We start from the raw sequence: 144,179 nt of genomic DNA on the forward strand, positions 1-144,179 counted from the left end.
ACAATCGACTGCTGGCCAGGAGGTAAAGAGGATTCGTTGGGAAAAACCCCGATTTCCCCCCTTCCTCTTTGGTGCCACGTCAGATTAGAACAAGAAACTATGCAGGAAAAGAAAGCTCAGCAGCATGGCGTCTACTGACTTGCGGCCATCCTGTCCCCTCCCCTTCCCCTTTTTCTGTTTGTAAACATGTTATCCTCCCAGTCCCTGGCCTCAGCCCATGGCCTTGGGGGTCATACTTGACTTCTGTATTTCTCCACACACCAAATCACTGCCAAGTAATGTCATTTCTCTTTCTCTAACACCACCAAAACCTGTCCTTTCCGAACTCAATACCAGAACCCTTATTCACACCCATCAGCTCCCACTTAGACCACTGCAACTTGCCACTCACAGATCTCCCATTGAGCCATCTTTTTCCACTGCAGTCTATTCAGCATTTGCCTGCGTAACTTATCTGCCGCCAGTGTCGCTACACCCATATAACACCCCCCCTCCCCCCTTCTCCGGCAACACATTGGCTTCCTGCCCGTTTCCATGTACACTTCAGGTTTCTTCCTCACCTGTAACTGTATTCATTCTGCAGCTCTTCCTTACCTCTCCTTGCTGCTCACTCCCTACACCTCTCATGAATGCTGCTCAGCAGGCACGTCCCCCTTATCTGTGCCCTTTTCCTCCACCTCCAGCCCCAGACTCTGTGCTTTCATTTTGCTGCTCTGCGAGCCTGGAACAGACTTAACTGAGTCAGTGCCTCATGCTGCCTTCTCTAGCCGTATTCAGATTTAACCTAAATAACCATCTGTTTGAGGCTGCTTTTGAACCTTAACCCTTGGTTCTCCTAATCATACTGTTGCTGATTTAAACCATTTTCCCTAATAAATGAAATTCCCTCTTATTTGTCCTTTCTCTTCTGCTTGAATAGACTGTAAACTCTGTGGAGAAGGGACTATCTCGTGTTTCTGTACACCACCGCATATTCCAAGTGGCAGTACAGAAATAAGCAGTGGTAGGAGATTATGCAAACCCTGGTGGGGGGGGGTGCAGTTTTTAATAGCTCTCATTCGGGCCGATACAGTAAAAACCGCGGGAGAGCCGGCGCTCCCAACGTGCGCCCAGGCCACTCTCTTGGGCGCGCGATCGAGTATTTAAATGAGGGTCCGCGGTAAAAGGAGGCGCTAGGGACACTAGCGCGTCCCTAGCGCCTCCTTTTTGACAGGAGCGGCGGCTGTCAGCGGGTTTGACAGCCGACGCTCAATTTTACCGGCCTCATTAATCACAAGACAGAGGGCCAAATATTTTCTCTTTCTCATGAGCCCTTTACTCAGGCTGATTCAGTAAAAGTCGCAGGAGAGTGGCCGCTTGCCCGCTCTCCCGGCGCACGCACAGGCCACTCTCCTGTACGCGTGATTCAGTATTTAAATGAGGGCCCGCGGTAAAAAGAGGCGCTAGGGACACTAGCGCGTCTCTAGCGCCTCTTTTTTGACAGGAGCGTCGGCTGTCAGCGGGTTTGACAGCCAACGCTCAATTTTGCCGGCGTCAGTTCTCAAACCCGCTGACAGCCATGCGTTCAAAAACCGGACGCTGGCAAAATTGAGCGTCCGGTTTTCAAGCCACGGGCCGATTTTAAATTTGTTTTATTTTTTATTATTTTTTACTTTGGGACCTCCGACTTAATATTGCCATGATATTAAGTCAGAGGGTGTACAGAAAAGCAGTTTTTACTGCTTTTCTGTACACTTTCCTGGTGCCAGCCTTTGGCAAGCATTAATTTCTGAAAGTAAAATGTGTGGCTTGGCCGCACATTTTACTTTCTGAATCGCGCGGGAATAACTAATAGGGCCATCAACATGCATTTGCATCTTGCGGGCGCTATTAGTTTCGGGGAGGTTGGACGCGCGTTTTTGACGCGCTATTACCCCTTACTGAATAAGGGGTAAAGCTAGCGCGTCGAAAACGCACGTCCAACCGCAGGTTAACAGTGCGCTCCACTGGAGCGCACTGTACTGTATCGGCCTGATTGTGAGTAAACTTTACTCCACCTCCAGAGCTGGAATTAATTTTCCCGCATAGAAACCTGTGCGTTGGGTGCTCAGTCTATGCTTTCCTGCGGTAATACCGGTAGCTGTCTTCATTTCCGCGCGTTGGGTACCTTCCAGTACGTGTTTTAGATGCTCTAATCTCCTTGCTGCATCTCTGGCTAATCTTACATGCACAAAATGCACGCTCAGCCGTGAGTAAAACCACACGCTTGGCTGGAAATACCTTATTGCATCGGCCTGTAAGTTTTGTACCTGAGGCAACGGTCACAAAGAGCAGCAGTGGGATTTGACCCCTGGTTCACAGCCTACGTCTACTTGTAAATCAGCAAGCTTCCCAGATCCTCACTTAGAATGATCAAGCCACATTTGCTTGCTGCGAGGTAATTAGTGCAAGCTCCATGCATTATTGACGATGTGATTTTTGAGCTGAGCTATGTTAAGCAATTTCAGTTGGAAAGAAATTCCTCGTATTACCTTAGTGAAAATGAGCAAAAATCAATTGCCCTAAATATAGCATGGCAAGGTTTCCCTGAGCAATGGTTTTCAAGCTAAACGCAGCATATTGGTCCTTGTAGCAGCACTGGAGCAGGAAACGTTACCGGTATCAGTAGTAATGCTGGTGCCACTTAGGGATCTTGGTCCCTGGGAACCTGTCCCAGTAGCAGCAGATTACTCCCAGGCAATAAAGCAACAGATACAATAGCGAACACGCAGCTTTTTTCCATGTACCCCCAAATGCTAAGAATGACTTTCAGAATCCAAAAAGGGGAACATATCCAAAATCACAGCATGTCCATGCAGATGGCCAGTCCAGCGCAGCTCTTCTCTTAGTCCTGACTCCTGGATGCTGGCAAATTTGTTGGTATTCTTCTCCTTGCTTTGTCTCCTCGAGATCCCGGTTTTTACCCATTTGATGTCAAATTCACTGCCTTCCACGATCAGCTGTTTCCTGATTATTGATCACTAGTAAGAAGAGTCACCCAAAACATGACTTCTCTCCTATTGTTCCCCTCCCTCCCCCCCTCAACAAAAGCCATGTGCACTCTGTCCCTCCTTCTGCCTAGCTGAGTGGTCCAGCATGTCCCCCAGCCGGCACTTCCCCGGGGCCAGCCGTTGTTCCTGCCCCAACAGGCATCACAGTGAAGATGGCGCGGTTGAGCCACGGGATTTCCTCCGACACCCAGCAGCCGCTCTGTGCACATACTGGAAGGACTTAGCCCTCGGTGTTTGCAAATAGCGCATGCGTCTGCTGTTCAGAACGTGTGCACACACACAAACACCATGGCTACAAACTGCTTTTATATACTGCATATAGGGATTATTATATTCCCTGCTGGTGTATATGTCCCTGCCTTTACAAGTTTACTTGCAATTATGAAAATACATGTTATAAACATATTTTTACTAAACTACTTGCAGTCCCATGCATTTTGCTAAACTTGCAGCTGTGGCTGTGGTCTCATGATTTTTTACATAGAGTTACAAAGACTTATAAGATAATATTAAAATACCATACAGCTGTAGCCTTCTGACTGGAAGACTTGTTCATTAATCACTAGGCACCAGTTTTCCTTCTTGTGTGTGTATTTCTCAAGGATTCATATCTTTCATATTGTGTTTTTTCAACCTTTGTATCCTACTTTCTAAAGGGACAGAAGACTTGCAAGATTGTTCTCTGTGCGTGTGGGTGTTGGGAGGACAGGAAGACTGTGACAGAGGTGTTTGGTTTTTCACCAGATCTGTGCATGCATCCTGCACAGTAATGTAGTAACATAGAAATGACGGCAGAAAAAGACCCAAGTGCTCCATCCAGTCTGCCCAGCAAGCTTTTCTTTTTTAATAAATTCATTTTTTTATTTGGTTAAGGTTGGTAATTACCGCTCTGTGCAGGTTACCCCCAATGCAAGTTAACCCTTAGCTTCATTTCCATCCTTTTAGCCACTAGGAATCCTCTGGGTATATCCCAAGCTCTTTTTTTTTTTTTTTAAACTCTTTATTTATAAACTTTTCTCGGCATACAAATTGAACAGTGGAAAAGGATTACAGCTTCAGTCGCCGCTGAATGCAGTTAGCATAGAATATCTGCGAGCAGAAAGATATACACACAGGCCAGTCGCTAAACATAGGCATGAAGAATATACTTATCACACAGCCATTCCATAGCATTGAAGGTATATCCCCCAAACGGCAGGGAACTTAAACTTTTTGTGTTCCAAAGCATTATGCAGATGCTCAATGGACCTGAGCACATCACTGGTCTAAGCAGGGATTGCGCTTCCAAAATGTGCCTCTAATTAAATGGGCTGCCAACAGGAGTTGGCCAACATGGACCCTGTTCCTGCGAGGAACCAGCGAACCTCCCACCTTCCCAACAGACCTGCTAAGGGTGCAGTATGGACAGGAAAACCAAGGACGTCGGCAATCTCTTGGGTAACTTGCATCCAGAATTGTTGGATCCCCAGACAATGCCACAACATTTGAACAAATGCACCTATCTCCCCACATGCTCTCCAGCACTGAGGATCAGAATTAGGGAACAGTTTAGCATAAAAAACTGGTATGCAGTACATTCTGTGCAGTAACCTAACTATCAATTCAACCTACCTTATGCATAGCAAACTACAATGGGCCGTAGTCATATACTATGCCAGGTTTTAGCATCTAAAGTGATATTCCGATCTGCGTTACATTTATCTACCAGTGACTGGGAGGTCACTGCTTCAAATTTACGAATAAACAGCATCCCCGTCCCCCCCAATGGATAGCAGTGGTCCTCTTAGAAAAAGCCTCTGGATAACTCAGATAATTTTCCATATCATTCAGAGGTTGCATGGGGACAGACAGGTCTACAATGTCAGCCAGGGCATGGTGCAATTGTAAATAATTATGAGTATGTGTGAGTATCTCAAATTCCTAAGTGAGAGAAGCTAAGGTCCAGAATACCCCATCCTCCCAAAGCTGGGCCATGCAGACCAAACCACAAGCCTTCCAGAAATGTGTGAATTTCTGTAAAGGGGAGCTAAGGGGCAAAGGCGTTCTGTCTCCAGCCCCAGATAACCCAGCACCTGACTTCACAAACTCTTACTACCAGGCTCAATAGCCCTACTTATGAAAAGACAGCAGTTTACCACCAATGCATGTCCTCTTGAGAAAATATAACAAATAAGACCGATACAAATGCTTACATGGTAGTAAAATACCTCACCTCGGTCACATACACAGAACCGACCTAACATACTCCCAGGATCTGCAGTAATGCACATAAATTAATCCGCACACAGTTACACCTGTATTATGGAATACACTCAAACAGGAGCAACCCTATCTATGAAAAGTCACACTACAAATATTAAAATCAGGCCATAAAGGCCAATACACCTCCTGTTAGGAAAACAGAAATTGACAAGCAGGTATAGATCCCAACACAGAAATAATTGTATAACTATACTAATAAGCAGAATAAATGTTTCACAACAACTATGAACAGAATAATATCCAACAATTAAAAACCCATAACAATTATTTAAAATTTTCCAAACATCAATAAAATATTTCAAAACAGCAGACACATCACATAATATTCAGTAATTAAAATGGCAGTCAATCAAGAAAAATAAACTTAAAAAGCCACCTTTACTAACCTCCTCCAGCAGCTCTCCTACTCCTCTTCCATGCAGGCCAGTAGCACACACCAGAAGCAGCAGTAGTGGATGCAGCTCTGTACTCATGGCTCTCTTCCTTAGGGCCCATGACCAGTCTCTCTGTCTCTCACACACACACATACCAGTTACACCCCCATGACTGGTTTCTGTCTTTCACACACCAATCATCTCCCGACCAATCTTTCTCTTACACACACACCAATCATCTCCCGACCAGTCTCTCTCTTACACACAGACACACCAGTCACCTTCCCGAACAGTCTCTTTCTCTCATGCACACACACGGGCTTCCCACTCCCATGTTCTCTTTCAGATATACAGGCTTCTCACTCCCATGCTGTGTCTCACACACACCCAGGTTTCTCACTCCTATGCTAGCTCTCTTCATATGTACAGGCTTCTCATTCCCATAATCACTTTCTTTCTCTCTCACACATACATACCAGTCACACTCATATACCAGTTTCTATCTCTCACACACCAATCATCTCCTGACCAGTCTTTCTCTTACACACAGACACATCAGTCACCTTCCCAAACAGTCTCTTTCTCTCTCATGTGCACACACACACACACACACAGAGGCTTTCCACTCCCATGTTCTCTTTCAGATATACAGGCTTCTCCCTCCCATGCTGTGTCTCACACACACCCAGGTTTTGCACTCCTTTGCTAGCTCTCTCCACATGCACAGGCTTCTCATTCCCATAATCACTTTCTCTCTCACACACATACATACTCCAGTATTCTCCCTGACCAGTCACTTCCATTGTCTCTCCTATATACACACACATCACCTCTCTGACCAGTTTCTCTCAATCACACACATGCTCTATCTCACACACTTCCATAGATGATCTCAATCAAATGCTCTCACTTACACACAGGCTCTCAGTCACAGTTACACATGCACACTCTCAATCACATATACATTCTCTCACTTACAAACAGGCTGGCTGTCTGTCTCTCTCTCACTTCCTGAACCCCCCCCCCCAGCACAAATGGTAGCTGCAGCGGCCTCCTCCTCCAGCCCCCGCAGGCCAAGAAAGAAGAATCCCATCGGCCACGGGAGGCTAATTCTGCTGTCTCCTGTGCCGATTTCTGGCTGCTTCTGATTTTGCTCCGGGCCCACGCTACTGCTCGGGGCCGATGCTGCTGGTGCTACTTTTTCGTGCAGCATGGCTCTTTCTTCTTCCCGTGCACCCCACTGCACATCACTTCCTGTTCCGGGCCAGGGTTGGGGCAGCTGCGAGAAGAAGAAAAGGCCCGGGCCGCAGTTGCCTGCCTCCACTAACACTGCTGCCGTTCCCATCCGGGCTTGGACGTGCTGATAGCCCGGGTGGCAACGGCAGCAGTGGAAGACTGTCCCTCTCTCACTCGTTGAAGGAAGAGGAGGGAAGAGCAGCGGGAGACCGGTAGCACGCGACACACCTGCCGCTGCTTGGCGACACACTGGAGTGTCGCGACACACCGGTTGAGAAGCGCTGATATATACTGTGACGTCAGCTTGCTTCATCTCCGTCTGCTGGCAGGGGAGCATAAACCCACTGGTCCTGAGTCCATTTGTCTACGCTAAGGAAAACAAAATTATCAGGTAAGTCATTTCTCCAATTTTATCTAATTTGATACGCATGGTGATGAGAGAGTCCTCCAGCTCCAAAATTCTAGTCTCTACTTCATCCAGCCATGTGCTTTCAGCTGAGCTATTTTGTCCATGATACCCAGCCCTGAATTGAGTATCTTAGTGATTTTAGACACGAAAGTATCCAGCAGGTGCATGACCAAGTCCTTACTGCCAGCCATGTTCATTACAGAATCATCCAGCTTGTCATCGGAAGCTGAAGCTGCCTTAAGGCTCTGAAGCTTCAGTTTTAATCGCTTTTCTCGGCCCATAGAGCTGGTAAGGAACTTCAACCAGCGTCTCTGGAGAAAGTCACAGTGAGTTTCTGAGGCAGAATATCATGCACAAAGTCTGCAATACAGGTAGCGTGGCAGGAGCTCAACTATCCACAGCTGCTCAGCTCACAGAAGTACCCGGCAGTCCCATCCCAAGCTCTTTTGAATTCCATGACTTCACGTGCCTTCACCGCAGCCATCTCCCTTTCAGAGACAACATCAGGAGTTATTTCTTCACGGAAAGGCAGCGAAGACAAGAGAGGTCATGGAATTCAAAACAGCTTGGGATGAACCCAGAGGATCCCTGGGAAGTAGGCTCCATTAGCTCTGGGTGTAACTTCTTCTATGGTTGAAGGAATCCTTGGAAGAGCAGGGAGTATCCCCAGATTGAAGTGCCTCTCTAAATCTCCCTCAGCCTCAATCGCCCTTCCTCAGTGCACACCCCCTTCTGCTCTGAGCGCCCCCTATCTGTCTCGATCATCCTCCCTCCAGCCTCAGTCATCCCCTGTCAATGTGCCCCCAGCAGTCTCACTCATCTCCTCCACCAGCCTGTCCCAACGCCCATCACATTGGTCCCTCTTCACACCCCTTAGTTTGATTTTCTCCCCTCGCTTTCTCCTGATGTGAGCTTCTGGCCCATACCCCAGATCAGCCTTTCCCTTCGGGCACTGAGTGCCCAAACTCGTTGTTCCCACGATCTAGCAAGAACAGATCAGGAATTCAGGCAGTGTGCAGCTCAAACAACCCCCTCCTCCCCAAAGAGCAGTTATTCAAGAATTGGGACTGGCAGCGCCAGGAACCCTTTAGGTACCTTCAGGGAACTCAGGTTGAAAAAACACTGAAATAATATACTTCCAGTCACATCATGTGGCTATGTACAAAACACGCAGGATGTTTCCTCACCGTCTGATACTTAGATTGATGACAGCACTTCATGCCACGGATGCCATAAAGGTCAAATGGCTGTGCAAGTTCCTTTTATAGCCATCTGCTTAGGATATCAGCCAGAACACGTCTCTCAAGGATAGCACCAGAATGACGAACTGCTGAGTGCTACTGGCTTTCAAGGTCAAAGAGCTCTAGTATTCACCCATTTTTAATCCAACATTTTTGATAAGCCTTTTTTTTTTTCCTTCACATCGGTAGCGTCTGAGCCATGAATTTTGTTGAATGAGGAAAAACGAGCCCCTCCTATTGAGCAGGTGACATGGGCACTCCGCAGTGTGGTCGGCTTTGGCAGTTACTTGCCGGCTTTTGTTTGGCAGCTTTGAATACATTTCGAGCTTGTACAACCTCATTTCTGAAACCGACATAAATTGACTAGTTTGACTATAGCTCCGCCAAGAAGAAAGGAAGGAATTCAACTATCTCATGGAAAGGATTCAAAGAAAAAGTATGAAAGCTGTGTGCCACTACAGAAATGAATGAGTTCTTTAAATAATGAGCCCAACATTCAGCAACGCAGGGAGCAGACACATTTTCTGGCTAAGGTTAGCTGGGTAACTTGTCTGGGATATTCGGAGGAGCACTGCTGATTAGGTGCTCTGAGGAATATAGCCAAATAACATCTGGATAAACTTACGACCGGCTAACATAAATTATCTCTGCCCCAGAATGCCTCCAAGTTATTTGGCTAAGTTTTATGCAGCTAACTAATTAGCTGGATTACTTGGAGGTGGTCAGAGTGCAGGAATTTTAAAAGCCTGCAGTTTGGCTAGGTCCCAAATTTAGCTGGACAAACCATTTGAATATTGACCCCTAATGCTAGGTTGCGGGTTTTTTTGGCCCTGTCCCAGCACTGCTGCCTGTCAGGTGCCACGCTATTCCGCTGGTGGCTGTGATCTGCAATGCCTGCACTTTGAAAAGCCCCTAGCACGGCAAAACATAGAGCTGTACAGCTGGAGGAAAAATAAAGGCAGTGGCTTTTGCGGCAGGAAGAGGGAGGGTGCCTCAGTGGACGGTGAAAATAGTTGGGTTGGATTGGGTTGGCCTGAGCTGGACTGGGAGTGGTGGAGGTCTGTTAATCTGCAGGTCAGGGTTGGGAGGGATGAGAGTGCTGGGTCCAGCCAGCAACAGAAGAGCGATAGGGTTGGGAGCAAGAAATAGTAGCTGGGGAAGGTTCCACAAGTAACAGTATATTTAAATAAAAAAAAGAAACCATGTTTTATTCACTAATGTTTCCATGAACATCCTCTTTCTGTTTTCACAATAGTTTACATTTCATTGTTCCAGTGTTTCCTCTAAGGCAGAGGTAAGCAACTTCGATCCTGGAGTGCCATGGATATGTCTGTTTTTCAGGATATTCACAGGTCTGGATTTGTCAATAGGCACACTAGGCCTGTGCCTAGGGTGGCAGAAACCTGAAAGGGGCAGCAGACTGGCTGAAGATTTACTGCCTTCCAGCTGGGCTGAATCTCACTTAGCCAAAGGATAGCCCTCTGCTTCCTGACCCGGCCCCCTCCCTTCCCAGACAGCAGAAAGGGAACACAATGGGAAGAGAGTGAGCCCGGAGCACAGAGAGCACAGAGAGCTGTACAATAAAGTTGTCATCTCTATTGAGACCTTGCCTGTTGGGGTAAGAGCCCACAGGGCTCCTTCCTGTGGGTGGAGTCTTTACTTGCCTCGACCCAAGGGCCCACTATTAAGTTCAAGACACACCGAACTTAACACGCACAGGTTAACCCGCAGTTGGACGTGGGTTTTGGTTGCGCTAGACTAACACCTGATGCAATAAGTGGCTTAGCGTGTCCAAAACGTATGTCCATACAAATGCATACTTAATAGCGCACATCATATGTAAATTCCATGTAGATGAGGCTATTAGCTATTACCCTGATGCAAAATATCCCCGTGCACCCCAGGCGCACTTTTTAACATGGCAAATTTAACGCCAACCTTGGAGCTGGCATAAAGTCTTGCTGCGTGTCAAGGGCTCAACTAAAAAACAAAAAATACTGCTTTTCTGTGGTTCCTTCTTCTTAGTATTGTCGTGATACTAAAATCTACTCTTTGTGATGACTAAAAATTATTTAAAAAATGAAAGGCTTGATGAAAAAAAAAAGTATTTGCGCACACAAATACATGCTCCAGGCCGTGTATGTTGTGTATGTATATTGTGCCGATAAATTATCTGAAGCAGGATAAAACGGACAAGCGTCCATTTCCCTAATCCGTGCACAGCCATGTCTCCTGGGCGTCCAATGCTTTTGAGCGCTAGGGATACACAATTTATCCCTAGCATGTCATTTTTACCGTGGCAACTCATTTGAATATTGCATCCTGTGTTGAAAAAATGAATGCCCAGTCTGGATGCACGTTTTTACGCGCCTGATATGAAATAAAAATCAGAATAGACGGTGAAGGACTGTGAAATAAAATAATTAAAAACAAAGAAGTAGATTTTAAAATTGCTAGAAAAGGCGCTAAGATTAATGTCAAACAAAAAACAGAGGGATATACTAAAAGAATTGCCCGTATGTGACAGCTAAAACATAGAACATAAGAGCAGTATAAAAAGAAAAGTTGAGTCGAAGCCTTTAGTTTTGCATACATTACAGATGAACCACAACTTTAACGATTACAAGTTTTGTGTATTGCATCAACCATTTCCCAATTGGCGAGGTGGCAATTTGGATAACTTATTATTGCAGTTAGAACAGATATATATTTTTGAGTTTAAAACCATGGAACCAAAAGATCTCAATTTGGAAATAGACTATTCTGTTTTTCTTTAAAAAATTCTATTTCATGGTTGATGCTTTTATTTTTTGCATGATTTTACCTAGTATTTAATTTAATTTTATCATTTTTTCATTATTTTCAGTGCGCATATATATGCTAATTATGTTTACTCTATTTTTATCCCTTTTTTAGTAGGTTTAATCTAGCATTTTATGTTATAGTATTTTATTTTTGGGTTATTATTTATTGCTTTTCCAGTATTTTTTTATTATTTATACGGTCAAAGGTGCAACTACTTTTGCCAGTTTGTGCTGAGTCCCTGCAATGCTGCGATCATAAGCAAAAAGAAAAAAATCACGGCTTTATCCTCCCTTTTTTTTAATTACAGTCCTTTTACCGCTTATCTTTATTGTTAGCTCTCATGCTTTACCATCGGTGTTTTACCAAGTTAGTTTTTACAATTTTTATTCTTATTTATTTTTTAATTGTTTTGACAACTGCCCTTTGGTTTTCAAAGACATTTAAATCGCTACGTCACTCAGCTGTCACATACGGGCATTTTTTTGTCACACCTCCCTTTTCTTGATTGACATCCGTTTTGGCGCGCTTCTGAGCGTATAAAAAACCCCTGCTCAGACTCCTCAGTTATTGTTCATGATTAGAAGGGAGAGGGTACATGCGGTTCCTTTGCACATAAAAAGTACGTTTTGAACTATATGCATTATTATTGAGGTTGGCATATCCGCTGGCTCGCGTTGACTTTCTCAGTCGATGTGTAGCGAAGTGCTTAAACTTCCTTTTTTATTGTTCTTATTGTTTCTTAACAAACACGATATTCATGTTATTAGCTGTTTTTACATTCGGTTTTTTTAACTTGAAGATTGCGGCAGAACTCCGCTTAAGTATAAATACTAACTCGGTTAACTTTTGTTTCAACTACTGCAAACCTTTTTTTATTATATTAGATTTTTTATGTAAAGGTGTATGCCAGTTTTGACTCTTTGCCTATTACAGCTATTTTTTACATGATTTGGTCCTCAGTTTAAAAAAAAAAAATATTCACATGGTTTCATTTTTATTCTTATTTTCATAAATATTTATGTTTTAATAAAATCTTTTTTATGCACACTTTTAAAGACTTTCAGGAATCAATTGCTAGACTGGCAAGTCTTGTGGGGGTCAGGAGGGTCCCCCAAGACTTGCCAAAAGTCTCTGGTGGTCCAGCGGGGGTCCGGGAACGACCTCCTGCACTCGGACCGTCGGCTGCCAGTAATCAAAATGGCGCCGATAGCCTTTGCTACCCGAGCCATTGGTCAGCCCCTGTCACATGGTAGGAGCACAAGATGGCGCCGATGGCCATGTAACAGGGGCTGACCAATGGCACCGGTACCCCCTGTGACATAGTAGGTCAAAGGCTATCAGCGCCATTTTGATCGAGGCAGGCCAGACAGCCCGACGGCACGGAGGGAGAAATCCCTCGCGGGACCCCTCTGGATTATCAGGGATGTTAGAAAGTCATGGGGAGGGATCGGGATGGTGGGGGGGGGGGGTTGTATTTAATGTATTAAAGTGAATTTTAATGCTTGGGGTGGGGTTTTTTTGAGCTTCGTTTTCCCGCGTCATTTTTTTTGGGCCGGTTTCATTTTTCCCCGTTTAGTTTTTGTTCGTTTTCGGGGGCCCCGGCTCTGCGCCTCGGGCCTGGAAGGGGACAGCACCGCCTCGCCGCCTCCCAACTCCACCCCCGCTTGCCCATCGCTGGCGTTTTCCAGAGAGGCACCGCCCCGCCTCGATTCGTGGAAGGGAGCCTGACGCGGCTGCCATTGCTTCCCTCCCCCGGAAAGGAAGAGGAAGAAGCAGTCGTTCCCTGAACGCTGAGCGGTTCCGATTACAAGCCGGGATTGGGTGGGGCGAGCAGGCTGCAGTGCAGCCGGGCTGAGGGAGCTGGCAGGGCACGGGGGCGGCACGACTGCCGCCCTCCCAGATGTGCAGCCCCATGCAAATGCACGTGTGCACACCCGGTTGCGCCGGGCCTGCAGGCAGACTCCCGTTCATACACATGCACACTCTGAAGGTAAACCCCCTCTTTCTTTTGCCAGCAACCTCGGAGCCTCTCTCGTTCCTCTGCTGCCACTGCTGCCACGTGACTATTGGGGACGTGCCGATCACTGCTACTAGTACTGAAGCCCGTTCTGCTGCCTCCTTTGTGCAGGCCCCGCGGTATTAAATGTTTGCGGGGCTTCCAGTTCCTACATGATGTTCTCATATAGTACGAGATCAGCATAGAGAAAGTACTACTCTTGCACATTCACAAAGAGAACATGTGCCAATCACTAAAAAGTCAAAAATGATTTTTTTTTTTTTACCTTTGCTGTCTGTTCTTAGCTTTCTAATTGGTTGGCCACAGGCTTTTTTTTCCCCACCTTCCCTTTCTTGGTCTCTTGCCAATTCCTTTTACAGGGTGTTACGGTTTTGGGCTGTAGCCTGGTGGTGAACACCATCTGCAGGAGTGACACAGGACAGGAGGACGGGAGCAATTGCAGGTGATCTGGCGAGGCTGGGTAGAGTCTCTGGAGCTGGGTGCAGGCTGAGAAGGGTCTCTAGAGCTGGGTGCGTGGTGGTAAAGGTGAACTTCAGGAAACACTGGAAGAGAACGTGGATATGCATGGATGTGAATGCAGGTAAGCGTGAACTGATACACTGGAACTGAGTGCAGGTATGGGTGAAATCAGAATAGTGTGCAGGTAAGGGTGAGACTGGGTGCAGGTAAGCGTGAACTGGAGGAGGGGAACCAGAGCAAGGAAGACAGACAATGACAGGACTGGACAAACTAGGACAAGGACTACACTGAACATGACACAGGAAAATGCCTGAAGCCAGCAAGGCAAAGAAGTGCAAGGGAAGCAGGGGCAAGCAGAAGAGTAATAGCACAGCTACAAAGGGATTCAGGGAGAGAGGGGACAAGAAGGCAAGCAAGAACTGGAATGCCTGTAGACCACAGAGCAAGATCAGCAAAGAACCAGAAGGCCATAGGCCACAAAGCAAGGCAGGAAAGCAGGATGCCCGGGGTACAAGGCAAGGAACAGATGGCTAAAGCAGGGAGCCCAAAGGAACTGGATACCGAAGCACTGAGGCATGTGCTAGGCGGGGTTAAATAGAAAGTTCTGGAAATGGGGCAGGTAGACAAGGAAGGCCAGGCCTGCCAGGGGAGCGTGCTCATGGGGAGCCTCTGGTGGTGAGGAGGCTGCACAGCAGCCAGAATCGTAACATAGTCTCCATTTTTTCTGTTCCTTCTCTATCCACCTGTCTTCTTTCCTTCTACCCTCCTTCCCTCAAACACACACTCGGGTTCTCATTCTCACACGCTGTCTCTCTCGCTCTCTCACATATACGCACACATACACACACACACAGGCTCTCACACTCATATGCAGTCTCCACACATACACACACATACACGAGGCTCTCACTCTAAAATGCTCTCTCTTTCAAATGCTGTCTCACTCTCATACAAACTCACAGGCTCTCACTCACATGTTCACCCTCACACACACATAGAGGCTCTCACATGCTGTCTCTCCGATCAAACAGGCTCTCACTCCCACACACAGTCTCTCAACTCTCTCACTCACACTCAGTCTCTCAACTTACTCTCATATACACACACACACACACACACACACACACACACTCTGAGTCTACAGGGCCTGAGCCGCTCTCTTACCTCTAGGCTTCCACTTCAGAAAAACTAAAAATTCTGCAAACTTTATATTGGTCAAAATAACACAATTTACATGACAGTCTTTAAGTAACTACATTTTAAATTATTACAGAAAAAAGTTGTTACTTAAAGTTGCAGAATTTTAAATATTTTGAGCAGAATTTCCCTAGAAATTCACTGTAAGAGTGTCCCTTCCATTCACTTTCCCTACTCCCCTGGCCACTTTGCCCTCTCCGGCCCCAACTCCTCCACCTGCCAATATCTCTCCCCTTCACCTCTAGGCTCAACCCTTTCTACTCTAGTACCAGTCCCAGATTTTGACCCTGTTCTCATTACTGTCCCTCTCTCATTACAGGCTCCCTCTGTCCATCCCTCATTACTGTTCTCATTACAGGCTCCCTCTGTCCATCCCTCTCTCTAATATACATACACACACCCTCATACAGGCTCCCTCACATACAAAATCCCTTCACACAGGCTAGCACCCTCACATACACATGATCCCTTTTTCATACACACGAGCTCCCAATCTCTCAAACACATACACACTCCTTCACAATCTCCTCATATAGGCTCCCACTCTCTGAAACCCACACTCAAGCATCCCCCCAGCCCCCCTCTTTTACCTCCCATGCTCTCTCTCACCCTCTTGCTCTGTCACCCTCCCCTCCCCTCGGCTCCCTCTCTGAAACCCACAAGCATCCCCCCTACTCCCCCTCTTACCAACCAAGCTGTCTTTCAGCCTCCCCCACACCCCCTCTCCTCTCTCACATACACATTCTCTCTCACCGGCATCCCCTTCCCCTCATATAGGCTCCCTCTCTTTGAAACCCACACTCAAGCATCCCCCCACCCACCCTCTCTTAACTCCCACGCTCTCACACCCTCTTCCTCCCTCACCTTCCCCACCCCCCCTCTCACCAACCATGCTGTCACCCTCCCCTCTCTCACACACACATTCTCTCTCACCGGCATGCTGCGAGACGCTCTCCGTTCACGGCGAAGATGAAGGTCCAGCGCACCGTTCGTGGCACACAGGGGCCTTCCCTTTTCGCTGCAAACGGCATGCCGGGCCTTCATCTTCACCATTGAGTGCGACCCGCCAATGGTGGAGGCATGCCAGGGTCTCCTCTGCTATTTTCTGCCGTATTGAGATGCCCCCACTCTCGTGATGGCCGCTGTCCGTGCGCTTCCGGTTTTGGAGGGAGGAAATCGGCAAGGGGACGGTGAAAATCTGCAGGAAGGGAGACGAGGGAGGAAATCTGAGAGGTGAGAGAGGAAATCTGCGGGAAGGGGGAATTCTGCGCAAATTCTGCATTCCGCAGTAGCGCAGAATTCCCCCAGGAATAATCTGTTGGAGATGGAGAATATTGGTGGGCTGATATCACTACAGGGGTATATATACTATGATGTCAACTTTGCTCCATCTCCAAATGATGGTAGAGGTGCATAACCCACTGATTCTGGATTCATCAGTCTAGACCAGTGGTTCTCAACAGGGGACACAGTCGGGACACAGTAGTGTGTCGCAAAATCCTGGGAGGTGTGTCACAGAGCCAGCAGAAGACTGATCTTTCATCAGTCTGGGCAGAAGTTGGCTGACTTCTCTTTTATTGGGTATGACAGGAAACTGCTCTTGCTTCCTTCTCTTCTTCCTGGCCAGAGGGAGGTTGTTCTGTCCTCCTCCCAGATCAGAGCGTGATATCACCAACTCTTGTTCATATGGGCCCAGCAGGACACCAACGTTATCTTCCCCTACCTGTCCTGGCAGTGAGGCTGTTGATGCTCTTCATCCCATGGGACCTGGATGTGAAAGCAGGAGCATGAGGGAGAAATGTGCATGCTCTATAGATCCGCTGCTGCTGCCTCATCTTCCTCTCCTCCATGCTTCTTGCCCTCATTTGCTGCTGATAAAGAGGGAGAAAGACTCTGGATTGGACACATTTTTTTCTGCTGGCTGGGCGACAGGAGGAGGAAATGTACTGGGCAGGAAGGCATGGGGAGAGAAGGAGTCAAGGGTGGAGGAAAGGAGGTTGGGGATTGCTGGGTAGGGAGAGGCAGAGGAGGGAGGGGTTGTGGGCTGCTGAATAGGGAAGAGAGATGGAAGTGATGGAGGTGTGGAGCAGCTGGGTTGGGGAGAGGGGAGCAGGAAGGGATAGGAAAGAGGTGATCAGTGGTATTCTGGGTAGGGAAGGGGAGAGAGAAGGGCAGAAAGTTGAACATGGGAGAGAGGGAGCAAGGGAATAGGATGTGCGGTGGGGGATGTTGGGAATGTTGGACAGGGATATACGCATGTGACGGGATGATTGAGTAGTTGGGAGAAGTGAGGGGTGATGGGGGCATGGGAGTGACTGGTTACAAGGGTCATACATATGTCAATTTTGAGAATATGCATTTATTCTCTCTTTGAACTTTGCTTAGTGTAGGAGGAAATATTTTTGTTTCTAGTCTCGTTTTGCACTGCATGCAGAAGGTGGTCTTGGGGTTTCCATGCCAGGATTGGTTTCCACTCCAGGTTTTGTTTCCACATTTGTAATTTGTGGTGGTAGTCTTTTATTCTATATTTGGTGAAGGCAGGTCTGTCTGTATTCTGTGTGTATGTGACTGAGATGAGATACTTTACTAGAAGTTTGTATCAGCCTTATTTGTTGTTTTTTCTCAATATTACATTGCACTGATGGTGAACTGTGCCTTTTCAAGGGTAGGGCTATTGCTGTTTCATTTCTTGGAGTTACTGCTACTGAGGTATGGCAGGTTTGATAGACAGGTACGGAGTGGGGTTTGTCTGTGTTATTTTACAATGTACCTGGTAGTAGAGGAGGTTTGTGATGCTGTTATTAAGATGACAGCAGAATCAGAATATCTTGTTTTGCATGATAAGTTGCACAGGGAAATGTCTTAGCTCTGCCCTGCACCCATTATTAGGAAATGGGGGACTGCTGTGGATGCAGTGCATGTGTTTATATTAAGTCCCATGATTTCAGTGTGTCACACATGTGAGCAGTATCTCTAAGGTGTGGCCTGATAGAAAAAAAGGTGGAGAACCACTGGTCTAGACGCTAAGAAATGTAATGTTCTCATTGCGCCGGGTTGCCTTCAGCTTTATTACTTCTAGGATAGACCAAAATGTACTTTGCATTTTGATTTCAGGGGCCCAAGTAAAAAGTTCTTAACTGGGCTTGCTCCAAGGATCCATTGTAGCCATCCGTACGGATGCCGTACGCTTGAACGGGGTCTAGTTCAAATAGAACGCTGGGCTGCGTCACACTACGCGGAGAACGCTCAGAGGAGCGTCACCTAGGGACACGGGCCTGCTGAGGTCACTTCCGTCCGGGAGCGCTTTCCTTCCGGCCGGCGTCAGCGGCTGTAACCCATAGTAACGGTCACGGTTTGTTTCAGTGGTGCTCCGATCCTGGCTAACTGTGAGCTCCGTTGAGCTGGTGGCGGGGGTGGGGGGAAGGCGGTACATCCGGGGTCCGGTGAGTTCAGAGAGAGAGGGGGGGGGGATCGTGTCGGGGCCGCCGGTCCGTGAGAGGAACGGGGGAAAGAGTCTCGAGGCCGTCGGTCCTTGATAAGCGGGGAAGGGGGGAGTCTCGAGGCCGCTGGTCCGTGACAAACGGGAGGGAGCGGGAATAGTCCCGAGGCTTCTGACGGTAGGAAGGGAGTCTGGGTGTCAGGACAGTATCCGGAGGGGGCGTTCATCATTTACACGTGGGGCATTTCTTGGCTTTGACGAGATCTTCTGATATTTTCAGGACTGAATCTCGGACGCAAACAGCTGGAGGTTGCAGCAAATGCAGGGGCTGAGAGAGCTGGGACTTGAAAGGTAAATGAAGAGAAAAAAAAGGCCTGGGATCTTTCGACTTCCTGCAGGTCCTGACTACAGGCTGCAGAGGATTTACAGTTTTCCTCCCGCAGGAGTCGGGCTCTGTGATGGTAATCAGTTTGGCAGAGATTCCCAAATGAATACATACCTTGCTGTTGAATATTGGGATGAAAGTGTTTCTAACTTGCAGTGATGCTGCTATCATAAAATACTAACCATGTTTCTGGATCCTCCTCAGTCGACTTTTGATGTCTTGTTTTCATGCAGTCTAAATAATCAGAAATGTGCCAGAGCTCTCTTTTGAGAAACAGTTCCTACATTTGAATGACAGTTCTTGTACTCCTGCTTTTTGTTGGGCAGAGAGTTGTTTACCTAGAAGATCTTAGGGGCAATTTTCTAATTGCTCATTTGGTTGTAAAATATGTGGGCACGTTTTATGTGCATGCTTTATGCAAATTTGTAAGGAGAAACACCTTTGTTACTTTTGGAAATTTAGGGAGTGCAAAGTATAGATATTAGAAGCACCTACTTGTGCAGGTGATTGACCTGTGGCAAAATAGCACATGTACACTTTGCAACTGCACATGTGCCATTTTATGCCTCCAACCTAAACTTGCCCACAGAGAATGCCTCTTCTTATTGTGGCTTAGTAAGTCTGTTATGGGAGCCACATTTGAAAAGGGTAATATTCAGTCAGGTCATTTTACCCAGGTAGATAGTGATTTACCTGAGTAAATGCATTTGACAATTGCTGTCTCCAAATATAAGTTGCCACTTTATTAATGTAATAATTTGGGGTGCGGAAGTCCAAAGGAGTGGTACACATTAGGAGGTGAAATAGTGATGTGCACAAACCAGGAGAGAGAGACTTCGGGGTGATCATGTTTGATTACCTCAATGTGGCAAAACAGCTTGATAAGGCATTTGTCAGAGAGATGCTGGGGTGCAAAGGGAGGTAGATAAAAGAAGCGATACCTCTTTATACATCACTGGTTACACCTTACCTAGAATATTGTGTGTGATTTTGGAGGCCATAACTTTGAAAGGATACAGAAAGGGTGGAGACAGTCCAGAGAGAGGTTACCAAAATGGTGCAGGGTCTACACCATAAGGTCTATGAGATGAGACTGAAGGACTTAAATAGTGGTGAGAAGAAATAAGGGGGGGGTTATCATAGAGGCACTTAAATAATACCAGGATAGAAATAATGCATTAGGAACTAACCTTTTCCTTAGGCAAGAGTGCTCCAGAACAAAAGGCTACAGTATGAGGCTGCAAGGGACGCAGGAGTAGCATCAAAATGTATTTCTTCACAGAGGGTAGTGGAGTATATAGAACTGTCCTTCAGTGGACATGGTGAAAACAAAAATGGCACTGGAATTCAAGAAAGCCTGGGATAAACCCAGAGGATCTGTAATTGCAAAGAAATGAAGAGAGAGCCAGAGATCAGCTGGTGTCTATGGCTTTACATCAGGAAGGTAAACTAATATGGGTGAAATTACACGTGACTCTCAAAATATAAGTAAATATAAAATAAAATAATTGAGAGTCTATCTTAACTCACAATTTACATTGAAAATTCCTTCATTCATCAACATAATTCTATATAAAATGAATCTCATTCACGCCACATTCATACCATAAAATAGTCCGTAAAAAGCGGACTAAAAACAATTCTCTTCTATACCAGTATCAATGATTAGTGAAATTTATTGCAATACAAAAAATATGCATAAATGATAAATATATATAATATTTATATGCACAATGATGAATATAAAATATATTATCGGAACCCTTTCCACATTTGTTTTTATACAACCATATCACATAACAACAACAAATATCCCCAATTGATTTGTATGCCAATGTTCTTTCAAACATATAAGAACATAAGAAATTGCCATGCTGGGTCAGGCCAAAGATCCATCAAGCCCAGCATCCTGTTTCCAACAGAGGCCAAACCAGGCCACAAGAGCCTGGCAAGTACCCAAAAACTAAGAAGATCCCATGCTACTGATGCAATTAATAGCAGTGGCTATTCCCTAAGTAAAATTGATTAATAGCAGTTAATGGACTAGAGATGTGAATCGTGTGCCAGATCGTCTTAACGATCAGATTTGGCTGGGGGGGGGGGGGGGGGAAATCTGATCGTTAAGATATGTGAATTGGAATCGTTTCCGATTCCAATTCACATCGCTAATTTTTTTTAGGGAGGCCCGCGCCGCTAAAAAAAACCCCACCCGACCCTTTAAATCGACCCCACCCTCCCGACCCCCCCCCAAAACCTTTTAAAATTACCTGGTGGTCCAGGGGGGCCTCGGGGAGAGATTTCCCGTTCCCAGGCATCAGCTGTTCTAAAAGAAAATGGCGCCGATGCCCTATCACATGGTAAGGGCAAAGGGGCATCGGCGCCATTTTTTTTTTTAGAACAGCTGATGCCTGGGAACGGGAAATCTCTCCCCGAGGCCCCCCTAGACCACCAGGTAATTTTAAAAGGTTTTGGGGGGGGGTTGGGAGGGGGGGGTCGATTTAAAGGGTCGGGTGGTTTTTTTTTTTTAGCGGCGCGGGCCTCCCTAAAAAAAAAAAAAAGGGTCGGGAGGGTGGGGGAGGCTAAGGGGGGTCGATTTAAAGGGTCGGGTGGGTTTTTTTTTTTATCGGGCCATCGGCGCCATTTTAATTAGTGGCAGCCAAAATGGCGCCGATGGCCCGAGAGCGGGAGATCGCGCCGGGATCCCCCCCCACTGGACCACCAGGTAATTTAACATTTTGGGGGGGTTCGGGAGGGTGGGGGAGGGTAAGGAATTGGTTTTAAAGGGTCGGGGTGGGTTTAGGGGTTGTTTTGGTGTGCCGGTTTTCCCGCCCTCCCCCAGATAATTCCCGTGCCCTATTTAACGATACAATACAAATGCCCCTGACGATAAATCGGGGGCATTTGTATTGTATCGTTCACTCTAATGATTTAGGACGATTTTAAAATTATCTGACGATAATTTTAATCGTTCAAAAACAATTCACATTCCTATAATGGACTTCTCCAAGAACTTCTCCAAACCTTTTTTGAACCCAGCTACACTAACCGCACTAACCACATCCTCTGGCAACAAATTTCAGAGCTTTATTGTACATTGAGTGAAAAAGAATTTTCTCCGATTAGTTTTAAATGTGCTACTTGCTAACTTCATGGGATGCCTCCTAGTCCTTCTATTATTCGAAAATGTAAATAACCGAGTCACATCTACTCGTTCAAGACCTCTCATGATCTTAAAGACCTCTATCATATCCCCCCTCAGCCGTCTCTTCTCCAAGCTGAACAGCCCTAACCTCTTCAGCCTTTCCTCATAGGGGAGCTGTTCCATCCCCTTTATCATTTTGGTTGCCCTTCTCTGTACCTTCTCCATCGCAACTATATCTTTTTTGAGATGTGGTGACCAGAATTGTACACAGTATTCCAGGTGTGGTCTCACCATGGAGCGATATAGAGGCATTATGACATTTTCCGTTTTATTAACCATTCCCTTCCTAATAATTCCTAATATTCTGTTTGCTTTTTTGACTGCTGCAGCACACTGAGCCGACAATTTTAAAGTATTATCCACTATGATGCCTAGATCTTTTTCCTGGGTGGTAGTTCCTAATATGGAACCTAACATCGTGTAACTACAGCAAGGGTTATTTTTCCCTGTATGCAACACCTTGCACTTGTCCACATTAAATTTCATCTGCCATTTGGATGCCCAATCTTCCAGTCTTGCAAGGTCTTCCTGTAATGTATCACAATCCGCTTGTGATTTAACTACTCTGAATAATTTTGTATCATCCGCAAATTTGATAACCTCACTCGTCGTATTCCTTTCCAGATCATTTATATATATATTGAAAAGCACCGGTCCAAGTACAGATCCCTGAGGCACTCCGCTGTTTACCCTTTTCCACAGAGAAAATTGACCATTTAATCCCACTCCCTGTTTTCTGTCTTTCAACCAGTTTGTAATCCACGAAAGGACATCGCCTCCTATCCCATGACTTTTTAGTTTTGTTAGAAGCCTCTCATGAGGGACTTTGTCAAATGCAATGCAAAAATTGTGCTCCCTTTTTTTTGCATGTTATACCATTGTACATTCAAAAAACATCACCATTCATTTATATAATGCCTCTCATAGGTAACATGTCTCGTATGGCATCTATTTTATATCTTTCTTCATGCTTTTATTTGCACTTTTATTCATTTGTGCATAAAATACCATCTTAAGCATATTTCAAGCGTAAATGTTAGTCTTCTATGGGCATGTAGTCATAGTTGTCGCATTCCCTTTCACAATCATATATATATCTTATTACATTCCCATGTTATATATTGGGGTTTTGGCCTTCTACCATCATGCGAAAACTGCTGGTCACATTCCCTACAAGGCACCCTTGTTTCGAAGACCCAAATCTACAAAACAAAAGCTCTACTCAAACGCCTATCACATGAGTCAGTCATCAGACTGCCAGCTATAATCCGACTGATAAACACTAACCTGACACACTTGTAGCCAATCCTTTTAGCAGCTTCCTTAAAAGCTAAAACATGCAATTATCATTCGGGTTTACCAATGAATTTCTTGCTTCTTTACTCGAAATATTAACTGTACAGACACATATTGAATTATAATGCACCTTTTCCCAAGTCCTTAAATGTTTTTTAAAAAGGTACTCGCCCACAGGTTAACATCATTGTGCCTATAAATATTATAATATATATTTATCATTTATGCATATTTTGTGTATTGCAATAGTTTTCATTAATCTTTGCCACAACACTTAAGACTTCAGCACAACTTGAAGAGATTTAAAAAAGGCCTAAAAACGTTGCTTTTCCAACAGGCATTTGAGACTGATACTCAAGACACTAGCTGAGATCCACGTAATTTTATGCTTTACTATTATCTTTTTAGCTTGCTATAACGACATTTTTAGTTCTTTAATGACTTTTACATTAATTTATACTACATGATTTTGTTGTGTATTTTTATTCCTTTTTCAATGTTTTTCTTTCAAGTGTTACTTTGTAAACCGTGGAGATAGAATTCTTTTCTGTGCAACGGTATAGAAAAACTTTATAAATAAATAAATTGATACTGGTATATAAGAGAGTTGTTTTTAGCCTGGTTTTTATGGACTTTTTTATGATGTGAATGTGGAGTGAATGAGATTCATTTTATATAGAATTATGTTGATGAATAAAGAAATTACATCAGGAAGGAAATTAGGCAGACTAGAGGGGCAATGTGGGCCTTATCTGCCATCATTTTCTATGTTTCTATGAAAAAATAATATTTCTATATCACTTATTTGCATTTAATTACCATCTATACATAATCATTTTTAAAATGTTCTACAAACCCATAAAAACAATAGTTACTATCAAAACATTACACATTTGAAATCAAATGTTTAAGCTGAAGTAAGTTCTTGATTGCATTTGGTTTATTATTATATCCTTTAAAAGTTAACATTTTGAATTGCAGCCTGAATGATAAACCAGTAAAGGAGTGGGGCCATTATGGAATCCTGTAATGAAAAAGAATTGGTTTTGGAAAAAAATGAGAATCAACAAGAAGTAGTCCAGTGGAGAAATTCAAATCTAAATGAAACAGGAAGGAATCTTGTTTTTAGTCTTTTAAGGATCAGTGAAAAGAATTCAGAGGAAGATGAAAATTCTATGGAATATGTTATTGGAACAGGATGGGAGGGAGCAGTAAGTTATATTTTAATATCTTTAAGTGCAGCTTATGAACAACATTCCTTAGCCATGACATTTAAGTCTTTCTACATAATGAAGTATATGTCTGGATGTTTGCTTATAATGAGAGAGTTTTTGAATTGATCCTTTTGGGGGATGTCATTTGTCTATAATGCTCAGAGATAAAGGGTAAGTTATTAATGCATTTTCACATCATGGTGAGCTCTGGAAAGACAATCTGAATGAGTAAAGCTAGTTTGCCCCCAGATGAAGGCTGCCCAAGGGATTGTTGTAAGTTCCCTCAGGGAGTCTTTCCTTCGGAGAGGTGGTGTGGGGCAAAATGGTGTTTGTGTTTCCAGAGCTCACTATGATGTAAAAGTGCATTAACAGCTTACCATTACCCTTTGGGTGTTATAGACACAAGGCTGGAACATTCTTTACTTGATCCTTTTTGTGGACTTCCCTCGACTGGGATTGCTTAGTTTTTTCTGATAAATTGGTACCAGTCCATTTTGGATGCAGTGAATTCAGTTCTGTTGTTGTCATTTTAACACTTGCCTCTCACTCTTCTCTCTTTGCCCTGCTCTATCCCACCCAAGTCATGCAGACCTTACTCGCTCTCCTCCCAGTCCCCCTCCCCATCCTTCTTATTTCTCTCACTGTTTCCATCGAAGCCCAAGGAGGAGGCGGTGTCCTTAGCCCCCATTGCCTGGGAGGCTAGAAACAGAGGATCACAGCCAAACCGCACATTTTACTTTCAGAAATTAACACCTGCCCAAAGGCTGGCGTTAATTTCGGCCGGCACCAAGGAGTGTACAGAAAAGCAGAAAAAAACTGCTTTTCTGTACACCCTCTGACTTAATATCATAGCGATATTAAGTCAGAGGCCCCAAAAGTAAAAAAAATAAATAAATAAATTTAAAATCGACCCGCGGGTCGGAAGACGGATGCTCATTTATGCCGGCGTCTGTTTTCTGAACCTGTGGCTGTCAGCGGGTTTCAGAACAGACACCGGCAAAATTGAGCGTCGGCTGTCAAACCCGCCGACAGCCGCCGCTCCTGTCAAAAAGGAGGCGCTAGGGACGTACCTGTGTCCCTAGCTCCTCCTTTATTACCGCAGGCCCTAATTTGCATATGTCACCCTCCTGAATCGCGCGCCCAGGAGAGTGGCCTGTGCGCGTGCCGGGAGAGCGGGCGCTCGCTGGCTCTCCCGCGCGCTTTTCTGTATCGGCATGTTAGTTCTTTGAATGATATAAAAGTCATGTTTGCTCCTCATGTCACAGGAGAAAGTGGACTCTTAAGCTTGAAAGTTTATGCCTCAATAAAGGTGCCACCCGCATCTTTGCATGTTAGTAACAGAAGCTTTTTGCAGGGCTGTAACTGCAGGATAAAGCTGGCTGACGAAAATCCTGTTTAGCTCAGCTTCAGGTGAGCATATGCAGCATGTGGTGGGGTTTTAGGTCAGAGATGACATTTCATGGCTGGTTCACTCTCAGGCACACAAATATTCATTTTTGATATTTTTTTTTTTTTACTTCAAGGCTTCAGCACTCAGCCCGGCAGCACGCCCATGCCAGCTGGTGGCTCTGAATAACTTTTTTGCTTTCAATTACTTAATACAGATGAAAGTAAACTTCAAACTAGGTACTAAGCTGAGGTAGTTTCCACAATCAAGAGTATTCACATAGGTCTCACGTCTCACACACAGCATGTAACAGATGACATACAATTAAAGAAATAGAGCAATACTGCAATAAATTTTGCAATAGGAAAAGTGTGTTTGTAACACATGGTTGGTCAACATCATCAGCAGTACAACTTGTACATAAGAATTGTCATGCTGGGTCAGACCGAGGTCCATCAAATCCAACATCCTGTCTTTGACAGTGGCCAATTCAGGTCACAAGTACCTGGCAAATTCCATAAAATAGATCTAACTCCTTTTACTCAGTCTCAGAGATAGCAACAGCTTTCTTTACCTGGCTAATAACATGTTATGCACATTTTCTCCAGGAACTTGTCCAAACCTCTTTTAAACTCACCTTGATCACATCCTCTGGCAACAGGTTCCACAGCTTGACAGTGTGCTGAGTGTAAAAGTACTTTCTACAATCTGTTTTAAATCTACTGATGGTTTCATAGAGTGTCCCCTTGTTTTTAGTAATATTTAAAAGGGTAAATAACTATTTTATTTACCCATTCCACCCCACTCATGATTTTATAAACTATTGTGTCCCCTCTCAGCTAACCCTTTTCCAAACTGAAGAGTCCTAGCCTGCATAGCCTGTCATAGGAGATATATTCCATCTCTTTTATCATTGTCACCCACTTCTGTACCTTTTCTAGTTCTGCTGTAAAGACCAAACCGATCACAAGTGAAATCACATTTTTTTGTTTCCTGGGCATAGATTGGATAAACTAGATTAAATTCATGTTGCATTCAGACTTACGTAAGTGACGTCCAGCTGAGACAAATCACTGGTGTTTTTTTTATTGGATAAATAAGAAACACTGTTGGCTTCACTGGGATAAATACTGATTGTGCATCACTGCGCTCAGATCTCTATTTTCACTTGCTTCAAAGGCACACCCTTTCAGATTCACTTTTATATTTGAAAAGTTTGAAGATTTGGAATACTTTGGTTTGGATTTCTAATAACATTTGCAGAGTCAATCTGAGTAAATGTATAAAGCTTCAAAGTTTGATTCCAGCCGTCTGTTGGAATCAGACTTCTCTTCTTATGTTTAACGAGATCAAAGGTGATTTTGATTATCTAAATATTTGCAGTCCTAAACCTAGATTCCAGTAAGATTAGCAGCGGCTTACTGATCCCTTATTAAAACATCTTACTACACATGTATGAATGTTTGTTTTGCAGTCTGTAGTTTAGACCTGATCTGTCACATGTTTGTGTTCCTTATTTACCTTTCTGCCTTTTATTTACTGAAGATTTATTTTTATTTTTTGTAGCAAGTAGGAGGCATTGCTGCTTTAAAGCCAGTGCATACTGTGACTCTATCCTTGTGATCCAGTCTGGAATAATAAACCCATTGTAATCTCTGCCATTTGTTTATATTGTATTGTATTGGTTTTCTTTCTTTTTTTTTCTCATTCCTCTGTTGTTGAGTCTCTTCTATTTGATTGGGCTGAAACCTGCTTTTATTTTTACAGGTACAAGGCTGGGGAAGAACCTCTCCATTTGCTTGCCTCCAGCCCCCGAAAAAACCAAGAAAAGCAAAACTGGGAGAAACGGTCAACAGTTGCCTGTTGTGTTTAGATCTGTTACAAGCCATGGACAAAAATGTTACCCTAGAGACCAAAGCTACAGCACAGCAGTCAAAACCTGCCGGGAAGTTACCTGCGGCCACCCCGGCGTCTTCCAGTCAAGAAGAAGTTTCAGCAGAGGGACCCCCAGTGGAGCATTCCAAAAGCATCAGCTGTCTGGGAGGCTCTAAGAAAGACACCGTTGTCCAAAAGCTGTGTACCTCGCATGCCAGCCAAGGAGAACAGAAACAAGCGAAGGAGTACGCTGTCTGGTTCCAAGAGAAACTGAAAAATACTGTCAATACGGCATCCCTTGCTTCCAGAGAAATGAAGAAAGGCTTCAACCTGGATTCTACCATGCTGAGTTCTGGTATTGGCTCTGAAAGTGAGGAATCACTGCTTTTAAATACATTTCTGGTTCTGCCTCCTGTGGGATCCGCAGTGTGCAATGATCCTTCAGATGTTTCAGTCAGGAAAAATAAAGGCATTGTGATCCAGCAACAAGAGAGAGGGCACAGCAGGGCATTAATGGAGAATCCTTCCTCATGCAACACAAGCAAAAAACCAGAGCCACAGAGTGAAAGAGGAAGTGCTGACAAAAGAACTGATCTGCTGCTGAGTAAAGAGATAAAAATTCAAGAAACTGTACCTGTTTTTGCCGCCACAATCCCAAGGCCTCCTATGTTACGAGAAAATGAATATTTTTACTGGCAGTGCTCTTTTGTACCCAAGAAAACCAGTCCCACCCCATTAAATGCTGTCACCTCAAAACAAAATGATCCTCTCGCTATGAAATTGCTGCAGGGAAGGACAGTACAGACCAGACAGAATGGGAGGCTGGATGAGCCCAAGCCTCACTGTAGTCACAGCATCAGAAATGAGACTAAAGCACGACTCAAAACCAAGGTAGAGATTAATCCGCTGCTAACGGGACCTTTGCTGCCTGCTCTCACCGTTACCAGAGTAGAAATACCAGTGTCCTCTTACAGACCGCTGTAATATTATAGATGAAAATAATTGCTTGATGACAAAAGGCTGTAGTTATGAATTCTGTGCCGTTTATATTGATTGCACAGACAGATGTTAACTATCATCCACTGCATGCTAATTTTTCCATTGGTGCGGTACATTAGAATATCGACTGCCTCAGCTATGTAGACGTGTAGAATGCACAGTCTGGCACTCTATCCGGTTGGGTCACTAAAATGCTTAAATCGGCCTACATAGCCAGTATAAAATACATCCTGCTTTTAGCTGTTATTTCTTTCATACAGTTTGGAATGTGCCTTATTCCAACAAATGGTAAGCAGAACTAATGTGATTGGGGGGATTTTTTTTAAGTATGGTTCTTGTTGTTTAAAATTTTTTTTTTTTTCACTTGTTTGCTTTTAAAAGGCAAAATGTTTTAAAAGAGCCTAATGTTTTACAGCAAGTTCTCAAACTCCCACATCAACACTCCATGTGATGTGTGTCCCAGCTCCCAGTATTCCTAGGTCAGGCTATGGTTATTTATAACTTTGCTGATTTTGTTTTTCCGGCTGTTCTGTACTATCATTTATGTCTTGTAGAAGGTATCTCATTCTACAAGCGTGTTGTCTCACACAGATTTGGACTAATAACAACGTGCCTTACGTGTCTCTCTGCAGCTTGCTTGAAGGTAACAAGCCTTACAAAAAAGTTATGTTGTGTAAAACTACTGTATTAGAAAGCATCAGTTTTTCTGAAGAGTTAACTAATAGAAAAGGCCTTCTCTTCCAGTAGTGGATCTTGGGTCCTCAGAAATAACCAAGAAGGGGAACTGAAATTATTTCCTTTTACAAAACAAAAAGGTTATATCTTTAACCAAATTGATATCCGTGCCGTGTTAAGATGAGAGGTGGTAGAGTTGTTTGCCCCTGTACAGTGGAGAGAGCCACAGTGGTTAAAAGGGTTGAGTGTATCCTCATCACGATAGTTTGGGACCCATGGTTTAACATAACCAAAAGTCATTTTTCCCAGGAGATTATCTTCCTTTCAATTCCTATTTAAAATGTGATATCACATTAGTGAGTCTGTACTATTTGTGTGATTATAAGCACAGAGGATTCTTAGTTGTGAAGAATTGAAGAGAAAGCTAGATATCGGCTGGGATCTATGACACTGCACTAGGATTAAAATGGGGCCTTATTTGCCATCTCTTTCTTTGTCTTTCCAGCTTCTCTCCCATCCTTAGCACAATGTCGGAGCAGAATAGGACAGCCACTGCTACAGTTCCACTTTTCTGAACAATACCATCACTGTTGCCACCAGTTAGAACTGTGGATGGAACTGGCATGAAAACTATGCTACCCTCACAGCAGATTTTTCTTATATATTTTTGTAATTAATATTCCAGCCGTCTTCCTGAGTATTCAGATTCCCACCCTAGTTCCATGAACGGTCCATCTTGTTCTGGCTATTGATTTGTTGTTCTGGAGTATTAGCTATTATGAAGGTGGAAAGCTTTTCCAATAACCAGAATCTGGACATGACTGAGCAGTATTAGGATTTCCAGTTTGGATTTGACTCTCTTCTGAAACTGCCCTTAGATCTCTCTTGTTGACCTGTAGAGGGGTCCTGAAACTGAGTTCAGCTTGGGGTGGATTTAAGCCTCCAGCTGCCCTTAGCCATTGGGACATCTGGCTATTCTCCTTCAGTTGGGGGGGTTCCCCTCTGAAAACACACATTGCAGTGTTGTAAAGTCACAAAATGATGAAGCTGTGCAGGAGTGCCATTTCTGGTAGCAGAGCGACTGCCCCTAGACAGTTGCCCACTCTGCCTTTTGGGAAATTCACCTATGTGAATTCCCCACTCATGTTTCTTTGTGGTGTTAAGGGGTTTGATACATCCAAATTTGATACTCAGGAAATATTATGGGTAAAAGATGTTTGGAAATTTGTCATTAATAAAAGTAATCATATTCTATGTTAAAAAAAAAAACCTCAAAATGAACAAACATGGCTCAGAGGCCTTGTATAATCTTAGAAAAATAAAATGTCTCCATTCCACCAGATTTTAGACTAGTTCTCTTCCCATTACCAACATGTGGCATTGAGCAGAGGGTGCACTCTGATCATGATTTGACCATGAGGTCTAGCTGTTACGCTATGAAAAAGCAGCTTTACAAAAATGACAATTCCAGACAGGAAAAATGGAACTTGCCTTTTAAAATCAGCTTTTTCATACAAATCCATAGTGATATTTAAAAATAAGGGAAAGGTGTTATGTAAGGAATATAGTTTGTTGCAGCTAGGTTTCTTATTTTTCCTTAAATGTAAAACGTTTTTAAAATGTAAAAAATGGTCTCATAGTAAAAATCATGGGACGAATGTGGCTATGGTAATGCTTGGGGCTGGATTTACAGCAGTCTGGAGCAGAAGTAAACATTCTGGACAATTGCTAGGTTAAATGGTGCCCTGAGTGGGTGGAGGGTGGGGGTGTGATGCCATGGCTGGACAGTAGCATTTCTATAATAATGTGGCTGTGCAGAAGCAACCCTGTTGGGAGTTTAGACCACTGCTGATGCCCCACCTGGCAGGGTGTGCTGGTGCCAGTGGCCCTGTAAACATTTTTATATCGGAGGGTGCTTGGACATGTAGAAAAGTCATGTATGTGTTAGTGAGCATGATTGTTCATGAAGGGCATTAATAAGAGTGTGAGTAGTGGCCCTTCCTGGATGCTCCTGGTATTTATCAAATATCAGGCTGGGATGAATATTCTTTTACAGCAGTTATTATTCATCCAAACACAATTTATTTCTGTTTACCTTTCAGGTGCAAAGTAAATGTGGCTGAATCATGCCCAAGAGTTTGAACTGTTGTCTATGCTGTGGCCTGTTGATCTCAGAATTCACTTCCCTTACAGGGTTCACTGCTAATGTGATCAGATATACAGTGAATTATGGCACCATTGCAATAGGGAGAGCTCCTACTATAGTTAAATTTACAGTGGTCATGATTAGAACAGGCTGGAATTGGCAGGATTTAAGTTGAAAAATAACAACCTCCTACCTAGCATCTCCATAATAAACTCTAGCGTCTGGGCCTGTAAAAAAACCAATGATGGGATGGCATGAAGGGCAAATGGAGATGCTGGTACTAGTACACTAACTGTCATATATTTGCTATGCATTCTAGCGTTGTTAGATTGTGTAATTCCAGGAAGTCTGCAGAGTATATTGTGAACAAAGATAGTGCACTTTCTGTAGTTCTGTCTCAAAATTGTTTTTAAATCGTTCATAAGGCCTGTAACTACCATTTGCAGCACATGAAAACAGTTTTTCTTGTAGTTGTGTTTTAAAATCCCTGTTTGAAAAATTAACAAGCCAGAATGAAAAGGAATTAGTTTTTGCCCTGAGATTTGTACTTGATCATGGTTCTAGAATTTCTGTATTAATTGTTATCACAAGAATGACTACACTAGTTCATCAACCGGTATTTATGTAGCTATGACTTCACAATATAATTTTACATTTACTTCATTTGATATCGGTTTTAAGTAGAATGTTGTTAAAATTGCTGTAAATTTTATATTGTGATCTCTGTATTAAATCTACAGCTTTCTTTATGTATAAACTTGCTTTTAATGTTAAGGAGAACACCATTAATACACTAAGTTGACCATCAAAAGTTCCTTTGGCCAATATAAGTACTTATCCCATGCAGATGAACAGTATCTTCAACGACACCATCTTCTTGGGTTAGGCTGCTGTGAACAGGTGCCTAACGGTGGGGGTGGCCATGAATGGGAAACATGCTATGGATGCTGCCACGATTGCAGTCTTCCTTATTTATTTTATTTATTTAAAAAACCACCTGCTCCAGAATTGATCGTAGCAGTTTACATTGTCACATACATAATAAGCAAATAAGCTAAGACAAACATTAAAATAAAACACAATAATATAATACAGAATAGTATAGCAAACAAGAATTCAACTAACAATCAAAAATTATTACTTTCTATAAAAGTATCTTAAGAGTTGAGAGAGAGGTTCTTGCAGGAAATACACATTTAGCATAGGCTGTGCCGCTAGGGGAGCAGCAATGAAGAATGGTCTCAAAGAAAAACTTCGTTGCTGCATGTCCTCTGGCAGGGGTGGCCAACTCCAGTCCTCGAGAGCCACAAAGAGGCCAGGTTTTCAGGATATCCACACTGAATATGCATGAGATAGATTTGCATGCACTGCCTCCATTGCATGCAGATCTATTCAGACCAGGTGCTTACTGGGTGTGCAAACCATGCAATCGCGGGGGGGGGGGGCAGCAGATGGAGCCCACCAAAAGAAAGAAGGGAGAGGCCCATGTGGCACCAGTGAGCCCCCATCTCTCTGGCAGCAGAAGAGAGAGGCCTACATTTCAGCTCTAGAAAAGGGGACTGATTTTGCAGCTCGGCACTGAACACTCATGGTGCTAGCACTTCCTGTATGCTCATCTCGTGCATTGCAAGATGGGCACACAGTAAATGCTAACACTGCCAGTGTTGAGTACTGTGGGGCCAGCCAGCCGGCAGGCACCCAAGGAGAAACTTCAGGAAGGACTGCACTGCAAGGAATCCTCTCCTTGCCCAAAGAGCAAGGTACTGTGAGGCAGCGGCAGCAATAAGAGATTGGTGGACCCTGCCTGTGTAGAGAGAGTTTTGGTGTGAATGGGGGGCCAGGGATGAGTGAATATGAATAGGAACCTGTGTAGGATGGGTGGGTGTGAATGCAAGCCTGCCTGGGAGCAATGTATGTGCAAAAAGAAGCTGGGTGGGTGTGTGTGAATCGGAGCCTGCCTGGGGGATTGGGGGGTGTGTGCCAATGATAGCCTGCCTGGTGGGGGGTGGATGTGAATAGGAGTCATGGGGGGGGGGGGGATGTGAGTGAATGGGAGCCTGCATGCGGGGGATGGCTTTGAGCGTGTGAATGGGAGTCTGTCTGCCAATAGTAACCTGCCTAGGTGGGTTGGATGTGTGTGAGTGTGTGTGAATGAATGGGACCCAGCATGGTATGTGTGGTGTAAATGGGAGCAGAGACGGATTTAGGAGTTTGCCACCCCTAGGCTTTGTTGCTGCTGTTGTGCTCAAACCCGCCCCCCCCCCCCCCAGGTAAGGTCAGAGAGCAGGAGATGTAAGGCAGAATCCCACAGTTCTCTGCAGCAACTCGGGCATACATTGCTGTGGAAAAAGCTGAAGCACATCGGCAAACATTTGCATCTTTCATATTATAAAAATTAAATCATTTTTGACCCTTGTTTGTGTCTGTATAATTTATTTTTTATTGGGTGAGGAAAAGGGATCGTAATTGTTAGTAAAAGAAGGAGAGCTTTGATGGAGTGTTCAATTTGTAAACCTGCTAATGCATAGCAATGCTGAATGCAGTCTGTTCTGCGCAGAAAATAGCAGAGACCCGGCATGCTGCAAACGGAACTCATCCTGTGTGTGCCACGGGATGCGCCCCATTCACGGCAAAGATGGCGGCCTCGGAGCGCTGTGTGCCACGAACGGAATATATTCCGCTCACGGTGAAGATGGAAGGCCCCCGTGTGCCACGAACAGAGTGCATTCCGCTTGCGGCGAAGATGGAAGGCTCCGGTGAGAGAGAATGTGTGTGGGAGAGGACGGGAGGGTGGGAGAGAGAGCATGGGAGGTAAGGGGGGATGCTTGAGTGTGGTTTTTCAGAGAGGGAGCCTATATGAGGGGAAGGGATGTGGGGGAGGGGAAGTGAGAGCATGGAAGGTAAGAGAGCAGGGGGGGATGCTTGAGTGTGGGTTTCAGAGAGAGGGAGCCTATATGAAGAGATTGTGAAGGAGTGTGTGTGTGTGAGAGATTGGGAGCTCGTGTGTATGAAAAAGGGATCATATGTATGTGAGGGTGCTGGCTTGTGTGAAGGGATTGTGTATTTGTAAGACAGAGCCTGTGTGAAGGGGTGTGTAAGAGACAGCCTGTGTGAGGATGTATGAGAGAGAGAGAAAGGGAGCTTGTGTGGTTGTGTATAAGAGAGAGGGCCCTGTATGAAGGAATATGTGTGTGTGCAAGAGAGTGTGAGAGCCTGTATGAGGGTGTGTGTATGTGTATTAGAGAGAGGGAGCATGTGTGTGTGTGAGAGAGGGAGGGACAGAGGGAGCCTGTGTGAGGGGCAGTACTAAGAACAGGTTCAAACTCTGGGAATGGCAATAGAGTGGAAGGGGTTGAGCCTAGAGGTGGAGGGGAGAGATACTGGCAGGTGGAGAAGTTGGGGCCTGAGAGGGCAAAGTGGCCAGGGGAGTAGGGAAAGTGAATTTCTAGGGAAATTCTGCTCAAAATATTAAATTCTGCATCTTTAAGTAATAACTTTTGCTGTATTAATTTAAAATGTAATTACTTAAAGACTGTCATGTAAATTGTGTTATTTTGACCAATATAAAGTTTGCAGAATTTTAAATTTTTTTGCACAGAATTCCCCCAGTAGACAATGAATGTCAGTAATCAAAATGGCATAGACAGCCCTTTGCCCTCACTATGTCACAGGGGCTACCGCCACCATTGGTCGACCCCAGTGACATAGTGAGGGCAAAGGGCCGTCAGCGCCATTTTGACTACTGGCAGCCGACAGCCTAAGTCCAAGAGATTGCTCCCGGACCGCTCCTGGACCCCCGCTGGACCTCCAGGGACTTTTGGCAGGTCTTGGGGAGAGGGGGGTCAGGAGGGTGGGGGGTTGTAGTAAATTAATTTTGGAGGTCGTGGGGGGTGTCGGGAGGGTGGGACTTTGTTAGATTTTTACTTTTTTATTAAAGATTTGTCTGCGAGCCCTCGACCCCCACTGGACCACCAGGTACTTTTGGCAGGTCTTTGGGGGGGGGGGGGGTTGTAGTAAATTAATTTGGCAGGTCTTGGGGGGGCATCAGGAGAGTAGGGGGTTGTAGTAAATTAATTTGGTAGGTCTTGTATGGCTCTCATGGAATTACATTTTAAAATATGTGGCGTTCATGGCTCTCAGCCATAAAGGTTCCCGACCCCGGGTGTTAGGCTGAGGGATGGGAGGTTTAGATGGAACAGACTTCCTTTTTCTCTAGTTAGCAAGGATGGATCTGATCCCAGGTGAATCAGAAGAATGCTGGAAAGTCATATGAGATATGCAAACCAAACCTGTCTGGGCCATACTGGAGCAATGACGATCAGTCAAACTCGATCTTTTGGAACTTTCTGTACTGGTCTGGCTATTGGTGGAATCCATAGAAAAGCATATAAAATGTCTGAATTCCAACTGAGCAGGAAAGCATCTTAAGCTGACGGGTTTTCTGAATATAATGGAGCAGAACCTCTGCAGTTTCCTGTTCTATTCTGATGTGAATAGATCAATTGGTGGAAGACTCCATAACCCAAATACTACCTGCTCATCTCCCTGAGAGAGAAGTGGCTTGCAGGACAGATTGATGCTTGCACACCAATTCCCATCTTATTGCTTCTTGACAGAGAGGTCATGATCCCATAGCTCCCTGCTTGTTCACAAAGAACATAGCCATTTGGTTGTCTATTTCTCATGGAGAAGATATGTGAAAGTTGACAGTGAGTACTTGATCATTCTCAGTTTTAGTAAGGTGATTTGAAATTGTTTTTCTTGGAGAGACCAAGTTCCTTCTGTTAAAAAAGGTTCAGTGTATATACACCCCAGCCTTTTGTTGAGGCATCAGTCACTAAAATAATTTGATAAGGGAACAGACGAATGGAGCACCTTCTTGAAGGACGCAAAGGTTTAGCCAATGTAACTGTTTCATGTTCTGTGAGAATCATATTTTGGCTGGCAAGGGTTGAGTTAACTGGTCCCATTGACAATGGAGACCCCACGCAGGTGTCTGAGGTGGAAGCAGCTTAATGAAACATGAATGGATGCTGCCAAGATAACCAACACTTGTTTGGGTGTTGTACACTATGAGTTCAATAACCTATAAATAAGTGATCCCAGCATGATCACACCGACAGAAAAGCTCTTGCTTATAGCAAATCTATCCATGCTCCAATAAATTGTAGTTTCTGGGTTGGTACTGGATTCAACTTTTTGAAATTCACCAGAAATCCCCGCTTTTTTTTTTTTTTAAGAAATTAACTTTTTCAAGGAGATTAATATACTCTCTCAGGAACTTGCTCTGTCTAGTCCATTGACCAGGTATGGAAAGTCTTGGATACTCTGATGTTATAAGTGTCCTGCCACTACAATTAGGCATTTGGTAAAGATCCTTGGGGCTGCTGAGAGTTCAAAGAGGAGTACTCTGTACCGATAGCAGGAAGAGTCCAACCTGAAGCAAAGAAAATGCCAGTGGGAGGGATAAATGAGTAGGTGGGCATATACATCCTTCATCGTGAAAGCTCACAACCATTCCTTCTTTTGTATGAAAGGAAGAATCATATTGAGGGGAATTCATTTTGAATCTCTCTTGAAGCAGATGTTTTTTCATGCTTTGTAGATCCAGAATAGGTCTCAGTCCCCCCAATTTCTTGGGGATGAAGAAGCACTGGGAGTAGAATCCCTGTCCATGCTGAGATGCAGGAATTGGCTCTAGAGCTCACTGCTGAAGAAGCAATTCCACTTTCAGATGGAGCTGTGTTAAATGAGCTAGATCTGGGCTGAAAGCCAAACAAACAATGAGGAAGGGATGGTAACTGGGAGCAATGCAAAGTTATCCTGATTCCACTATTTGACAACCCACTGATCTTTTGTTATTTTGCACCACTCTTCCAAAAAGGATTGGATTCTCCTGCCAACTGGAGAGAGTGGTTGGAGGGCTGACGAGATCAAAAACAACTCAGGCTTGGGCTGAACTTGTTGCACCATTTTAGGTTGATGGTGCTCACGTTGTCGAGGGCAAGCTGAAAGAAGGTGTTGCTAAGCCAGAAGAGGCAGGACATTGTACTTTTTGAAAAGGGCAAAAGGTGCATCGCTGAAAGTATGGCATCTTGAGAGAGTAGAAGGAGCACCTTGAAGAAGAATGATGTTCAGGTCCTATGGCAAAGGACCAGACTGCTACATTTTGTTTTATTTGAGAGAAAGTTTTTCTTTGAACAGGTGCTCCCCAAAGTCCAATAGTCAACATTTCGCAGATGTCATCCCATGTACTGCAGGCTCTCCATCAGGCCTTGCGTCTCTCTAATGGCAGCTGTTGAGGTCCATAATACAGACTCAAAGGATTCATAGACCAATCAGAAAAGATGACATATGCACTCACTCTTCAGTGTCTAGGAGCAGATGTGGATAATAATTACCACCCTCAGTCAGTTGAAAATGTTTGCACTAGGTAAAATTCTATGGTTAAGCATTGAGCTCTGAAAAACTCTTTCCAAAACCGTAGAGTAACCTGGGATCCTATCCTGCTGGTGTGTCGGAATAAATCCTGGTTCTCTTTGCTCTGTTCAGGGCAGATTTCACAACAGACTGATGCAGTAATTGGATTACCACAAAAACTGGCGATTTTTTTGTACTCTAATTTGAAGATCTAATTTCCTTATAGTTGGGGCACAAGAGATGGGCTCCACTTCTCATCTGCAGCTGCTGTAAAATACTATGAACCGGTGTTTAGCTGCCGGTTCGGCTGGTGTCCAGAATCTGGAGATCTCTGTGCGAGGGTCTTTTTGCGCACAATTAGTCCAAGCGCTTTTCCTAGTTTATCCAAGAATTTTGAAGAAAGATCTGCCAGAGAAGTATGTTCTCGAGGTTCAGGTAATGAGTCAGAAGAGATTGCTGCAGATCCTTCCGCCGAGCCTAGGGGTGTAAGAACAGTAACTCAGGACCCCAATCATGGAACAGGTGGGGTTCCCTTGGTCACTTTGGAGGGGAATATTCCTGATGTATGACCTCTGACTATTGCAACTGAATCCTGCGAAGAAGTTCTTCATAACATGGGTTCTGACGGTACATGTCCCCAAATTGATGATACTAGGACTCCTCCTTGCAAGAGGATGCTGGCAATACTGGAGAAGAGAAGAGAGACAGCTTTTTCTTTCTTCTTAGTGAAAGAGGTAAAATGATTTTTCACCAGCTCTGCTATTTGGTTGAGTGGTTGACATATCCTCTGACCTGAATTGGGCAGTAGAACATCTTCTTCCAAGACTAGAATAGGCTCTTTTTTAAATGCAGGTCTATTGGCAGCAAGAAGAACCAGAGAACATGTAGGATCTGGCGTCAACTCTCAGCCAGCAACTTTGTTGGTATTAGGGCTTTGGTAAATGGAGAGGGTAGAGGTATATCTCTCTCTGCTCTTTATTTTGAATGGTCAACATAAAGTTGCATTAGTATTTCGATGTGAAGGAAGGCAACACTGTCTTGAGGCTCAAGACATTGAATGCATCGGCTGCATTGATGATGTAAGTGGTGCTGGTGTCTTATACTGTGGCACTGGATGCTTCAAGGATTGTGTAGTCAACTGCTTCAAATGCCCTGACATAGCCTGCTTGAAATGTATTGATGCATGCATTGACTATGCTGAGTGTCTATGCATCAACAGGGCTCAAGCGCTGTGGGCTTTGTGCACTCACAGTCCCTGGTGCTGCTTTAACACTGTTCTGGCTGCTCTGCAGAATGCTGCTGCTTTTTTCTTTGATGTCAGTTGGTCAAGCACTACTCAACCTCCAGCCTGCACCAAAATGGGGAGTTTTTGAGGAGCTCCAACAACTCTTTTTCCAGTGAGACAGACTTTGCTGCTGAGGCAACTGAGAAGTTAGAAAAGTAGAAACCTCATAGAAATAAATTCTAGCAAAGAAAGAAAAATTAGGATAAACTGAGTGCATGTCTGTGCTCAGACAAAAAATGACTGAGGCGGCATGGGAATTCCTGCACATGCTCGGTAGAGCTAAAAGATGTACTAAGAGAGGTGAGATTAATTGGTGCCACCAGATATCACCCACACTTCATGCCTGCTTATCGATGGAAAACATTTTTTATGTCTCTTCCTAAGAGAGAAGGGGTTTCTACCGTTTAGTACTAACCATTATACCTTGTTCATAAAGATATCAAATTAATTTCAGACACCATATATGAGTTACTGGCAAAGTAACTTCACAATGTCATTGATCACTGTTGAAAATTCCTTTGTGCAATAAACACAACCAATTGGTCAAATGAGTTTATTGCATTTCAGTTTAAAAAAATCACTTTAAATAAAACCTTCTGGTAGTTTATTTAAGGACTGTTCAAGCCTGTAATTTAGTAGTTTAACCAAAGGGAATTATATGAATGCAAAGGAAAATGATAAAATCTGTCAACCAACTTTCTTTGTGTTTTAAAAATTACACACCACCTTCTTGGAAAGATGGCGGCTTATGGAGCTATTGGCTTTCAGACACACACATATAATGGGTTTAGTCTGTACTATCAAGGAAGGAAGAAGAAAAGTCTTATTTTTCAGTTTTCTGTAATCCAGGAGTAAAAACACATGGTGTCTCCTGAGCATCCTAAAACCTAGGACTTTTGTTTCACCATCCTACATGCTCTACAATAAGATTTCTCATACCTGTCCTGGTGACCACAGCCAGTTAGGTTTTTCAGGATATCTGGAATGAAGATACATGAGACAAATTTGTATACAATGGGTCTTCATGCATATTCACTGGATATTCTGACAATCTGACTGCCTGTGGGATCACCAGGACATGTTTGGGAAACTTTGCCTTCATTCTCCTGAAGTACTAACTCTGACGTTGCCTTCTGCTAACCAAAAACATGCACAAAGTCCAGAAGGCATGGTAGGGATTGATATGTGCTTTATTACATTTTGTATCTGCAACAGTAATTCTTAAGTGGTTTGTTAGCAAACAAAAATGTGATAATACAGTTTTGCATTGCATGTCATGGTAGTTTTAAATAACACTATATTAACTTATTTCAACATGTACTTCTGTGTCACATTTTATTCTGAAAAAAGTGTTGGCACACTTATGGTTTCCTGTACTGCACTAGAGGATTTCACAGCTATATGATAAAGCATTCCTTCCTTGGCATAGACATGTATTTAAAAATTAAAAGCAGCTACTTGGCATTTAATTGTAATGTGACTGCTTAAAGATGACCTTAGGCTGAAGCCCAGGCCTTACTTTAAGTCCAATAAATAGCACAGAGTGACCAATTTTTCGATCAGCGATTTCCAAACCTATCCTCTTCATCCCACAGCTAGTCAGGTTTTTATGATATCCACAACAAAGATGCATGAGAAAAATTTGCATATGCATACTTCTCCCATTCATCTTCACTGTGGACATCCTGACAACCCGACTGGCTCTGAGATCAAGAGGTCAAGTTTGGAAACTAGCATTTTTACAGAAACAAAAATTGCTCTGAACATTTCTCAGGACACAATACGAGCAGCCTTGTAGTAATATTTCACATTCTAATGTAGGCATCACCAGCTGCAGCTTGGTAAGAATGATTTAGCTGAGATGTTAACTTGCATTTTTCAAAACTTGCTCATAGCAAAGCAAGTTTAGCAGTACTGAACAACATCACATGAAAAATGCTCATCCCATATTCACACTGGAAACTGAAAGCGTCCTAAGACCAGCTCTTGAGTTTGGGTATATGAGAAAATCAACCAACCAGTTAATATTTTGAGAAAACATAACTGTACACAAGTTCTCCCCAGACTGGTAGTGAAAGCCTTAAGATGGGAACAAGCCATAAGGTGCTACTTTGCAAGTAGAGGGTTGGGGATATACACATTTGTAAAATAGTGTATAATTTAATTTTGATTATTAGCATGATCAAGTAGTAATCCATCAAGTAACACTTGAAAAAATGTTTGTTTTTTTAAATTATTTTTTACACTCTTGTTTATGCCAACTGAGAAAAGCTTGCTGAGGAAAAAATGCATACGATGGCCAAGCTACTTCATGCTCTTGGAGTGAACAGAGAAAATGTCATGGTATCATAACCTTCCTTACATCAATGTGACACTTGAAAGCCTTACAATGATTAACTATTAGCCCATCTAAAATAAAGTGGTTTTTTTAATTAGCAATAAAACTGGCAAATCTGTTTGTTAGCTTTGAATTGTTTTCCAAACCCATGAATGTTATTAATGTGCTTATAAATTGGGAAATCAGAACAAGCATAGCCAGACAACTGGAGAGAAGATTGTGGAAGTATTGCCATGCTGCTAACATGCACTGATAATCTTGCTTTAAGGCTAAACACATCAAAATTACTTTATTCAGAAAAAAAAACCCCCATAGCCAAGATAAGAACTGTGACTACAGAACCTATCATATGGCTGGTCCATGGCAATTTTGGGTTGGGCACTGTCCAGCATATGAGCACTTTGACTGCTTTTGACAGTGAAGTGGCAGCCAGTGGGTCAAAAAGTAAGTGGTGCTCTTAGCATATCCCCTCCCCATCATCCAAGTACTCCTCTCCCATCATCCTTCTGCTTACTGTTATGCACATCTGGTCTTAATTTATTTCTGGTGGTTCAATTGACCAGCTGCACCTACACACAAGCCACTGCTGTGATGCTACTATTCCAAATACCTGCTTTCAAAAAGTGAGGGGGAGAGGTGGCACGCTTCTATAGTACCGGAATGTAATCTGCTTTGATGTGTCACAAAAGGCAGAATATACCTCGACTGTGACTCAGCTGGATCTTTAAAGTTACTTTCATTTTAAACGTTTCATAACAGGAGCACAGCCAATATGTCGGGTCTAGTTCTGCACTGCAGAAACCTTAAAACCCTAGTTTTAGTAGCTGTTTTAGTCCTGGAGCCTTCATGGTTGTGGTAACTTTTTTTAATGGCCTAACATGAGAATTATCGAGACCATGATGTGCATAGGATTCAGAAGGATGGCAGTGGGCTAGAAAGCTCCTGCAACTCAAGTCCTCTTTGGATAACTGTCAAGCTGACCCACTGAAAGGCATCATGGCCTGCAAAGAATTCCAATATGCTTCTTCCAAATGAATTTTTTTAAAAGCTAAGTTTAAAAAAAAAATAAAATAAAAAAGGCCCTTCATCCATATCCACTCTTTAAATGCATTTTCCATTTAGAAAACAAAGCAGATAACTTTCCTAAAGAACATAGTATGTTCTCCACCAAATATTCAAAAAAGTCAAGTTTAAAGCCAAACTCAACAAGGTTTGCAGTAGGTATACAATACTTAGACAGCAGCATTAAACAAATTAAATTATTTGGGTTGATGAAGCAGGCAACAGAATGGCACAAAGATTTGGGCCATGCAGATTTTCACTGTGGGATGGACAGACACACAAACACTATAACAATGCTGTTTTAACTGCTAAAAATCCATCTGAAAGAGCTTCAGGCTCCAAGCCTGGCTTTAGCATACAGATATCGAGATCATCATGTCTGAACCACTTGGAGATAAAGAGATGAACAAAAGCTAGTTAAACTTTGGTCAGAAATCATTGGTGTCGGCTCACAGTTGGGTTGTACTTTATAAAAAAATTAGAAACATCAGCAGGATAGAACTAAAGTAGGAGACCATGCAAAAGAAACGCTGAGTTGGATTTGGGCTAAAATGAGTTCCCTTTTCTCCATGATTGTTTATTTGCAGATGCAAAGTCTCCTATTTCTTTTCATACGATCACGATGTTATGGGGAATAGAAAGTTGCCTCATAGCCCAAAATATCCTTCGAGTTAACAAAACAAAGTAAATGTCTGTCATACATATATTAAATTTACCTCAATGAAAAAATAAATACTCCATAACAAAACAAAGTGCTTTTCTAAGCAAATCAACAGTTCAACCAAAATAAAATATCCCAAAAACAAGCATTTACATCAACCGTATATACAAACATGCATTCTAAGAAGGTGACTAGCGACAACCTTTGTAACAGCTAAGCACTTAGTATAACTTTTACTTTAATTAAAGCAAAAAACTCCTCAAGCTTACAGGTGGCCTGTTTCTTTTGTCCGTACCGCGGCACGTATGAAGATTCACAGAGCAGACAGATGATAGACTGCATTCGGTCTGACTAATTTTACAGCTAGCACTGTAGTTCTGGGCGCTTCGGAATTCGTTCTATGGAACGTTCAGCTGCCTGATTTGTCCGAGGTCTGAAACAAGGAAAACAGCTCATCGCACGTCTGCGTCTCAACTGAGCTGAAGTGGGAGTCCATGGTGTTCCATGCTAAATCAGCCAACAGAAAGTCATCCATAGCCGTCTGCGTCTCGTTGCTGGTAAGGAATAAGTTTCCAAGGGTTTCCAAACCGCTAGCCATCGTCTGCGTTTCAGCACTGCTAAGCTGAACTTGGCTTTCTAGACTGTGGCTGGGAACATTTTTGGTTACAGAGGGCATTTCTGTTTGGGTTTCGGTGTCGGAGGAGTCTGTGCTCATGGAAAAGCTGGACTGTTTTAGAATACTACCTAAAGGCAGATGGGCACTATTCGCAAAAAGGAAATTTAAATCTGTCTGGGTCTGGGTATCAAACATCTCCAAACCCAAGAAGTTTGCATTCCCTCTGCTACTGTACAGCTGGATGGCACTATCAGAAAATAAAGAGTCTGTCTGCGTTTCGTTGTCCAAGGATTCCGAGTTCATGTTACCAAGCTCACTTTCTTCGGTCTGCGTCTGAATATTGGAGGCTGAGAAGAACTCGTCAATGTCAAAATCAATGGCAGTATTCTGTGCTGAGCCTGTTGAGAGTTGAGCTTCAGCACCAGTATTAGTCTCAGACAGAAGACCATGATTATCCAGTGCCTGGCCAGGTAGGCTACCCGATAAGATATTTTCTAAGTCATGTAACAAGTCCATGGTTTGAGTCTGATTGTCTGTCATAGTCTGCTGTGGGAGGATACTGCTCTGAGTGTTGAAGCTCAGAAAAGGTGCAGATTTCAATGTCTCTTCGTTCAATGCTTTGATATTTCCATCCAGCAAACTTTGGTCCATACTTTCAGTAATTAAAGTGTTTTCTATAAGGCTTGTTTGGGTTGACACAGTGTATGATGGATGAATGTTAAAAATATCATTGCACATCACAGCTTGGTCCACTTGTACTCGGTGATCTGCAAACCCCTGGGTTTCACCGGTCTGAGTCTCCTTAGAAACGGCATACAATGGGCAACATGCATTCTCAAAAGCATCTGTTTGAGCAGCGACAGATGACACTATCTTAGAGTCTGGCAGCCAAGTCTGAGTCTCAGCACTGATGGGCAATGACACCCGAGCACTGAACGTGAGGTCTGTCTGAGAACAGGACGACACCGGAGGCTCGCTTTTAGGCCAAAGTTCCGACACAAAGTTCTGTGAAACGTACGATAAATCTGTTTGGACATTTATTGATGCAATTCTATTCTTGTGGCACATATTCCCTTGCAAGGTATTATCACATGCCACGTTGTCTAAATCTACTTGTACACACGTGTTAACTGGATCTACAGGGCAGGAATATGCTAGTTTTGAGACGGGCTTCGTGTCCTCCAGCACAAAGGCCTCTGTGTCTAGTGAAGGCATCAGAATTCCTATAGTTTGAGGAAGTACATGAACTGAGCTCATAACAGATCCTTGATTATCAACAGCAACTACAATAGGATTGACAGAATGATCAGCAACAGACACGATGACAGGCACATGAGCAAACTGCATAACAGGAAGCTTGATCAAAGCCATTTTGGGCTTTGGGAGCAACAACTTATGGTTGTGTTTTGGCTGCACGAGAATTTGCTCAGTGATAGAAGAAGTACTGCAGCCCTCCACTGCTGCCATCGGCGCAAGCTCAGATGACTCCAGGTCCTGAGAGCTCGTGTCCTTGAACAGCTCATGAGAAGACAATCTTGCCATCTGGGATGAACGCGGCAGATTTTGCACTGATCCTTCCATTTTCCTTTTCTTAACGGGAGGATCTCTGTATCAAACAAAAATAAGAGACAATTTAATACTGCTGGCTTTTGCTAAGCTAATCTATGTAATGCACAAGCTGACTCCAACTGCTTTCTTTTCAGTTACAACTGAAAGGACCTCGAGAAATGAAAGAAATGGCTGGATTTTAAGTAAGAATAAAAGTAAGCAGCACAAAGATTTCTTGCCTACTTTGGAAGGAAAAGAAAACTTATAAGATTGCTTGGTCTGTGCATTTGTCCCTGTAGTAACATTTTCATTTGATGTCCTGTCCACATCACATTTTCAGGACAAGTCAGAGGGGACAAAGACTGACGGGTATGGTTTTTTTCTCTTTGGATCTACACATACTATGACATATGAGCATTCTAGAAACAGAAATATGACCATATGTGGCCTATCTGGTGTAGCCGTCTGCCCAACTAATTCAACTTTACAATCCCTACCATTCCCTCAGAGATCCCCTGTATTTATCCCATGCCTTTCCACGGGAAGGCTGCTCCATGGATCCATTTACCTTCTCAAAGAAATATTTCTTTAGATTACTCTTTTCATCCTCATCTTATGACCTCTCATTCTAGAGTCTCCTTGCCATTAATAGAGGCTAGCCTCCTGTGCATGGAAACCCTGGAGACATTTAAAATGTCTCTTGTCATATCTTGCCTTTCCTCAAGAGTAAATATGTTTAGATCTTTAGGAATGTCCCCATAAGCTTTAGAACGAAGAGGACCAATGCCAATCGGTTGACATACTTTTGAAGGTGCAGACTTTAAAACTGTATTCCAACTAAGGTCTCATCAGGAACCTACACAGTGGCAATCCCTTTTTCTTCTGCCTGCCCCGTGCTGCCAAATCGGGTGCTCTGCTCCTGCTCGTCCGGCGCTGACCCATTGGGGTCCTGGAGCCTCGGAGCCGCCTGTAGCGCTGCCGCCGAATCGCATCGCCTCGCCTGCCCGCCAGATCGCCTGCCTACCTTCTTCTTCGGCCCGCCCACAACACTGCATCATCAGCCGGGGCCGGAGGGAACTTTAAATTCCCAGCCCTGACCTCTGGTGCGCTCACTTTCTTCGGCCTGCTCCGTGCTGCCGAATTGGGCGCTCTGCTCCGGCGCTGACCCATTGGGGTCCTGGAGCCTCGGAGCGGCCCGTAGCGCTGCCACCAAATCGCCTCGCCTGCCCGATCACCTGCCTGCCTACCTTCTTCCTCGGCCGCATGGTCCCCTGGTCGGCCTGCCCACATCACTGCATCATCAGCCGGGGCCAGAGAGAACTTTAAATTCCCGGCCCTGACCTCTGGCGTCGCGTGCCAGGAGTCGCGCGCAGGAGTGCGACTAAGGGGCCTGCCCCTTATTGCACCCCATCACCTAACCGACCCTAGCCGCATCGTCCTGCTCCCCCCCTTTGCATTGCTTGATATATTTCTGAGAGTTAGTCTTGGCTACTGAAACTTTATCGTCATTGTCCTTCATGCAATTACCTGCACATTGCCTTAGCAACTAGAACGCTGTTCACCTATTACATTGTTCCTATATTTCTGTTGCCTCCCCTTTCCCTCCTCCCACCCCTCTCGTACACTGCCATCAACTGGAACCATCCTTAACCCCAAGTTCAACATGATAATGAACACAGCAAGCCAACTCACTTTCCCTATCCCATGCATCCACTACAACCCCCACAGATCTTTCTATCTCACACCTCATAACCACCCTTCCCATCGCAAATCCCTTATCCCAATCCTTTCTTCACCTATCACGCAATTCCTAGGACTAACCACCCTAGCTGTAATTCTCTTCAATGCCCAATCTCTTGCCAAGAAAACCATTATTCTTAACGACCTGCTAATGACTGTAAACCAGACATCTGTGCTGTCACAGAGACTCCGACACGGTCCTACTCAACCAGCTTCCCAACCTCTCATATGATATTTTTTCCATCCCTAGACCGAAGAAAAGAGGCGGAGGCCTCCTCCTTGCGGTCAAAAAACATATAAAACTCAAACCCATAACTATCAAACCCCCCACCAAATTTGAGGTTGGACTATTCAAATCCCACGACCTTCAAGCATGCCTTATTTATGCACCCCCTGGCCTCATAGAACTTAACCCCTCCCCTCTTATCAAATTCATCTCTGACAACATTAACTTTGAAACACCAGCTATTATTTTAGGAGATTTCAACCTTCACGTTGATGCCTCCCCATGCTCCTCAACCTGTGAAGCCTTCCTCAAATCCCTTCAGGCCATGGGTTACAAGCAAATCATCTCCTCTCCTACCCATAAAGTTGGGCACACCCTAGACTTGTTGTTTAATAACTCTCAGATCCTTTCCACTAACACTCCCGTCTACACCCCTGTCCCCTGGTCAGACCATACCCTCATCAAAACTTTACTCTCCATAAAGACCCCCGTCTCAAATCACCATATGCCCAACAACACTATTATTTTTAGAAAACCCTGCCCCAGTGATGATTTTATTCCTGCCTTCTCCAACTCTATCCACAAACTCGATTGCTCTAATCCCAATGCCGCAATTGAATCCTGGAGCAACCTCACCTTAGACATTGCAGATAAACACTGCCCTATCATTAGACATGAACTAAACCCTACGGCCAAGAACCAAACACCTTGGTACACTGCCGATCTGAAACAAAAAAAAACCAACCTGAGACAAAAGGAGAGAGCCTGGCGGAAAGACCCTTCCCATCAGAAAGCTGCCACCTTCAAATCTGCACTTCACATTTACAGATCTTCCACCCTAAATGCCAAACGTGACTTCTTCTCTGCAAGAATACATGACTATACCTACAATCCGAAAGCCCTCTTCTCATACATCTCTAAACTTGTGGGGAATAAAGGCTTTTGCTCAGGGCTGGCATACCACGCTGAGCTTGTCTGCTTTAGCATTCCTCAGCTCTCTGTACTTTCTTATCTCAGCTTCACAAACAACCTTTGCCCTAAACACAGAATGCTTGCTTGCTTTGACAAAATTAATAATATGAGTTAATCACGTGCATAGCATAAGCAGCCTTGCAGCTGTATATCCTGCAGTGTTGTAACCAATGGTATGATGTTTACTCTGATGAGATGTAACCCAGGACAATAAAAGAAGTGCGCCCGTTTTAGTTCAGGGTGCCTTCCCAAGATCTCTGCCTGACGTGTCTGCTTCCGTGTGTCTCCCATCACCAACATAAACTCACTAAGTCCGACCCCCCTCCCATCCCTGATAATGAAGCAAAGAACAAACGTGAACTAGCTCATTACTTCCATAGCAAAATATCTAATATCCTCCTCAGATTTCCTCCTGAAACCCCTTATACCCCACAAGACCTCCCTTCTAAACCTGCCACCCTAAACTCCCTTGAGCTCACCTCATCGACTGAAATCATATCCATCCTCAAAAAGATGAAACCTGCCTCCCATCCTTCAGACACTATTCCCACAAAAGCCCTACTTTCGATCCCAGACACCATAGCCAAACCCTTAGCCAATATCATAAACAGCTCCCTGTCCTCAGGCATGCCGTGTTCAAACCCCTTCTTAAAAAAACCCTCCTTAGACCCAACAAGACCCATCTAATTATCGGCCCATCTCTAACCTCCCATTCATCTCAAAATTCATGGAGAAGGTAGTCAACTCCCAGCTAACAAACTACCTTGAAGAAAATAATTTACTCCACTCCTCTCAATTCGGATTCCGTAAGCACCTTAACACAGAAACCCTGCTACTCTCCCTCTCTGATCACCTCATCAGAGGAATGGACCAAGGTAATTGCTTCATCCTTGCCAGACATCTCTGCTGCATTAGATACTGTAAGCCACACCCAACTTATCTCCTGTCTCACTGACATTGGCCTCTCAGGCACTGCCCTCAATTGGTTTACATCCTATCTTTCTAACAGACAATACTCTGTTAAAATTGGCAATGCCAAATCCTCCCACCATGCCCTGCCCCAAGGAGTCCCTCAAGGCTCCTCCCTCTCATCCACCCTTTTCAATATCTACCTCATCCCCCTCTGTCATCTCCTTACAGACCTTTGTCTCAAGTTCTACCTTTACGCAGACGATGTTCAAATCATTATTCCTCTTCGCAACTCTCTCACTAATGCAATTGAATTCTGGAAGAACTGCCTTTCCTCCATAAACACCCTACTATTCAATCTCCACCTTGCCCTTAACTCTTCTAAAACCGAACTGCTCCTCATCTCTCATAATATTCCCCCTAATCCCAACCTTGCAAACGATCCCGCCTTTAATTCCTACCTTATGCAGCCCTGCGCATGAAACCTTGGTATGCAACTTGACCAGCAACTGAACCTAAAAAATCATATCAACAAAATCCTTAAGGAAGGCTACTACAAGCTCAACGTCATGAAAAAACTAAAACCTCTTCTGCATACCAGTGACTTCCGCACGATCATACAAGCTACTCTCACGTCAAAACTTGACTACTGCAATTCACTCTTTCTAGGCCTTCCCTCCACCTCTCTTAAACCCCTTCAGATACTGCAGAATGCTATAGCACGAGCTATATCTAATGCCCGTAAATATGACATTACCCCTATCCTCAAAGAATTGCACTGGCTCCCTATCCCCTCCCGCATTCTCTATAAAACCCTCACTATAATCCACAAAGCCATACACATCCACAACTCCAATTGGCTGGAAGAACCACTTCAACCAAAACGCTCCAAGCGACTCACTAGAGCCTCCAAGAATGGGACTCTTCATGTGCCCACCCTAAATCATGCACACCTCACATCCACAAGGGAACGAGCCATTTCTATAGCTGGACCCACTCATTGGAACACCCTAACCCTAACCTACGTCTAACCTACGTCTGGAAACATGTCCATCCAAATTCCGAGCTAACCTCAAGACCTGGCTATTCAAACAAGCGTACCCCCAATAACCTCTGCCCTGCTTCCCTTTTCATTCCTAACATGCCAGCTCTTTGGAGTACCTGTACATTTATCTGTCACAACCTCTGTTATAACTGGTTTGCTATTGTAGTTGCAATCTCAGTCACAACTTCTTCTATTGTGATGGTGGCTGCAATTTTAATTTCAACCACAATTACTATTGAACATCTATTGCCTCTGTTATCTCTTAGTGTTGATTTTATTGCTTGGTTCACTTTCTTCCTGTACTAAGTTTTTTGTTCCTATTTATCCTATGTATCCCCCTCCCCTGTTCAATGTATTTTACTCCTTGCTGTTATAATGTAAACAGATATGATGTTGCCACGAATATCGGTATAGAAAAGTTTATAAATAAATAAATAAAATAAATAAATTCCTCTCCCTATGCAGCAAAACATCTTTCTGGCTTTTGCCATTGCTTTACCACTTGTTTGGCCACCTTAAAATCATCAGATACAATTACTCCCAGATCCTGCTTCTCTTATCCTTACAAGAATTTCATATCCAATACTGTACATCTCCTTAGAGGTTTTGCAGCTTAAATGCATAACTCTGTATTTCTTTTTTCTAGCATTAATTTTTTTTTAAAATAAATTGCAATTTTTATTCAGAACTGTGCTTCAGGCACTCATCCTATCCAAAATAGATTACGCAAACGCCATCTTACTAGGCCTTCCCAAAAATACCACAACCCCCCTGCAGCTCCTACTAAATGCAGCTGCACGCATTCTAACAGGCACACGTAGAAACGATCACATCACGCCCGTTCTTAAACTACATTGGCTCCCCATATCCTCAAGAATCATCTTTAAGACTAACTCTCATACACAAAGCCATCCACAACCCAAATATGCATTGGTTCTCCGACACTCTACACCTTCGTACGACATCAAGACCAACCAGATCACCATACCTTGCAACAATACCCACTCCTACACCCAAACTATCCCACCTCGCTTCCACCAAACAACGCTCCATCTCCTTAGCTGGTCCCAAGCTATGGAACTCAATGCCCACCAGTCTACGCCTTGAGATCTGTCCAAAGAAATTCAGACAGAAACTTAAAACATGGCTTTTCACACACGCCTACTCTTAATCTGCCATCCCAGTTCCATTCCCCCCCCCCCCCAATCCACTCCACCCCTCACACAGACCCTTTCCTCCCCCCTCACCCCCCACCCTCCACCCCCTACCCCTTCCTCTCTATCACCCCGCTCTCACCCCCCCTACCTCCCATCCCTCTCTAACCTAGCCCCCCCCACTCCCTCCCCGTGTATATTGAATGTACATATTGAATGTACATATATTGAATGTACATATTAGAATGTATACAGAATGTAAATAACTCCTGCTTTTTGTAAATAATCCTCCTTATTCCCCTACTCTCTTCCCAGCATACTCATTCAGTTCCAAGTTACTGCCCTGCCCCCTTCCCTCCCCTCCCCCTAGTTATAATATCAGTTACAATGTAAAGCCCTGTTGGCTGAATTTGCTGTTATCTGGAAACCGATGTGATGTCTCGTGCAAATGTCGGAATAGAAAAATGTTAAATAAATAAATAAAATAAATCAATGTTCAATAAAAATATAACACCAAAAATACAATACTGCGCACCCATTAAAGACAGAGATGAAGAATGTTAAAATACTATTATATTCCACACCCAATCTCCCGATCAGAATAACCCACCCGGACCCTCCGCATCCCCAGCAGAAAATGACAGAAGTGACGGCGATACACGCCAATATAGATCCACTCGAATCAACTGAATCCACAAGGAACCAGCCAAGTAGTAGAAACCAAACTCCAAAGGATCCCAAAATATGAAAATAAGGATAAGATAGGCAGTACAACATTTTAAACAGCACCCAGTAAGGAAATATATTCACAATCCAACACATAATTAGAACTACTAGTGCAAAGAAATCCATTTTACAAATGGGTTCCATATAGAGATAAATCTAGAGAGATTATGATTTTTAAATGCCATTAATTTATTCAATTCACAAATCCTCTCAAGTCTCCTCGTAACTGCTACTACTGGTGGTATAGTAATCTTCCAACAAGAGGCTAGCTCACATCTTGCAGTTAATATAATTTGGTGAACCAACAACCACAGGTCGGGAGTGAGATCCAAGCGTAGATTCAACACCACAATTTCAGGGGAAAGGTGAAGAGGTATATGGGTTACCTCTTTAATAAGAGAGGAGAAATTCCCCCACAATGCAACAATCCTTGGGCACTCTCATCACATCTGAAAGAAAGTTCCTCTTTCTCCACAACCTTTCCAACACAAGTCTCCCCTATATGTAGGCATTCAGGAGTAAGGTACCACCTCATTAACACTTTATAGCTATTTGCAGATAGAATCACTGAAATTGAGCTTTGGTTCGTATTGAGGAATACTAGATCCCTTCCCAGACAACTCATGTCCCAAATCCTTCTCCCAGGCCCTGATATATGCAAGCTTAGCTATAGGGTCCTTATTAAGGAAGCCATATACATTAGTTATCATACCCTTCATTTTATATGCATGATCACACCAATGTTCAAACTATTTTATCCAGAAGTAAATTCTCCCCAACTCTCTCTGCCATCAAAAATTGTTGGATTTGTAGGTATCAGAATATATCATTACTCTCCAAATGATAACTAACATGCAAAGCTTGAAAAGTTAGATAGCCCCCCTTCCCCCACAGCTGACCCAGACGGATAATTCTTTTTTCCACCCCATTTCTAAAAAAATGCAGGTTCAATCCCACTGGGAAAAGCTATTGTAATTAATGGATGAATTAAAGAAATACTGTCTCCTGCCCACTAAGTTATGCTGCCATTGCTTCCATAACCTCAAAGTGTTACCCGTAGTCGGAGGCAAACAGCTAATCTGTTGCCAAGTCGACGCCCATAATGGCATACAGTCAACTATCACCTGTTCCAGCGTCACCCACAATTTCTGTTCATCTTTCCCATTCCAGTCTAAAATAGTGCGCATTTGAGCAGCCACATAGTACCAAATACGATGGGGGACTCCCAGACCACCCCTCAGTTTAGTCCAAAACATTACACTTCTAGCAATCTTGGAAGGCTTATGCTTCCAGTAAAAGCAAAGATACATTTTTGCCACTGTTTTAATGCAGCAGTAGAGACGTGTATTAGAAGAGACTGAAAAAAGTAACAGAACCTGGGTAAAACGTTTATTTTTATGGTTGCCTTCCTGCCCAACCAAGACAACGTGAACTTTGACCACATGCTAAAAAATATATTTCATGATTTAGACAAGGGAGAGTAGTTCAGCTCATACAACTCATCTAAGCTATTGTGAATATGAATACCCAGGTATTTAATTTTCTTATTGGGCCCACTTAAAGGGAAATTCACTTCTCAACTGAGAAAGCTGATCTACTGGAACAGAGAGATTAAGTAGCTCGGACTTATCCAGATTTAATTTAAATCCAGAAACTTTACCGAACTTGCTCAAGACATCCACTGCCCCAACTAATGATTGATAGGGTTTTGTCAATATAAATAAAATATAGTCAGCAAAAAGATAACGTAACTAATATTACACACTGAGACCCCAGAAACATTACCTGATTTATCGATTTTTATCTCCAGGGGATCCAAAAATAAGGCAAGTAGCAAAGGAGACAGAGGACAGCCTTGCCTAGTCCCCCGCTGTATAGCAAAAAGGTCAGAATAGGTATCATTAACCTTAATGCAAGCTTTCAGGTCACTATAAAGCTGATGTAACCAACGGAAAAAAAAAAAGGACCCAAAGTTCATTTTTTCCAAAGTGCGGAATAGAAAGGGCCAATGCAGCATGTCGAAGGCTTTCTAAACATCCACTGAAAGCAAAACAGCAGGAATATGTTTATTTATTTATTTATTTATTTAAAATTTTTATATACCGGCATTCATGTTGCAAACACATCATGCCGGTTTACATATAACAGGGGTGTACAGTAAACAATTCAATAACCTATTTGTGTAGAAGGAAGCAGTTACAAATAACAAGGTAATAGAACTGGGAGGAGAGAAGAAAAGAAAGAGAATAACATTAGGTATAGGTATTTACATTAGTAATAACATTTTTACATGTGGAAGTGGTAGAATCTGGCTGAATAGAATTAATCGGTGTCCGGGAAAGCTTTTTTAAACAGCCAGGTCTTAAGTCTCTTCCTGAAGGTTGGGAGGCTGGGCTCCTGTCTAAGGTCCGGTGGGATGGAGTTCCATAGAAGGGGGCCGGCTGTTGAAAAGGCCCGATCTCTCAAGGTAATGTGTTTGGTAGTTTTGGCTGGGGGCACTTGAAGAGATCCTCTAAGTGTGTCTCTTGTTGGTCTGGAGGAGTTATAAATTTGGAATGGGACTTGTAAGTCGAGTGGGGTGTGTTGATGGATGGTTTTGTATATTATGGAAAGAGATTTGTAGAGGATTCTAAAGTGAACAGGCAACCAGTGGAGATCTTTTAGGATTGGAGATATATGGTCCCTCCTCCTGGAGTTTGTCAGTAATCTTGCCGCAGCGTTTTGTAACATCTGGAGGGGTCTAGTATAGGAGGAAGGTAGGCCCAGAAGGATAGAGTTACAGTAATCGATCTTAGAAAAAATGATAGCTTGTAGAATGGTTCTGAAGTCCTGAGTGTGGAAGAGTGGTCTAATTCTTTTCAGAACTTGGAGTTTGTGGAAACAGTCCTTGGTGGTTCTGTTGATGTAAGCTTTAAGGTTCATCCGGTTATCAATTAATACTCCTAGATCTCTCACCTGTGTAGTAGTTGGGATAGTTGGAGGATTAGAGATGGCATTATTATCTGGGGAGATGAGAAGCAGTTCTGTTTTAGAGGAGTTTAAAACTAGGTTTAGGTTAGCCAGGAGATGTTTAATTTCGAAGAGACAGTTTTCCCAGTGAACCAATGTTTTTGTGTAAGATTCTTTAATGGGTATCACGATCTGGATGTCGTCGGCGTAGAGGAAATGTTTGAGGTTAAGGTTGGAGAGGAGTTGGCAGATAGGTAAAAGATAAATGTTAAAGAGTGTAGGTGACAGTGAGGAGCCCTGGGGGACACCTATGGATGCGTCCATTCGTGAAGATTCTTTGTTCTGTATCTTAACCTTGAAGCCTCTGTTGGAGAGAAAAGATTTAAACCATGAGAGAGCTGTGCCTGAGATACCTATAGAAGCCAGAATGGAAGTGAGAATGGAATGATTGACCGTATCAAAGGCGGCTGATAGGTCCAGTAGAATTAAGAGGAAGGATTGGCCTTTGTCAAGGCCCATTAATATGAAGTCAGACATGGAGATGAGGAGGGATTCTGTGTTCAGTGACTTGCGAAATCCGTATTGTGATTGGAATAGGATTTTGTTTTCTTCTATGTATTCGGAGAGTTGAGTATTGACAACTTTTTCTAGAATCTTGGCTATGAATGGGAGATTGGCGATAGGACGGAAGTTGTTGGGGTCTTTAGGATCCAAGTTGGGTTTCTTGAGTAGAGGTTTGATGGAGGCCAATTTGAGGTCGTCAGGATATAGTCCTTGGGAGAGTGAGCAGTTTATGATGTCCGACAAGGTTTTAGCGATGGAGTCAGGGATGGCCAGGAGCAGTTTGGTGGGGATAGTATCCAAAGGATGGGAGGAAGGTTTCATTCTTCTTATAAGAGTTTGTATCTCTAAGATAGAGATGGGTTCAAGTGTTTCCAGACCATTGTTGTTGAGGGATGATTGTTGAAGAGACTGGTAAAGAGCAGGGTCGGTGGGATTAGAAGGCAGATGAGTTAGAAGGCTGTTGACTTTGTTGTGAAAATGAAGAGCAAGTTCTTCAGCTTTGTGTTGTGCTAGGTCGTTGGGAATCTCCTGTGGGATGATTTGGGTGAGATTGGAGACATAGGCGAAGAGGGCTTTTGCGTCGAAGATTAAGTGGTGAATCTTGGATGCATAGTAGTCCCTTTTGGATTTAGAGGTAGTTGACTTGTATTGATGGAGGGTGGCTTTGTAGATGGATCGTGTATTGGTGCTTGGGGATTTGCGCCAGTCGCTCTCTTTCTGTCTTAGATTTTGTTTTAGCTTTCTTAGTTCTTCCGTGAACCATGGTTGTCTTTTGGAGGCGTTTGGGAGTGATTTTTTGGTTGCTAGCGGACATAGCTTGTCGGCTATGGAATCTGTGATGGCTTTCCAAGAGCGGAGAGCTGTGTTCGGGTTTGAGAGATCAATGGATGGAAGTTGAGAGGCTAGGTGGGAGCTGAGGTCTTCTGTAGAGCAGGATCTTCTGTATGGGAAAGATGGTGAGGGCCCTTTGGAGGTGGAGGGTTTGTTCAATGAGAATGCGGTTGAGATAAGTGAGTGATCAGACCAAGGGACCTTCTTGCTTTTGAGGCGTCTAAACATCTAAACATCCACTGAAAGCAAAACAGCAGGAATATGTTCTTTCCACATCCATGAGATCAGTGATTTTGTGCACATTGTCTGCCACCATCCTGCCCGAAATGAAACCAGCCTGGTCAGGATGTACCAATCCAGCCATTACCCAGTTCAAATGATTAGCCAAAAGTTTTGCTAATATCTTAAGGTCCACTTTAAGCAATGATATAAGGCCTATAAGACCAGCATGAAGTCGTGTTGAGGCCAGGTTTGGACCCGGGGAATAAAGAGTTGCCCAGTCTTAGGGAATTAAACTGTCAATAAAGAAGGCACCAATTCAGGAGAGAATCTTTTGTAAAACTGGGCCGTAAATCCCAGTCTTGGGGCTTTATTCACTTTGAGTTCTTTGATCACCTGTAGGATATCCAAAAGATTATTTCCTTATCAAAATATTTTCTTCTTCAGATACTCTGAAGATCTATAGAATGTAAATAATGATCTGACTACCTATGATAGAAACATTTGCACCATACAGCTCACCATAAACGTGCATGAACCTTTGCCGGATATCAGCAGAGGTCAAAAAAGAACCATATTTCTGATCCTAGTAATTTGATTCTGAGATATACGTTTAACTTGCGAGCCAGCAACCTGCTAGCTTTATTGCCCCATTCAAAATGCTCTTGTTCGACCAAGTTTAATTATAAAGTAACATTATCAAGATCTAAGGACTATAAAGTATCTCTAGCCCTCTGCAGCTTAACATACACTGAGTGTATGAACATTCTTTTGTGGAGCATTTCAAAGGTTGCAATTTCATCTTGCAACTTTTTTCAACTCTGATTTCTCTTTCTTTTTAAAAGCTGCCTGGGATATCAACCACCCATGGGTGACAGCCTTTAAGCAGTCCCAGAGAAGAGAAGGATATTAGTGTCCCCCATATCATTATTGTCCACATGCTCTCTAATGTCATCTAATTGAAAGCAAAAGGCATCATCTGCCAATAAAGTATCATTAAGTTTCCAATACCTCTTTCCGTTATCTATACTCCTAAACTAAATCTAACCAAATAGGGGCATGGTCAGACCATGTGATTAATTCGATCTCAGCATTAGAAACCTGATTAAGCACACTGCCTTGTCCACCAAAAAAAAAAAAAAAAAAATCAATCCGGGAGTAAGACTTATGAGGACTTGAATAAAATGAAAAATTCAATGCATGAGTAGAACGATGTCTCCAAACATCAACCATATCCAATCTCTTCATTAAGTGTTTTAAGATGAGTTCTGTGTTTATTGGTACCCGAGCCACTCCCTCCAGAATTGTCCAACTGGGGCGTCAAGGTTAAATTGAAATCCCCAGCAACAATCAATGACCCTCCCCTTCTGAATTCAAAAGGGCATCCATCAATAGTAACAAAAAAAGAACCCTGCTCTATATTAGGGGGCGTACATTATTTAACAAACACCACCCTCCCCAGCTTCAAATTTTACCAAAAGAAATCTGCCATGAGTCTGCATAACATCTTAATTAGACATTCAAAATCCTTATGAAATAGAATTCCCACTCCCGCATATTTTTCAGACTTAGAGGCTGCAGCAAAGAATCGAGAAGGTAAAGCCAAAAGGTGTTCTTTAGTCGTTTAAGATGAGTTTCTTGCAGAAGCACAATGGAAGCCCCCGCATCCTGGATCTCAGACTTAAGTTGCCTTTTGCGAGGAATATTTAATCTGTTAATATTTACGGACAAAATTTTAGTTACAGCCATATTCTTTTGAAATTAGATCAGTATAACCCCTATATCCATAAATCTCCCCACCTCCATATCAATCAGCGCACAATTAAGCGTATTTCCTCAACTTTATATCCACTATCACCACCTACATTTTCCTCCCTCATAGCCCACCTTAGCCAAACCGTCCCACCATAACGCTGTAACAATCCCTTCCCCCAACCCATACCCCTAAGCCATCTGCTATTGCCCCAGAGCAGATTGCAAATGCAGCGAAAGGTGAAGACATACACAGAACGCAATCTGAACTCCCTCTGAGCTTTAAAGCACATAATTAATAAAATCAACCACACAATCAAACTTTGTATGCCAGCTATCAGCTCCGTGAAGCCTCTCTAGACTCCATTACCAGCTGAAAATCCATAAAATAAAACTAAAATTATGGATAACCCAGGTCATCCTTTTCCACCGTCTATGCCTCCCCATAGGAAAAGGAGTCTCCCGAGTGCCTTCACAATTGTCGACCTCCCTTCCCCACTCTTTGCCGTCACGGGGTGTCCTCTCTCGGCACAGCCATAGTAGTCTTCTGCGTAGCTGTTTTCTTGACTGCAATACCTGTGTCCTGCAAAGTGGCCTCCGCTCCATCAATGGCTTTCACTTTAGACGTTGTATCCCGGATGGTCATCACTAAACCAAAAGGGAAGAACCAGCGATAACTAATTCCCTCTTTACACAGTGCTGAAGTTATTTCCCTGAATTCCAATCTTTTCTGGATGGTAACCAGCAATAGATCCGCAAATACCCAAATGGTATGTGACTCCCATACCCACGACAGTTGTTTCTTCACCACGGAGAACAATCTTTCCTTGGTAGAAAAACGATGGAAACAAGCAATGATATTGCGGGGTTTTTTCCCCACCTTAGGGCCTATCGTTCTATGCACGCTTTCAATTTCCACCACTGAATGCGCTATTGGTGATGCAGCCCCTTTATTTTGTACCAGGAAAAAAGCAGAGTTGCTGCACCATCGCATGGCAATCGTTGCAATCATCAATTTCGGGTATTCCCTAGAAACGGAGATTATATCTGCGATTTCAGTTCTCCAAATCTTCAGTTTTTGCTTGAAGTTCCAAATTATCCAACAATAATTGGCTGAATTGCTTTTGTAATTTCTCCACTTTATCAGCTTGGGCTTCCAAGCGTACGTTGCAGTCAACTCTCTGCCCAATATTCGACATCTCTTCTCTCTTATCGGCCATCATAGCAACAAGTTGCTGCTTAGTATCTCTCTTCTCTTTGCGCAAATTGCAAAACTATTGCCGGAACTCCTCTCTTGTAGGCAGTTCATTCATGGTCGCTACCGACACTCCATTACCCAGGTTAGCCTCTATAGCTGGAACAAGTGGATCCGCAGCTTCCTCCACTCCTCCAGGCCCCACGGAATCTAAAGCAGCTTTAACAAAGGAGAATTGCTTGAAATCAGGCCCTTTTTTCTTCAGGAGGCATCGTAAGCTTGGAATCTCTCGATCTAAAGTAAAAAATATCCTCAATCACGAAGGATGTGTGACGATTCTAAGAACAAAGGATTGGGGGAGACTGGAACTCAGATTCATGCAGCCATCTCATTCTGTGATGTCACCAGCCTTCTTCTAGCATTAAATCTTACCTGCCAGACTCTAGATCATTCCTCGAGCTTCAGGAGATCTCTCTCCTATTTTCCACACCTTCCTGGCTGCCTATCCTGTTGCAGATTTTGGTATCACCACAAAAAAGACAAACCTTTCCCAACATTCCTTCTGTAATGTCCCTCACAAAAATGTTGAAAAGAACTAGTCCAAGAACCAATCCCTGAGGCTCACTACTAGTAACAACCCCTCCTATTTACCACTATCCTATATGACTGCCCAATTAACTAGTTTCTCACTCAGACACTCTAGGGCCCACACCAAGGGTACTCAGTTTATTTATAAATCATCTATGCGGAACTGTCAAAGACCTTATTGAAATCAAAGTACCCTACATCTAGGACTTGCCAACTGTTTGTTCACCCAGACAATGAAACTGATTAAATTTGACTGATAAGATCTACCTCTGGTAAAACCATGTTGCTTTGGATCTTGCTATTACTTGGATTACAGAAACTGCACTGTTTTGCAGCGATTCCATTAATTTGGGTGAACTTAAGTTTAGATTTTTATGGCCTCCAGAAATGCATGGGTGTAGGGGGATTCTTTATTAATTGCTAGCACTGTTAAGATATACCTGAGACAGATAAGGTTGAGAGACCAGGCTGGGTGAAGAAGAGGAGTTGGGTTGGTTTAAGCACAGGAATTTCTATTCTTTTCCACTTAAACTGGTAGAGAACCAGAGAGAAAGAATTTCAATTGAACAGACTGGATAGACCAATTGGTGTTTATTCACTGCTAGAACTTGCTGTTCTGCCTTATCCTACTTTCTTCACTTTCCCTGACTAGAGTTATACACCTCCTCCCTCTCTCCTCCTCCACTATGATCTTCAAATCACAAACCATCAAAAGAAACTTGATGGCAACAGCCTTAGTAAGGAGGAGGTTTATCAAACTGATCAAGTAGGTTTTCATTCCTTGATGCGTGGTGAGATGCACAACAAAATTTCTGAGCCCTGGAATTCAGTGGGGAATCAGAAGTTAAACATATTATAATATCAACCCAGAGGCAGCGACAGAGCAAAACTAATGGGCTACACATTTAGAGGGAAGAAGATGCTCGTTTCTTTTTCTACATTTTGGTGAAGGGGGCTGGATAATGCAATAGGTTAGTGCAATGGTTTCACATTTTTTTGCCCAAAGGGCCTAAAGGAAGAAAAACATCCATGCCCTGGTGTGTGCGTTTACCTCTCCCCACTGCTCACTTTCACCCCCACCCATCCTCACCTTACCAGCTCTCCACTTCTCACTCTCAACCCATTCCTCCCTCTCCCCTATCTCCCCCCTTTCCTTCCTCAGCACCTTCAGCTCACCCTCACTGCCTACCTCCCCAGGACCCCCCTGTTCACTATCATCACCTCTCTGCCCTCCCAGTGATGCCATCAGGGGTTATGAGCGACATAAATATCTTTAAAGCTATCCGAAGAAGAGGTCCAGCAGAGGCGGCAGTACTACATACCACCCTCTCAATCTCGCCAGATAAGATGGGACAGGGAACACATTGATCCCTAACTTAGAACATTCCATTTCCCACATTGCTTTTCAAGAAATGCAATCAGTCATGCATCAGTTTATTAGCCTGCTTTTCAAAGGGAAAGGCAGCCTACAAGATTGGCGTATAATGTCCTATCCACAGCAAACTGTCAGGACATGAGGACGTCGTGAGTTTTTTGGATCCACACATATCCACGGACTGTGGACATGCACATCCTGTAAAGTAGACTCCTTTAGTTTTGTGTAGAATTTCATGATCTTCTTGTTCATGGAGGGAATAGAGTTTAGTAATCCAATTTTGTTATGTTCATAATTAAGGACGGATGTAGTCAGAAATAAGCGTGCAAAGAACAGAAGAAGGGTTTTTCTTTAATTAATCCCTCCAAAGGGACCACACCATAAGGGGGAAGAGATTCTGGGATCATTTAGCTTTGGTTTTTGTCCACCTGCCATGGAGGGCAGCGCTTCTGCTAGGGATGGATTACATGGATGGATTTTGAGAACATTTAACAGTTTCCCTGATTGCAAGAAATAGGCCTCTCCAGAAAGCCAAGAACAATTTAAAAGCCATGGGCTAATAAAGCTAATCAGTGTCATTTACCTGTGCTCTGCAGGAATTTCATGCCCAGTTCGGTGGATGTGAGATAGCAATGCTGTTCTGCTGGTGTACGGGCAACCACACGTACACTGGAAAGTCTTGCCACAGTAGCCTGCATGCCGTTTCAGGTCCCATTCAGTGCCGTACGAGTTCTTGCATTTATCACATTTATGCTTCTTTTCTGCATGCATTTTCATAAAGTGCTAGGATGCATTCATAAAAAAAAAAATAAAAAATTCTATTGTTATTGCCAAATCACAGCAGCAGGACATTTAGATGATTCTACTAAGAGTTAAAACAAAGAAAATCACCAAGATCCTCTTTTTCCCTGATTCTGATTTTAGTCCTAAGGAAATATGAGCGTTTCTATTAATTAGCACTCAAAGCAGCAGGCTGAGAACCAGGGAAGCCAGGGTTCAAATTCTGCTGACATGCCTTGGGACCTTGAGCAAGTCACTTCCCCTTCTATTGCCTCGGTTATAAATGTAGATTGTAAGCCCTCTCGGGACAGGAAAGTACCTACTGTACCCAAATGTAATGCACCTTGAGCTACCAGTGAAAAGGCCGGAGCTAAATCTTAATAAATTACTTCTTTTTGCTTGGCCACTTTTATTGTTATGCATCTAAGGCAGGGGGAGGCAACTCCAATTCTTGAATGCCACAAGTCGGTTGGGTTTTCAAGAGATCCACACAGAATATTCATGAGATGTATTTGCATGCAGTCTCCACTTCATGCAAATACATCTCACACATATTCATTGTGGATATCCAGTCTTCGCATGCCACAAGATGGTTGAGTTTTCAGATTATCCACAAACAATATGCATGAGATGCATCTGCATGTAATGGAGACTGTGCCCGCTCCCGACGCTGATCGGCCCTGCTCCCCGCCATCGCCATGAGGAACGCCTTGGCCGACCCCCTCCTGACCCACCGCAGACTCCGCCCACCTGCTGGCATCAGCGGAGCGACGAGGGACAGACACTTTAAAACCCGTGCCTGTGAACCGTAGGCGTCGCGCGCCGAAGGAACACAACAAAGGGGCCTGCCCCTTAGCGCTACCCCTGAAGCTGCACCTCCATACTACTTGCCTCCGCTTAGCTTTAATTCCACTCTCCCCCCTTCCCCTAACTTATCTCTACTTTCCTCTCCCCAAACCCCACCTCATTGCCAGCAGGCCGCGAAGGCCAAACTCGACGGAAGTCGGCGAAAACCGGCCAAAAAACTTACCGAAACACCGCGGACTAAATTAGATAGAAGAGGGACCCCTGTGGGGCGATTTTTACTTCAAAAGAAGTTCAAGAAGAATTTAATTGGGTGTGTCACCTTACCATTGACGGTGCCACAAGAGGGAAAATGATATAATTCATAACTCTGGTTCAGAACTTTGGTTCATTCAGCCATTCCCAGAATCCTCAGTTGGTTGAATTACACTGACACTGTTGAAATACAGTGACCTTCTGACCATCTTAGACTCAAGAATGTGGAAGATCTGGGAAACTTGTATGCTCTGCAAAGCCTATAATTAAAGGCCAGGTGGACATCAATGGCAATATTTACAGCATAATACAAGGAAGCTTGGTTCTCACGACACCAACATACAAGCTTGTGGTTCACAGATGCCTATCTCAACTGCAGGAGCCAGGTGAATGAAAATTACCTGAGGTTACAGCTTTAATTAAAGTCCTTGCACCAGCAACAGAATTCAGGCCTACTGTCTATTCAGAACACAGACCTACTACCTGTTTACACAACACAGAAGATCAAAGGAAGATCAGAAGAAACCAACAGCGAGAGCTCCAGGCACTATTCTGTTGAACCCTCACTGGACAAGATCATCTACAGGACAGAAGGAGTATCTGGAAAGTGATGGCAAATGAGCTACACCTGAAAAACCTGTCAGGGCAGTTCAGGGATAGGTTGTCATGTGAACAGCATGATGTGTCTCTGTAAATGAGTCTTTGGGCAGTCACGTAATTCTAGAAGGTTCGGCAATACTGTATGTTTAACTATAAAAGAAGGTTCACTTCCTGTATTAGATGAGATGCTGGTTATTTTGAAAGACAAAGGGCACCTAGTATACGGCATCTCCCAGGAACACTTATAATACCTTTTACTGAGTCTAAGTGTTCTTGTTGCCCTGGCCCTGAGTACAGAAATTATGTACACTGTCAGGAATGTGGTAAGAGCTCCTTAACCGCGTGGCTACTGCTGCGCGGAAAAAAGAAGACTGAAGGGGGACCCCTGCTGGCTGCAGGGTTGGTGCCGTGCTGGGCATGCCCAGTAGGGGCCAGTCAAGGTTCTAGAAACTTTGACAGAAGTTTTCCGTGGTTGGGCTCCATCCTCGATGTCACCCATTTGTGAGGACAACCATCCTGCTTGTCCTGTGAGAAACACACAACTCTCTGATCTCCTTGAAAAACACAACATCTTATACCCTTCTCAATTTGGCTTCCGCAAATTCCACAGTACCTAAACCCTCCTAATCTCCCTCGCTGATACTCTCCTTAAAGGCATGGACAATGGGCATTCCTACATCCTTGCAATGCTAGACATTTCCTTTGTCTTTGACACTATCAGCCACAAGATTCTTCTAACCCGCCTCTCTGAAATTGGCATCACTGGCACTGTCCTTCGATGGCTTGAATCATACCTCCATAATAGACACTACACAGTCAAAATAGGTCATAGCGAATCTGAACCTATCAATTTAACTCGAGGTGTTCCCTAAGGCTCCTCACTATCCTCCACCCTTTTCAACATATACATGCTGCCTCTTTGCCACCTTCTATCCAGTCTAGGACTCACTCATTTCATCTATGCAGATGTCCAAATTCTTATCCCCATTACCAAATCCATCTCTAAATCCCTCAAGATCTAGGAAACCTAAGGGAGATCCAAGATGGCGAGCTAGAGGCAGGACGCACGCCGACTCTTCGCTTACCTTGTAATTTTTTCCTTGTTTAATGCCGCACTCCGGCAGGAAGCGGAGGGCCCGAGAGAGGCTGAATTTAGAAGCCTCGACACCGGGTCCATACCGCGGGCCGATGGACGCTCATGTACTCAGAGGGCCTGAAGCACCGGGAGAAGAGTCGCTGGAAGCAGGTCGAGGAGGCGTAACAACAGCCGATAGCTTCCCTGACTCAGTGACATCTCTGTCCCTGGTGGAAGAAAGTTTGGTGTCTTTTTATGTAAACGATGCAAGGGTGGCTTTTAAAACAAAACAAAACAAAAAAAAGACCACTTGCATTAAAGAATCTGAGGGAAAAACTATCCTTTGTGGTCCTTGCTTGACTCTTACAGAATCACAGCTGAACGGACGGCACCCGAAAACCCAGCAGCTGGTAGGACAGCTACCCTGGTCCTGACGGAGAGGACCCCGGAAGACTCCAGGGAGGAACCCGCACAGAACACGAAGGGAGTCCCGTGGCAAGTGCGTCACCCGGGATCTGTCAGGTTGGAAGGGGAAGGAGTTCAAAGAGGAGAAGAACAATCGCTGGAAGAACTTTTGGAAAAGCAATTTGAAGAAGATTTGTTTATCCAGGAGAAGTTTTATAAACCACAGCAGCTGGTAAGACCGGAGCAGTTTACCTTAGAATCCATTTGGATTGCTATAGAAACTGTTAATAAGAATTTGGCTACACAGTTGAATAATTTAACTATCAAAATGGGTAACATGAATGTTCAAATTAAGAAAATGAAAGAAAAGCAAACGGAAACAAAAAAGGAAATAAAATCTGTTAGAACTGATGTAGACCATTTGAAAAATCAATATCAAGAAATGGCGAAAGATAATTTGTATTTACTTAGAAAATTAGAAAATTTAGAGAATCAGCAAAGAGGGAAAAATCTCAGATTAATAAATTTTCCTAAGAAATCGACAATAACACCAACTGAATTATGGAAACAATATGCAGTGGAAAATTTGAAGTTAGTGAAAGAAATTTTACCACCCATTTCACGGATCTATTATTTACCAGTAAGAAAAAAAAAATCTAGTGGAAATGCTGAAATACAACAACTTTCTCCTGTAAATTTAAACCTGATGGAGCTCCTTGAAACTTCTTCAGAGGAAGTACCACAACCTGCAGCTTTGATTATAACTTTTCTTCTTGAGTCGGACAGAGACTGGGTTTTAAAAGCATACTTTCGTAGCCAGCGGGAACTTTTTCATGGACAGAGTTCAGATTTTCCCGGATCTGGCCAGGGAAACACAATTCAAAAGAAAAGAGTTTTTGGCATTGAAGCCCAGAGTTTTGGAAATGGGAGCGCAATTTTTTATTAAATTTCCTTGTAAATGCATTGTAAAAATTAGAGATGTTACATATACTTTTTTTCTTTCCTCTTATTTAAGACAATTTCTTAATGATAAAGAAGTAGAAAATGCAGACGTTAAAGTTTAAACTGGCGATTGTTAGTCTACCTCTTACTAGGAACCAGTCCGTTTAAAAAGGTAATAATGTCCCTCTTTATAGCGAATTACATTTAAATTTTATTACCTATCTGCCTAAATAAAGTCGTCTCCTTGTGTTTGATCTCCCCCAGTTGTTGAGGGCTAGTAAATAGCATATACAAACGTGTGTTTAAACTTATGAGTATGAATTTATTATATGCTATATTTTTTTCATTCAATGTATGTTAATATCATTGAAAAATTAATAAATAGTATATTGAAAAAAAAAAAGATCTGGGAAACCTGCCTCACATCAATCACCCACCTCCTTTCTAATCTAAACCTCTCCCTCAGCTCCTCCAAAACTGAACTCATTATTTCACACAACCCCAACCTTGAACACAACTGACATCAACACCCTCCCCCCTTCAACTCCCTTCGCCCAACATGCAAGAGACCTTGGCCTAATAATAGATACTCAACTCAACCTCAAAAAATTCATAAGCTCCACCATGAAAGAATGTTACTATAAACTTCATGTCCTCAAAAAACAAACCCCTCCTCCACTTTAATGACTTCCGCACTGTCCTACAGGCCATAATATTCTCCAAATTAGACTATTGCAACTCCCTCTTGCTAGGTCTCCCATCAACCACCATCAAATCTCTCCAAATGCTACAAAATACTGCTGCTAGAGTTCTCACTAACACTCGCAGAAAAGACCATATCACCCCCATCCTCAGAGACCTCCACTGGCTCCCAATCTCCTACAGAAGTCACTACAAGAATCTCACTATTATACACAAGATGCTTCACAACCCTGACGTACACTGGCTCAACAACTCACTACACTTCCACACATCCAATAGACCCACCAGATCTGCATACAATGGCACACTATACATACCTTCTACTAAACCCACCCGCCTTTCTACCACAAAAGAAAGAGCACTTTCCATAGCAGGACCTTCAAATTGGAATGCTATTTCACCTGACCTATGACTCGATCCCTGCCACCATAAATTTAAAAAACAAAACAAAAACAAAAAAAAAAACCTAATACCCTGGCTCTTCGAACAAGCCTTTGCATAATCCAACCCACCCAATTGTATGCCTCGCAGTCTCCCTCGCTAACACCACATTGTACTTATTAACTCAATTTATTCTTTTTACCACCCTGATATTCCGGAGACTTCTCGTAAAACCTCAGTTCTTCCTTTTCTCCCGGTTCCATATCCAGGCGTACAATGTTATAACGTTTTATGCTTTAATACCCCCTTCTCCAGCTCTACAATGTTATATTGCATTATATTATATGCCATGTTGCTTTATGTTACATTATATTGCTTTATATTATATGCTATATTTGTTATATTTATATCATATTAAATATTATATCATATTAAATAATATTTGTATTGCTTTATGTTCATGTTCTTTGTTTATGTCCTGCACAGTTACAATTTTGACATATTGTTTCCCCACATGTTACACATAGACCAATGTGATGCTCTGCGAACGTTGGTATAGAAAAATCTTTCAATAAATAAATAAATGGAAATGCATCTCATGAATAGTATGTGTAGATATCTTGAAAACCCGACCAGCTTGTGGCACGAGAGAACTGGAGTTGCCTCCCCCTGCCTTAGATGCATAACAATGAAAAGTGCCCAAGCAAAAAGAAGTATTTATTAAGATTTAGCTCAGGCCTTTTCATTTGTAGCTCAAGGTGTGTTACATTTGGGTACAGTAGGTACTTCCCTGTCCTGAGAGGGCTTACAATCTACAGGATTGTACAATCTAAGTGACTTGCTCAAGGTCCCAAGGTGTGTCAGCAGAATTTGAACCCTGGCTTCGCTGTGGCACTCGAGGAACGAAGTTGTCTATTCCGATCAAAGGAAACCAGGATGCAATTAATCCTAGACCCTATGTAGGCATAAATACAACCTGACTCACAGAGAAGAGGACTCAGGGAAGCAGGAGGTGGGAGTGGCCAGAAAAGGGGCCTATAATATATGCCATAAATTATAAAAAACAGGACAGAAAATAATCAGTAAGAAACTAGGAATAGACCCAAGAGGAAAAGCAACATACCCAACCCTCCCAATCCCCAATAAATGAGTGAACATCAGGCATGTACTGAAGTCACTGATCATTCATACGTACCTGTTTTACAAGAGAAAACTGTGAAAAAGGTCTGTTTGGTCCTCTAGGACACCCCTCGATAGGGCAGCAGTACAGTTTCTGAGCAGTTTTCAAATTCTTTCTAATTGTTGGATTTACTATTCCATCCTGAAAACAGAAGGGACAATTTGAGTTTTAAAAGTGTAATAATAATCTTACAATTTATTCATGTGCCTCATCCATACTCCAAGGTGGAGGCTATTTTATGAACAAAACTAGTGGATTCCATAGCCGTTTAAGATCAAGTGGCTAACTGCTCCTCTGATCACAGGATTATGATGAATCCTGCTAAGTCTGAAGCTCTCTGGATCAGCTATCAGAATATTGATTTGACTTTTGCTCCAATAATGCTTGGTACCCACTATCTCACTAAAAAATGTGATCATTATATTGGGTGTACAAGTCCAATTCTAAACTCTCAATGGAACTGTACAGCTGCAATATGGTTCAGAAATCTTATTTTTTCCATTATATTCAGTGTCTGCGTTCATTGCTCAAACCTCATGATTTAAAACTACTTATCCATGCTTTTGTGATCTCTAGAACTGATCACTGTAATTTGCTCCTTCTTAGACTTCCGAATTATCTCAAGTGCCTTTAACACACTGCTGCAAAGGTCATTTGACAACTTAACTCTGATAGTTCAAGTACCTCACTGGTTACCTGTGGTCTGTCAGATCAGGTTTAAAATACTTTTAACATTTCAAGCTTTACATTTTGGCTCTCTTTTCTATCTGTCAAAACTCCTGATTCCCTACACTCCACCCCACACCCTACATTCTTCACAAAAAGGTCTCCTGCACCTTCCCCTCCTTTAGTAATCAAACTCAAGGGTACAAGAGAGTCGTCTTTTAGTTACCAAGCCCCGGCCCTCTGGAATGCCCTTCTCTCTGACATCTGCTCCGAATCAAATTACGTGAAATTTCAGAAATCAAAATATGGCTTTTTAGCCAGGCTTTCAATTGTTGATGCAGAATTGCTATTATTTTACCAGATGATGTCTTTATTTATTGTTTTTGTATGTCTTAATTTTATTTGATTTATATCCGGGGTTGGCAACCTGTGGCACAGCACAGAATAGCATCTAAGTGGCCACCGCTGCAGATGAGGGCAGGCAGCCCAATGTAGCACAGGCATCACAATGGTGTGGATATACAGCTCCCTGCACTCTGCAGCAGGAGTCACGTTGAACCAAAAATGTCATCCCTTCCAGTCGCAGGGCCAGTCTCGCACCTCTTCTCGCAAGAGGTGCGAACAAAATCACTGTGAACCTGGAAGATGTAGTAGGCCAGATTGACAAACTAAAGAGTAGCAAATCACCTGGATCGGATGGTATGCATCCTAGGGTTCTGAAGGAACTCAAAAATGAAATTTCTGATCTATTAGTTAAAATTTATAACCTATCATTAAAATCATCCACTGTACCTGAAGACTGGCCAATGTAACCCCAATATTTAAAAAAGGCTCCAGGGGCGATCCGGGTTAACTATAGACCATTGAGCCTGACTTCAGTGCCGGGAAAAATAGTGGAAACTATTCTCAAGATCAAAATCGTAGAGCATATAGAAAGACATGATTTAATGGGACACAGTCAACATGGATTTACCCAAGGGAAGACTTGCCTAACAAATCTGCTTCATTTTTTTTGAAGGGGTTAATAAACACATGGATAAAGTTGAACTGGTAGATGTAGTGTATTTGGATTTTCAGAAGGCGTTTGACAAATTCCCTCATGAGAGGCTTCTACGAAAACTAAAAAGTCATGGGATAGGAGGCGATGTCCTTTCATGGATTACAAACTGGTTAAAAGACAGGAAACAGAGAGTAGGATTAAATGGTCAATTTTCTCAGTGGAAAAGGGTAAACAGTGGAGTGCCTCAGGGATCTGTACTTGGACCGGTGCTTTTCAATATATATATAAATGATCTGGAAAGGAATACGACGAGTGAGGTTATCAAATTTGCGGATGATACAAAATTATTCAGAGTAGTTAAATCACAAGCAGACTGGATTAATTACAGGAGGACCTTGCAAGACTGGAAGATTGGGCATCCAAATGGCAGATGAAATTTAATGTGGACAAGTGCAAGGTGTTGCATATAGGGAAAAATAACCCTTGCTGTAATTACACGATGTTAGGATCCTTATTAGGAGCTACCACCCAGGAAAAAGATCTAGGTACCATAGTGGATAATACTTTAAAATAATCTGCTCAGTGTGCTGCAGCAATCAAAAAAGCAAATAGAACGTTAAGAATTATTAGGAAGGGAATGGTTAATAGAATGGAAAATGTCATAAGGCCTCTGTATTGCTCCATGGTGAGACCGCACCTTGAATACTGTGTATAATTCTGGTCGCCGCATCTCAAAAAAGATATAGTTGCAATGGAGAAGGTACAGAGAAGGGCAACCAAAATGATAAAGGGGATGGAACAGCTCCCCTATGAGGAAAGGCTGAAGAGGTTAGGGCTGTTCAGCTTGGAGAAGAGACTGCTGAGAGGGGATATGATAGAGGTCTTTAAGATCATGAGAGGTCTTGAACGAGTAGATGTGACTCGGTTATTTACACTTTCGAATAATAGAAGGACTAGGGGCCATTCCATGAAGTTAGCAAGTAGCACATTTAAAACTAATTGAAGAAAATTCTTTTTTCACTCAACGCACAATAGAGCTCTGGAATTTGTTGCCAGAGGATGTGGTTAGTGCAGTTAGTGTAGCTGGGTTCAAAAAAGGTTTGAATAAGTTCTTGGAGGAGAAGTCCATTAATGGCTATTAATCAATTATACTTAGGAAATAGCCACTGCTATTAATTGCATCGGTAGCATGGGTTCTTCTTAGCGTTTGGGTAATTTCCAGGTTCTTGTGGCCTGGTTTTGGCCTTTGTTGGAAACAGGATGCTGGGCTTGATGGACCCTTGGTCTGACCCAGCATGGCAATTTCTTATGTTCTTAAGACCAGCCCCATAGCAATAGATGACAACATTTGGTTCGACATGACTCCTGCTGCTTTGTCCTCCATAAGAACATGCCATACTGGGTCAGACCAAGGGTCCATCAAGCCCAGCATCCTGTTTCCAACAGTGGCCAATCCAGGCCATAAGAACCTGGCAAGTACCCAAAAACTAAGTCTATTTCATGTTACCGTTGCTAGTAGTAGCAGTGGCTATTTTCTAAGTCAGCTTAATTAATAGCAGGTAATGGACTTCTCCAAGAACTTATCCAATCATTCTTTAAACACAGCTCTAGTAACTGAACTAACCACGTCCTCTGGCAACAAATTCCAGAGTTTAATTGGGCATTGAGTGAAAAAGAACATTCTCAGATTAGTTTTAAATATGCCACATGCTAACTTCATGGAATGCCCTTTAGTCTATTATCTGAAAGACTAATTAACCGATTCACATCTACCCGTTCTAAACCTCTCACGATTTTAAACTTTTCTATCATATCCCCCTTCAACCGTCTCTTCTCCAAGCTGAACAGCCCTAACCTCTTTAGTCTTTCCTCATAGGGGAGCTGTTCCATTCCCCTTATCATTTTGGTCACCCTTCTTTGTACCTTCTCCATCGCAATTATATCTTTGAGATGTGACGACCATAATTGTACCCAGTATTCGAGGTGGGGTCTCACCATGGAGCGATACAGAGGCATTATGACATTTTCTGTTTTATTCACCATTCCCTTTCTAATAATTCCCAATATTCTGTTTGCTTTTTTTGACTGCCGCAGCAAACTGAACCAACGATTTCAATGTGTTATCCACTATGACACTTAGATCTCTTTCTTGGGTGGTAGCACCTAATATGGAACCTAACATTGTGTAACTATAGCATGGGTTATTTTTCCCTATATGCATCACCTTGCACTTATCCACATTAAATTTCATCTGCCATTTCGATGCCCAATTTTCCAGTCTCACAAGGTCTTCCTGCAATTTATCACAATCTGCTTGTGATTTAACTACTCACTGAGGAGCCCATCCTGCGGCAGAAGAGAGGGGGGAGCTGGTGGCTGAAGACTATGAGGACCGCCGGCCACCTCAGAGAACATCCCGCAGCGGCCAAAGAGATGGAGGAGCCAGCGGCAGACAGAAGATCCCATGATGGCTGAGAAGTGACCCAGGCAGTGAGTATGTGTGTTGCAAGACGGCGTGCATGGATGGGTGTGAGCGACCGAGCACTGGAGAAATTACTTACCTGATAATTTCGTTTTCCTTAGTGTAGAAAGATGGACTCAGGACCAATGGGTATAGTGTACTCCTGATAGCAGTTGAAGATTGATCAGATTTCAATCTGACGTCAGCCCTAGTACATATATCCCTGCAGGAAGTGCAGCTCTTCAGTATTCTCCTCGAAAAGCAATTGTGGATATATGTGTAGCTGAATAACTTGTATAACTTGATTAACTTTATAATTTGGTTAACTTGAACAAGATAAATTGGTTATAGCTGGAGACCGCCAGTGCCCTCAACCAGGAAACGTCGACACCCGGTAGGATGGGTGTCCTAATTGGAGGGAAAGCTTGGCTTACCCGTGAATAACTAGCTCTCGGGGATGTCGCCCGAGGATTCCATGAATGACGGCAGCCGTGGGTGGTTTGCTGAGTCCATCTGTCTACACTAAGGAAAACGAAAATATCAGGTAAGTAATTTCTCCATTTCCTAGCGTGTGGCAGATGGACTCAGGACTAATGGGATGTATAAAAGCTACTCCCGAACCGGGTGGGAGGCTACCCGAAGCCCACTTAGTACTTCCCTTGCAAATGCTGTGTCCTCTTGAACCTGACCATCCAGGCAGTAGAAGCTGGAGAAGGTGTGGATGGAGGACCATGTCACCGCCTGACATATCTCGGCGGGTGACAGCATCTTGGTTTCCACCCAGGACACTGTCTGGGCTCTAGTGGAATGGGCCTTGACTTGCAAAGGTGGTGGCTTACCTGTTTCTACATAGGCCGCCTTGATAACTTCTTTGATCCAGCTAGCTATGGTTGCCCGCGAGGCCGCTTCCCCTTGCTTCTTCCCGCTGTGAAGGAAGAATAGATGGTCTGTCTTTGGTACGGATTCTGACCTTTCCAGGTATCGGACTAGGAGTCTGCCAACGTTGAGGTGGCGCAGGCGGCGAGATTCTTCCGAATCATTATGCTCATCTGGCGATGGTAGCGAGATGGTCTGGTTGAGATGGAAGTGAGAAACCACTTTGGGGAGGAAGGACAGGACCGTACGTAACTGGATGGTTCCCGGAGTGAGTCTGAGGAATGGCTCCTGGCAGGACAGTGCTTGTAGCTCGGAGATACGACGGGCTGAACAGACTGCTACCAGGCAGGCTGTTTTTAATGTTAATAGTTGGAAGGACAGGCCGCGGAGAGGTCTGAAGGAGGCTCCTGCTAAGAAGTCTAGGACCAGGTTGGGGTTCCATAGAGGCACCGGCCACTTTAGGGGTGATCGGATCTGTTCGACTCCCTTCGGGAAGCGGGAGACATCCGGGTGAGAGGCTAGGGTACCGTCCTCACTCTTGGTTCCGTAGCATGACAATGCGACCACCTGTACCTTGATGGAGTTAAAAGACAATCCCATCTGTAGACCGTTCTGTAGGAATTCCAAAATTGCGGGAATTTTGACTAAGCTTGGGATGATGTCGCGGTCCTCACACCAGGCTTCAAATACTCTCCAAATCCTTATGTATGTTAGGGATGTGGAGAACTTGCATGCTCGGAGCAGGGTGTCAATTACTGCCCCCGAATATCCACTCTTCCTCAGGCTAGTCCTCTCAATGGCCAGGCTGTAAGAGAGAATAGAGTTGGGTCCACATGGAGGATCGGCCCTTGTTGGAGCAGATCCCTGTGTGGTGGTAGCGGAAGAGGGCTCCCTGTCAGTAGCCTTCGCAAGTCTGCGCACCAGGGCCTTCTTGGCCAGGCCGGGGGCACCAGAAGTACTGGTCCCTTGTGGTGTTCTATCTTGTGGATGATTGCACCCAATAGGGGCCATGGTGGGAAGGCATATAATAGGGTTTCCTGTGGCCAGGTCTGTACCAGAAAACAACAAGGTAGGCAATCTAAAAAAGCCGTGAGGAAAAACAAAAGAAATAGATGCCCACATTCCAGTAGCTGCCTCAGGGGCTCAAAGTGACTTCTCAAATTTGAAATAAATCACATATGAAGTTTATATCCAAAAGCCATCCGCATGCTATGTACCAGTATGAGTGGAGACTACATACGCTGATCTGCAGTCAACACGTATGCGGCACCATTAAGTGAATGGAACCGTCAAAGGTTTAAGTTCATTTTGCTTCATTAAAGATATGTTTGCACTGCAGATGGCTTTTGGAGATAAACTTCATATGTGATTTAATTCAAATTTGAGAAGTCACTTTGAGCCCCTGAGGCAGCCACTGGAATGTGGCGAAACTCGGCCTGAGTCGGGCGATTTTTTATCAATTGTTTTCACACGTCTCCATCCAGTAAAGAATTTGGAAAAGACTTTTGGGCATCTATTTCTTTTGTTTTTCCTCAGGTCTGTACCAGGGTATCGATTCCCTGGGACTGAGGTTCCAGTCTGTGGCTGAAAAAACTGGGCACTTGAGTGTTGTCGGTTTGCCAAGAGGTCCATGGTTGGTGTTCCCCAACAGCTTACTATCAACTGGAATGCTGTGATCGACAGTCTCCATTCTCCTGGGTCTATACTTTCTCTGCTGAGGTAATCCCCGCGATGTGGACGGCCTTGATCTCTTGAAGGTTCGCTTCTGCCCATGTCATTAGAGGGTCTATTTTCAGGGACACCTGTTGGCTTCTGGTTCCTCCCTGACGGTTGATGTCGGCCACTGTTGTGGCGTTGTCCGACATGACTGACTGACTTGTCTTGGAGTCTGTGACCGAACCGTAGGCAGGCTAGTCTGACTGCCCGTGCTTCTAGACGATTGATGTTCCATTGTCCCTGGGCGGTTAGCTCCTGGCAGTGTGCTCCCCATCCCCATAGGCTGGCGTCCGTGGTGAGCAGGATCCAGTGAGGACAGCCTCACTCCCTGGCTCAGATGGCCTTCTTGTAGCCACCATCGTAGTTGGGTCCGAACTCTGTCCGGGAGCTGGAGATGAACGGTGTAGTTCTGGGATAGCGGGCTCCATCGTGACAGTAGAGAGCGCTGTAGGGGTCTCATGTGAGCTCTTGCCCATGGCACTTCTTCCAGTGTGGATGCCATGAGGCCGAGGACTTGGAGGTAGTCCCATGCTGTGGGACGAAGCTCGCTCACAGGGTTCACAATTGGGTCAGTTTTGATCTCCTTGTCCGTGTCAGGATGACCTTGTATTGTTTGTGTCGAACCGAACCCCCAGGTATCCTAGGGATTGGGAGGGCTGCAAACAGCTCTTCTTTGTGTTGACCACCCACCCAAGGCTCTCCAGTAGAGTTTTGACTCTGTTGGTCGCCTGGTGACTTTCCTCTGGGGATTTCGCCCTGATCAGCCAATCGTCCAGATAGGGGTGTACAAGGATACCTTCCTTCCTCAGTGTTGCTGCCACTACCACCATGATTTTGGTGAATGTCCGGGGTGCTGTGGCTAAACCTCACCTCGGGTTACTAGGTGGGCCTCCCATAGAGATATCAATACCTCTCTGGGGTCTGGGCATTATGGCTAGTCTCTCTCTCCCTCTCACATGGTCCCCCCAGTGGGTGTATGTAGGAAATACCACATTCTGGCACTTATCTCAAAGTGTGAAAAAGTTATTGCAATTTGCGGTAACTTAGCTCTTCACATAGGTATTAGCGCCAATTGCAATAAACTCCCTATTACCATAAAACACACCCCTTTTTCTATGCGATATTTACCGTATTTTGATAAATCCAGGCCTTAGTCTGCCCCCTTGCCTTATCTTGTTGCTTTACCTGCCTGAAAACTATATTTTGCTCCTATTCATACTAGAAGATGAAGGTGATGGATCAAGATTAAAGGGGAAAAATAACCCGAGGTGGTGAGGTGAATATTATCAATGTACCAAGAGGGCAGTATTCAATGTACTGGCACAGCTGACAGTAAATAAGGCTCTTAGACCTGATCGGGTACACTCACAATACTGAAGGAGCTAAAGGAGGTGCTGAATGTAGCCCTAACAGCCTATTCAACACCACCTGAAATATGAGAGGTTCCACAGAGACCAGAAAAGAGCAGAAGTAGTACTGCTTCACAACCTGGGAGTATGAAGAAGCAGAAATCTACGGACCTGTTAGTTTAACATCAGCTGTGGGTGAAGTAATGGAGCAGCGCTGAAGAATAAAATAGTACAATACCTTAAACATGGTGGGTTACAAGATCACAGCCAAGCATGGTTTCACAAAGGGAAAATCTTGCAAAGCTTGACTGATTTTTTAATGATCTGGTCTCTTCAGAAGGGTGACCTACCTGGATTTCAGGAAAGCCTTTAACATTATTCCACAAATAAAACCAGTGAGAAAGCTAGCCAGTCAGAGTTGAAATAAAGACTATAAACTGTGCGAGTAACAGAACTCAGAATGGTTGTCAATGCTCTAATCTGATAGAAACATAGAAATGACGGCAGAAGACGACCAAATGGCCCATCCAGTCTGCTCAGCAGACTGGATGGGCCATTTGGGAAAGTTACCAACAGGATGCCATTAAGGATCAGTGCTGGGTCCAGTTCTCTTCAATGTTCTTAGAAATGACATCTGGGAAGGGTTAGAAGGGAAAGGCATGCCTGTTTGCAGATAACATGAAAATTTGGAACACAGCAGACATTCAAGAGAGGCTAAATAAGATGAACAATAATTTTAGACAATTGGAAAAATGATCAGAGATATGGCAACTATGTTTTAATCCAAAAAAATACAAAATAAAGCATTTTGGATGCAGAAATTCAAGGGTCAAATACCTTTTTGGAGGTGAGCAACTAGCAGTCACCAAACAAGAAAGAGATCTAAAGATCATCATCTTGCATGACCACAGTTCCCTCTCTAAGCTGTGCATTTGTGCTCATGGGCATAGGTCGTGAACCTCATGCACAAAAAATCCTGATGTTTGCATTCCAAGGGTTCGAAGCACAGAAATTTGAATTTGGCTTATAAAACGTTGCACAAAAAGAAAATTATTGCTCACACAGTCTTTCAAAAATTTGAGGGAACACTGCAGATGACCTCAAGATTACCAGTCTGTGTGACAAAGCAGTGGGGAGTTAATAGGACAACTTGGTGCACAAAGAAAGGCACCACTAGTAGGAAGAGGTGCAAAGAGCTCTTGTCTCTCAGAGAATGAGTCTGATGCCTGGAGGCCAGAGTGGCAGACCTGGAGGAGCTGAGGCAGACAGAGAGGTTTATAGATGAGACCTACATAGTAGCCAAGTTCCAATTCCAGTCTAGCAGCCCTGGTGCTACTGCCTTTGAGGAGGAAGGTCTCCTGGTCAGGCAGCATCAACTTGGTAAAACAGGAAATGATCCTGTAGCAAGGACCTGCTCTCCAGGTGATGCATTGTCTTCTCGCGCCAAGGATGTGTCTCTCAGAGCTACTGTCCTGGAGAGAAGGGTTAGGTTGGCCGTCATAGTTGGTGATTCGATTATTAGGAATGTTGATAGATGGGTGGCTGGTGGGCGTGAGGATCACCTGGTAGCATGTCTACCTGGGGCGAAGTTGGCGGACATCATGTGGTACCCAGATAGGATATTAGACAGTGCTGGGGAGGAGCAGGCTTTCATGATACATGTGGGCACCGCCGACATAGAAAAATTTGGGAGGGAGGTTCTGGAAGCCAAATTTAGCGGGCCATCCGTTCTCCTACCATGTGACAGAGGCCGACCAATGGCACCGGTAGCCCCTGTCACATAGTAGGGGCAAAGGGCCACCGGCGCCATTTTGATTACTGGCAGCCAACGGCCCAATAGCAGGAGATGTCTCCCGGGATCCCTGCTGGATCACCAGGGACAATTTGGCAAGTCTTGGGGGGGTCAGGAAGGTGGGGGGTTGTAGTTAATTAAATTTGAAGGGTTGGGGTTAAGAACATGCCATACTGGGTCAGACCAAGGGTCCATCAAGCCCAGCATCCTGTTTCCAACAGTGGCCAATCCAGGCCATAAGAACCTGGCAAGTACCCAAAAACTAAGTCTATTCCATGTTACCATTGCTAGTAATAGCAGTGGCTATTTTCTAAGTCAATTTAATTAATAGCAGGCAATGGACCTCTCCTCCAAGAACTTATCCAATCCTTTTTTAAACACAGCTATACTAACTGCACTAACCACATCCTCTGGCAACAAATTCCAGAGTTTAATTGTGCGTTGAGTGAAAAAGAACTTTCTCCGATTAGTTTTAAATGTGCCCCATGCTAACTTCATGGAGTGCCCTCTAGTCTTTCTACTATCCGAAAGAGTAAATAACCGATTCACATCTACCCATTTTGTTTTTTTATTTTTGTTTTTTTTCACGAAACAGAATGATAAAAGTTTTCTGATCCGGGGCATGGACCGAAATGGCCCTCCCCATACCTGAAAAAGAAACCGGGACAAAAAAAAAAAATTGTATGCACACCCCTAATTTGCTCCATCAGACGCACAGACGCCCGGGAACAGAGCTGGTTTAGCACACCACTTTTTTTTTTTTTTAAATTTTCCCCCTCTGAATCCTAGGTGCATCTAATGGCGCGAAAAATACGGTAATTAAGTTCTTCTTTGAAAAGAGAAAACTCCTATATCCTCCCACCTATAAAGGACTACCAACTGACGTGCAGGAGTAAAAGCCACATTAAATCTAATCGGAGAGGCTTGTAGTGTGACTTTTGTGAAAGAACTGCAAATATTTCTAACCATCCAATCTTTTTAGGAGCCCATATTAGGTATCTCAATGGCTCCATTTGAACCCCAAGATTTTTCTTCATAAATTAATTCCATTCAAACATTGCCCTGAGCTGTGCAGCGTACCAATGTGTTTGAAAGTCAGGGACACCCAGCGTACACACTAGATCTTGCCGTTTTGGGAGGCCTATGCTTCCAAGTGTAATCAAAACTCCTCCACCCTATCTAGGACTCTTTCTGTATGTGCCTGTAGCATCAGCCTTCTCAGTGTTTTCTTTTGCCATGTACATGCTTGACACCTCATGACTCATTTCTAAAGTGCGTTCCATGTATTTAAATAAAAAATTTCCCTTTCTCCTTCTGGATTTCAACTGGCAGAGTCTGAAAGAGATAACATAGTTTAACACAACGGCTCTGTGCCCAATCTATGCTGGCACTGACTGATAAGAAATTAAATATGCTCTATCTAGGAAGATCCTATAAAACAACCTTACATAGGGAAGGAGGATTAAGATCATATTACTTCTTTCTTGTATTTGAAATTTGCATTTCTAAATGGAGGAAATTCGGGAATGTTCTTTATCACTTTTACAATGTGTACTTATTATGAAGCTTGGAGTTGCAGTAAGAAGAAGAAATGTGGATATACCTGGGGTGGGAATGGGCCAATACTTTATTTGCAGATGATTTTACTTTTACTAAACCTATTTCTTTACAAATTCTTATGAGACATTTGGACATTTTTGTCTTCTAAATAAATTTAGATAAATCTGAAGCACTACATTTTCCTAAGCGAAAGTAAATAAACTGAAATAGAAATTTCTATTTCAATGGACTATGGAGAGTATTAAGCATTTACTTTAACAGAAGCCTGCGGATTATCAGAGTTTATGTATCAATTTCTGAAAATTCTCCCCAGATTAATATTCTGTTAAACCTTAGTCATAAATGCCCAACGCAGACTGACAGCCTTTTCCACATCTATTGAAGCCAATATTGAGGGAACCTGTTCCTTCTCGGAGGCCAGATAACATTTAAAATTTTCCATGTGTTTCGGGAAATTTGGCGCCTGGAATAAATCCCACCTGATCAGGATTTACCAAGAATGGCAACGCAGATAACTTGTATTTATTCTTTTATTCTTTTTTAATTTTAAGTATTTTGTAAACCGTTGTGATGGAATATTTTCTTAATGCAGTTATATAAAACCTGATAATTAAAATAAAATGACAACCTATTAACCCATTCCTTTGTTAGAATCTTAACATTTGTATTCAGAAATTGGCCTATAAGACTGACAGTGTTCTCTTTCCCTTCTTTAGGAAGCACCATAATTCCTGCTCTACTCCAGAAGGTGGAAGACTCAAATCTCCCAACAACAAACTGAAAAGGTAAGAGGCCTTACCAATAACCTCAAACTTTTTATAAAAGCAAGGCCCAGACCAGCCAATCCCAGAGATTTCCCCAATTTTAAAGAAGAAATGCTAACACTGTCCCGATCCAAAATTTACTTTACATTCATTTGAGAGCTTGGGTAGATTTATAGACTCCAAATTATTAACGGTAATACTGTCTTATGTATAAACAGTCTTCTTTTTCATAAATTGTCTTATCCCAATTATCCAGAAGAACCTTTAATTTTTACGCTACAAGATTGATTCAACTGAGAATGCAACTTCAGACACAATTTACTGACCTTATTATAATATTCATAGTATTACTGCTTTACCCTTTGTAATTAAAAGTTAATTTGTTCAATGTATAGTGCATTCAGCTTACCCCCAGTCTCCTCTGACATAACATTTTCCCTCAACCATGATTTGTATGCTACATCTGTTTCATTTGTTGCAGTAATTTGTTCTCTCTTGCTGTTTTTTGTTTGGTTTTTTTAAACAGAAAGCACAATGAAGCAACCCTTAATCGCTGCTTTGAGGCCATCCCACAGGACACCCGGGCCAATCTCTCCATTATCATTCAAGATTAAATAATTTCTAATGTGTTCCTCAATTCTTTGGACTAATACTTCATCCCTTAAATGAGATTCAGGACCTGTAATCCAGAAATATCCGTCCAAACATGCGCATGATCGGTCCATGTAATGTTTTCAACTCTACAATGTACTGCTTCCGAAAGCAAGTTTTTATCAATAGTCTATATGTGAATATGAGTTGTGCACCTTTGAATAAAAATTATAATCCCTCTTCGCACAATGTAATTCCTGCAAAAACATCCCAAATTCTGGAATCCAGCAAGAGGTTTGCATCTGTGAACAATCACAGAATGCAAAGCATTTGAGGAGCTGTCCAAATTGGGAGCAATAGTCAGATTTAAATCATCTCCTAACACTAAAGGTGCTACTACAGAGGATGCTAGTTCAGATGATACTTTACTATAGAATAAACCAGGTTCCAAATTAGGTGCATATACATTAAAAAAGTAAGAGCCTTACCAACCAGCTTAAGTTTAAAAAAATAAAAACCTACCACCCCTAGTTTTTATTATTATATGCAGAACCTCCAGTTGTATACGATGGGAGAGAATCTCATATCACAACATTTAGCTTTGTCACACTTGAATGCCAAAAATATCAGTGGGTAGTTATTTTAAGTAAATAATCATCTTTATTCCTTAAGCGAGTTTCCTGTATAAACAAAATATCACAATTTAGCCTATTACCCTCCCTAAATAAGTCTCCTTTTCATAGGAGTATTTCAATCCTGAACATTCAAACCAGCAAATTTGCTTGTGGACCCTTACGGCATGCAGGAGCTGCAGAACTGTTTGTGGGCTTCCGACTCAGCTCTGATTTGGTGATGGTCCAGACAGGGATGGACCAATATTCCTTCTTTGCCTAGGAATGCTATCACTACCATTATCTTGGAAAGGTTCACGGAGACATGGCCAAGGCATAAGGCATGGCTCTGAACTGGTAGTGTTTCCCTACTATCACAAACCTCGGATGTTCTTCCCCGATGGGGATATGAAGACATGCTTTAGAATGTTCTAAGTAGGTGAGAAATTCTCCCTTCCTTACCATTAGCATTACGGACCTTAAGGCTTCTATTCAAAAATGGGGTACTCAAAGTGCCCCCCTTGACATGTTCTGTCCAAGACCAGCCAAAACATGCTCTCTTTCTTGGGAACCACAAAAAAAAATGGTCAGTCTCCCTCTCAGGAACTGGCATTATAGCCAGTAACAGAACTGCTGGTCTAATATCCCTTGGATAGCTGGTTTTCTTGAGCTCAGTCTGCAAGGGGACTGGACACAGGCCTCTGGAATAGGGGTAGCCAAACTGAGGGCAGGTTGCAGCCTGCAGCCTGCTTTAATCTTTCTTAATCGCTTTTCTAAAATAGTAGTAAATGAAAGAGATGTAATTCAAAACCAAAATAAAGCATAAGATAACACACAAAACAATAAAACTAAGTGTTACTAGTTCAATGCTTTCTCCTTTGCGCTTTGCTGGATGGTATCCATTTACTACCCACTTGCTGGCACCAGACCAAACCTTTGTCATCCATTCCCCACAAAGGCCAAGAACAAGAATTTAAGCCAAAACAATGAACATGATTCAGAGCTAAGATAAATCAGGTCAGAGCATGGCATCCAATTCTGCAAATTTGCTGATGCAGTTAGCTTTAAAGTATATCATACCTGCCTGATACTTTTATCTTTATATCCATTTCCTTAATTTTTGTTTTATGATTTCAAAACTTTCCTTCAGCTTCTTATCAAAACTGTTACCCATTCTATTTGGATAATTTATAGAGTTTTTAGGTTTGCTATAAACCTCATTTCTGAAGTCCTCTGCAGGTATCTTTAACTGATGCAACATATGGTTCTACATAAGACCCTTCTTCAGATGTTCATTTGCAAGAAAAAGTTGACCATTTGCAGGCCCAGACCTGCTAAAATAAGTTTCAGGATCTTTTCCAATTCAGTAATCCTTAATAATTACAATAATGCATACCAGGATGAAAGCTATAACGGGATATGGCCACAGATTAGCTTTGCACCTCCTATTTCAGAAGCTGCCAGAGGTACACAAATATCCGCTAAAGTTAAAACCCAATGGTGTCTTATTGCTTATATTACATCATTTGGAGATGACAACTGAAACTGAATCAGCAAATTAAAGATGTTTAAAATTTCCAAAAAACCCCCTCTAAAAATAACGTTAAGGAACTCTTTGCCGGATGCCATATGATTATTGAAAAGGCAATGAAGGTACAAATGCCAGTGGTGCCTAGTATGATGGCATTTATCTAACCTCTTAACTATGAAGTAATGTTGTATGACATATCGTACCACAACACGCACACGTTGAAGTGCCAAAAAAGCAGAATATAAATCAAACAAATAGTGCCACACATCACTGTCTAAACAGTAGCTGTACAACAAATACTCGGCCAAGCCTTGCTGCTTATACACACCCATCCAGCAACAACCTATACACTGCCGAGCCTTATTATACCCACCCATCCAATCTTACTGCTTATATACATCCATTGGGTAATAACCTATATTCTGCCGAACTTTAGTACGTATACACCCCCACCGAGCTTTAATGCCTATACCCCTTACACTTCACCCACCTAGTAACAACATATACCCTACCAAACCTTAGTACCTATATATATATATCCACCCGGCTATAACCGATGCCCCACCCCGAGCTATATAGTATCTATAAATACCCACCCATCCAATCTTACTGCTTATATACATCCATTGGGTAATAACCTATATTCTGCCGAACTTTAGTACGTATACACCCCACCGAGCAGTAATACCTATAACCCCTTACACTTCACCCACCTAGTAACAACATATACCCTACCAAACCTTAGTACCTATATATATATATATATCCACCCGGCTATAAGCGATGCCCCACCCCGAGCTATATAGTATCTATAAATACCCACCCATCCAATCTTACTGCTTATATACATCCATTGGGTAATAACCTATATTCTGCCGAACTTTAGTACGTATACACCCCCACCGAGCTTTAATGCCTATACCCCTTACACTTCACCCACCTAGTAACAATATATACCCTACCAAACCTTAGTACCTATATATATATATATCCACCCGGCTATAACCGATGCCCCACCCCGAGCTATATAATATCTATAAATACCCACTCAACAAGCTATACCTCGCCAAGTCTTACACACCAACCTACAGCCCCCAAGCCCTAGTACTTATATACATCCATTGGGTAATAACCTATATTCTGCCGAACTTTAGTACGTATACACCCCACCGAGCAGTAATACCTATACCCCCTTACACTTCACCCACCTAGTAACAACATATACCCTACCAAACCTTAGTACCTCTATATATATATATATATATATATATATCCACCCGGCTATAACCCCGAGCTATATAGTATCTATAAATACCCACCCAACAAGCTATACCTCGCCAAGCCCTAGCACTTATATACATCCAGCAGGCAAGCCTTGTTACGCCACCGAATGCCCCGCTCGTGCCCTGCTGCCTACACATACGTGTAACGTCGGCGGGCCCCGCACCTGCACGCCGTGGGACTTCACCAGGTGCATGTTGAGCGCCGGAGGGTTGGGCAGCACCTTGCCGCAGCCCGTCACCGTGCAGGGGATGTTGGTGCGAACCTCCCGCGCCAGCTCCGTCACCGAGGGCCGGACCAGCTCCCAGGGCCGGCTCGCGGGGGAGCCCGCGTCGGCGCCGGCGGCCATAGCAGCAGGGCGAGACGGCGGCGCCGCGGCAGCGCAGCGTCGCCCGGCCCCGGCCCCGCCCCCACTCGCGGCGACGTCACTTCCGCGGCCCTTCGCGCCGAGGGCTCGTGGCAACCTCCCAGCGCCCGGAAACTGACAGGCTCAAGCTCCTCCCCCCTTATCCCGCCTCCACGTTCTAGGCTCGGGGGGGATAGGGGAGACGCAGGCTCTGTCCGGACCCGCCCTTATGGGCGATAAAATGGCTACAAATGCTGGTGCCGGCGGTGGGTGAAAGGTTCTGCTGAAGGGAGGAGGGGATTAGAGCGAGGAGAGTGGAAGGCAGGAGATGAGTAGGGATCAGCCCACGAATGCAGTTGCTAAGTTAGTGCTGTGCCGTGAAGGTCGAAGCAGTCATGGGCATAAAAGTAATTTTAGTGTGGAATTGGGATCACTGTCCAGGGTCCCTGCCAGAGCCATTGGAGGGAGGAGGCAGAAGAGAGGTGAGGAGGACGTAAGATGACAATCGGAGCTGTAGCCAGGCAATGTGGTGCCTATGGCCAAGTGGAAAAAAAACAAACAAACTGCTCCCCATTACCCAACAGGATGAGTTGAGAAACTTTGTTAAATGTTTCCCCGTGGCCACTGCAAAGGGATTAGGCATCCTAGGAAAACCTTATACCCCCCACCTTCTCACACCCTCCTCGCACACAATTAAAAATTATGCATTTATAATAACAGATTTTACATAGCCTTCTGAGGTAAAAATATCACTTGCACGTAAATATAATATATTGTATTTGCCAACCAGAAACCCTGCAAAAAAGCAAGAAACACTTGGAACTCATATGATACCAGACCTACTGTAATGCATCTTCGGCATGACCCTCAGAGCTACAAAAAAACAGAATTACAATGCAATAAACTTTCTGTATCTAAACAACACTAACTGTCAGCACTCAAACAGCAACAACTCTACCTATGAAAGTTAACATTGCAAATATAATACCAGGCCTAAAACACCAATACACCCTCTATTAGGAAAACAGAGCAAGCCAAGCTTCTATAGATCTCTACATACAAACTACATACTATTGAAATACTTGCTTCAGTGACACATGCAAAACACAGATAGACCCTGAAATACAGAATAAACAGACCATAAAATATAAATAGAAATGTACAGGCAAAAACTGAACTGGAAACCACAACAAGCCAAATGCTATATGGACTGCAACTAGAAAAAAGAAGCATTACCATTTCTCATAAAACAAAATTAGTAAAACCATATCAATAAAAAGAATAATTCAAAACTAATGAATAGAAGAGAATTCAATAAACAACTCACATAAAAATTTCCCAAACATCAAAAAATGATTTCAAATACATCGAATAACACCCAATAATTAGAACTAATAAGGATTTTAAAAAATTGTCAGTTATCCATATCTGAGAACCTTTGATTTCCAGAAACCCTAAAATTGTCATGGATTAGCAGGCAGAGAGGTAGTGAGGTCAATCTCCCACACACATGCTCGCTCTCTCTCCCACATGAATACACACATGCATGCTTTCTCTCTCTCATTCTCCCACACACAATACACCTGCTCTCTCTCTCTCTCATTTTCCCACATACATGCTCCCACATAGTCTTGCTTCCCTCCCCCCCTTCCTTCACTCCCCAGCACACTTGGTCCCCTCTCCTCTTCAAGACACCCCTCTCCTCTTCAAGACACCCCTCTCCTCTCCAAGACACCCCACGCCCCAGGAGTCTTATTCCCCAGCTCCCTCTCCCCACCCAGACCCCCCCCCCACTCCCCATTAGTTTTGCTTTCCAGATGCATCTCCCATCTCAGAAACCCAATTTCCCCGCAGTGAACAGGCCCTCCCCTCCCAGACCTCCACTTCCCAGCAGTCTTGCTCCCCAGCCTCCTTTTCCCTCCCAGCTCCCTTACTCCCCAGCAATCTTATTCCCCTCCCACCTCTCACTCATTGCAGGTGGCCGGTGTATGATTTCCTGAATGGTGCTTACACCCCCCCCCCCCCCCTTGCAGGGTACCACTGCAATTCCCTCATTCACCTCCCTGCTTCTGAAGAAAGGCAGAATCACAGCCTTGCAGTGTAGGCTCCTTCCTCCCTCCCAGCTGCCGGTGCCTGAATGACGTCAGCAGGTGGCAGAAGCTACCTGCGCTGCAAGGCCGCTATCCTTCCATTCGCAGGGAGGTGAATGAGGGGATCGCAATAGCACCCCGCGTGGGTGAGCATCATTCAGGAAATTATGTGTCGTCCCGCTGCCACCAATGAGGCTCCTTTTGTTTTTGGCTGCATCCCTATGAGTCAAAAAGCATCACAGCTCCGCCCGAATCATCAGTGTGGTCAGTGGGCTGCGCTGCTTTTCCACTTACTGAGGCCCCTTGGCGGCAACACTATGGCGCCTTTTTGATAGAGGCGCCTAAAGTCGTGGCCATATTTGCCATAGGCATGCTACGGCTCTGTTTACAATGCTCTTAACTGTCTCTGTTAAAAGTCACAGGCTCTTCTTCCTGCTAGATTTGTAAGCCATATTAGAGCTGCACTGCATGAGGAGGCTATGGCCCTATGTATACAGTGTGAAGAGGCCCTAGGGGACCCAACTCATGGCCCTCCCCAGCCGGTACCGGACCCCTGCCTTTCGAGCAGTACGCTGGACCTAGCATTACACAGCGGGACCCCCCCCTCAAACGGGGCTCCCCAGGGACATGGCGCCCCCTAGTTTAGATCCAGCATCTATCTCCTGGGTGGAATTCTTCAAAGGTCTGCATACCTTCGTCCACTTGTAACCGGGGCCTCCCATAATGCGCCCTCAGACTCCACCAGAGGACCTCAACATGCCGGGACCCTCTATGCCCAGGGAAGTGATCTCACCGCCCAGAAGCCCCACCTTCGGGGACACGGACATCTCAGATGAGGAGTCAGAACCCCTGGAGGAAGGGGAACTTCCTCCGGGGACAGATCCCCATCGAACCATGAGACGCTTCTTCACCAAGGATGAGCTTCCAGACCTGGTCACACACAGCTTAAAAGAGCTTGCCATCCTGGGCACAAGTGCCTCGGGGGAACGTAAGACGAACCCACTATTGGAGGGGCTCCGTCAGACCTCCCGCCATTTCCCACTATTACAAGCCGTCCAGCAACTAATTGACCTGGAATGGGATGCCCCAGAAACCACGTTCAAAGGGGGCCGGGCTCTGGCAGCCATGTACCCTCTGGACCCAGCCGCCAAAAATCTCCTGGCATGTCCAAAAGTGGATGCCATGGTCTGCGCGGTCTCGAAGCGCACTACTATCCCAGTGGAGGGAGGAGCAGCACTCAAGGATGCTCAAGACAGACGTCTGGAATCTATCCTCAAACAGTCCTTTGACGTCTCCGCTGTCTTTACAGATCGCAGCCTGCTGTGCCGTGGTGACACGCGCCTGCTTAGCACAGACCAGGAACAACACTCCTGTGGAAGCCCTGGAACCAGCTGTCTCATTCCTCGCGGACGCCGCTTCGGATCTGGTACGCACAGCAGCTAGAGGAGTCTCATCCGCCGTGGCAGCCATAAGACAAATCTGGTTCCAAAACTGGTCAGCTGATGCATCCTCCAAAATGAGACTCACAAGGATGCCTTTCAAGGGAATACTCCTGTTCGGAAGCGAACTAGAGAAACTAGCCAATAAATGGGGCGAGTCCCCACTGCCGCGGCTACCAGAGGACAGGAGTAAGAGAAATCAGCGATCCTTCCCCCGGACCTCCAGGGGCAGAGAATCACAGCGCTTCAACCCATATAGAAGCTCATATCAAGCGGCCCGCCCCACAGGCCGGAGCCAGTCCTTTCGGAACAAGCACAATAAAAGGGGAGCCAGCTCGGGCCCAGGCCCCAGCCGCACCCCACAATGAAAATCAGCCAACCCATCCAAAGGAAGAAGCCATAGGGGCCAGACTGGCCCTATTCTACCAAAGATGGGTCGAGATAACTTCGGACAAGTGGGTCCTAGCCATCATTCGAGAGGGATATTACCTGGATTTCCACCACCTCCCTCCGGACAAGTTTGTGGAATCTCCCTGCCATGACCCTTCCAAGAGAATGGCAATGGAATCTACACTGACCAGATTACTAGCCTTAGAGGCTATAACACCGGTGCCTCCACAACAAATAAATACTGGCCATTATTTCATCTATTTTATCGTTCCCAAGAAGGAAGGAATGTTCAGACCTATCCTGGACCTCAAGGCAGTCAACCATCACCTGAAGATTCCTCGCTTCCGCATGGAAACCCCACACTCGGTAATAAGGGCAATACAACCGGGAGAGTTCCTTACATCCCTGGATCTGTCGGAAGCCTATCTACACATTCCGATCCATCAAGAGCATAAGCGTTTTCTATGCTTCTCGATCCTGGACCGTCACTACCAGTTCCGGGCACTACCTTTCGGGTTAGCTACTGCACCCCGGTCGTTCACCAAGATCATAGTGGTGGTGGCAGCAACACTGAGGAAGGAAGGAATCCGCGTGCACTCTTATCTAGACGATTGGCTGATCAGAGCGAAATCCCCAGAGGAAAGCCACCAGGCAACCAACAGAGTCAAAACTCTGGAGAGCCTCGGGTGGGTGGTCAACACAAACAAGAGTTGCCTGCAGCCTTCCCAATCTCTAGAATATTTGGGAGTCTGGTTCGATACCAAACAAGACAAGGTCATCCTGACACCGACAAGGAGATCAAAACTGATGACCCAGTTACAAACCCTGTTGAGCGAACTTTGCCCCACAGCATGGGATTACCTACAAGTTCTCAGCCTCATGGCATCTACACTGGAAGTAATCCCATGGGCACAAGCTCACATGAGACCCCTACAACGCTCACTACTATCAGGATGGAATCCACTGTCCCAGAACTACACCGTACGGCTTCAGCTCCCATACAGAGTTCGGGCCCAACTGTGATGGTGGCTACAAGAAGCCCATCTGAGCCAGGGAATGAGACTATCCTCCCCAACCTGGATCCTACTCACCACGGATGCAAGCCTACGAGGATGTGGGGCACACTGCCAGGAGCTAACTGCCCAAGGGCAATGGAACAAAGAAGAGTCGGGATGGAACATCAATCGCCTAGTAGCCCGGGCAGTCAGACTAGCCTGCCTAAGGTTCGGTCACAGACTCCGAGGCAAAGCGGTCAGAGTAATGTCGGACAACGCCACAACAGTGGCCTAAATCAACTATCGGAGGAACCAGAAGCCAACAGGTGTCTCTGGAAATAGACCTCCTAATGGCATGGGTGGATGTAATAAATCTGCTGTTAGTTAGAATGCGGAGTAGCAATCTGTTCTTTATTGGCTCCTAAAGAAGTAGGAGTCAGCAATCTGATGTATTCTCTGTGAGGAGTAGCAATCTTGTAGTGTCTCAGATATCGTCTTGCTAAGGAGTAGCAATCTATAACGAATCTGATATAGTTGTGGGTGGATCCCTGGGCCGGTGGCAGATGACCACGCCCCCAGGAGGATATCCCGAGAGGGACCACCGGCTAAGTTTGAGTATGGAGACAGACACACATTAGTTCTTTTATTAAACAGGTTTTTGAAACCACCAGAGGTGGCAGTAGTGAGCTGATATGCCCGGCAGGGCTGTAGTCCCTCAGGTACTAGAACAGCGATCCAGGATGGCTGAGCTGTTGAGAAACTGTAGAAAGTGAGTAGGCAGAGTTCATAAACAGAAATAGATGACAAAACTCACATAAGGTCTCAAGGAAGCTCAGGTGATGGAAAGGTTTAGGCCCTCGAGGAGTGAGTACCTGGTTCCAGGGAAAGCTCTGAGAGAGCGATGGTAACTCACGATTGTTTGTAGCAGCGATAGTTTCCAGGCAGTAGAGAATCTTCAGAGTGTCAGGAACATGGGCCCTCGAGGAGCGAGTACCGGTTCCTATCTGTAATCTGAAAGTAAAGAAAAAGAGCGAGGCCCCCGAGGAGCAGGTACCTCTGGTAAGTCTGAGGAAGCAGAGTAGCTTGGGAGGTGTAACCTAAGCAGTCCCCTTCCCCTTGCTAACTCAGTTAGATAGCGAAATAGAGACCTTTAAATATTGGAAGCAGATGACGTCATCTCAAGGGGATGCTCCTGAGGTTCGCGCTCTTGCTGGCACTTCAATCAGAGCGCGCGCACCCTAGGTCTTCAGGCAACATGGAGGATCTGCAACGTCAAGCCGGTCTGGGGACGCCGGAGGGAGATGGCATGGAGACGCTGCGGCAGCCAGCCATCCATCAGACCCGGAGGGAGTCGCCACAGAGGTAAAGAGGGCAGAGTGAGGACATCGAGCAGCGATGGTCGCAACAGCGGAAGTGAATCTCCAAGAGATCTCAGCCGTCCACATTGCCGCGAAAGACAATGTCGCGGCGGACTACCTCAGCATAGAAAGTCTAGAACCAGGAGAATGGAAACTGTCAACCGCAGCATTCCAATTGATAGTAAACCGTTGGGGGAACACCAACCATGGACCTCTTGGCAAATCGATCCAATGCCCAAGTACCCAGTTTCTTCAGCCGCAGGCGGGAACCCCAGTCCCAGGGAATCGATACCCTGGTACAGACCTGGCCACAGGAGAATCTGTTATATGCCTTCCCGCCGTGGCCCCTATTGGGCGCTATCATCCACAAGATAGAACACCACAGGGGAAAAGTACTTCTAGTAGCCCCGGACTGGCCAAGAAGACTGTGGTACGCAGACATGCGAAGACTGCTGGCAGGGAACCCCCTGCCGCTACCTCCACATAGAGACATGCTCCAACAGGGACCGATCCTCCATGAGGACCCAGCTCGATTCTCTCTTACAGTCTGGCCATTGAGAGGACTCGCCTAAGGAGGAGAGGATACTCAGGGGCAGTAACTGACACCCTACTCCGAGCCCGCAAGTTCTCCACATCCCTAACATACATAAGGATTTGGAGAGTATTCGAAGCCTGGTGCGAGGACCACGACATCATACCATGCTCAGTCAAAATTCCTGCGATTTTGGAATTCCTACAGAAGGGATTGTCCCTCAACTCCATCAAGGTACAGGTGGCCGCATTGTCATGCTACGGAACCAAGAGCGAGAGCGGCAGCATATCCTATCACCCGGATGTCTCCCGCTTCCTGAAAGGAGTCAAGCACATCCGAACACCCCTAAAGTGGCTGGTGCCTCTTTGGAACCTCAACCTTGTCCTAGATTTCCTTGCAGGAACCTCCTTCAGACCTCTCCGTGGCCTGTCTCTCTGACTATTAACACTGAAGACAGCCTTCCTGGTGGCAGTCTGTTCAACCCGTTGTATATCTGAGCTACAAGCACTGTCCTGCCGGGAGCCGTTCCTCAGACTCACCCCGGGAACCATCCAGTTACGCACAGTTCCATCATTCCTCCCCAAAGTGGTGTCTCACTTCCATCTCAACCAAACCATCTCGCTACCATCGCCAGATGAACATAAGAATTTGGAAGAGGCTCGAAGTCTACGCCATCTCAACGTCGGCAGACGTCCAATACCTGGAAAGGTCGGAATCCGTACGAAAGACGGACCATCTATTCGTCCTTCACAGTGGGAAGAAGCAAGGGGAAGCGGCCTCGCGAGCAACCATAGCCCGCTGGATCAAAGAAGTCATCAAGGCGGCCTACATAGAAGTTGGTAAACCATCGCCTTTACAAGTCAAGACCCATTCTACTAAAGCCCAGGCAGTGTCCTGGGCGGAAACCAAGATGCTGTCACCCGCCGAGATCTGCAGGGCGGCGACATGGTCCTCCATCCACACCTTCTCCAGGTTTTACCGCCTGGATGTTCTGGCTTGGGAGGACACAGCATTTGCAAGGGCAGTACTAAGTGGGTCACGGGCAGCCGCCCAGCCGCTTCGGGAGTAGCTTTTATACATCCCATTGGTCCTGAGTCCATCTGCTACACGCTAGGAAATGGAGAAATTACTTACCTGATAATTTTGTTTTCCTTAGTGTAGACACATGGACTCAGCATCCTACCCATGGCTGCTGTTACTCATGGAATTCTCGGGTGACATCCCCGAGAGCGAGTGATTCACAGGTAAGCCATGCTTTCCTCCAATTAAGACACCCATCCTACTGGGTGTCGACGTTTCTTGGTTGAGGGCATTGGCGGTCTCCAGCTATAACCAATTCAACCAGTTCAAGTTAATCAAGTTAACCAAGTTATAAAGTTAATCAAGTTATTCAAATTATTCAGTCATACATATATCCACAATGCTTTTCGAGGAGAATACTGAAGAGCTGCACTTCCTGCAGGGATATATGTACTAGGGCTGACGTCAGATTGAAATCTGATCCGTCTCCAACTGCTATCAGGAGTACACTATACCCATTGGTCCTGAGTCCATCTGTCTACACTAAGGAAAATGAAATTATCAGGTAAGTAATTTCTCCATTTAAAATTATTTGTAACTCATGCCCTCCAAAGTTTAGGGTGGGGAATAATAGGTTTAAATAGGTTGTGGTCCAGTTGTATGTTTGAACTTCAAACTTTCTCCAAGTCTCTGCTGCTGCTGTTGGGTAATCTTGTTAATAAAAATACGATAGAGTGGTCTACCCCCAAGCTAGATTTTGTAGCAAGTTAGAAAATACCGCTGGAAATTTCTGAAATTCTGTACAATTATGTGGCACATTTGCATAACTGTGTTTGAATAATGCACATTTGCATTTTACTTTATAGAAATAAAGTCATTTTCTATTTATTTCTTATTTTATTTTGTTCTTTTCAGGTAAAGGGATCTTAGTAAGGGAGGAGGGGGATCTCAGAGGGTGGAGGTGGAGAACACCCAGGGAAGCGGAGCACAGCAGTCAGGAGGAAAGGGGGCACTGAGGTGCAGAGGTAGGAGAAGAGTAGTAGAGGAGAAGGTGGAAAAGATTGGGAAGAAAAGTAAGGGGAATAAAACAGGTAAGTGGATCAAGGAGGGGGGGGAAGACAAAGACTTGGGATGAAGGATCCAGAATAAGAGAGGGAGAGAGGATCCACTCTCACAGACCTCCTCCCATCAGTGATCTCTCAATCACCCTCCCCATCCCCTCACTGACCCGCACCCTCCTTTTCACCCACTTCCCTCATTCACATCTCAGACTCCTCACTCACTTGCTCCCCTCCCCTTCAGTCCTCTCATGCACCTTAAACTCCTCTCTCCACCCTCGGGCCCGGATTTAAGGCACAGCTAAACTGCCCAGGGCACTAAATACCCAGGCCTAAGAGAAGCCTTCTCCCACGCACGGGTTTCCTATAGATTCATGAATATTAGAACCAGAAGAGATTTCAGAACCCAAAAAGGAAGATTTTTTTTTCTTTCCTCACAATTCATACAGCAACAGATACAATGCAGATGACGGGGCTGACCCTGCCTTTCTCTCCCAGTCCTGACTCCCGCGCGCATCCTTCCCCTGGTCTCCTCTCTTCTGCTTGCTTTCTGTCCTTGGCCTCCATGTTTTATTCCGTTCTGACATCACTCACACTGTTATGATCGGCCATATTCTAATTATCAATCAATTGCTGCTAAACTTCTTGTTGGTGTTTGACGCTGCCTAAAGTTTATATTTTGTTACAAACTCTTCTTTTTCTTAACTACTTGAAGGTGGATACATTATGGCTTGCAGCTGTTACCTGCTTCTTCCTAAAGTTACCACAAGTTCTAATTATTTTTGATGCATCGTTTCAAAGATTTCTAGGATCATATAAGCTACATTCCATATACAGCCTTGTGATATCGAGCCTGGAAGTCATCAACCACCAGCTTTTCTCTGTTTATGTTTTCAGAGACAGGACTTTCGTGCAGTTTTTGGGACTTTTCCTTGCCTGTCTTTTCTTGCTGTGGGTATAAACTCAGGGACTGATGCAATAAAGTGCACTCAGCCTAGCACAGAGGTTTACACGCACGCAGTTGGATGCACGGTTTGGACACACTAGACTGGCACCTGATGCAATAAGTAGATTAGCGCGTGCAAAACACACGCCCAGTGTATCTGTTGGCGCCCATCATATGTAAAGTCCATGTAGATAAGGCTATTAGCTATTACCCTCCCCCTGCTGCGGAAAACTGCTGTGCGCCCACCATACACTTTTTAACACAGCAAATTTAACTCCAGCTCCGGCGGTGGCGTAGTCAATCCACGAGTCAAGGGTTCATGAGAAATTTAAAAATACAGTCCTCTCTGGTTCCTTCTACTTAGTATTGTTATGACACAAATTTACTACTTGCAGTGTTGAAAAATAAATGTATATGGGCTTGATTTAAAAAAAAACAAAAAGAGTCTTCTGGATGCACAATTTAGACGCCCATAGCAAGAGGCGCTTAGCTATGGGCATCTTCAGCAACCTCAGCAACCTCGGCCAGAAGAAGCGGGATAAAAACAAGGACTACGATTGAGCGCCTATTGCAGTTGTGGGCGCCCGATGCATTTGAGAGCTGGGGACCCACAATTATCCTCTAACGCATCCTTTTTTTACGCAGTCCTTCATTTAAATACTGCATCAGGCACTCGGGGATGTGGCTGCGTGCGCGTTAGGAAAACCGGCGCGCAGTACGAGCACCTGCTTTCAGCGCACATCTCATTGCATCTTCTCTTGCTCTTTGTGGAGGATCCTGGGGGTTTGAGGAGTGCTGCAGGCTACAAAGGGGTAGACTCAATGGTGAGTAACAGTAGTAGGTGGCTCCTGACTCCCCAACCCTTCTAAAGGAAGGACTTCCAGAGGCCTGGCCTAGAAAGGTTAAGCTTGTAAGAGCTTGGGGGAAAGAGGCACAATGTCTGCTTCTGCTGACAAAAGGTTGTGGTTTCACTAGACAGCACTGTTATTCTCACCTTCAAGTACCCAGATTCATGCTGAAAACTGACATTTTTTCAACAAGTACAATTCCATTTCAGGCCACAACACACATCTTACTGTCAAAAAGTTAAACCCACGGCAATGACCAGTCCCTAAGCACAATGGATACATTTCATATTTATTTTTAAATGTTATATACCACACGATCAGTAAAAAAAATATGTATTCAAACATCCCAAACCTGCCAGCTACCACATCAGAACATAAGAAATGCCATACTGGGTCAAATCAAGAGTCCAGATCAAGCCCAGTATCCTGTTTCCAACAGTGGCCAATCCAAGTCACAAGTACCTGGCAAGAACCCAAACATTAGATAAATCACAAGCTACTATGGCTTATTAATTACCATAATAGCAGTTACGGATTTTTCCTCTAGGAACTTATCCAAACCTTTTTTAAACCCAGTTACACTAACTGCTGTAACCATATCCTCTCCTGCCAAAAACATATTTTGACACCACACTACCCTGCCCAAGCTAAGACTGGCATATCGCACACCCCAGCTCCTCCCACGGAAAAGGCAAGAGGTAGGCCTTAACTAATTTCCTGAATTTTAAATAATTTAACTTCGTTCCTAATAACAACCGGTAGAAAGTTCCAAGCCTGAGGAATCACAGAAGAAAAGGCAGATCCGAATTTGTGACCCATATACAAAGTCCGATTGAGCACATTGGGAAGCACCAAGGACATGATTAGGCTTGCACCGTGACAACTTTGCAGCCAAATATTTTGGCCCATCAGCACCTATGCACCAAAAAGTGAGTGAAAGCAGCTTAAAATGTAGCCTTGTTCTCCACTGGAAGCAGGGCAGAGAGGCCAACAACTGAGATGCTCCCTACCCCCACACCAGTCTCGCAGGACTATTTTGTAATCGCCTTATCCCAATTCTGGGTAACCTAACCAACAGATCATTGCAATAACAAGGGCGAGTCATCCAGCAATGGATGCAGCTGACGAAAAGCTTCCAAAGAGAAAGCTGCATCCAACGCAACACCCAGACTTTTAACTTTAGACAAAACTGGAATTATATCATCTCCTAAAGGTTTGACTGAATAAACAACAGGTTCTGAAAACATATTCCCAATCCCCAGGCTCTCTACTTTCAACTTCTTTATATTTCTGGAACGTACGACCTTTACTGAACAAAACCTCATGTTGCCTTTGGTGCATGCTCTTTTATCCCCTCTTGTGTAACACTAACTTTTATGATCAAAATCTCAAAAAATAAAAAAATAGCTGGGCTGCCCATTTCAGCCTCTTTTCTTTTTAACATGTTTCCTTCTCTTGCCAAAATATTTTGGCCACCTAGGAATCATTGAGGCATCACACTGGCCAAGTTTGTTCATATATTTTTTTTCTTTCAAATCATAAAGCTTGAGTAAACAGCCACCCCTCAAATCCGAAAGACAATGCATTCCTGTCCACACTGGTTACATCTTATGTTCCATTTTAAAGGTCTAGGACCAGCCTTGGTCATCCGAAGGGAACCATATTTGATATGTGGATCGGGTCTTATATTTCCTGACTTGGCTGGGGCTGCTGTGGGGGTAGCACTCATAGCTCTTGGAGGGGGAGGAGATGCAACTTTGATCATTAACGCCTGCCAGCTAGATTCAGAGACCATAACACAGGGTTTTAGAAGCAGCACTAGTGCATAGCTTCTATCTTAGGGTCGTTATTGCAATGACCAGACTCAGCATGGGAAGAAAGGCAGATGTTTTTGAAAGTAGCTAGAAAAATCCCTGGCTATTTGTGAATGAAGAGGTTCATAGTACAGTAGCCCAGCACTGGTTCTGACTCAGCTGCTTACCTGTACCAGGTGTTCTCCTAGGACAGCAGGATGTTAGTCTATCAGCAGATGGAGCCTGGCATGAAGAACTTTGACTGGCACACTAAGCATGCCCAGCATACCGCTATGCACACGTCCATTTGGGTCCCCCTTCAGTCTCGTAACATAGCATTATGAAAAAATAACAACAAATGAAGGAGAAACCCAACTCTGTGGGGTGGTGGGCAGGTTTCCTGAGGATTAATATCCTGCTGTCCTAGAACACCTGTTACAGGTAAGCAACTCTGCTTTCTCCTAGAACAAGCAGGAAGGTAATACTCACACATGGGTGAATACCAAGCTACAAGCTGCTCCTGAACTCTAGAAGATTCACAGACACCAAATCTGGTGCCAATGGGCACAACTACGGTGCTGTGGAAAACAGACGGAGACAGTTTGACCCAAAAAAATGGGCCCTAGGCAGGAAGAGTTGGGTGTTTTGTTCACTTAAAGAAATTACGCAGGATCACCTGACCAAAGCTGCTGTCACTACAGCCATCTCTATCCGAACAGTAATGGGCAGTGAATGGGTGGAGAGAACTCCACATCGCAGCCCTGCAGATCACAGCCACAGGGACTGCATGTAAGTGGGCTACCGATGCCGCCATGGCCCTGATGGAATAAGCTTTGATGTGCCCTCCAACGTTAAGGCCTGCCTGCACATAGCGGAAGGAAATATAATCCACCAGGCAGTTGGACAACGTGTGCTTGGTGACCGCAACTCCCAATCTATTCTTATCGCATGAAATGAAGAGCTACGTGGACTGCCTGTGGCTTGCTGTCCACGCAAGTTAGAAAGTCAAGGCCCTTCTGCAGTCCAAGCTCTGCAGAGCTTGTTCGCCCTGGTGAGAATGCAGCCTGGGAAAAAAGGTAGGCAGGACAACGGACTGATTGAGATGAAAATCAATCACTACCTTAGGCAGAAAATTAGGGTGAGTATGTAGAACCATCCTCTCGTGAAAGAATTTCATGTAAGGTGGATACGTCACCAACACCCAAAGCTCACCGTCTCTGTGCGCCGAAGTAACTGCAACCAAGATTACCTTCCATATCAGGTACTTCAGATCGCAGGCGCGCAGTGGCTCAAAAGGATCTTGCATGAGACAAGCAGTACCACGTTGAGATCCCAGGATACAACAGGACCCAACATGAACCGGCTCACCACAGGTTGCATAGAGATAGGCGAACCATCAACTAAGTAGTGGTAGGCCCCAACAGCACTGAGGTGTACTCTAACCAAGCTGGTCTTCAGACCAGTGACAGAAAGATATAACAAATGGTCCAGTGCTTTCAGAGTGGGACGCAAGAATGGATCCAAGCCATGACTCTTACACCAGACATAAAACCTCCTCCACTTCAGAGAGTACAACTTCCTGGTGGAAGGTTTTCGAGAAGCTACCAGGACCCGAGACACGTCATCAGAAAGGTCAAGGGGCTGCAGAACTAGCCTTTCAACATCCAGGCTGTCAGAGATAGTGCAGCCTGCTCTGGTCCTGTGTGATCAGGTTGGGGGAGGTCCTCGATTTCATTTTGAAAGAGGGAGTGGTTCAGCATACTGGGGAAGGAGGGAGGACTTAAACTGCCTGTGGCCTGGTCTAGCAACACCTGCTTCTGACCAGAAGTTAAATTTCCCATGATAAAAGAATACATGCTAAGCAACCTTCCCACTAGTATACTTCATTGCTATTACCCTGCAATTTGCTTGCCACAGGTTTTTTCAGCACTAAAGCCCTTATTACATATCTGGGCAAGATTAATACCAAAAAATCCATGGCTTATTACATCAGCCTTGTAAATCAACAAATTGCAGAGTGAGAACTAGATATTTTTAGTTTCAACTGTATCGGAAAATAGCAACTTCACTTAAATAACCAATACTAGTTAACCATACCCAATGTTGTAGACGCTTCAGCTTGTAAATTACTTTTGACACATGAGAATTTTGACCTTCATAATAGGCATCATCGTTATTGCTTTCGCGTATTTCAACTCTGCCTTATATTTAATCATGTGGTCAATTCAATTCATTTTGAGAATTTTTAACCGTGCTGTGATCGGTTTCTTGCCTATCATCGGTTTCTTGCCTATCACAGCAAGATAGCAAAGGATGTGGATCGAGTAAAATCAAGATAAGTGCTTATTTTCGCACAAGAATTTTTATGAACATAACTTTTAAATGCATAAGAAAATGTCTTGAAAAATACGGTTAAAAATTCTCAAAATGAATTGAATTGACCACATGATTAAATATAAGGCAGAGTTGAAATACGCGAAAGCAATAACGATGATGCCTATTATGAAGGTCAAAATTCTCATGTGTCAAAAGTAATTTACAAGCTGAAGCGTCTACAACATTGGGTATGGTTAACTAGTATTATTACATCAGCCCCCATAGCGCTTTAAAAGAGATCATGAACCTAGTCCAATTCTTAATCTCAGTAAACCAAAACACTTGTCAGTAGTCTATGTCTGTCTGGTGGGAGAATGAAGTTCCCACAGTGGCAGCACCAGCCAGGTCCGGGCAGGAGAGGTACCACAGACTGTGAAATTTCCACAGGTTCCATCGTTCTTCTGCATCCCATACAGGTCTCCAACTAATTCATGTGACAGACAAAGGCAGCAGCAGCTTGCAACTGATTTGCAAGAATATTAACAGAAGAGAAGAGACAAAAAACATACAAAAAAAAAAGCTAATTTATTTCAAAACTAATGTAAAAACACAAGAAATAAAATGAAAATACAAAAGGAAACTCTTAGGAATAAGAGACCAGGCACATGGATCAGTTATTGCTCTTTACAATCACTGCACCATAAATCATATTCTCCAACAGCATCAAACAGAAGTGTCTTGCACGTGATCAAAGAATCAGTCCAGTGGAAAGTTAGTGCTTCCCAGTGAAAGAGGAAGGTTTATTTACAAGTTAAAAAAAAATAGCATTAGTCACCAGTGCTTAGATAACATTTCAATCCTTTATTTTGTAATATCTAAGGGAATTAAAAAAAAAAAAAGGCAGGACGGGGAGGAATCTACCAAGCTATACCACTGAAAGAAACAGAGTAACTTAAGCAGTGTAAAGATATTTGTTACCTAGTGGCTCATAGTACATTTCTACAAAAAGTCTTTTCCATACAAGTTAACAAAACCACTTTATACCTTTTCATTTGGGAAGATTGTTATCTTGGCAGTAGTTCGGATGCCTATTCACATCCATTTATGCCGTTACGTCCAGTGACTGGATAATTCAAGGTCTGTGTGTACGTGCCGGGCACCCGCTGTGGTCTGCCGTTTCTTGATGAGGTTCCTTGGGGGAATAGGTCTCCTCCCACCCCAGAGGACGAACTTAACTTAGTGTTGTGGGATTGATTTAATTATTCCTGAAACAACCAACTAAAGAAGGATAGTCCAACAAAAGCAGTTATGTAATCTTGAAGACAGGTAGCTCCATGCCTCTCTGGCCCAGGACGTTCACTTGAGATACAAAAAAACATAGGTGCAGGGGAAGCAGTTGTGCATTTGCCTGAGCTGTTGGCTTGTAAGTTCAAAGCTGCTGCTTGCCCTTGTGATCCTGTGCTCAGCAGGGGCAGTACTATAAACCAGCATTGCCTAACCCAGGCCTAGGAGGATCCCTAACCACTCCACTATGAATATGCATGAGATAGATTTACATCCATACACTGGAGACTCTGGAAGATTCATTGCAGAGATCCTGAAGGTGGGCCACTGCTTTCTACGGTGCTTGCACTCCGAACAGAGGCAGTGTTACTGAATTTTTTTTTTCTTTTGAGAAGCAGTAGTTTGTGGCAAATATCACATCTGTGATGTAATTCATACAGCAACGAGCATCCTGAAAACAAGCCAGCAAAAGGTGCAAACTTTGCTGGAAAGAATAGAGTTGCAAAAAAAAAAAAAAAAAAAAAAAAAAAATAAAAATACAGGCTGCCTCCCCTCCTCATCTCAATGCAGTACCGGTGGCAGTAGGGAAGGATACAAACAAGAGCTCATTTGTTGCTCTGAATCTTTATACACAATAGTCAGAATATGCATTGCTTGGTAGCTGTACTCAGCCACTTAAGACTTCCTCAAACCTAAAACACAGGCACTAGCCAGCAAGGTGGTTTCTCTAACTCTGAGAAAGCTCAAGTAGCATAGGTTCCCGAATTACTACAATATCTTCTGTGCCCCGTTCATGAAATCATATTTAAGACATGGAAAGAAGAAGTAGGCCACCCGTGTGCTTGTCCCTGTTACGATTTTAAAATCAAAACCCAGACACTTCACATTGCCCAAGCACTTGCACTACACTGGTTACTTTTGTCTAGCTAAATTATTTGCCAGGGTTTGAATTCCCTATTTTACTGCTGGCAGTGATACAGTGTCAATCCAATAATTTATTAAATAGGATTTAGGCATGTAAGGGTTTAGTCTGGCAACCACAGACCAGCAAGGTACCCGAGGTTAGACAAAAGCTAGTAGATACCAAGGGACTGGCGTAACATCTGAAGTTAATCTTTTTTCTCTCCGATTCTGAACAGGTTTCTGGACCTGTGGGGTATGCATGTGAGCAACTGCGACAGCGGCGCTTCTGCAAAACCTAGAAAGAGCAAAAAACAAAATTATAAAGAAGGTATAGGAAAATTGGTTCTTACCTGCTAATTTTTGTTGCTGTAGTACCACGGCTCAGTCCAGGCTGCTGGGTTTTGCCTCCCCACCAGCAGATGGAGACAGAGAAAAACTTCAAGAGCACCCCCTCTGCACCTGGTGTGGCACTCGCTGCTCCTTACTATTTGTTCATACCCAAGCAGAATAGGTTAATGCATAATTCTATCCCCCCCTGAATGAGCAGAGGATGAAGAACAGAACTTTGAAAACGGGAAAAAACACCCTAGAAAAAACCTATACATTTCTTCAGAAAAGGCTAAAGTCAACAGTACAGATCGAGCGGGTTCTCTACCCACAACCCTGAACCCCTCAATGGGTGGACATCTGGACTGATCAGTGGTAATACAGGAACAAAAACTAGCAAGTAAGAATCAATTTTCCTTGCCCTATACGTACCCGGATCAGTCCAGACTGCTGGGATGTACCCAAGCTCTCTTAATTAAGGTGGGACTGCGAGAGTCCTGCTCGGATGACACTGGCACCGAAACTGCCAGGGTCCGAATCCTGGACGTGCAGCCGGTAGCGTCAGGCAAAGGTGTGTAAAGACTTCCAGGTAGCTGCCCTGCAGATTTCCTGTGGGGAAACCAGCTGGCATTCTGCCCATGAAGCCACCTGCACTCAAGTAGAATGAGCCCTCAGGCCCTATATATACCAATGCTATTGACTCCTTTAACCATCGAGCGATAGTCGCTTTAGACGCAGACTTTCCCTTCTTCGCACCATGCCACAGAACGAAAAGGTGATCAGACAAACGGAATCCACTGGTAGCCTCTAGATAGAGCAACAAAGTAGGTCTGACATCCAGCCGTCTAAGTTGTCTCGAATGAGGACCTATCAGCTCCGCAGCCTGAAAAGTCGGGAGCTCCACAGATTGATTCACGTGAAAGGCAGAGACCATTTTTGGCAAAAAAGATGGGACAGTTCGCAGTGAGACTCAGGAATCAGAGATACAGAGGAAAGGCTCCCTGCAGGACAAGGCCTGAAGCTCCGAAACCCTCCTGGCTGAACAAATGGCCACCAAAAACACCACCTTCAGCATGAGATCCTTTAAAGTGGCCTTCCTGAGCGGCTCAAAAGGGACCTCGCACAACCCTCCGAGAACCAAGTTCAGACTCCAGGAGGGGAAGAGTCTGCGAGTCGGGGGGCACACATGTTTCCCCCCCCCCCCCCGGAGAAAATGCACCACATCCGGATGGGATGCCAGAGAAACACCCTGGGTGTGGCCCCTCACACATCCCAGGGCAGAGATCTGAGCCTTCAGTGAATTAAGAGACAACCTTTTGTCCAGGCCATTCAGCAGAAAAGAAAGAACTAGAGACTCCGAAGCTCTGCGAGGATCCACCCCTTGAGGCTGGCACCAGGCTTCGAAGACCTTCCAGACGTGAACATATGCCAGGGACGTGGAGGTTTTCTGGGTCCGCAAGAGGGTGGAAATAACTGCCTCCGGATAGCCTCTCTTCCTCAATTGCCACCTCTCAAAAGCCAGGCTGCAAGACAAAAGCGATCTGCCTGATTGAAAAATATAGGACCCTGTCAAAGGAGATTCGGAATATGTCAGAGATGGAGAGGGTCATCCAAGGCCAGATTCATGAGGTCCGCAAACCAAGGCCTTCGTGGCCTCTCTGGTGCCATGAGAATCACTCGTCCTGGGTGAGAACATCATGCGGCCAAGGGACCACTAGGGCATTGACTCCCTCCATGCTGTAATTTCTTCTGCAAATGAAAAATCGTGTCACTTTGGCATTTGTGTGAGTTGCCATCAGATCCATGTGAGATTTGCGCCACCTGCGACGTAACAGGCGCATTGCGGCATCGAACAGCTCCCACTCTCTTGGGTCCAGCTGTTGGCAGCTGAGAAAATCCGCCTGCCCATTGGTCGATCCCGCAATGTGGGACGCTACCAACATCACTAGGTGCTATTCCGTCCAGGACATCAGCTTCTCCATTTCGATCACTACGGGATGACCCCTGGTTCCTCCCTGCTGGCTGATGTAGGCTACGGTCGTCACATTGTCGAACAAGACTAACTGCCCGATTGCGCAGGAAGGGGAGGAAGCTCTGCAAAACCAGCTGGATGGCCCTCGTCTCGAGACGATTGATCGATCAATCGTCTTGAGACGAGGGCCACTACTGGCCCTGAACCGACAGAGTCTGGCATACCACTCCCCAGCCAGAAAGGCTGGCATCTATTGTCACCACCGTCCACTGGGGTATTTCCAGATTTATTCTGTACTCCAAGTTGTCCTGGGCAAGCCTCCATGAAAGACTGGACCTGGCAACGCCAGTAGGCGGCAGCGGTAGGTGGAATTGTTCTGACAGCGGGTTCCAGCAGGACAGCAAAGCAGCTTGTAGAGCCCTCATATGCGCAAAGGCCCACGGGACCAGCTCCAAGGTCGATGCCATGGAACCAAGAACATGCAGGTAATCCCAGACCTTGGGCATAGAGGCTTGCAAGGGCCAGACTTGGCTGTGCAATTTGAGAATTCTGTCCTCTGAGAGGAATACCTTGCCCAGTCGAGTATTGAAACGCACTCCCAAAAAATCCAGGACCTGGGATGGGGCTAGATGGCTCTTGGCGAGGTTTACCACCCAGCCCAGAGACCTCAGGCAGTGTAGGACCACCTCCACTGCCTTCGAGCATTGGTCCGCCGACTTCGCTCGGATGAGCCAATCGTCCAGATAGGGATGCACCAGAACCCCTTCTTTCTGTAGGGTTGCCGCCGCCACCACCATAAACTTTGGTGAAGGTCCGTGGATCCATGGCAAGGTCAAAATGGTAGACCGCAAAATTGAAAATGTTTCCCCGAGAACCATAATTCTGAGGAACCTCTGATGGTCCCTGTGAATCCCAACATGGAGACAGGCTTTCGTCAGATCTACTGATGCCAGGAATTCGCCCTTCCTTTACTGCTGCGATGGCCGAGCGGAGCAAGAGCAACGTTCACCTTCTTTAAGTCTAGGATGGGCTGAAAGGTCCCCTCCTTCTTCGGGACTATGAAGTAAATGGAGTAATGTCCCATTCTGGGTTCTGATGGGGGGCAGGAACGATGGCCCCCAGACTTTGGAGGCACTCCAGGGTCTGGCAAATGAAAAAAAACTCTTTTTCTGGAGACCCACACGGGGGCACTAGAAAAAGGTTGTGTAGCGGGCGAGCAAATTCTAATGCGTAGCCATGTTCTATCACGCTGAGAACCCACTGGTCCGACATAATCTTGATCCACTCCTCGTAAAAGGAGAGAGTCAGCCTGCCCCCTATATCAGGATCTGAGGAGTGGGCCGGCCAGAACTCATTTGAAGGCCTTGGCCCTGCTGGTCCCCTGCTCAGAACAATCTTGGGCTGCTTGACGTCCGCGGTAGGCCTGTGACCAAGAGTGGAACCTCCCCGAGGCTTGTCTTTGGCCTGCGCTCTGCTCTGTTGAAAGCCCCTTTGGCTGTGAAAATGAGAGTGGGCCGGGGGGTGGGGGGGGTGGGCGGGGAGAGATTTTTGTCCCTTCAGCTTATCTTCTGGGAGCTTATGCACCTTATTATCCCCTAGCTGCTTGATAAGCTGCTCCAAGTCCTCTCCAAAAAGCAGCTTGCCTTTGAAAGGAAGGGCACCAAGCTGGGCCTTTGAGGATACGTCCGCGGCCCAGTTGTGGAGCCACAAGATCCTCCTAGCTGAGACCGCCGACACCATCATCCACAACAAGGTGCAAAGAAGGTCATACAAAGCATCTGCGCCATAAGCAACGGCAGCTTCCAGATGTTCCGCCTGCTTCGCCTCCTGGGGCTTCAAATCGTTGGCATTTAGCAACTGTTGCACCCAGCGGAGGCCTGCCTGGAGCATGTAACTACTGCAAACCACAGCACAAATGCCCAAGGCAGAAACTTCAAAAATCCTCTTAAGGTGATCTCCCAACTTGCGATCCTGGAGATCTTTCAATGCTGCCGCTCCTGCCACCGGGATTGTGGTCTGCTTCGTGACCGCCGAAACGGATGCGTCCACTTTTGGAACCCATAATAGCCCCAAATTGTCTTCCAGAAGAGGGTGAAGCTTGTCCATGGCTCTGCCAATATTGAGCCCCATCTCTGGAGTATCCCACTTCCAAACCATCAAATTGCTGCACCATGGCGTGGAGAGGAAAAGTTTGAGCGGGGCCCTGCAAAGACTGGATCGACTTGTTTCTGGACTCGGGATCACAGGAGTCGCCGCAATACCCAACTCTTGCAGGATGTGCGGGATTAAGGGGGCCAGTTCCTAACGATGGAATAGTCGGACTACCTTAGGGTCATCACCCTCAGAAGAGAGCACACCAGGCTCATGTCCAGGGTCCGGGCTATCGGAGGGCAGAGGCGGATCCCCATGACCATCCCTCCTGATTGGATTCGTCTGTCACAGAACCCCGGGAAACCCCTCGCCCCACAGGGGTATAGGGTCCGGATCTACGTGGCAGACGGCGGGTCCTCCCTTCCTGGTCACCTTCCTAGGCGGGCCCTCAGGAACCTGACTTGTTGGAGTCTCTCTTGTGAGCACCACAGGCCAAAAAGGCTTGGTGCATTAGAAGAATAAATTCTGGAGAGACCGCAGTCTGATCTCCAAGACACCCTCCCAGGGTACTGGGAACCCCAACTAGAGCACCCCCCCCCCATGGCAAAAATCAGCGGGAGAGAGCGCCGGAGAATCCCCTCCCCCTAACTAAAGCTCTTGCCTCAGCCGAAGAGGCAGGCACTGGAGTTAAAGACACAGAAACCTTTTTTTTTTTCTGAAGAAAGGCAGAGGCTAACAAGGGGGGGGGGGGGGGGGGGCGCAGCAGTGAACTGGACCACTAGCTATCACCCCAGCACCCCAAGGAGCAAAGAATAGGGGTTCCCAACCCCTGCCTGCAACCAAGGAGGATGGTCCCACCAGGACCTAACTACTCCCTGGGAGGCCACTTCGTCCTTTGGACTTCTGTCTTCCTTTTTTTTTTTTTTTTTTTAAGAAAAGCTTGGGTCTGAACTACAGGTTTTGCACCACCTCCCTCTACTGGAGACAGAGAAATACTGAAGAGCTGCATGTGGCACACCAGGTTAAGAGGGGGTGCTCTTGAAGTTTTTCTCTGTCTCAATCTGCTGGAAGAGAGGCAAAACCCAGCAGTCTCGACTGATCTGGGTATGAAGAGAGGCAAAACCCAGCAGTCTCGACTGATCTGGGTATGAAGAGAGGCAAAACCCAGCAGTCTCGACTGATCTGGGTATGAAGAGAGGCAAAACCCAGCAGTCTCGACTGATCTGGGTATGTCTTACGGTTTCGACAGTAGACCTTCTTCACTAACAAGCCGCGCACTTCACAGACGAGTTAATAATGCTCCTCCACAATTCCTCTTACCAGTGTCTCCTCTTAGACACCTGGCTATACTCCTATGTTAGCACCCGGCCCGCCGGTTAAATTTCCTCCTCTTACCTCTATGTTAAACCCATCTGCACTGATCCAAGTTTGATTCACCCTGTTCAATGTAATGCATTCTTATGCAATAGTTATTGTTATAACGTAAACCGAGGTGATCTGTAACCTGTTACATGAATTTCGGTATATAAAAATGCTAAATAAATAATAAATGTACAGGGAAAGCCTATTCAAATTGGGGTACTGAGCAGAGTTAAACACAGTGCTCAAGAAATGCCAGCAGGCTCAAGGCACCGAAAGTACCCTGGAGAGGCAGCCACAGGTACTTGAGGCAAAGCAGAAGATCTGAGGAACCAAGAGCCTCATTTCATATTTCAAGGCAGCAAAGTCATCACAATATGCCAACATATTCTTGAGGCAGTGACACAGACCCTGGGTAGCAAAGCGGTTCTGAAACACCAAAGCAAATTCAGTTCATGTGGTGTTATTTTAACTCTTGCCTTCCTCTCTCCACCCACACCCTGCAGCCTTTTCATTCACATGGTAAGAGGGAGAGGTGGAAAGAAGGCTGAAGGAGGAGGGATCCTCCTCCCTTTGTGACCCAAGGAACTTTTTTTGTTTAGATTGCTTGTGTTGGAGGCGCGATTGTACAAATGCGAAGCACCGTGTTCATGTCACATCAAAGCACCAAGGTGGAACTGGGAACATCCCAAAGAACATCCAAATGCCAAGTCTCACAAGTCAGTACATTTTAACCCTTTTTGACAGAATTGTTTGGAGACAGTAGAACTGTTCCAGTATTTTGTGCATTAGATTAATGTGCATCTTAAGACGTACTTAAGGGCAGAATTCTAATAGCTGTATTGATCCAGGGCAAGTCTGGAATCTTTGTAGGCTTCAGACCCAGCAGAAAAAGATGTAATGCATCATAAAACGTCTTTTACATTGGTGCAATAAGAGATACAATTTACAAAGGTCACAATATACTTGTGCAGAGCTTTTATTAAGTTACAAAAACTCAGAAAAAAGCCAGTGTGTACCTGAAAACCATGACAGGCAAACTCTAGTTGGATAACCATGAAAGGCTCATTCCCTGGGACAATGCTGTAAGGACTTACCAGATGGTGCCAAGGATTTCAATCCCTCCAGAAGATGTGGACTGGAAAACCTAACAACACATCTAAACGGCTCCTCTTTGCCAGCAAAGGTGCCTGTTGGCGAATCGCCTCTGAACATCGTATCAAGCTGAGGACAATGCAAAAAAGTGAGACTGTGATTACCTGTAACCATTAATGCTTCTGACTTCTCACACCCTCAAGGTCAATGCTCAAGAAGGGGATTTTCCTAGTTGACAGTTCTGGCATTGTTAAAAAAATAAAACTGTGGCCAGAACAGCCTTTGTTCTTAATGGAATGTGCTATAGAGCTGCCCCACACCTATGGCTCTTGGGAAGGTCGTAAGCCTCTGTGTCCTTTCACTGCACATGACAGGACACCTGCCTTCCAACTGGACACATTTCAGACTTATACCCCTTGCAGTTCACGTTTTGAATGCCATTTCCAAGACGCAAAAGTTAGTGGGTCACACAGATGAAGTCTACACAGGAGGGGCTTTATTTCACTGTAAAAATAAGCATATCAGAAATATTTTTCAGGATTCTGTCCTACTGGATGGAAGATTTGATTTATATTTTCCATTACTCTCACACTGCCATGTTAAGAACATAAGAAATTGCCATGCTGGGTCAGACCAAGGGTCCATCAAGCCCAGCATCCTGTTTCCACCAGTGGCCAAACCAGGCCACAAGAACCTGGCAATTACCCAAATACTAAGAAGATCCCATGCTACTGATGCAATTAATAGCAGTGGCTATGCCCTAAGTACACTCGATTAATAGCAGTTAATGGACTTCTCCTCCAAGAACTTATCCAAACCTTTTTTGAACCCAGCTACACTAACCACATCCTCTGGCAACAAATTCCAGAGCTTTATTGTGCTTTGTTATTGTTCCATGCTCTGTATATCACAAGCACTCAACTTTGCCCCTTGCACCCAACTGAATATCTGTCCTCAGCACAAAAGCAAGCTGAGAGCAGCCTCATGCCTCAGAAGCATCCATAATGCTTCCAGTTTTGGAAAATTAAAGAGTGCCCCCATGTGGCAAACCACTGTAACAGCTCCATCAGCCTAAGTCATACACAGAAGCAAAGCTTTCTGCAAGTGCTACGTGCAACATGATTGTACATTCTTGATCTGCTTATTCATGCTAAGCCAGGAGATGTATAGGGCACAAACCAAAGAATACCTTATACTGAGCAAATTCTAGTTTTGGCTGCGGTCCACTGCCAAAGGCTTCCCAGGTCAGAGCTCGTATGCGCTCCTTTTCCTGCTTATTTTCATACGTTACCCTCGGATCAGCTGAAATAAAAGTACGGAAGCTCCGTTCTCATCAATGCAACTTTTTCACCCATTTCCAGTGAGGTTCTTCCCCACCCACAGCCCCCCCCAAAGATAACTCATCCACATGTTGCACTGCAGTGCCCGCCTGCCTCCTCCCATGTTAACTTAAAACAAGAACCTACAACAAACAATGTAGCAGACGCAGGCAAGCGGAATTAGCTTATTAAAGATTCCTGGTTCACACACTGAGCCCCCTTCCCATTGCACTCAAACCCTGCTTGCGGAGTGTCATGTGGCAAAGGAAGCTCGCTGCTTAGAAGTGTACGATACCTATCTTTGAAGTCACATTCCTCTCTTGTAAGGGCCTTGCCTGATAGGTCTGAAAGGACTGTAATTAAAAATAGAGATGTCTAATGTTAATTGATTAGGTATTTTACCACTGAAAAAAATAATCTCGACAAACACTAAGCTGCGTCATGTAGCTCTTGGACCTTCGCCTATTTAATACCTGAGATTCACAGGTGAATAAATACATTTTTACCCCGATGGTTGTTGAGTGCATTGTAGAAGCAGCTGCGACACTGAATATTTTTCTCTACCCTTGCAGCAGTCATTCCATGTGTTTTGTGACCAAGGAAAAGATCCCAAGGTCACCGATGGCAGGCAGTGTTCTCACTGTGATTGTAAAACGGTTCAGAACTATGTGGGCTTGCTGAACTAGATGAAAGTCAGACCCCAGTGGGCAGTTCAGTCTTTACAGGAGTATACAAGACCCTCGTGTGTGTGTGTGTGGGAGAGGGCACGAGGGACAGGTTGATAAAAGGAATTGATCTGCAGCTGTTCGTACGGGCACGAAACGTGGCTAAAGGTATGTTGGCATTTTCCTTGCCGTTCACATGAATGGATCAGAACCACGTCACTGTCATGCGATTCCCTAACACAGTGCCCGGAAGCAGAAAACCAAGACTCTGCTTAGAGTCTCTCTCTATTGGGGAATGGGCTGGGGGGGGGCTCGGGCTCACCTGATTATACCGTTTAAACACGATATCCTTTAGGGAGTCCAAGCAGCGACCTCGCAGTTCCATCTCCTGGATCTCACTGTGCTGGGCAGCAGTAATCAGGGCCTTGATGGAGAAAGAAGTCAGAAAACAAACAAATGCTTGTATTGCACAACTCCAGCTCCAACAAATTTTGCTGCTGAGAACAGCAAGGTTAGCATCCTTTGCACCAGTGGGAAGGCTGTAGTCACTCTGGGGGGCTTTTCTTTGTGGCCTGGCAGTTTTCAGCCCAGTCAGATCCCACCTCTACCATACCATAGCATCAAGAACCTGCATTCACAGGGTTTCTCTCCCCCTCCCATCTAGTGACCCGTCCTTGGCTGGGGGCTGCAGCTTACAGCCCCCTTCTGGAATCCGGTACACACCACCCCCCCTTCCCCAAGGGTGCTGTTGTGAGAAAACAGCCTCTCCCCCTGCCCCACAGGGGGTGTGAACACTGCTTTCACAGCATCCCTAGCCCGGCCTGCTTGAGATGCCAACCCAGGGCTCCCCTGTGCTGGCACAGTCACCGTGTGTGAACAGAAAGGCGAACGTTGGTGCTCTCTGCAACATACAGTTCCAAGAACATTAATTTATTAAAAAAAAAAAATGTATGTTAGAATTTTAGCACATCTGAGGAAGGAGCACAGGATACCTAAAAGTTATGTTAACTTTTGCAATAAAAACTTTATTCTTACTTGAATTTTCATTCAAATATGGCCAAAGATAAACAGTCAGCATGCTCTCTCTTTTTTTTTTTAATAGACTGCTGCAGTTCTAACCCTAACAGTCCCTGCCTGTGACATCACTTCCTCTCGCATGAGGTACACGGTGCTCACAGCCCCACCCCTCCTGTTTCCTGCGGCAGCTCGGGGGCAGACTCTGGGTCTAGTGCAGCAAAGATCCTGCAGCACATTTAAGAACATAAGAAATAGTCATACTGAGTCAGACCAAGGGTCCATTAAGCTCAGCATCCTGTTTCCAACAATGGCCAATCCAGGAAACAAGTATCTTTTAAGTACCCAAACATTAAAGAGATCATATGCTAATGCCGGTAGTAGGCAGTGACTATTCCCTGTCAACTTGATTAACTACCAGTTCACCTTCGTCTACATGTTTATTAAAACCTTCAAAAACATGTAGGAGATTTGTGAGGCAAGACTTCCCTTGGGTAAATCCATGTTGGTGGTGTCCCATTAAACCATGTCTGTCTAAATGTTTTGTGATTTTATTCTTTATAACAGTTTCCATGATTTTTCCCGGCATTGAAGTCAGGCTCAGCAGATCACCCCTGGAGTCCTTGACAATTTGGCCTACTACATCTTCCAGGTTCACTGTGACTTGGTTCAGTTCATCTGACTCATCACCCTTGAAAACCATCTCAGGAATGGGTATCTCCCCAACATCCTCTTCAGTAAACACCAAAGCATTTGTTTAGTCTTTCCAAGTTAAGCCTTATCTTCCCTAAGAGCCCCTTTAACCCCTCGATCATCTAACAGTCTAACCGACTCCTTCACAGGCTTCCTGCTTTGGATATATTTTTAAAAGTTTTAATATGAGTTTCTGCCTCTACGACCAACTTCTTTTCAAATTCTTTAGCATGTCTTACCAGTGTTTTACATTTAACTCGCCAATGCTTTTTCCTATTTTCTTCAGATGGATCTAATTTTGAAGAATGTTTTTTGGCTAAAATAGCCTTTCACTTCACCTTTTAACCAAGCATTAACCTTTCTTAATGCATGAAATACATTTGGACTGCACTTCTAAGATGGTATTTTTAAACAATGTCCACGCCTGTTGTACACTCAACCTTTGTAACTGCACCTTTCATTTTTTTTTTAATTTTCCTCATTTTATCAAAGTTTCCCTTTTGAAAGTCTAGTAGATTTACTTATTATTCCCTTCCAGTCATTCATTCAAATTTGATCATGTTATGCTCAATATTGCCAAGTAGCCTTACCCAGTTACCTCTCTCACCAAATCTGCGTTCCACTAGGAATTAGATCTAAAATAGGTCCCTTTCTTGTTGGTTCCTGAACCAACTGTTCCATGAGGCAGTCATTTATTCCATCCAGGAACTTTCTCTCTCTAGCACAATGGTTCCCAACCCTGTCCTGGGGACCCCCCCCCCAGCCAGTCGGGTTTTCAGGATATCCACAATGAATATGCATGACAGAAAATTTGCATGCACTGCCTCCATAACTGATTTAGCATGTCCTGATGTTACATTTACTTAGTCTCCCATGATTACTGTATTGCAAAATTGGTTAGCTTCCCTTATTCTTAGCATTTCATTGTCCATCTTATTTTGGCCAGGTGGATGGTAGTATACCCCAATTGTTATTCTGTTCCCCAACATAATGTACATAGGATTTCTACCCATTTACTTAATGTACATAGTTTTGCTTATTGAATAATGTTAATTTTTTTCACATTATAAAAAAGTTTTCTGATATTTCTTGGGTGAGTGGATAATTTATGGTTTGGTTTTTTTTTGGGACAGAGAAGAGTTGGATGGAAGACAAAGAATCTTGGGGAATAAGTGTGGGGATGGAGCAAGGAAAAGGAGGAGAGGTAGTGATGGACTCAAACAGTAACTAAATTAAAGAATATGTGAAAAAAGCACAAAAGAATCCCTTGGTGGTGAAGAACTGACAAAAAGGAGCAGAGATCGCTGGGATTATTGACACCATTCCAGGAAGGAAATTAGCAGGATGTTAGTCCTCACACATGGGTGACATCATCAGATGGAGCCTGGCACAGAACTTTTATCTAAAAAAAAAATATCTAGAATTTTTAAACATGCCCTACTGAGCATGTGCAGCTGTAGTCATCACCCTGCCCCCTCAGCAGAGCCCCTCAAGTCCATGATATAGCTCATACATGAAGAAACCAACTCCCAGGGGAGGCGGCTGGTTTTCATGAGGATTAACATCCTACTGTCCTCAGAGAACCCCTGTTACAGGTAAGCAATTCTGCTTACTCTGAGGACAAGCAGGATGGTAGTCCTCACACATTGGTGAATCCCTAGCTATAGGCTGTCCAAGCAGGACAAGGTGGGAAACCGCAAAGTGCAGAAGCACTACCCATCTTCCTTTTGCCTCTGAGGCAGCTAACCCACAAGGGATCCAGGCTGAAAAAGAGTTGGGTTCTACAAAGAAAAACCATAGAAATGACAGACACAAAATCCTTGTGTAGCAGGGGTGCCTAAGGTAGAGGAGTCATGAGAGTATGAGCAGAAGCATATTCCGCATCATGGAAAACATTACAAGCAGGGTTTCATATCAGTAACCCTGACAATGAAGTAGGCCTAGAACCTCCTGGGTACAAGAAAAAGCCTAGAGATGTAAACATAGAAATATGGCCAAAAAGGACCAAATGGTCCATCTAGTCTGCCCAGCAAATTTATGGTAGCATCTGCCGTGCCATATAGGTCACCCCCACACTTAGTTTCCCAGACCGTCAAAATCATTGCCCTTGATGGTTGTTATCTGAGTCCAATTCACCGTTATCTCTTGCCCTTGAAGCAGAGAGCAATGTTGGAGTTACATCAAAAGTACCATGCTTATTGGTTATGCATCAGCAAGTTACCTCCATGCTTGTTTTTCCAGACCAGAAAATTCAGTGTCCTTGTTGGTTGCTGTCTGAATCTAATTCCTCTTTTCCCCGTGCCGTTGAAGCAGAGAGCAATAATGGAGTTGCATCAACAGTATGAAGGCTTATTGGTTAAGGGTAGTAACCACCACACCAGCAAGTTACCCCCATGCACTCTCATTTGTATCCTATAGCTTTTAGGGATCCACAAAGTTTATCCCATGCTCTGAAATTTTTCACTGTTTGTCTTGATCACCTCCTCTGGAAGGGCATTCCAGGCATCCACCACACTCTCCGTGAAGAAATATTTCCTGAAGTTGGTTCTGATTCGTCCTCCCTGAAATTTCATTACGTTCTACCGATTTCTTTCCAACGGAAAAGGTTTGTTGATTGTGCATCATTAAAACCTTTCAGGTATCTGAAGGTCTGTATTATATCTCCCCTGCATCTCCTCTCCTTCAGGGTATACATATCTAGGTACATTAATTTCTTCTCCATAAGTCATTTGATGGAGACACCTCACCATTTTGGTCGCCCTTCTTTGGACCGCCTCCATCCTGTCTCTGACCCTTTTGAGATATGGTCTACAGAACTGAAAACAATACACCAGGTGAGGCCTCACCAAAAAACTGTAAAAGGGGGATTATCACCTTTTTCTTACTAGTTATTCCTTTCTCTATGCAGCCCAGCATTCTTCTGGCTTTAGCTATCGCCTTGTCACAGTGCTTTGCCGTCTTCAGATTGCTAGACACTATCAACCGAAGGTCCCTCTCTTGCTCCATGAACAACAGCCCTTCACACTCCACGGGTCATAAGGGCCTTCCTCCTCACTAAGAACACTGCAGGGCTGGCATCGGTGAAGCCTGTGGGGGATTCTAGCCCTGGGCTCCGACAGCTTCAGAGGCACAGAGAGCCCCATGGGAATCAACAGTTCCTCCTGCAATGGGGGGACCGAGGGCCACAGGAGGCCAGAGTGCAAACGCTTGGGGAACCGAGGCCTTATCTTCCTCCTCGATGGGGAACCGAAGGTCCCTTGGGCACCGGTTTCCGAGAAGGATGTCCAGACTCTCGAGAAGAGGTGTCAGAATAGACGGCGGGGGCTCTGGCCCCAGCACCGGTGGCGGGAATGTCTCGATGTTCTGTAGGGCTCTGAGCACGTGGGCTGCATCTAGCGTTCCAAATCCTCCTGAAACTCCGGGAAGGCCAGGACTGAGGGAGGGGGAACGAGGCACCATCAGCTCTTCCTCGGTTCTCTGAGGAGGCACCGTGCCGGGCATCGACATCGATGGGGAACACCTGGGACTCCTGGGTATGTCAGAGGATGGGGCCTCCGAGGCACGGGGGTCACTTTGGTGGTGGCACGGCAACTGCCGGTACTGCACTGGAACAGGAGCCGCCCGCAGATTGTGACCGGTGTCGATGCTTGGGGGATCTCCTATGGTGCTTGGCACAGTCTTTCCCTGGCTCAGAGGATCCCAATGTCCTGGAAACCAGTGAAGTCATGGAAGAACAATCATCAATCCCACGATCCTTTGAAGATGCAGCAGGATTAGCAGCGAGAGGGAGCATATCGAGAGGCTCCACTCGACCCCTCGATGACTCAGATGCGGGTGTGGATGAAGCGGACATTTTGGAACCGAAACATTTCATCTTGTCGAGGCGCATGCGATGGCCCTTGGGGGTCATCTGGTCACACGGTTGACACCCTCGGTCATCGTGTGAAGCCCCCAGGCAAAGGATACAAACCTCATGCAGATCTGTGATGGACATGGTCCGCGGGCACTGAAGGCACAGAAAAGCCGGATGGCGCCATGGAAAAATACTCATCGAGCGGTTGATGACCAGCAGCACCGGAGGCGGGATGTCGGATATTGACCGCAAAGGAGTAGAAAAAAGGGTTTATGAACCTATTACGCTGAGGAGGCACCGACCGTGAAGAGGGACCTGGCAATGGAATGGGAAAAATACTGAAAGTGTACACAAAAAAGCCCCAAAAAATAAGAAAGAAGAGGAGCTCCACTAAACGTGAGGCAACTGCACCATGGAAAGAGAGACTGAAGGGGGACTTCGCATGGATGTGCAGATAGTAGCATGCTGGGCCTGCTCAGTGTGCTACTCAAAGCTTCTAGAAACTTTGACAAAAGTTTTCCGTGCCAGGCTCCATCGGATGATGTCACCCACATGTAAGGACTACCATCCTGCTTGTCCTAGAACTTCTTTTCTTATCGTTTTTTGGTAGATGTGCTCTGTTTAAAATGGCCCTCTTGGAGGTGAAGGAGAAGGGAGCCTTACCAAGAAGTGGCTGGGACTGCTTTGCATTATTTCCTCCTTGAATTCATTGCCTGCTCTGGGGGTAAGGAGAAATCCTAGCCCTGACAAATTCAACATTTTCCCACCCACTGACGTCATTGTTAAGGGCCGTATAAAATCGGCCCGTCTACGGCGCACAGCTGCCGTGGGCATGCATGTCGCCTAAGGGGCACGCGGCTTTGCCTGGAAAACTTTTCCCGTTAGACTCCGTCACCTTAAAAGTAAATTACTATATTTTGGCTGTTCTTTTTGAAATATAACTATCTTGGAACTTTCTACCTTTGCCTCCATTTGGTGGATTACCCTCATTTGTTATAAGGAAGAGGAAGAGAGAAGCCATAATTAATTACATCTGGGGAATAGATACTAATGCCGCACACGACGCGCAAGGGGAAGATTAGAACTGATGCCTCAACAGCTCAAGTTCAACTTCCCTCACAGCCTAGGATTGAAGGGTTTTTCTCTCCCATGAACATAATATCTCCGTGTGAGCCGTCCGTTACACAGCAGGAAGAGGAGCATAAACCTGCTTTGTTGGATCCCCAAATATCTTTGAGCTCCGGAGCTTCCGAAATACCTGCTCACCCTTGCAGTGAGCAACTCCGGCAATTCGGCAGGCTTGATCATCGGAAGTCAGTAAGTGAAGTATTGCAATTTGGGGTGAAGGGCACGGAAGAAAACGCTGCAATCAAGTCAGTTGGAGGATATGGGATGTCACTCCATTCCCAGCAGGTGGACTCTGCTGTCATGGAGCAGACAAAAACAGACCCTATACCGATTACTTCAACACCTTTGGGTGGTGCAAACCGGACTGAGAGTGCAATTGAAGGGCACGACGTCAGCCCGGGTTATATGCTAAGCACACAGACATCAATGTTGAAATTGGTCAAAAAACAAGAACTCACTTTAGATAATATATGGAAAGCGTTGGTTTCATTGGAATACTCTATGTTGATGCTATCGACTTTAATGTCAGAAACTAAATAACAAATTAAACAAATGGATCAAATTGTTAACTCCCATTCAAATAAAATAGAATTAGAAACCCAGGTATCTCAATTGCAGAAAGTTCAGGGGAATTTGGTCCAAGGGGAATCAAGTAACTTAAGAAGGATAGAGATCTTAGAAAATGAATTGAGGTATAAGAATTTAAGAATACTTAATTTTCCTTATGTGAAATTACAACTACCACTTGATACATTTAAAAAATATCTTACTGAAGTTCTCTTACTTCCTCAAGAAGTATTACCTCCTATAGCAAAAATTTATTTTTTAATGGGTGGTAGAAAGAATGAAGATAAATCCCAAATGAAACTAGTTGAACAACAAGAATTAGTAAATATAACAGATTTAATTGAATCTCCCTCAGAAGACCAGATTGAATACAGAGCTACGTTACTTGTTACCTTTGTATTTCCTTCAGATAGAGACTTGATCCTGAAACACTTTTTTCGAAATAGATTAAAAACCTTTTTAGGTGAAAAAATCTGGATATGAGCCCGCGCCCATGGTATCACCTCCAGAGTGGATGCCATGAGGCCGAGGACCTGTAGGTAATCCCGAGCTGTGGGCTGGCTGGCGCTCAGCAGGGCCTGCAGATGATTCCGGAGTTTCGACTTCCTTTTGGAGGTCAGGCTGACCTTGTCTTCCTGGGTGTCGAATTGAACCCCTAGGTATTCCAGCGACTGAGAAGGCTGTAGGGAACTCTTGTTCAAGTTTACAACCCATCCTAGGCTTTCCAGAAGAGCTATAACTCTGTTGGTTGCCTGGCGGCTCTCCTCTGGTGACTTCGCCCGGATCAGCCAATCGTCCAGGTAGGGATGGATGAGGATTCCCTCCTTCCTGAGGGACGCTGCCACTACTATGACCTTGGTAAAGGTCCGCGGCGCAGTGGCTAACCCGAAGGGTAAAGCTCGGAACTGGAAGTGTTGGTCCAGGACCTTGAAGCATAAATAGCGCTGATGATCCCGATGGATTGGGATATGCAGGTAGGCTTCCGACAGATCTAGGGATGTGAGAAATTCCCCTGGCTGTACTGAATTCTTGACAGACCTCAGAGTTTCCATGCGAAAGCTGGGGACCCGTAGGTATCGGTTGACGGACTTGAGGTCCAGAACGGGCCGGAAAGTGCCCTCCTTCTTGGGCACGATGAAATAGATGGAATAATGCCCAGAATTCATTTCCCTTGCAGGCACTGGGATTATGGCCTTTAGGGACAGGAGCCTCCGCAAAGTAACCTCTAGGGCCGTCCTCTTTATGGGTGAACAAGGAGATTCCACGAACCTGTCCGGCGGGAGTCGAAGAAAATCCAGGTAATACCCTTCTCGGATGATGGCGAGGACCCACTGATCCGAGGTAATCTCGATCCACCTTCGGTAGAAGAGGGATAGCCTGCCCCCTATGGCTGCTACCCCCGGATGGGTCGGCTGATTGTCACTGTGGGGTATGGGCGGGACCCGAACCCGAGCCGGTTCCCCTCTTGTTGTGCTTAGGCCGAAAGGACTGGTTCCCGGCCTGCGAACGAGGTGCTTGGTAGCAAGTCCTGTAAGGGTTGAAGCGCTGAGAGGATCTACCGCTGGATGGTCTAGGAAAGGGGTGCTGGGTCCTCCTTGACCGGTCTTCTGGTAGACGGGGTAATGGGGAAGCGCCCCATTTATTGGCCAGTTTCTCAAGGTCGCTGCCGAACAGGAGGGACCCCTCTCAAAGGGCATTCTCGTGAGGCGTGTCTTGGAGGAGTCGTCGGCCGACCAATTACGTAGCCAGAGCTGTCTCCTGGCCGCCACTGAGGATGACACTCCTTTGGCTGCCGTACGGACTAAGTCGGAGGCTGCATCAGTGAGGAACGAGAGAGCTGATTCCATTTCTTCTCCCGGGGTGTTGTTCCTAGCCTGTGATAAACAGGAACGTGTCACAACGGTACAGCAGGTCGCAATTTGTAGGGACATGGCTGCCACCTCAAAGACTTGTTTCAGAATGACATCCATGCGCCGGTCATGTGTATCCTTAAGGGCCGTTCCCCCCTCCACCGGAATGGTGGTGCGCTTCACAATTGCGCTAACTATGGCGTCTACCTGGGGGCACGCCAGCTTCTCCTTGGTTGCCGGGTCTAAGGGGTACATGCCAGCCAAGGCCCGACCCCCTTTGAATGAGGCCTCCGGCGTATTCCATTCCAGATCGATTAACTGCTGAGCTACTTGTAGGAGGGGAAAATGGTGAGACGTTTGGCGCAGGCCCTCTAACAGGGGGTTCATTCTAGGTTCCTCAGGGGCATCGTGGCCCGGAATAGCCAGCTCCGACAGGCATTGAGAGATCAGGCCTGGGAGATCCCCTTTCAAAAAGAAGCGCCTCACGGTCCAATATGGTTCAACCCCCGAGGGCAGTTCTAAGGCAAAGCCATCTCTTACCACCTCTAGGACCCACTGGTCCACTCCTTGTAAAAGAGGGACAGCTTCCCTCCGATAGCCTCTGGAGAGGTGCGGACCAGCTCGCCTTCACTGACTAATCTTACTTCCGCCTCCCCCCTGAGATCACTGTCTCTCGGAGGTCTGTGTTGGGCTTGAAAGGACTGCTGTCTGCCCGAATTCTGTTTTTGCGCCACAGGCCCAGAGCTCCTGCCAGCACAAAACCTCCTCGCCTCTTTGAAGTGAGCTTGGAAGAGGAATGGACTTCTTGGAGGTTTTCCTGTCTTCAGGTAACTTATTACCCTTCAGCTTCCCCAATTGCTTCATGAGTTGCTTCAGATCCTCCCCAAATAGCAGATTGCCCTTGAAGGGGAGATTAGACAGCTGGGCGTTAGACTACACATCCACTGACCAATTTCGCAGCCATAGGAGTCTCCGTGCCGCAATCAAAGAGACCATACTCCTGGCGGAAGTCCAGATCATGTCATAAAGGGCTTCAGCCATATAGGCCACCCACTTCCAAGCAGGCAGTCTGAGCCACCTCAGCCGTCGATCCCAACCGGACACCGCTGCATCCCCCTTGGGAATCTTCCAGAACTCCGTTCCGGCAAGGGATATAACTTAGCAATAGCCCTGGCTACCTTCAGGCCCGCTTCTGGAGACTCCCACTTCCAATGCACCAACTTCTTCATCTTATTAGGCAACGGAAAGGCTTTAGGTCCCCCAAAGCCCCTCCAGGACTTGTTTACCCCCTCATTGTCCAAATCTTCTTGTGTGACCCTAATCCCCAACGCATCCAGCACCTGGGGAATTAGCAGACCCTGCTCATACCTACAGAACAGACAGACCACCCAAGGATCATCGCACTCCACGACTGGAAACTCGTCCAGATCCTGCATTGGATCCACCAACACACTAACAGGCTCCTTGTCCGGATCCACCGGACTTTCCTGCATCTGATCGGGATCATCCATCTCATCCGACGTGTCTTCCTCCACAGCAGACCGCCTGAGCCTCAAAAGCTGCAGGATCTCTCTCAGTTTGACAGGTTTCTGAACCCTAGGCTTCCTGGCCACCCGGGACTTCCTGGGTAAAGGCCTCTTGGTCCCTGCTGCCTTCCTGGCCAAATAGGCCTTATGGAAGAGAACAAATTCTGTTGAAAAAGCCTCTTGATCTGAAGAACAAGGGTCTTGTTCCGCATCCCCGAGTCTCTTCCCTTTCCCTACCACCAGCAGGGCACTGCTCAGTGGGAAACAGTGTGGGAGGGGAGTCCTGAGGCTCTGGAGCAGCAGCCTGACTCCCAGCACATGTAGCCAAAATGACCACTGGCTCCTCCGACCCCCTCCTCCCGGGTCTCCAGTACCAGCCCAGTTGACCTCGTGCTCTAGCTGCCACCCCCCCCCCCCCGGGGGGGTCACAACCCCTCTGGAGACATATTTGCGGCAAAATGCGGTCATGTTGAGATGCACCCACTGTGACCCGCAGTCAAAATATTCCTGCAGGAGATGGCATGAAGGCACTATCAGGCCTAAAAATAGCCTCTGTTGAAGAGAACTCCCTGCAATGCTGTCCAATGCTGAAGAGGCCTCCAGCTTCGATGGGAGGACAGAAATTCGATCCCGCTCACATTTATCTGCCTCTCGACCTCTGCCTCACCCTTACTCCTTGTCTTTTTTTTTTGTTTTGTTTAATTAAAAGAGCACACATGCCAGAGCAACAAATGACAGGAAAGGAAATAAATCCAAAATACTTCCCTGCGAGGTTGCTTGCTGAAGGTGACCCAGAGGGGGGAGAGGGAACCAGGACTCCTGGCTTTCACACCCCTGCCGTCAAGGGCTGAGCTAGAACAGGGGTCACCAAACCCCCCCCCCCCCCTTTACTCACGAAGGAACCTAAGACCTCGGGGAGCTCAGCTCTTTTTTTTTTTTTTTTTTTTTGAAACTCCGGACTGCAGATTAGCAACTCTACCATCTGCTGGAGACAGAGAAATACTGAGGGACTGCAGGTGGCACTCTCGGATAAGTAACAGTGCCTCAAAGTTTTGTTCTCTGCCTCCATCTGCTGGTAGGGATGCATAAACCCACTTGTCTGGACTGATCTGGGGTGCAAACAGGAATGGCAAGTTTTCCACTGATTTTTTTTTTTTTTAGCTTAAACAGCATTAGTTCACAAACTGCGATTTGAAAGCTCTGAAGAAAGAGAGAGACTGAAGAGGGACCCCGGGTGGCCACATGGATTGGGGAATGCTCAGTGTGCCTAGTCAACGTTCTAGAAACTTCCGCACCAGGCTCCATCAGATGATGTCATCCATGTGTGAGGACTACCATCCTGCTTGTCCTAGGAGAAGAAAAGACTGACTAAAGGCCCGTCATGCGGCTGGCAGACAGAGGAGAGGAAAAAGAGAAAAACAGAAAACTACCATACAGTAAGGAAAGAAAACAGCTGCAACTCTAGGAAAAACCACAAAGACTGTAGAGGAAGAGAGCAAAGCTGAATACCGGGCGCACACGGATTCCAAGGAAAAAGAGACCGAGGGACTCTGCCTAGGGGGCAGGGTGATGACTACAGCTGCACATGCTCAGTAGGGCATGTTTCAAAGTTCTAGATTCTTTAGATTAACGTTCCGTGCCGGGCTCCAGTTGATGATGTCATCTGTGTGTGAGGTCCACCATCCTGCTTGTCCTCGGAGAAAGAATTTAAGAGTTTTTATCTGGATCATATTCTAGGACATGAAACAGGACTAAGGAGATCGGATGGCTATGGGCACTGCCACAGGGATGCAGAACTTTTTACTTCTGAGTAACTGGCTCAACTCTGGCTTAAGTCAGCAGCACGTAGAAATCACTATTATCAGAACATCAGTCAGTGGCCTGCTTGAAATGACTTGGTGATCTCAATAAACCTTTATGGATAAGGCGGCTTGCACTGTCACTACTCACACTCTCGACATGCTCACTGCCAGCAGCCTAGCACCTTGACAAGGAAAAAAGCAACATGGGGTAGATTTTGGTAAAATGCTCCTGATACCTGACAAAGCAATGGCTTGTAAGGCTTTGTAAGGTTGCTGATGAACATATAGGGGGTCTGGGAGTGGTAAACAACAAACGTTGGCTTGTATTGGTTTGGTTTAGCATAGTGATTTCCCCACGCCAGTCGAATCCACACAGCATCATCAAACTCTTTGAAGTGGATGGACACCTAGAGAAAAATGAAGAGATCATGAAAAAAATCAGGAAGGTCCAACTATAGGCAAAATCTACATAGAATAGACTGAGGAATTCTTAAAAAAAAAAAAAAAGTAAAACAAACCACTTTTGTACAGTTTAAGCTTCATTCTTGTAACACTGATCATGTAAAGGCTGAGGAAGAGATTTAACTATGAGATGTTAACAGACAAGAAATTAATATGGTGAAAAATGCTAATTTTCAAAAGACTCAAATGCCCCAGGGCTTGATTTTTTTTTTTAAAAAAGCCTTTTTAAATGAACCATGGAGGCTACAGGGCACTGCAGATGCCAAACGTTAATGGCCAACGTTTGTTAAATGTTGTACCATACGCAGATTCAAGGTAGATATGCCCAGTGGCAGCTCACTGGGAACCAGCCAGGGCTAGCTCAAGCCTATTGCTGCAGTCTGCACATTCATCTTAATGCAAAATGGCTGTACACACATCAGCAAAGTTTTGCATTCTCTTTTTTTAAATTGTTTTTTATCAAGGGTAACATTACAGATTTGACAAGAGTTGAAATTCTAGGATTATAAACATAGAAAAATGCGTATGGTCATTTCTTACCACCACAACTGCCACAGCATCCTGTTAAACTTACATCACGCTCACTCACTCCAACAGTACGTCCACACTTCGCTTTGTTTGTCACAAAACCGTAACTCGCTTACATAGGATTTTTACTGGTGCAAAAACCAAGTGACAGTAGCGAGCAGGTTGAAGATTTTAGTCAAGTCATTTTTCAATCACTCAGACATACTGTAAAATGATTTCTAAACCAATATGTCCTCTTTTGAGATGCTGGGCTGTTCGAAAATGGAATCCCATCGCTTCATTTGCACCCAGATGATCCTTGACTGCCTCTCACTCCACCATTCTGCAGGGCCCATTTCGCTGGCCACCAGGACCAGGCTTGAAGCCCAGTAAAAGCTGAAATGGCTGTGCGCCAGGCATGGAAGATGTCAGCGGTCTGACATGGGACATACGTAGGTAACTGAAAAGATGCTGGAGGAGGGTGGGGGATGAAAGGAAAGAGAAATTTGGATTCAGAGACCACCAATAGGAGCCATGACTTTTGTCAGTCTGGGGTACTGATGCTCAAACACTAAGGAAAAAAACACAGGACTGCTTCTACGGCCAAGTCAATAAGCAACACACATCAAGCAAAAACTGACGGATACATGGGGGTAACCTGCATGGCACGGCAGATACTACCATGGGAAGCTTGCTGGGCAGACTGGATGGACCACTGGTCCTTTTGTGCTGTCATTTCTATGTCCTTACATTTTGAAACACCGACTTTAGACTTCTTTTAAACAGGCTTTTGAAATTTGCCATGTCAAATAATTCCGTCTCCCTATCTGCAATGTAAGGAAAAAAAAAAAAAAACCAAACATTAGTAGGAAAAAAATTAAATGTATTGGATTAGTTTGTTCAAACAGGCACTTTAACAAATGCGTTTCCCTTTCCAAAATCCATTTCATTCCCTCATTAACACAGCAATAAAGTATTCAAATCCAACTTTGCATCCTAACCTGAGATAGAAAGTAAATAGTCAGAATCTACTTCACTCATTTTTAATGAAGCCAACTCCTTTCTTCCTATTGGGCCGATACAGTAAAGCCACTCTCCTGTGCGCGCGATTCACTATGCAAATTAGGCCCGGCGGTAAAAACAGGCAAAAGGAGGCGCTAGGGACATTAGCGCGTCCCTAGCGCCTCCTTTTGGACTGGAGTGGCGGCTGTCAGCGGGTTTGACAGCAGACGCTCAATTTTGCCGGCGTCTGTTCTCGAGCCTGCTGACAGCCGGAAACCTGACGCCGGCAAAATCGAGCGTCCGGTTTTCGACCCGCAAGCAGCGGGCCAACTTCAAATTTTTTTTTTTTTTTTGGTAACTTTCGGGACCTCCGACTTAATATTGCCATGATATTAAGTCCCGGTGCCCGAAATCAGTGCCTACCTTTGGGTAGGCGCTAATTTCTGAAAGCAAAATGTGTGGCTTGGCTGCACATTTTGTTTTCTGAATCGCGCGGGAATACCTAATAGGGCCATCAACATGCATTTGCATGTTGAGGGCGCTATTAGTTTCGGGGGTTGGACGCGCGTTTTCGGCCCCTTACTGAATAAGGGGTAACGCTAGCTCGTTGAAAACGCGCGTCCGATAGAGGGTTAACAGTGCGCTCTGTTGGAGCGCACTGTACTGTATTGGCCCGTATGGAAACAGGATGCTATCCACTTGTGAAGCCTTTGGTGAAAACATCTTACTTCAACCTGATGGGTCACTGGCAACGTTGAGCACAGCTGTACAGGAGACCAGGGACTGAATCCCAGGGTCCAGCTTCTGCATTTTGGACTGGCCAAAAGCTGGGGATACTGCAACAACAGATGACATCAAGGGGACAGGAGAGGCCTCAGTCTGCTGCACAGAATCAGGGTCCACGCATCCCAGGTTCCCAGAAGGAACTGTGGTCTCTAACTGAGCACTGTCACTGCAATGGCTGAGGCGAACCAATAAAGGTCTTTAAAAAAAAAAAAAAAAAAAAAATAGGGAAGGGCTCTGAGCTGGCAGCCCAAAGAAGCAGGGAGGGCTGAAAATAGATTCGCTAGACTTTTTTGTAAAAAAAAAAAAAAAAAAAAAAGATTCCACCATTGTATACCATGGGGAAAATGTAGCAAAATAAAGAGTACAGAGCAGCTGCAGGGATCCAGTCAGAAGGTTCTTGTGTTTACAGCAAGTAGCGCCTTCCACAGAAAGGGGTGGAAACTTGCAAAATGGACTCCATTAGTGTGGAGGTGGCAGAGAAAGATCTTTTCAAATATTTAAGGGACTCAGGACCAGGTGTACTCAAGGGTTTTCCCCAGTTTGTGTCTAGGGGAAAAGGGCGCAATTTTCAGACTGCCCGCATTGCTGCAGTCTGTGGGTACTTTTTACCCCCGGCTCTGCGCACCGATTTTCAAAAGGAAAAAAATACACACACACACTTTTACTCTGAAACTTTCCAAAGGCGGGGTGGGAAGGACCCACAGAGATTGGCACCTCCTTTTCTACACACAGCACTGAAAATCCAAAACTGTGCTCCTGGTTTTCTCCCCCACCTAGTCCTGGTATGAGGTGAGTAAAAAAAGGCATGTGGTGGAACTCCTCACTTCTGTGGTGCTACTCGGTGTATACAGCACTGTACAATTGCCTTTTAAATGCTTAATTCATCTAGAGCCGAGGACTGCACGGGATTATAAGGAATATAAGATTTTCCAGCCGTTTAAAATGCACTTACGCACCCAGCGGTTTGACCATCTGATACACGCTCCAGATTCTCTTCTCTCGAAAGGTATGATTATCTGGAGGGAGATAAAACATGGACAGAAAAAACAATAAGCGGAGGCGTCTTCGCGCGAAGTGAACAGAAGAGGGACAGATGCAGTGTATCCCCTACCAGTGTCTGCACCGGGCAGAGCAGTCCCTAAATTGCATGTTGAGAAACACAGAGAAAGAAAATCTAGACTTATCTATTTATTTTTAAAATGTATATTCCGCTGATCCACAAACCTCAGTGGATTACAATAAAACATACACAAAGCTAACACAACAGTTACTGTATATCTACCTCTTCATTCACTGCTATACATTCTAACTCTCCCTTGTGCAGAAAACAAGTAAAATCCATGAAGGAAAATTACATTCATAACTCCTATTAGTCAACAGGTTTATAAGATACAATTAACTATACAGTATGTAAAATATGCATTTGTGAATGTTCTTATCTAGTATCATGATTTGTTACTTTTATTGCTATTTTAATTATTTTGAATTTTTTATTTACTGCTTTTATGTTTTACATGTTAAATGATACTATGTATGTCGAAGTCAGTCACCTAGACCTATGGACTGAATGACAGAAATTTTTAAATTAAATTATCCCCTAGTTAAGTTGGTGTCATGCAAAGTAGCAAGAAAATAGATGCAGGATGGCCAGTTGTCAAGCCAGGCATGCAGAGGTAACACAGAGCTGGAAAATGTGTCAGAAGAATGCACATTCTTAATTATGACTCATAGAAAACTTACTCCTAGAGAGAAAATAAATTTAAATAGACAGGGCTAGAAATATCCTCCCAGCACCTGCTGCCAGGAGGGGCCAGAAAAGCAGCAATAGTTGCCTGAACCAGAAAATGCGGTGGCAATGGCCCACCAGAGCTGTCAAATAGCTCCAACCGCCCAGGACGGAGAACAGAGCGACAGGCGTTGTGGGGGTAGCAGTGAGCAGCTGCTTGAGGCGCAAAGGAAAGCAGCAGCCACCCGGATCAGCAAATGAAGCGGCAGAAGTCAGGAGCAGCCGCTGGGCTGCAGAAGAAAAGCTGAGGGGGGGAAGGGGAGAGCAAAAAACTAAATACAAAGTTTAGATTAAAAAAAAAAAAAAAGCAAATAAAAAGTGCAAACTTTATTTTACCCAGACTCCTAAAAATTCTGGCTGGCGCGTACATTTTCTGAGATTCTACACCCTGGAGAAGAGATATCTGGTCACCAGAAGAGCCAATTTCGATAAGTTTCTGTGCTATCAAAACTTCTCCCTGAAGAGACCCTCAGACGTTCCCGGAGAGGAAGACCAATGTTTATTTATACTTACAGATGATGTCCAGACTGGCTGCATGATTAAGAGTTGCCCGCTTTCTCTGAAAATCACAATGTGAGCAGAATGTGTTAGGTCATGGCAGAAATGGCCAAAAAACATTAATAAAGTGGCAATTTAGAAACATAGAAAGAAGATGGCAGCAGAAGGCCATATGACCCATCTGGTCTGCCCAGCCACCCAACTGATTTAGCTTTATAATTTCCAACACTCCCACTGAGATGCGCTGTGTTTAACCCATTTTTCTTGAATTCAGATGGTTTTTGTCTCCACTAGGAGGCTGTTCCACACATCCATCCCCCTCTCTAATAAAGAAATATTTCCTGATTACTCCTGAATCTACTTCCTTTCACTCTCATCCCATGATCCCTTGGTTCTAGAGCCTCCTTTTCATCATATCATATCTCCTCTATCTTGCCTTTCTTCTACAGTGTACATAATGAGATCTTTAAGTTTATAGGAAAATTGGTTCTTACCTGATAATTTTCGTTCCTGTAGTACCACAGATCAATCCAGACTCCTGGGTTTTGCCTCCCTTCCAGCAGATGGAGACAGAGAAAGTTTCGCTGACACTGCCACATAACCTGGTGTGCTACCTGCAGTCCCTCAGTATTGAAACGTACCCAAGCCAAGATACCAACTTCCACCAACACCAACCATACATTAATATCCCCCTGGATGAGCAGAAGGAAGTGGATACCTTTAATAAATCTTAGGAACATTTAACCATGAGGAACTAAACAAAAAAATGCATCACTCTTCAGAATATTTAAAATAACCGATCAAGCGGACTCTCCAAATCTCCCCACTTTTAACTGGGCAGGACTCTGGACTGATCTGTGGTACTACAGGAACGAAAATTAGCAGGAAAGAACCAATTTTCCTTTTGCTGCACGTGCCCAGATCAGTCCAGACTCCTGGGATGTACCCAAGAGTCCCTAAACAGGGTGGAACTGTGTGAGTCTTGCTCGAAGCACTTTCGCCAAAACCCCTGGCTTTTGAAGCCTGGACATCCAAACAATAATGCCTAGTGGATGTGTGCAAGGACTTCCAAGTAGCCATTCAAGAAATCTCTTGAGGGGATACCTGTTGACATTTAGCCCTGGAGGCCACCTGAGAACGAATAGAGTGAGCCCTAACCCCTCTAGGCCAGGACGATCATGACAGATGTACCCTGAACCTATGGTTGGTTGAAGCTTCATTCAACCAACGTGCAATCATGGATTTGGATACCTTATGACCCTTCTTTGCACCACTCCATAGCACAAAAAAATGGTCTGACAACTGAAAACTATTAATGACCTTAAGATATCACAATGACGCCCGCTTTAGATCCAAGAGTCGCAACTCTCTGTTATGGTTTTGGGCTGTAGCCTGGTGTGGTGAACACCACCTGCAGGAGTGACACAGGACAGGAGGATGGGAGTAATAGATTATCTGGTGAGGTTGGGTAGAGTGTCTCTGGAGCCGGGTGCAGGATGATAGAATTCCTGGAGTTGGGTCTCGGCTGAGAAGGCCCTCTGGAACTGGGTGCTGGCTGAGAAGAGTCTCTGCAGCTGAGAGCGTGGGGGTAAGGGTGAAGGGAGGAGGAATAGCCTAGTGGTTAGAGTGGCCTACGAACCAGGAGACCAGAGTTCGAGTCCCACTATCGCTCCATGTGACCTTGGGCAAGTCACTTTACCCTCCATTGCCTCAGGTACAAAAAACTTAGATTGTAAGCTCCTCTGGGGATAGGGAAATACCTACAGTACCTGAATGTAAACTGATGTGATATCTCAAATTGAATGTCGGTATATATATATATATATAAAAAAATAAATAAGTTCAGGAAACACTGGAACAGAATGTGGGTACGCGTGGATGTGAATGCAGGTAAGCATGGTCTGTTATACAGGAACTGAGTGAAGGTAAGCATGAGCTGGATGAGGGGAACCGGGGCAAGCAAGACAGACAATGACAGGTCTAGACAAACCAGGACAGGGACTACACTGAACATAAAACCACAAAAATGCCCGAAGGCAGCGAGGCAAGGAAGCAGAAGAGGAATAGGGCAGCAACAGAGAGGGAACAAGAAGGCAGGCAAGGCTGATTGCCTACAGAGCAGGATCAGCAGAGGCCCAAAGGCCACAGAGCAAGGCAGGGAAGTGGGAAGCTCGAAGGGGACAAGGTGAGAAATAGAAAGCTAAAGCAGGGAGCCCAAAAGAACTCGATGCCAAAGCACAGAGTCATGGGCTAGGCCGAGTTAAATAGGGAGTTCTGGACATTGAGCAGACAGTTAGGGAAGACTGGGCCAGCCAAGGGATCATGCTCATGGAGTTACTCTGGAGGGGAGGAGACTGCACAGCAGCCATAGTCATAACACTGTCTCACATCAAACTTGGTGCTGAAGCATCCGAATTCGGAAAGACCGGGAGCTCAACCGATGACTTAAATGGAACGACACCACCACTGGAAGGAAGGAACCATCCTCAATGAGACTCCCGAATCCATAATTCTCAAAAATGGATCCCTGCAGCAAGGCCTGAACTTCCGAGATCCTTCTAGCAGAGCAAATTGCCCCCAAGAAAAAGGAAAATTGGTTCTTACCTGTTAATTTTCGTTCCTGTAGTACCGAGGATCAGTCCAGACTGCTGGGTTGTGTCTCCCTTCCAGCAGAGGGAGTCAGAGAAAAAAACTGAAAAGGCACCCCTCTTAACCTGGTGTACCACCTGCGATCCCTCAGTATATACGATATCAAAGCAGAATAACCAATAAAGGAGAACAAATCCCCAAACATAACAACCAGTGGCTACAACAAACCGTACCGCCGCATAACATATCAATCAAGAAGATTCCTTCCCATGTCTGTATAGAACTCTACTGAGGTAAGAAGAAGGAAGAAAAGATACAGAAAAAACAGACTCTCCAAAAAACCCAAGGGCAGGCGTCTGGACTGATCCTTGGTACTACAGGAATGAAAATTAGCAGGTAAGAACCAATTTTCCTTTCCCTGTACGTACCAGGATCAGTCCAGACTGCTGGGATGTACCAGAGCTGCCCTAATTGAGGTGGGATCTGGAGAGCCCTGCACGAAGAACACTGCTGCCAAAACAGTCGACCTCCGGATCCCGGACATCCACACAATAATGTTTCCCAAAAGTATGCAAGGATTTCCAAGTGGCTGCTCTACAAATCTCCTGCAGCGAGACCGACTGGATCTCCGCCCAAGAGGCCGCTTGAGACCTGGTAGAGTGCGCTTTCAAGCCTTCTGGTATGGCACGCCCTGCGCAAAGATAAGTGGAGGAAATGGCCTCCTTCAACCACCTAGCAGCCGTAGCTTTGGATGCCTTGTGTCCCCGTCTAGGACCAGTCAATAAGACAAACAAATGATCCGATAATCGAAAAGCATTGGTCACCTCTAGATAGCGAAGGAGAACCCGGCGCACATCCAACTTATGCAGATCCTTATCCGTTGCAGAAGTCTGATCCAAATTCGGGAAGGCCGGTAACTCTACCGTCTGATTGACATGAAAAGCTGATACAACCTTGGGCAAGGAGGGGGGGGAACGGTCCGCAGCGAAACTCCGGAATCCGAAATACGAAGATACGGATCCCGACACGACAAAGCTTGAAGCTCTGAAATTCGCCGTGCGAAGGTAATGGCTACAAAAAAAAAAACCCAAAAAAATACAGTCTTGAGTGTCAAATCCTTCAACGTAGCCCACCGGAGAGGCTCAAAAGGAAGACCACATAAGCCCTTGAGAACTAAATTCAAGTTCCAGGCAGGACAAATTTGTCGTACCGGCGGGCGCAAATGCTTGGCCCCCTTTAAAAAAACGGGAGACATCTGGATGAACTGCCAGTGAAAACCCATCATTCTTGCCCTGCAGGCAACCCAGTACCGCGACCTGCACCCGGACAGAACTGCAAGCTAGACCTTTCTTCAGTCCCTCCTGCAGGAAGGATAGGATGTGTGCCACCGAAGCCAGATGCGGGGGGGACGTTCAAACCTTGGCACCAAGAGTCGAAAACTCTCCAAACACGAATATAGGCCAACGACGTGGACGATTTCCGTGCCTGCAAGAGAGCAGAAATAACCGAATCCGAATATCCCCTCTTCCTCAATTACCTCCTCTCATAAGCCAGGCCGCTAGACAAAAAAAATCCGCTCAATCGAAAAATACTGGACCTTGTCGAAGAAGATTCGGAAAGTGGGTGAGATGCACCGGACCGATCGCCGAGATCAGATCCGCAAACTACGGCCTTCAGGGCCACTCTGGGGCTTCAAGAATAACAGACCCCGTGTGGTTCTCTATCCGACGCACGATCTTGCCCACTAGTGACCAAGGCGGAAACACTTACAGTAGTACGCCGCGAGGCCACGGAAGAACGAGAGCATCCACTCCTTCCGACCCGTGGTCTCTCCGACAACTGAAAAACCGGGGCACCTTTGCATTTGTCCAAGTTGCCATCAGGTTGGGGTGTGGAACCCCCCAACGACGAGTCATCAGCCGGAAAGCTGCGTTGGACAATTCCCACTCGCCGGGATCTAGATGCTGGTGGCTGACAAAGTCTGCCTGCACATTGTCCACCCCGGCTATGTGCGAGGCTGCCAGCTGGACCAGATGTCGCTCTGCCCACGTCATGAGCCTTTCGGCCTCCCAGGCCACCGACCAGTTCCTGGTTCCCCCTTGCTGGTTGATGTAGGCTACCATCGTCGCGTTGTCTGACAAGACTCGCACCGCACGCTGAGCTACCAGAGGGAGAAAAACACGTAACGCCAGGCGTACCGCCCTGGTTTCCAATCGATTGATTGACCACGTCGCCTGATAACTTGTCCAACGACCCTGAGCGGATTGAGACTGGCAAACTGCTCCCCAACCAGCGAGGCTGGCATCCGTCGTGACTATTACCCACTGCGGCTTCTCCAGGTCCATCCCCTGTAACAAGTGGGCCGGAATCAACCACCAATTGAGACTGGACCTGGCTGGTTCCATCAGCGGCAAAGGCAGGTGAAACTCCTTCGATTTCGGATCCCACCGAGAAAGCAATGCGCGTTGTAATGGTCTCATATGCGCCCACTGGTTAATTCCCCTCCAGAGAGACACAGCCCTCGGGGAACAAGGCTTTTAGAGCTGCCAGCCCCTGCCTTACCTCTACCTGCTGAGTGAAAAGCCTGGGAAAATAAAACCGCACTGAGCTTTTTTTTTTTTTTTTATACAAACAAATTGCTGTAGCCAAAAGTGTTAACTAAAGCATCCAGAGCCTTAGAACTCTGCAAAAAAGATGTAACTAAATGTAAAGAAATTGAAAAATCAGGTTCTGTCAACCCTTCTGCTGAGAGTCAGAGAAAATACTGAGGGATCGCAGGTGGCACACCAGGTTAAGAGGGGTGCCTTTTCAGTTTTTTTCTCTGACTCCCTCTGCTGGAAGGGAGACACCACCCAGCGGTCTGGACTGATCCTGGTACGTACAGGGAACCACCTTTAAAGTGAGATCCTTTACACTACCCCTCCTAAGAGGCTTGAACGGAGCCGCACACATACCCCTAAGGACCAAGTTAAGATTACAAAAGGGATACAACTTCCGAACCAGAGGACGCAAATGCTTTATGCCCCGGAGAAAGCATTCCACATCCGGATGTATAGCTAGGGCAACTCCCTGCACCGTGCCTTGAAGACAGCCCAAGGCTGCTACCTGAACTCTGATGGAGTTAAAGGCCAAGCCCTTCACCAACCCTCTCTGCAAGGACAGAATATGTTACCGTAAAATCTTGGCACCTGTTTAATGATAGATTTTATTATAGTTTCTAAGATTATTATTTGTGCCTAATTGTAAACCGTTATGATGGTCCCTAACTTAATGACGGTATAGAAAAGTTTTTAAATAAATAAAATAAATAAAAAATAAATTTGCTACGGATGCCCGAATAGAATCAACCCCCTGCACACTAAGAATATTGAATTATTGCCAATTGTGAGACCTTCTAACTTTTCTTTGGAAATTATTTGGGAAACTTTGGTGAATTTAAATAAGAATGTATCATTACAATTATCCCCAATAGTTAAAACCATAGAAAAAATAGAATTGAAAGTTAATAAGATAATTATTGATAAGTTAAGGGACCAGACCACCGAAAATAATTCTGCGGAATTGAAAAAAGTTGAAAAATTTAAATGAAACTTATGAAAGAAAATCAATATCTTACTAGAAAGATGGAAAATATTGAAAATCAATTGAAAAGCAAAAACTTGAGATTAATAAATTTTCCAAAAGTGTCAAATTTTTCAGCCAAAGAAATGTGGAATAGGTTTGCATTGGAATTTCTTAAAATTCCTCAACAAGCCCTCCCTCCCTTAACTCAAGTATATTATATTTCTTTGTGGAAAATTTCCCCTGATAAAGATAAAGATCAAGCTTTCCAATCTATGATGCCATTAAATGTAACAGACATCTTAGAATCTACTGGTTTAGAAGCGGCACAACCGTCTACATTGTTGATTTCCTTTTTGCTAACAACTGATAAAGAATGGGTGCAGAAGTTATTCTTTAGGAATATAAAAGAGAAGTTTTGTCAAATGGAGGTAAGGTTGTTTCCTGATGTTACTAAGGAAAACTCAAAAGAGGAGGAAAGAGTTTATTAGTTTAAGATCTGCAGTGTTAGCAATGGGTGCCTCATATAAACTAAAGTTTCCCTGTAAATGTTGTATCGAATATCAAAAAAATCAAATATTGTTTCTTTCAGCCTTTACATTTGAAAACATTTATCTTTGAAAAAACTAATCAAGCTATGGGAGGAACTACCCCTCAGTAAGACACTATGCTCTATGACTTATAGATATAGGCAAACCTAGTTAGATCGTCTTATTTTCTCAAAGTTATTTGTAATATAGATATGCCTTGTGAATTTCTTAAGCTTGATCCCCCATTGTTGAGGACTTAGGGAAACATGGAGTAAAGAATATATGTTTTTTCTTTTTCTATGTTCAATTATGCTTACTGATTGCTTAAAAACTCCATATATCTGTAACAAGTTTTAACTTGCTTGTTGATTTGTTAAAATTTTGAGAAATAAATGTAAAAAAAAAAAAAAAAAAAAAAAGTCTCAAAAACTCTCCAGACCCTCACATGCACCAAGTAGGTGGAAGTCTTTCTAGCTTGCAAGAGAGTAGAAATGACATCCTCAGAATATCCTCTCCCTTAAGTGTCTCAAAAGCCAAGCCACGAGACAGAAGCAAGCTGCCTGATTGGAAAATATGGGACCTTGGTGCAGAAGCTTTGGTGGATGAGCAAGCCTCAATGGCCCGTCCACCGCCAAATTGATGAGATCTGCAAACCAAGGCCGCAGCGGCCACTCTTGGACAGATTTACTATCCACCCCAGGAATCTCAAGCGCTGCAGCACCAAGTCGACTGCTTGCTGCAAAGGACCTCTGATTTTGCCTGAATAAGCCAATTATCCAGATATGGGTGAACCAGGACGCCCTCTTTCCTGAGAGCCGCCTCCACTACCTCTGCCATCTGCTGGAGACAGAGAAATACTGAGGGACTGCAAGTGGCACTCTTGGTTATGTAGCAGTGCCTGAAAGTTTTTGGTTCTCTGCCTCCATCTGCTGGTAGGGACGCAAAACCCACTTGTCTGGACTGATCTGGTACGAACAGGAACATGATTTAGAGACCAGGGAAATGGCTGCAGTTTTTACCACTCACAGCAGTGGTCTTTGCACAAGCTAGATATCAGACACTACTGGTTTATGACCACGTCATCTCCGCACTGTGTCATTACTAGGGGACGCATTGATGCAGAATGGATTCCTGTATTTCCCAATCCCTTTTTCTTTACTCACTGTTTTGATCCCTGCCTTCCGCTGACCAGCCCCTCTCTTCTCTGCCTCTTTTGGTCCCCCTTTTATTGACTGTTTATAGTTCTCTGTAAAACAAAGTTCCTATTATTGTTATCTGTAAAGCTCCCAGCCACTCTCTTCTCTACCTCTTTTGTTCCCCCTTTTATTTACTGTTTATAGTTCCCCCTTTTTATTGACTCTTTATAGTTCTCTGTAAAACAAAGTTCCTATTATTGATTGTTCTCTGTAAAGCTTATTAGCTGCATTCTGTTTACTGTGAACTGATGAGATGTTCCCAACGTTCGTTGGTATATAAAAGATTATAAATAAATAAAAAATAAATAAATAAATGGCTCCAACTAGTTACCAGATTCAGTCATTTGCGCAGCAATGAAAGCCTCTTTGTGTGACTTTCACATAGCGAAAGCACTTCTAGATTCCTAACAGCAAGGCTAAGATCTCTTACCTCACAGTGCTCCACCACATCTGTGGCGATTCTCTCCTTGGCCTGCTGCAGCTTTAAGCTCTGCAGTTCCTCTTCAGTTAGGAAACCCCAAGTCCTTAGAACTACCATCAGCTTGGCCAATGGGATTTTTATAACTGTTCTTTTTATAAACTCAGCGACAATATCATCCATCATGATGGCACTGTAAGAGGAGACATGAAACAAACAAAACAAAAAAGAATCCCACCTAACATTAGAGTTGCTGATATGGACCCATAAAAAAAACAAATTGCATCCAGTTTTACTCACAAGAAAGCAGAGCACTTTTTGCCAAATCACAGACTTCAATTTCATCTTCTGCGGCAAAATTCTCAAATTTTTAGGATACGACAGAAAGAAACCTCAAAGACAGGAGAACAGATTTCTAGTGGCTATAGTGGTCCCGGAGGAAGGCATTTTCAGGTTGTGATGCCTTTTATTTGATCAAAAAGCGAATACTCCAAAGTTGTTGACCCCAAGTTTTCAAGAAAACTTAGGTTCCTTTTCTTAAGACCTATATGAGGACACCTCACGGTCACCGCTGAAGGATTATTCTTATGTTTATCCAATAAATACATCACAGGCCGCAAAAGAATCTGGTTTTCTCCAGGACCAATAAGGTTACTAAAACTCTGCTCTTGAGACAGGGAGCAGAAACTGCCAGGCCAGCTAGAGAAAGGAGATTTTGAAAAAGAGGCGGTTGTGAATAAGTGGCTAGATGCCAGTAGTATTCTGGATGGCAACATTCATGTTTGTGCTGTATTGTGACGGTTTCTTCCCACCTCCTCAGCTACTCTTTTTGCCTTTGCTCCTCTTTCTAAACGGTCGTGGCATGGCTGTACTGCAAAAGCACTTCAACGCAGAAAGGCAGGTCACAGCGGTCCTATTTTGAGGTGAATGGGAGGATGCTAGGCCACAGCCCTCAGACCAGAAACACTATATAAAAGGTTTTTGCCCCAGCACAAATCGCCAATATTCTGAATTAGTCTCCAGCAATTTAGTACCTACATAATGGAGAAATTACTTACCTGATAATTTCGTTTTCCTTAGTGTAGCCAGATGGACTCAGGACCTATGGGTATTATGCTCTCCTGACAGCAGATGGGAGACGGCGTCAGATTTCAAAGCTGACGTCAGCCTACATATACCCATGCAGCAAGCTAAGCTCTTCAGTATTCTCCTCAAAAAGCCAGTGTGGATATATGTTGCTTGATACTTGATTATACTTGAGTATACTTTATTAACTTTAAACAGGTTCAACTGATTATATATATATATATATATATATATATATATATATATATAAAACCTTTTTGGCACTGGAGACCGCCGGTGCGCTGAAACAAACACTGACACCTAGGTAACTGCGAGTGTCGTAACATGAAGGTAGACAGAGGCCTACCCGTACAGTCTCGAGATTGATATCAGAGGTTCTCTATTTCTGGAGCAGCCGTGGGCAGGATGCTGAGTCCATCTATCTATACTAAGGAAAACAAAATTGTCAGGTAAGTAATTTCTCCATTTCCTAGCGTGTAGCCAGATGTTCTCAGGACCAATGGGATGTACAAAAGCTACTCCCCTACTGGGTGGGAGGCTGCTCGTGTCCCACTTAATGCTGCCCTTGTAAAGGCTGTATCCTTCCTGGCCTGAATATCCAGGCGGTAGAACTTAGAGGTTTGAAGGGAGGACCATGTCGCCGCCAGACAGATCTCGGCCGGCGAAAGCAGTCTGGTTTCAGCCCAGGAGACTGCCTGGGCCCTTGTAGAATGTGCCTTGACCAGTAGAGGTAGTGATTTTCCTGCCTCTATGTAGGCAGCATTAATGACTTCTTTGATCCAGCGGGCTATGGTCACCCATGATGCAGCTTCCCCTTGTTTCTTCCCGCTGTGAAGAATGAACAGGTGATCAGTTTTGCGCAAGGATTCCGATCTCTTGAGGTATCGGACTAGGATTCTGCCGACATTCAGGTGGCGAAGGAGGCATGAGTCTTCCGAATCTCTGTGTTCATCTGGTGATGGTAAGGATATGGTCTGGTTCATATGGAACTGGGAAACCACTTTCAGAAGGAAGGATGGTACCGTACGCAGCTGTATGGTGCCTGGGGTGAACCTGAGGAACAGTTCTCGACAGGATGATGCTTGAAGTTCGGAGATGCGCCGAGCTGAGCATATTGCGATCAAGAATGCAGTCTTTAAGGTCAAGAGGCGTAGAGACAGGCCGCTTGTTGGTCTGAAGGACTCCCCTGCTAGGAAGTCTAGTACTAGGTTGAGGTTCCATAGAGGCACCGGCCACTTTAGAGGTGGCCAGAGTTGTTTAACTCCTTTCAGGAAGCGAGACACATCAGGATGAGTTGATAGTCTGATGCCGTCCGCTTCGGACCTGAAACAGGCCAGTGCAGAGACTAGAACCTTGAGGGATTTGAGAGACAACTCCTTCTGCATGTCGTCCTGTAGGAATTCTAGGATTGTGGGAATCTTAGCTGTCCTCGGAAGGAGGGTGCGGTCTTTACACCAGGCTTCACTCTCCAGATCCGTATGTAAGACAGAGATGTGGAGAACTTGTGTCCTCGGAGCAAGGTGGCAATCACGGCTTTTGAGTAGCCGCGCTTCTTTAGGTTAGTCCTCTCAAGGGCCATACCGTAAGAGAGAATCGAGCCGGGTCTTCGTGGGAGATTGGTCCCTGCTGAAGAAGGTCCCTATATGGCGGTAGCCGCAGAGGATTCCCTGCCAATAGTCTTTGCATGTCCGCGTTCCATGGCCTTCTTGGCCAATCCAGGGCAACTAGTAGGATTAGTCCCCTGTGGTGCTCTATCTTGTGAATGACCCTGCCCAGAAGCTGCCAGGGTGAGAAGGTATACAGGAGGTCTTCCTCTGGCCAGTTCTGGACAAGAGCGTAGATTCCTTGACACTATGGTTCTAGTCTGCGGCTGAAGAATCTGGGGACTTGGGCATTGTGACGAGATGCTAGGAGGTCCATGGCTGGGGGACCCCATCGATTCACTATCATCTGAAAAGCTGTGTCCGCCAGTGACCATTCCCCTGGGTCTAGGCTCTCTCTGCTGAGATAATCCGCTGACATGTCTTTTCCCGCGATATGGGAGGCAGAAACCCCTTGCAAATTTGTTTCTGCCCACTCCATGAGGTCTATTTCCAGAGACACCTGCTGGCTCCTGGTTCCTCCCTGGCGGTTGATGTAGGCCATGGTTGTGGCGTTGTCCGACATGACTGACAGACTCGCCCCGGAGTCTGTGGCTGAATCGCAGGCAGGCTAGTCTGACCGCTTGAGCTTCCAGGCGGTTTATGTTCCATTCCGCCTCTTCTTTGTTCCATTGTCCCTGAGCTGTTAGTTCCTGACAGTGGTCTCCCCACCCTCGCAGACTCGCATCCGTGGTGAGCAAGATCCATTTCGGTGCGGATAGGTTTACGCCTCTGCTTAGGTGTTCTTCTTGTACCCACCATTGAAGCTGATGCCGAACCTCTGTTGGTAGCTGGAGGCGAATTGAGTAGTTCTGGGACACTGGATTCCATCGTGACAATAGGGAACGTTGTAGTGGTCGCGTATGGGCCCTTGCCCAAGGAACAACTTCCAGAGTTGAGTTCATGAGGCCGAGGACTTAAAAGTAGTCCCATACCTTGGGGCGAACCAAGTTCAACAGCTTTCGCAATTGCCCCATCAGTTTCCTTCTCCTTGGAGGGGGGAGGAAGACCTTGTCCAGCTTGGTATCGAACCGGACTCCCAGGTATTCTAGTTATTTATTTATTAAAGGCTTTTATATACCAACTTTCTTGATACAAATCAAATCAACTCGGTTTACATCGAACAAGCAGTAACTATAACCAACCAATAACAAGAGACAATTTGAAGGAGTATAAAGTTACATTACAACAAGGATGCGTTAACTTGGAGTAGGAAATAAGAAGGGGAACGAAGATAGAGTATAATATACAAGGGAGTATATGAGGGAGGCAAGGAGCCGTCCTCATGATAACTTGTAAGCATCCTTAAGATAACTTCTTCTGTGAATACAGTGAAGATAACTTCACTGTATTCTAGTGACTGGGAGGGCTGAAGGCAGCTCTTGGCTATGTTCAAGACCCACCTGAGCTCTTGTAGTAAGTTCTTGACTCTGGTGGTCGCATGGCGACTCTCCTCCGGAGACTTTGCTCTGATCAGCCAATCGTCCAAGTAAGGATGTACCAGAACTCTTCCTTTCCTCAGTGCAGCCGCTACTACCACCATAATTTTGGTGAAGGTTCTAGGAGCGGTGGCTCGTCCGAAGGGTAGCACTCGAAATTGGTAATGATTGCCCAGTATCGCAAAGCGCAGGAAGCATTGGTGGTCCTGATGGACTGGGATGTGAAGGTAGGCTTCGGATAGGTCCAGGGAGGTTAAGAATTGCACTGCCATTATAACGGAGTGTAGGGTTTCCATGCGGAAGTTTTGTACCCTCAGGTAATGTTGACAGCCTTGAGGTCCAGGATGGGTCAGAATGTTCCTTCTTTCTTGGGAACGACAAAACAGATGGAATAGTGGCCAGTATTTTGTTGAGACGTAGGCACCAGAGTTATCGCCTTCAGGCTGAGTAGTCTTGCTAGTGTGGTTTCCACTGCCAGTCTCTTGGAGTGGGAGTGGCACAGTGATCTCATAAATTTGTATGGGGGGATGCTTTGGAATTCCAGGGCGTACCCATCTCGAATGATAGTTAGGACCCACTTGTCCGATGTTACTTCGAACCCATCTTTGGTAGAAGAGGGTATGTCTTCTTCCTGTGGATGGATCTACGTCTTCTCATTGTGGGGCACGGCCAAAACCTGCCCCCGAGCTTTCTCCTCTCTTAATGTGCTTGTTCCGAAATGACTGAAACTTCCTGAAGTATGAAGTGCTTCGGACTGTGTGTTCCTGTAAGGTTTAAAATACTGCAAACCTCTACCCTTGGTTCTTCGGGGGGAGGATCGCTGATATGTTCTTTTGTTTCTGTCTTCAGGTAATCGGGGTACTGGGGATTCGCCCCATTTGTTGGCTAACTTCTCCAGTTCGCTTCCGAACAGGAGAGATCCTTTAAAAGGCATTTTCGTGAGATTCACCTTGGAAGTCTCGTCAGCCACCAATTTCGGAGCCATAATTGTCTTCTGGCCGCCACTGCGGCGACGACACCCCGGATGATGTGTGCACGAGGTCAGCGGTAGCATCAGTGAGGAAGGAGACTGCAGGTTCCATTGCTTCTCTGGGCATGGTAGCGTCTTTGGAAAAGATCAAACAGGAACGTGTCACCAAGGCACAGCAGGAGGCAATTTGTAGCGTCATTGCTGAGACAAAGGACTGCTTAAGGATGGCTTCCAGCCTTCTGTCTTGGGTGTCCTTCAGTGCCGCTCTTCCCTCCACAGGGATTATGGTGCATTTTGAGACACCATAGCATCCACTTTAGGGAAGTGTAGAAGTTCCTTGGCCGGGGGTTCCAGCGGGTATAGGGCTTCTAGTGCCCGTCCCCCTTTAAAACTGGCCTCTGGAGCATTCCATTCCAGGTTAATCACTTCCTTGATGGGCTCCAACATAGGAAAATAGCATGAGGTTTTACGGAGGTACACCAACATGGGATTCTTTTTAGGTTCCAATGTAGGGTCCGTGCCTGGGAGACCCAGTGTCTTCATAGTTTGGGACACGAGGGCTGGTAATTTGTCTTTGTGGAAGAATCGGAGATTGGTCCAGTATGGCTCCATTCCTAGGAGGATTTCCCCTTCTTCCAGGGAGTCAGGTTCCTCCTCTGAAGTGTCTGGCTCTCTATCCGGGATGATCTTGCATAGGAGAGGCAAGTCTCGAGAGCATCGGGAGGTGCTGGGAAGAGCTTGTGCTTCCGGCAGAGTTTGAAGCAAGTGGGCTTGTTGCGCCTGGACAAAGGTTTGCAGCCCTTTGAAAAATTCCACCCAGGAGAAGGTTCCTGGGTCCATGTTGATGCCAGGAAGGATTGTAGTGGAAGCCCCGGAGGAACTTTCCTGTGGGGGCGCCGAGTTGGACATAGTTAGGTCTGGGGTGCCATCATCCCGGATCCCGCTCCTGGCTATGGGAGGTCTTGAAACATAGAAATGACGGCAGAAGAAGACCAAACGGCCCATCCAGTCTGCCCAGCAAGCTTTCGCAATTTTTTTCTCTCATACTTATGTTACTCTTGGCCCCAACAGCAACTCCCTGGTTCCAGTTTCCCTCCGATGTAGAGAGCAGCACTGGAGCTGCATCCAAGCGAAGCATCCAGCTCAATTGGTCAGGGGTAGCAACTGCTGTAATAAGCAAGTTACTCCCACGCTTGTTTACCCAGCCTGTGCCATTCAGTTCCTGTTAGTTGTCTGAATATAATTCCTCTTTTCTTTATTCCCCCTGCCGTTGAAGCAGTGTGCTGTGCTGGATATGTTTTCCCAGTGAAGTATCCTGCTTAATTGATTCAGGGTAGTAACCGCCATAACAAGCAAGCTACTCCCATAATTATTTGTTTGCCCAGACTATGTAATTCATTCCTTGTTGGTTGTTGCCTGAATATAAATCCTCTTTTCCTCTTCCCCCCTGCCGTTTAAGCAGAGAGCTATGCTGGATATGTACTGAAATGAAGTATCAGACTTATGATTGGGCTCTCCCTGGTTCTGTTAGCACAGCTGGCACAAAAGGGATTCTAATTCAGGCTGCGCAGCTCTCAAGTGGCAGGCTGGGCAAAGGAAGGGTCCCTTGGCCCTCTTGGATGGTGGTGCCATTGTTTGTGCGTGTGTAGAGCTTAAAAACTCGTCCGTGCAAGAGTTATGCGTGCGGATGCTCTTAGTTATGCGCATCGGGAGCGCAGAAGTTATGCGCAAGTTATGCATGCAGGCAGCGGATTTTGTGCGCGTGGCACAATTATGTGTGCAGTTGTGCGCACTGCTGTACGCACAACCCAGATGTGCGCACAGTTAAGCGTGTATTCCTACGGACACGCTCAATTAGGCGCCTCGGGCCTCTGACCTGCTCCGCATGTACTGACGGCAATGGGGGAAGATGGCGACCCCCCCCCGAGGGTCTTCACATGTGTGGACCCTCGACCAGATCGGGGCCTAGCCAGAGGAAGACTGCTA

General features: G+C 45.0%; 3 protein-coding genes across 16 annotated transcripts in view; 1 reads left to right on the top strand and 2 right to left on the bottom strand.

Moving 5' to 3' along the window:
- The first annotated feature begins 18,224 nt into the window (after window positions 1-18,224).
- C7H16orf46 (chromosome 7 C16orf46 homolog) lies at window positions 18,225-81,917 on the top strand. 12 transcript variants are annotated; one of them, XM_029608148.1, is made up of 7 exons: window positions 18,227-18,415; window positions 18,749-18,819; window positions 24,333-24,562; window positions 27,720-28,718; window positions 29,381-29,469; window positions 81,083-81,151; window positions 81,657-81,917. In XM_029608148.1, the coding sequence occupies exons 3-5, from the start codon at window positions 24,368-24,370 to the stop codon at window positions 29,426-29,428; spliced, it is 1,242 nt and encodes a 413-aa protein (XP_029464008.1). In that variant the 5' UTR covers window positions 18,227-18,415; window positions 18,749-18,819; window positions 24,333-24,367; the 3' UTR covers window positions 29,429-29,469; window positions 81,083-81,151; window positions 81,657-81,917. The 12 variants fall into 12 exon arrangements, with proteins under 12 accessions (XP_029464004.1, XP_029464011.1, XP_029464008.1 ...); XM_029608147.1 differs by lacking the exons at window positions 81,083-81,151; window positions 81,657-81,917 and adding an exon at window positions 31,604-32,885; XM_029608149.1 differs by lacking the exon at window positions 29,381-29,469 and having other exon boundaries at window positions 18,229-18,415; window positions 81,657-81,912.
- ATMIN (ATM interactor) lies at window positions 40,525-85,638 on the bottom strand. Of its 2 annotated transcripts, none has more exons than XM_029608140.1 (4): window positions 85,287-85,638; window positions 68,962-69,087; window positions 62,406-62,605; window positions 40,525-45,635 (listed from the first exon to the last, which is right to left on the bottom strand). In XM_029608140.1, exons 1-4 carry the CDS (start codon window positions 85,491-85,493, stop codon window positions 43,823-43,825), a joined length of 2,346 nt encoding a protein of 781 aa, XP_029464000.1. In that variant the 5' UTR covers window positions 85,494-85,638; the 3' UTR covers window positions 40,525-43,822. The 2 variants fall into 2 exon arrangements, with proteins under 2 accessions (XP_029464000.1, XP_029464001.1); XM_029608141.1 differs by having other exon boundaries at window positions 85,311-85,637.
- A 15,203-nt stretch (window positions 85,639-100,841) lies between these two features.
- Window positions 100,842-144,179, bottom strand: part of CENPN (centromere protein N) — a 51,925-nt gene continuing 8,587 nt past the window's right edge. For both annotated transcript variants that reach the window (XM_029608155.1, XM_029608154.1), the window contains exons 2-11: window positions 137,071-137,251; window positions 128,780-128,825; window positions 127,437-127,496; window positions 125,443-125,519; window positions 123,960-124,130; window positions 111,613-111,714; window positions 110,921-110,978; window positions 110,496-110,608; window positions 109,309-109,435; window positions 100,842-102,757 (exon numbers count right to left, since the gene is read on the bottom strand). In XM_029608155.1, the coding sequence (XP_029464015.1) occupies window positions 102,669-102,757; window positions 109,309-109,435; window positions 110,496-110,608; window positions 110,921-110,978; window positions 111,613-111,714; window positions 123,960-124,130; window positions 125,443-125,519; window positions 127,437-127,496; window positions 128,780-128,825; window positions 137,071-137,244 (1,017 nt within the window). In that variant the 5' untranslated portion in view covers window positions 137,245-137,251 and the 3' untranslated portion in view covers window positions 100,842-102,668. The remainder of the gene's footprint in view (window positions 102,758-109,308; window positions 109,436-110,495; window positions 110,609-110,920; window positions 110,979-111,612; window positions 111,715-123,959; window positions 124,131-125,442; window positions 125,520-127,436; window positions 127,497-128,779; window positions 128,826-137,070; window positions 137,252-144,179) is intronic.

The sequence above is a fragment of the Rhinatrema bivittatum genome, chromosome 7 (assembly GCF_901001135.1).
Source record: "Rhinatrema bivittatum chromosome 7, aRhiBiv1.1, whole genome shotgun sequence".
NCBI classification, from domain to species: Eukaryota; Metazoa; Chordata; class Amphibia; order Gymnophiona; family Rhinatrematidae; genus Rhinatrema; species Rhinatrema bivittatum.

Coding starts and splice junctions, on each gene's coding strand:
- C7H16orf46 (XM_029608144.1), top strand. CDS start 24,368: ATGGAATCCTGTAATGAAAAAGAATTGGTTTTGGAAAAAAATGAGAAT. Junction 24,563..27,719: donor GAACAGGATGGGAGGGAGCA/GTAAGTTATATT, acceptor TTATTTTTACAG/GTACAAGGCTGGGGAAGAAC.
- ATMIN (XM_029608140.1), bottom strand. CDS start 85,493: ATGGCCGCCGGCGCCGACGCGGGCTCCCCCGCGAGCCGGCCCTGGGAG. Junction 69,088..85,286: donor GGGGCCCGCCGACGTTACAC/GTATGTGTAGGC, acceptor TTCTGTTTTCAG/GATGGAATAGTAAATCCAAC. Junction 62,606..68,961: donor AGTTTTCTCTTGTAAAACAG/GTACGTATGAAT, acceptor AATGCATCCTAG/CACTTTATGAAAATGCATGC.